The sequence below is a fragment of the Tachyglossus aculeatus genome, chromosome 3, assembly GCF_015852505.1.
Source record: "Tachyglossus aculeatus isolate mTacAcu1 chromosome 3, mTacAcu1.pri, whole genome shotgun sequence".
Classification (NCBI taxonomy): domain Eukaryota; kingdom Metazoa; phylum Chordata; class Mammalia; order Monotremata; family Tachyglossidae; genus Tachyglossus; species Tachyglossus aculeatus.
The window spans coordinates 85,744,367-85,866,262 of NC_052068.1; the positions used below are offsets into that span (position 1 = coordinate 85,744,367).

The 121,896-nt window shown below is 42.5% G+C and overlaps 3 protein-coding genes and 1 non-coding gene across 5 annotated transcripts; 2 read left to right on the plus strand and 2 right to left on the minus strand.

Annotated features, from left to right (window-relative positions):
* Positions 1-28,729: 28,729 nt before the first annotated feature.
* Positions 28,730-41,537, minus strand: SKA1 (spindle and kinetochore associated complex subunit 1). 2 transcript variants are annotated; one of them, XM_038744278.1, is made up of 6 exons: positions 41,450-41,537; positions 38,806-38,930; positions 36,864-36,955; positions 34,428-34,562; positions 32,400-32,569; positions 28,730-29,028 (listed from the first exon to the last, which is right to left on the minus strand). In XM_038744278.1, the coding sequence occupies exons 1-6, from the start codon at positions 41,535-41,537 to the stop codon at positions 28,880-28,882; spliced, it is 759 nt and encodes a 252-aa protein (XP_038600206.1). In that variant the 3' UTR covers positions 28,730-28,879. The 2 variants fall into 2 exon arrangements, with proteins under 2 accessions (XP_038600206.1, XP_038600205.1); XM_038744277.1 differs by having other exon boundaries at positions 34,428-34,565.
* Positions 41,538-56,866: 15,329 nt separating this feature from the next.
* Positions 56,867-56,972, plus strand: LOC119926326. Its single transcript, XR_005450212.1, has one exon. It is a non-coding gene; the product is annotated as a U6 spliceosomal RNA (small nuclear RNA).
* Positions 56,973-58,883: 1,911 nt separating this feature from the next.
* LOC119925877 (tetraspanin-36-like) lies at positions 58,884-80,875 on the minus strand. Its single transcript, XM_038744383.1, has 7 exons — positions 80,659-80,875; positions 70,497-70,688; positions 68,091-68,165; positions 65,996-66,091; positions 63,592-63,744; positions 60,383-60,466; positions 58,884-59,512 (listed from the first exon to the last, which is right to left on the minus strand). The coding sequence occupies exons 1-7, from the start codon at positions 80,860-80,862 to the stop codon at positions 59,426-59,428; spliced, it is 891 nt and encodes a 296-aa protein (XP_038600311.1). The 5' UTR covers positions 80,863-80,875; the 3' UTR covers positions 58,884-59,425.
* Positions 80,876-85,201: 4,326 nt separating this feature from the next.
* CFAP53 (cilia and flagella associated protein 53) lies at positions 85,202-121,055 on the plus strand. The gene is made up of 11 exons (XM_038743417.1): positions 85,202-85,208; positions 85,299-85,397; positions 89,853-90,068; positions 92,699-92,862; positions 97,752-97,981; positions 102,613-102,786; positions 107,937-108,240; positions 111,080-111,298; positions 114,130-114,346; positions 118,783-118,885; positions 120,371-121,055. Exons 1-11 carry the CDS (start codon positions 85,202-85,204, stop codon positions 120,603-120,605), a joined length of 1,968 nt encoding a protein of 655 aa, XP_038599345.1. The 3' UTR covers positions 120,606-121,055.
* The last annotated feature ends 841 nt before the right edge of the window (positions 121,056-121,896 follow it).

Here is a 121,896-nt window from a genome sequence, read left to right on the forward strand (position 1 = left end):
GGGACAGGGACTGTGTCCAACCTGAAAACCTCGTATCTACCCCAGGACTGAGAATAGTGTTTGGCACATGGCACATGCTTAACAAATACCATCAGTGAGTTACTCTAAGGCTACTCTATTTAAGAACCTATCTTCTGCCAAGTGATAGAAAAAAAGCTAGCCCTCTCACCCCCATGAGGTACCTCCCTTCTTTCCTCCCCTTCCCTGAAGTACTGCGTCTTTCCCCCCGGCATTGAGAGTCTCCTGTCTCCCAGTTTCCCTATGACCTCTACATTCATCTTGTCTTTTACAAAAAATTTTCACAGTCCTATAAGCTGATAAGCCTCATTTCAGCTGTTCTAACTCTCAGAGTCTTGGGACTTCTCTGCTCTCTTCCTCTTCCTCCCCTGTCACCACCGGCTCCACACCAATCCGATGCACATTTTGCTCCCGTCCCCCTACCTTATATTGTACTCTCCCAAGCACTTAGTATAGTGTGCTGCACATAGTAAGCCCTCAAAGATGACTGATTAGTGGTGGAACAGCAGGGCGTGGAAAGGGCTGGGACAGAAGCAGCGGCGGCAGCCTTGAGCTCCGTCATATTGGAGCTGTGGGAAGATTAATAATGATTACAAGTCTAGGTGTAGAATGGAGGGGGATGCATAAGGACTGGGGGGGCAGCAGGGAAGTAAATTCAGGTTTGGGAAGAGGAGGTGGCCAATCTACAGGAACAGGACCCGGGGTGGCTGGCTAGAGAGACAAGGGGTGCGACTATAAAATTCACAAAGGTAGAGCCACTATCCTCCATCCCTTTCAGAAGAAGTGATTTCTGGCTGATGTGGAAACTGGGGAGGTCCTCCAGGGAAGGCAGCAGCATGGCTCAGTGGAAAGAGCTCAGGCTTGGGAGTCAGAGGTCAATCAATCAATCAATCAATCAATCATATTTATTGAGTGCTTACTGTGTGCAGAACACTGTACTAAGTGCTTGGGAAGTACAAGTTGACAACATATAGAGATGGTCTCTACCCAACAGTGGGCTCACAGTCATGGGTTCTAATCCTGGCTCCGCCACTTGTCAGCTGTGTGACTTTGGGCAACTCACTTAACTTCTCTGAGCCTCAGTTACCTCATCTGTAAAATGGGGATTAAGACTGTAAGCCCCACGTGGGACAACCTGATGACATTATATCTACCACAGCACTTAGAACAGCGCTTGGCATATAGTAAGCACTTAACAAATACCAACATTATTATTATTATTATTCGGGATGCTTTGCAAGGGTGCAGTCCCTTTGAGCTCCTCAGCCATGTTCCCTTCTTCCCAGGTCTGTTCAGCGCTCTACAAGGCAACCCTTCTAATCCTCTGCCTTCCCTCAGGCATCTCTCAACAGCTTCTACATACACCAGGGGGTGAAAGATCATGCTGAAGAAGCAGCAATAGGCCAAGCTGGGCCACTTTTCATATTCCATGAGGCCAACTCACTGCTGTTTCTGCTGCTAGCCTACATGGGGCAAATGCAGAGGAAAAGGAGCGGCCCTATCCATTCTGAATCTAGACGTGTGTTGCCTCTATTCCATCAGCTAGCACCAACCCCCCTCCACCCCCAGCCCGAATGAATTTGGCTAACAGTGGGCTATGGGACACCAAAGTGCTTTGCACATAGTAAAGGCATAAAATGGCTATTGATTGGTTGATGGATTGTGCCTGGGATTCAGAGTGCAGCTGCGATTTATGTATTTATTTATTTGTTTATATTAATGCCTGTCTCCACCTCTAGACTGTGAGCTCGTTGTTGGCAGGGAATGTGTCCTCATCTCCCACTCCCTTCTGCTTCACCCTGACCTGCTCCCTTTGTTCTTCCCTCCTCCCAGCCCACCAGCACTTATGTACATACCTGTCATTTTATTTATTTATACTGATGTCTGTCTCCCCCATTCTAGACTGTAAGCCCATTGTGGGTAGGGAATGTCACTGCCTATTGGTGTATTGTATTCTTCCAAATGCTTAGTACAGTGCTCTGCACACAGTAAGTGCTCAATCATTATGACTGACAATGAATGAACATCTATTTATTGTTATGGTATATTCTCCCAAGCACTTGGTACAGTGCTTCGAATGCAATAAGTGCTCAGTAAATACAAATGGACTAAAAGGGAAAAGTTACATGTTCAAGTGTGGGGCAATTTGAAGAGAAGGTAGTCAATTGAGGAGGATAAAGCAGGGAAGTTTGTAGGAGTATTTGGATCAGAATAATCAGGATTGCCAACAGCATTGTTCATTTTATCACGAACAATATCGACTGAATGCACAGGGTATTGTCCTGGCCACCTGGGAAACAAGTATTCGGGTATTTATTACCTGCCTATTGTGTGCAGAGCACTCTACTAAATTCTTGGAAAAGTACAATAGAATTAGCAGGCACTGTTACCTATCCCCAAGAATTTTATAATCTGATTAGAATCTTAAAAACCTTTCAGAGGAACAGGGGTGAGGGGAGCAGGATCACTAGCTTTTATTTTTGTGCAAAATATTTCAATTGTATTTGCAAAAAAAACCTTCCTTGTCTTCCTCTGTTTTCCCCACACTGCACATTCCCACGTTTTCTCAACCCACACCAACTACCTCTAAGATGCTGGGCAGTCATTAATACCTGCCTCTGGCACTTGCTGAGCAAGTAAAATCGTATCTCGGAGCTAAATGCACAAGATAACAAACTATGTGGAAAACAAAAGTCACTCTTGCAGGAGTCCTAGGATCTGGCAGACACAGCCTCTCACCCCGTAAAGGAAGCAGTGGTCATGTGCTCTGAAGCTCCTTTACTTACACTGTGACTGATTTTCTTTCCGCATGCCAAGAAGCAGGAGGAACCTGCCCCACTTCCTTTCAGAAAAGGCTACTTTAATTGTCTCATCTGATATCAGCGTGTGCTCCTTCCGCCTCTCTGCTGGGGCATCAATAATATATGAACATTCAGTACCAGAGGCATGTCCACCACTCTGTTATGAAACATCTGGGAGGACGGGGAGATCTGAATCTCCCTAGGTCTCTACCGAAGAAACCTGTTTTTGTTTTCTGCTGTGAGTTAGGATAATGATCAAAGCTTCCACATGGCATTTCCTAGTTCTAAAGCCCCCTGCAATTAGCTGTTCCTCACACAGTCCCTGGATTATTACCCACATTTTGCAGATAAGGAAACTATGATGCAGAGAGGAGAAACCTGAGGGCAGAAGGATTTGGGGGCCGGGGGAGGAAGACAAGGGAGGTAGGCAGCACAGTTCTGGGTTCAGAGGAGGCAGAGCAGTTAAATGAATCATCCCTCCCCACTGGTTTCCTCCCACCTCTCTTTTCTTCTTTCCCTGTTCCCTGAAAGAGGGTGGACTAGTGGATAGAGCACAGAACTGGGCGTGAGAGGACCTGGAATCTATTCCTGGCTCCACCACTTGGCTGCTGTGTGACCTTGGGCATTTCAATCAATTAATCGCATTTATTGAGCGCTTACTGTGTGCAGAGCACTGTACTAAGCGCTCGGGAAGTACAAGCTGGCAACATATAGAGACAGTCCCTACCCAACAGTGGGCTCACAGTCTAGAAGGGGGAGACAGAGAACAAAACCAAACATACTAACAAAATAAAACTTCACTGTCCCTCTACAAAATGAAGATTCAATACTTGTTCTCTCTCCCATTTACAGAATGTGGGACCTGATTACCTTGAATCCACCCCAGCACTTAATACAGTGTTTGGCACATAGTAAACACTTAATGAATATTATTATTATCACCACTCTCATTTTTGTTTCCCTTGTTCCTTCCCCTCTCTCTCTCCTTGCCTTTCTATCCTTTTCTCCTTTCCACTCCCTTTATAGCTCTACTTCATGGATCACATTTACCTTCTCAGCCCTTACAGATGTATATTCAGTCAATCATTTTTATTGAGAGCTTACTGTGTGCAGAGCACTGTACTAGAATGGGAGAGTCCTGTCTGGCAGGACTGAAGACCCAAAGAGGCCTGGGATATTAGAACTATCTTCTGCGTTAGGCCACAGCATGAAAGGTGCTTCATTCATCAGTATTCATTTATTCAATAGCAGTTAATATTCATTCATTTTAGTATTAATATTAACACTCTAATAATAATAATAATAATAATAATAATGGTATTTGTTAAGCACTTACTATGTGCAAAGCACTGTTCTAAGCGCTGGGGAGGTTACAAGGTGATCAGGTTGTCCCACCGGGGACTCACAGTTTTAATCCCCATTTTACATGTGAGGTAACTGAGGCACAGAGAAGTTAAGTGACTTGCCCAAAGTCACACAGCTGACAGTTGGCGGAGCTGGGATTTGAACCCATGACCTCTGACTTCAAAGCCCGGGCTCTTTCCACTGAGCCATGCTGCTTCTCTAGACCATAAGTTGTGGGCAGAGAGTGTGTCTACCAACTCTGTTGTATTATACTCTCCCAAGTGCTTAATACAGTTTTCTGCACACAGTAAATAAGTGCTCAGCAAAAGCCACTGATTGATTAATCAATTCATTCATTCACTGAGCACACACTATGTCCAGAACACTGCACTAGGTGTTCAGGGAGATGGAGTCTAGTCACAGTATCAGACACAGTCCAAGCCCACAAGGGCTGGACTGGAACTTTGAAAAGGAAATGGCACTCTGCCCTCAGAGCCAATTTAAACCTAAAACAAAGATTTGAGCAGGGAAAGCTAGGGGGGTCCATGGGCCCCAGTTCAAACCCTTCACCACCACAGTCCCTAGACCTGGGTCTGGGATTGCCACAGACACAAATACTAGACCCCGAGAACCATGTAACATCATGCACGGTACTCCAGCATGTAGCATGATGTGAAGACGTCATACAGACACAAATTTACAGAAATCTTCTCGATTCCACCAGAATCGTCCTGAAACTAGAGTGTTTCTCCAGGGGACTTTGACTCTCTAGTGGCTCCAGAGCTACTGACCCACCAAATCTGACAGGTCCTTATGGACTTTACCACCTTGCCTGAGCCCGAGCTTGATGGGCGGCTTCCTCTAGACTGTATGCTCTTCTGATCAATCAATCAATGGTATTTACTGAGGGTTTACTATGTGAAGAGCAATGTACTAAGCACTTGCGAGAGTACAATACAACAAAATTAACAGACACATTCCCTGCCCATAATGAGTTTACAGTCTAGAGGGAGAGATGAAAGTATTTGTTAAGCACGTGCTATGTGCCAAGCACTGTACTAAAGCGCTGGAGTTGATACAAGATAATCGATATGGACACAGTCCTTGTCCCAACTGGGGCTCACAGTTTTAATCACCATTTTACAGATAAGGAAACAGAGGCATAGAGAAGTTAAGTGACCTGTCCGAGGTCACACAGCAGACAGGTGGAGGAGTTGGGATTAGAACCCAGCTCCTCCTGACTCCCAAGCCTGTGCTCTGTCAATTTAGGCCACACTGTTTCTCAAATGTAAGTTCCTTGTGGGCAGGGAACATGCCTCCTTCCCCTCCCCTTTCCCCTCCTCCCCCCTTTCCCTCCCCTCCCCCCTCTCATCTCCCCATCTCTATATGTTGCCAACTTGTACTTCCCAAGCGCTTAGTACAGTGCTCGGCACACAGTAAGCGCTCAATAAATATGATTGAATGAATGAATGCCTATCAACTGTTATATGGTACTGTCTCAAGAGCTTAGCACAGTGCTCTATCGATACAAATAATTGATTGGTGGGATCCATGGAGGGGGGCCCAGCACCAAAACTAAAAATGGACATAAAAGTATTTGGTTCTGGATCATCTGGACAAAAAACAGGATGGCTGAAAACTGGACAGGCCGGTATGAATCTGGATGAATGATCCCCTTAGCTGGGTCTTTTTTGCTATAATAATAATATTAGTGGTATTTGTTAAGCCCTTACTATATGCTAGGCACTGTTCTAAGCGCCGGGGTGGAGACAAGCAAATGAAGTTGGACACAGACCCTGTCCCATGTGGGGCTCAGTCTCAAATCCTCATTTTACAGATAACTGAGGCCCAGAGAAGTCAAGCAACTTGCCCAAGATAACACAGCAGACGGAGCCAGGATTAGAAACCTTCTGGCTCCCGGGCCCGTGCTCTATCCACTAAGCCATGCTGCTATCTGCACCCTTCCTCCGTCAGCCTAACCAGGGCTATGTTAATACCAGAGCAGCAGCATAGCAGAGAGAAGAGTGACAGAGGGAATGTAGAATCAATTGACATGGGCCTCCTGGCAGAAGAACCCTGCCCAGTTCACCCAGTGGACAAAGGAGCCTTATCAAAAAATCCTATTTATTGAGTGCTTACTGTGTGCAGAGCACTGTATTAAGCACTTGGCACTGTACTGAGCGCTAATCCCACCATTTGAATGATTTTCTAAGATTATACTAGGCTGCACAAATGGGGGTGGGGAAGACTGAAGGGAAACCCAATGTAGGTAGGCCATCTAGACCTATTTGGGTTGCTAGACTGCCTCTGGATCGGTTGGACCAACTTATGGGCCGGTCCTCTCCCCAACAACATGTTGAAGTTCCTATCCTGAATGGGGCAACATCTCTCTTCGGGTGTTTTGGTTCTAGCAGCAGAAGCAACATAGCATAGTGGATAGAGCACGAGCCTGGGTGTCAAGAGGCCCTGGGTCCTAATCCTGGCCCCGCCACTTATCTGCTGTGTGACCTTGGGCAAGTCACTTCACTGGGCCTCAGTTACTTCATCTGTAAAATGGGGATTTATTGTGAGCCCCAGGTGGAACAGGGACTGTTTCCCAACCAAAGTAGCTCATATCTACCCCAGCACTTAGTACAGTACTTGACTCATAGTAAGCACTTAACAAATGTCATTGAAAAAAGTGTTATGTGCCAAGCACTGTGCTAAGCATTGAGGTAGATGCAAGGTAATCAAATCAGACCTGGTCCCCGTCCAACTTGGGGGTCACAAATCTTTTTCCCCTCCCCTTTTCTGGCACTTTTCCTGGCTCCTTCTCTCTCCTCTCCTGGATTTTGCTAGGAACCTGATGGACTCAAGAATAGCTGACACCCCTTTGCCAACTTCCTCCTCACATACAATATCAGGGTGGGACAGACCAAAAGCAAACCAGACAATGGCCACCCTGCAGCGTGGATAGAGCATGGGCTGGGTGTCACAAGGTCTTGGGTTCTAATCCAGGCTCCACCATTCATTCATTCAATCATATTGATTGAGTGCCTACTTTCTGCAGAGCAGTGTACTAAGCGCTTGGAAAGTACGACACAGCAATAGAGAGAGACAATTCCTGCCCACAGTGGGCTCACAGTCTAGAGGGGGGGAACTGACATCAATACAAGTAACCAGGCATTAGTATAAATAGAATTATAGGTATATACATATATAAATAAGTGCTGAGGGGCGAGGAGAGGAGGGAAGAGCAAAGGGAATGAGTCAGGGTGATGCGGAAGGGAGTGGGAGCTGAGGAAAAGTGAGGCTTAGTCTGGAAGGCCTCTTGTCTGCTGTGTGACTTTGGGCAAATCACCTCACTTCTCTGTACCTCAGTTTTCTCATCTGTAAAATGGGGATTAAGACATGGACTGTGTCCAACCTGATTTGCTTGTATCCATCCCAGCACTTAGTACAGTGCCTGGCACACAGTAAACATTTAACAAATACCACAGTTATTACTATTATTATTATTATTATTATTATGGGATGTCCTTTACACCTGTGCCCCATGATTAAGTGCTCAGTACAGTGCTCTGCACACAGTAAGTGCTCAATAAATATGATTGAATGAATGAATGAATAAAGGAATAATATAACTGCACCAGAATATGAACCTAGAAAAGTTACACTAAATGTCTCTGTACTGACCCGCTAATGTGGTGGACTCTCAATGACAGGAGAATTCTCTTGTGACCCCTGACTTGAGGCGAAATATTCAGTTTCCTTGTACCTCAATTTCTCCAATTGGAAAATGGAAATGGTACTTTTCACCTGCCTTCTGTAGAAGTACTCCTTGGAAGCTATCTGGAAGCATTTAGAATTCTTAGAAACAATTGCTAAAGAATGCAAAACATTGTTATTGCTATTAATATCATTAATAGTTATTAATAATTTAACAGTAAAGAAGGAACAGAGCCACTTAGCCCCAAAATATATAATCTGCTTCAAGTAGTGATTACCCAATCTCATTTTCCTGCTAAAATTTGTCTTCGTTGATATGTGATCCATAAAGATGCTTTTTCAGCATAATTTCTGACAATCTTAGCAATGGAAGAAAAATTCTGTTACTAAGGTAATTGGTTTTCAGATGAAAGATGACCCTGAGTTTGGCATAATGTATTAAGGGGAAAAATATTAATTTCCCACTTTGTTCTGCAACACAATCTACTCAACCTCAGTCAGTTAATAAATCTAGAAATAGGAGCGGGAGCAACTAAGAAAGATAACTGTGTTGTCCCAGCTGAGCTAAAGAAGCTGCTCTTGCTAATGAAGACAGTGGATCTAAATGATTTTGCTTTGTTAGAGATCAATTCCTGCCCAGAACATTATAGATAAAAATCAGCTTTCACTGCTTTCGGCTCAGGGCAAACAGGGTGTAATTACATACCATGAAGAAAGACAGTTTGACCAAACTTTTATTTCAGGAGCATCTCGTAAAAAAATAGTAAGAACATTAAATGTTCAAAGCCCCTAAAAAAATTCCTCCCCAAATCAAGAAAAAATGAAGTAAAGGACTAGCTTAAAGCTTCCAGCCTGCAAAATCAGTGATGCATCCACACATATTTTTCATAATAATAGTAACAAAGCATTTACTATGTGCCAAGCACTGTTCTAAGCGCTGGGGAAGATACAAGATACACAGGTTGTTCCATGTGGAGCTCACAGTCTTAATCCCCATTTTACAGATGAGGGAACTGAGGCACAGAGAAGTGAAGCCCCAGACTGAGCCCCTTCCTTCCTCTCCCCCCTCGTCCCCCTCTCCACCCCCCCCATCTTACCTCCTTCCCTTCCCCACAGCACCTGTATATATGTATATATGTTTGTACATATTTATTACTCTATTTATTTATTTATTTTACTTGTACATATCTATCCTATTTATTTTATTTTGTTAGTATGTTTGGTTTTGTTCTCTGTCTCCCCCTTTTAGACTGTGAGCCCACTGTTGGGTAGGGACTGTCTCTATATGTTGCCAATTTGTACTTCCCAAGCGCTTAGTACAGTGCTCTGCACATAGTAAGAGCTCAATAAATACGATTGATGATGATGATGATGATGATGAAGTGACTTGCCTAAAGTCACACAGCTGACTAGCAGCAGAGCTGGGATTAGAACCCACGACCTCCCTTCCAAGCCCATGCTCTTTCTGCTAAACCACACTGCTTCATATTCCTTACAGGTACTTTATATGTACTTCCTCATGTGGGCTTCCTATGCCCTCTTCATATTCAAAGACACTGGATGACGGTAGGTTTTCGTCCACATGCATGAAGATCTCTGCCTCACAATGTGTATAGAAACATGGGTTGTTAGCAGAAGTGCTCCCTCTCACAGGAACACACCTGGAGAGTTTCCAGTACCCTACCAGTCTCGGCCATGGGAGGAAGAGTCAAGCAGAGGCCTACCCATTCCATTCCTAACTTGGGCAGTGGCTAGCAAGTGGAAGGCACTCTGCTTAAAGTCAAAACTCACCTGTGCTGGGTAGCAGCGGCATGGGAGAGAGTCGAGGGAGGGCACTCAAATTGACTGCGAGAAAGAGGGCAATGGTAAACCACTTCTGCATTTTTTACTAAGGAAGCTCTACGGATACACTATCAGAACGATTGCAGATGGAGGTGAAGCGTTCTGGGAGTGTGTCCATGGAGACGCTAAGGTTTGGAGACAAGTTGTCAGCATAAGACAAGTAAAAGCGGTGATGAGTTGCTCTGAACGATCCCTGCTTTCTCACCCAGTCACCACGGAGAGAACAGCATGCATTTGAAGTGGGTCCAGTGTGTGCCCATAGGATGTCTCCGTGGATCTCTTCCAGCAGCAGGCACGGCTGTACCCTTGCCCGTTTCATAAGCTGGAATTTGATCCTCCCCAATTGGTGCCTCTCTTCACTTTCTAAACAGCTCCTCACCAACGTGACCCAGTGGCTGAGGCTTGGGTCTTCCTGATTCTCCCTAGCCCTGAAGCAAGGCTGGGGAGAGGGATTTGCCCAAAGTTTAGATCCTAGAATCTTCTGATTCCCAGTCCTGTGCTCCATCCATTAGGCCTCACTGCTTCTTTACTAGGCCATGCTGCTTCTTTAGTAGACATAACCCTGTTTTCAAGAAACATACAATCTAGCAGGGGAAGCAGGCACTAAACTACATGACAGGTATGAGGAAATAATGGAGCATAAATATGTTGGCAAAAGTGCAAAATATGATATTCCTCTACTTCAGACTGGAAAAGATCTGCACTTGCTCAAAACTCTTGAGTCCCCTGTCTTGTCTTATGCTGTCCAGTCGTCTCTGACTCATAGAGATGCCGTGGACACATCTCTCCCAGAATAATAATGAAAGCATTTTTTAAGCGCTTACTATGTGCAAAGCAGAATGCCCCACCTCCATCTGCAATCCTTCCGGGAGTGGATCAAATAAAAATATAAAAGTGGTAAAAATATAGAAATGGTTTATCATTGCCTCCTTCTGTGCAGTAAACTTGAGTCTCTGCCCTCAACTCTCTTCCATGATGCTGCTGCCCAGCACAGGTGAGTTTTGACGTGTAGCAGATTGCCTTCCATTTGCTAGCCACTGTCCAAGCTAGGAATAATAATAATAATAATAATAATAATGGCATTTATTAAGTGCTTACTATGTGCAAAGCACTGTTCTAAGCGCTGGGGAGGTTACAAGGTGATCAGGTTGTCCCACGGGGGCTCATAGTCTTAATCCCCATTTTCCAGATGAGGTAACTGAGGCACAGAGAAGTGAAGTGATTTGCCCAAAGCCACCCAGCTGACAAGTGATGGAGCCGGGATTTGAACCCCTGACCTCTGACTCCAAAGCCCGTGTTCTTTCCACTGAGCCACGCTGCTTCTCTATGGAATGGAATGGGTATGCCTCTGCTTGAACTCTCCGTCCCATAGTCGAGACTGGTAGAATACTGGAAATTCTCCAGGTATGTCCCTTGTACCTGCCTCAAATCCTCCAGGCCTGAACTCAATCAAAATCTGCCTACTCATTCATTCAATTGCATTTATTGAGTGCTTACTATATGCAAAGCACCGTTCTAAGCACTGGGAAGGTTACAAGGTGATCAGGATGTCCCACGTGGGCCTCACAGTCTTCATCCCCATTTAACAGATGAGGGAATTGAGACCCAGAGAAGCGAAGTGACTTGCCCAAAGCCACACAGCTGACAATGGCAGAGCCGGGATTTGAACCCAGGCTGACATCTCAAGCTGACATCTGAGGTGGAGGCAGGACAGAACACAACACGCACTCTCATTCAGTTCTTCTTTATCTCATGGCCCTGTTGCTGCTCTGCCTAAGGAACTATCCCTAATCTGGGTGAATTGCAAGTAGGCTCCTTAGTGGGCAATGTTAAGGAGAATAGGGCACACTCTTCAAAAAAGGCAGGCAGGTAGGAAGTGCTGGAAGAGAGCTATGGATCAAAGAGAAGGAAGGGGCAAAACGTTACCCATATTTAGCTATGAATACATGGAAAGGTGGCCTTTGTTGTTCATACAATCTGCACTGACGGGTTTAATCACCAGAGCATCAGTCAATTAATTGATCCTAACAATGTCCCCTAATCTGTGAAGCTGGTTTATCAGTCCCCATTTACTGTAATGGGGTTGTTGCCAGGCTTGACAACATGAATTATTTCACAAATCTCTGGTATCCTGCAGGGGTAAAAGGAGCTGTGTAAGTCTAATGTTCTCTGAAGACTATCTGAAATTAGAAGTCCTCTCCCTCTGGGCTGCTTCCCTGCTTCAGTTATCAGTAGAAATCCCTCTGAGTTGACTCTCCCTTCAGGTCCCCTGGACCATTAAAACTCTTTAGATCATCTCCTCTCTCTGCTACCTTGGAAGGGCATTATTTGTCTCCAATTTGAATTTCCCTTCCAGACTAATTTCATTCTATTCTCCAAGACAGGGCAGCTGTATCAGAGCTTTGGGTACTGGTGTGGCAGTAGCACACCAGCACCAGAGAATCAGCGTGGCTCAGTGGAAAGAGCACGGGCTTTGGAATCAGAGGTCATGGGTTCAAATCTTGCCTCTGCCACGTGTCTGCTGTGTGACCTTGGTCAAGTCACTTAACTTCTCGGAGCCTCAGTTACCTCATCTGCAAAATGGGGATGATGACTGTGAGCCCCACGTGGGACAACCCGATCACCTTGTATCCCCCCCCAGCGCTTAGAACAGCACCTTGCACATAGTAAGTGCTTAACAAATGCCATCATCATCATCATCATGACTAGTCACCCCCTGGTTCACCCCTCTACAGTGACTCAGAGCCCCGACCCCAAATTTTGATTACCTGCCCCTTAATAGCGTTTCTGTTTTGAAACAACATTTCTGGCTGTTTATGATTGAGAAGCAGCATGGCCAAGTGGAAAGAGCTTGGGAATCAAAGGACCTGGGTTCTAATCCCAGTTTCTCCATTAGTCTGCTGTGTGGCCTCAGGCAGATCACTTTGCTTCTTTAATAATTAATAATAATAATTACGGTATTTGTTAAGGGCTTACAACTACTAATAATAATGATGATATTTATTAAGTGCTTATTATGTGCAAAGCACTGTTCTAAGCACTGGGGAGGTTACAAGGTGATCAGGTTGTCCCACAGGGGGCTCAGTCTTAATCCCCATCTTTACAGATGAGGTAACTGAGGCACAGAGAAGATAAGTGGCTTGCCCAAAGTCACACAGCTGACAATTGGTGAAGCCAGGATTTGAACCCATGACCTCTGACTCCAAAGCCCGTGCTCTTTCCACTGAGCATGTGCCAAACACTGTTCTAATCTCTGGAGTAGATACAAGGTGATCAGGTTGTCCCAAGAGGGGCTCACAGTCTTAATCCCCATTTTACAAATGAGGTAACTGAGGCACAGAGAAGTTAAGTGACTTGCCCAAGGTCACACAGCTGACAAGTGGGGGAGGTGGGATTAGAACCCATGACCTCTGATTCTCAAATCTGTGCTCTTGCCACTAGGCCAAGCTGCTTCTCAATCATAAGCAGCCAGAAATATCATTTCAGTATTCCAATACAACCAGAAATACTGCTTCTTTGTGCTTCAGTTCTCTCATCTGCAAAATGGGGATTCAACTCCTGTTCCCTCCTACTTAGACTGTGAGCCCCATGTGGGGCCCGAAGATCTTGTATCTATCCCAGCGCATAGTAATAATAATAATGATAGCATCTGTTAAGTGCTTACTATGTGCCAAGCACAGCTAAGTGCATAGTACACTGCTGGGCACATAGTAAGTGTTTAACAAAAACCACAATTATTATCATTATACTATTTTGCTTTTTATTAAGCATCAACATTTCACGGTTTATTAAGTGCTGTCAGCAAGCACCATCAACTTAATTACAACCAAAGAGAAACAGTCAGGTTTGGCAAGGCAAGTAGTGATGAATGGAAGAGCAAAGCATTCTGCGGTGAAATTCTCCAAATGATAGATCGTGTTGCTCCCAAGCCTGCAGCAGATTAGGAAGAGAGAGATTGAAAGTTCTCCAACTCCTCCACCGACTCATTTGTAAATGGTTTCACCTTCCTGCCTCATCTGTAAACACAGGGCTAGTGATTCCGATTCCCTCGCAGAGATGTTATAACTTCAGAGCAATGGAAGGGAAATGAAGAAATGATTTAGTCTGATCCTTCGCTTCCTCTGTACTTAGGATCCCTGGGAAGTAAATCTCAGTAGGTATACTTGTAGGATTTCATGTTCTGTAAGATTTCCCGGCTCACAATTCCAACTCACAATTCTACCAATTCTGTTATAGTGTGATATTGTACTCTCCCAAATGCTTAGTATGGTCCTCTGCACACTAAGCATTCAGTAAATACTATTGATTGATTGGTCACAAGATAGAACTCCTATCCATGGGACATTTAGTGAGAGGTGGTCTATCAGGGTTATTGGGGCAGGAATCTGAGAGAAGTTCATGACCCCTCTTGTCATTTTTCAAATGCTCAGAAAATAGGAACAGAAACTAGCTCTCATTTCCCCTATCTGCCCTCCCAAGTGCTTGGACTATGCACTTGGCTGAGTACCCCTTAAAAACTCTGTTACTGACTCCAGATCCACCACACTTGTTCTAGTGGACAGAGCACGGGCGTGAGAGTCAGAGGACCTGGGTTCAAATCCCGGCTCCACCACTTATCCTCTGTGTGACCTTGAGCAAGTCACTCCCCTGTGCTTCAGTTACCTCAACTGTAAAATAGGAATTAAGACTGTGAGTCCCATTTGGAACATGGACCGTGTCCAACCTGATTGGCTTATATCTACCCCAGAGCTCAGTACGGTGTCTGGCACTTAGTAAGCACTTAACAAATACCATACAAATAATCCTTATGCTCTACTGTAGGCCCTATCTACAATTTATTTCCTTGTCTGTCTCCTCCTGTAGACTGTAACCTCCTTGTGAACAGGGACCGTCTCTACCAACTCTATTGCATTATGCTTTCCTAAGTGCTTAGTACAGTGCTCTGAATACCATAAGCTCTCAATAAATAACAATACTATTTACTGAGTGCCTCAATAAATAACAATACTATTTATTGAGCGCTAACTGTATGCAGAGCACTATGCTACGCACTTAGGAGGTACACCATAACAACAGAGTTAGTAGACAAATTCCCTGCCCATGATGAAGTTACAGTTGACAGGGGAGAACATTAATATATGAATAATATACATTAATATTATTAATATACATTAATATTATTATTAATATACATTAATACATTGTTCACATTATTCACATTAATATATTAATACATAAATTACGGAAATTTTACATAAGTGCTGTGGGGCTGAGGGGTAGTGAATAAAAGAAGCAAATCAGGGCAGCACAGAAGAGAGTGGGAGAAGAGGAAATTCATTTGTTCATTCATTCAATTGCATTTATTGAGCGCTTACTGTGTGCAGAGCCCTGTACTAAGTGCTTGGGAAGTGCAAGTCGGGAACATATAGAGACGGTTCCTACCCAACAACGGGCTCACAGTCTAGAAGGGGGCTCATGAGGGCTTAGTCAGGGAAGGCCTCTTGGAGGAGATGTGCCTTCTATAAGGCTTTGAAGGTGGGAAGAACAGTTGTTTGCCGGATATGAAGAGGGAGGGTGTTCCAGGTCAGAGGTAGGACATAATAATAATAATAATAATGCTATTTCTTATGCCCTTACTATGTGCCAAGCACTGTTCTAAGTGCTGGGCACTGTTCTAAGTGCTGGGGCCTAATGGATAAAGCACAAACCTGAGAGACAGAAGGACCTGGGTTCTAATCCCAGCTCCATCACTTGTCTGCTGTGTGAGCCCCTTCACTTCTTTGGGCCTCAGTTCCCTCACCTGTAAAATGGGGATTTAGATTGTGAGTCCCACGTGGTACAAGGACTGTGTCTAATCTGATTGTATCTGCCCCAGCACTAACTACAGTGCCTGGCAGATAGTAAGCGCTTAATAAATACCATAAAACATAACAAAAAACCAGTCCTCTTGCCTCAGATTGCCAGAGCTACTGTATGGGAGAGAAGTTACCCCACCCCACCCACACATACCAGTGAAATTCCCATCATATCTTGCTCCAGGCCAGAAAGGACTCAAACACCGAGAGCGGTGACAGGCCCTCAACTTTCAGAATATGGGAAAGGCCAGGGCTGTGATTTTTATGACTGTTGAATGGATGCCCAAAAAGCCTGAAACCCTGCTCCACTGTCCACAATCCCTATTGCTCTTGCCATATGAACAATTATGTTTGTCTCATGCTTATAAGGTTTCATCTTTATCTTTCATCAGACATTATGTCTACCACCCCTACCCCTACTTATTGTGAACCCCTTAGGTGTGGTGGTGTTTTTTCCTATCTCTGTGCCATGCTTTGCATACCATAGAGACTTAAAATACTATTACAATTACCATCACCTCCTCCCCCCTCAAAACTATTGTAGCAAACTTTCTTAGACATGCAAAGTTAGTTCTGAATACATGCACCCACACAAACCAGCACATGGGTCAGGACATCCGGCAAGACTAGCAGAGTCTACTCCAATGCTTACTGTGTGATCTTGGCAAGTCACTTAATTTCTCTGTGCCTCAGTTCCTCTTCTGTAAAATGAGGATTCAATACACGTTCTCCCTCCCCCATTAGACTATGAGCCCTGTGTGGAACAAGGACTATCTCTTACCCAATTCCAGTGCTTAACAAACACTACAATCATTATGTCCCAGCAGGAAAGAAGAGAAAGCTTGCCAGGATTGCTTTTCCTGAATTCCAGAGGCTTGCTGATTGGCTCTCATACCTGGATGAATCTGAGAAGTGTATGCTTCTGGGAATGTGGTTCACAGATGGCAGGTGCTACAGAATAAAGTTCTCTAGATTCTCTTTAATCCACTGTCCTCAGTTCTGATAGGGGCTTCAAAATTTTAACAATCAGGGTCTGCCCAAAATCTGATTAACATCCTGCTTGACAAACCCAGATTTGCAAATTTTTTATCAATTAAGAAATACTCAGTAGTAGTTTTTCTCCAGGTTGAAGATGATGTTCCCAGCAGTGAAACTGCAACCCTGAGTACCTCTTGCCCACATTGGGCATGAAAATCCCGTAGTTCGATATACCAACTTTCCTTTTTCCTTACCCCCTCTTCTGTTTCACTGTGACATTGCATTTACTCCAAGCTCTTCCTGGTTACCGGGATAAAGGTTAAATAGGGGTATTTGGAATTATGTCCTTCATTACTTTAACAGTATCATGCCCTAGTGGTTTGATGATACAAATTAGGAAAGCGCTAGAAGTGACTAAACTTGCTTCCCCCATGTTCAGGAGGCAAAAGTCCGAAGCACTTGGTCAGTCCAGACGAAGCTGGTTGCTTACAACCCTCGCACCCAGACATGTGGTGTCACATACAGTATGCCAGGGACTCAGGGTAATGTGATGGCATCAAAATGTGCCATTTAAGGCAAGTGTGCCAAATTCACTCACATATAGATCATTTCCCCAGTGGTCCCCCAGGCCTCCCACTTGCTTTAGAGTCATTGCACTCTCTTCTCACTCAAAGCACTCATCTTGCCCCCTCCTACCTCACCTTACTGCTCTCCTACTGCTCCCCAGCCCACACACTTTGCTCCCCTAATGACAACCTATTCATTGTACCTCAATTTTGTCTGTCTCTCCACTGACCTCTTGCCATGTCCTACCTCTAGCCTGGAACACTCTCGCTTTTCTTATCTGACAATTATCCTCCCTGCCTACAAAACCTTACAGAAGGCACATCTTTTCCAAGAGGCCTTCCCTGCCTGAGCCCTCATTTCCTCTTCTCCCGCCGCCTTCTGTGCCACCCTGATCAGCTCCCTTCATTCACCCCTCCCTCAGCCCCACGAGTTAGGTGCTCATCAGTAGTTCATTCATATTGTCTGTCTCCCCCTCTAGACCATAAGCTCGCTGTAGGCAGGGAATGTATCTACCAACTGTTATACTGTCATATTGTACTCTCCCAAGCATTTAGTACAGTGCTCTGCACACAGTAAGTGCTCAATAAATGTGATTGACTCCCAAGTGCCTGCAAACACGGGTGCCTTGCCTGAACTGTGGAATTCAGTGGGTAGGAGACTGGACACTTAAAATATCGGACATAAAGACCACCGGTGCCCTATTCATATTGGCAGGGGCCAAGCCAGCTGAAAGCTTGAAGCTTTGCCACGCTAGCTCAGGGCGATGCTTTCCTGAACAGACCAGCTGGCATTTAGCTCCACCACTGCTTCTTCCTAGAAGTTCTCCCCACGCAAGCAGCTGCTTTCAGGATCCGGGTGCCAAAAGGAGCCGCTCTGCTTTTAATTGAAGGGTTGTCTTTTAAACACCCACCTGCGGGGCTTTGGGGGCCCGAATGACTGTCTCTGTTTGGAGAGCATGAATAAGTCAGACTCTGCCATGGAAGAAGCTCCTTTGAAAGAAGTCCCTTTATGCTATTGTCCTCATTGTAGTGGAATTGGATGAATCAGATGAGCAAACCTATTCCCCTTCAGGGGTAGCAGTGCTTTGTCAACTCCTGTAATAGTTCCTCTCCTTCAGAAGTCAAAATGTGGCTTTTATTATCATTGCACTCGGTGGTTTGTCTTTTGATGGTGTTCTTTTTGGAGATAATCATTTAAAATATAATTTTTGGCATATAGGGCTCTCTTCTACTCTGTGAAAGGCAGGGCCCTGAAGGTATGAAAGAGAAAGAGAGAAAATGAGTAAGAGAGAAAGAGAATGAGAATCTGAATGACTGTGTGAGAAGCAGAATGGCCTAGTGATTGAGACCGGACCTCGGAGTCAAGAGGACCTGGATTCTCCTCTTCATTCATTCTTTCAGTCATATTTATTGAGTAGTTGCTGTGTGCAATGCACTGTTCTATGCACTTAGAAAGTACAGCACAGCAATAAGGAGAGACAATTCCTGCCCTCAACGGGCTCACAGTATTGTCTGCTGTGTGACCTTGGGCAAGTGATGATGATGGTATTTGTTGAGCGCTTACTATGTGCCAAGCACTGTTCCAAGCACAAGTCACTTCACTTCTCTGTGCTTCAGTTTACCTTATCTGCAAAATGGGGATTAAGACTGTGAACTCCATTTGGGACAGGGACTGCGTCCAACCGGATGATCTTATATCTACCCCAGTGCTTAATATAGTGCCTAGCACATCATAAGCACTTAAGTGCAATTATTATTATTATTATTATTATCCAATGTCTCTACCTTTCTGATTCCTGCACCTGCTCACTTCATCATCATTATCAATCGTATTTATTGAGCGCTTACTATGTGCAGAGCACTGTACTAAGCGCTTGGGAAGTACAAATTGGCTCACTTCCCATTCTCTCTCCTCTTCTGGTTTACTCCTATTCACCCACTTACTGCCAGGAGGGCAGAGTGGGACGCACCATATGAAGGAAGGAGGGGAAGGGAAACTGTGGAGATAAAGGGCTAAAAAGTTAGTTATCTTTCCTCTTGATCCTGGCCACTGGCTTCAGTGTCAGTATTTCCCAAAGTAGGAGTCAAGAATCCATGAAAGGCCATGGAGAAATTCTAAGATGGAGAAGAAAGCTCCAAGGAAACATTTTTGAGTTGGCTCCCTGCAAAAGCTCCTTCTCCACTAGCCACTTTAGAACCAATGCTCTTTTCTTTTCTCCCTCTGTCAGCCCTGTTCCTTGTCAATGGTCAGAAAACAACATTCTCTGAGGATTCTGTTCATTCTGTCACTTTCTACATTTATCTCTCATGGTTGGCTTTCCTTTCCCAGGATAAACAAAGAAAAGATGATACTGGTTATCCTCTTTTTGCACCACTCCATTTTTGTGGTGTAGGCGGTGAGGTGATGTAATAATAATAATAATAATAATGGCATTTTTTTAAGTGCTTACTATGTGCACAGCACTGTCCTAAGTGCCAGGGAGGATACAAGGTGATCAGGTTGTCCCACGTGGGGTTCACAGTCTTAATCCCCATTTTACAGATGAGGTAACTGAGGCACAGAGAAGTGAAGTGACTTGCCCAAGGTCACACAGCTAACAATTGGCGGAGCCGGGATTTGAACCCATGACCTCTGACTCCCAAGCCCGTGCTCTTTCCACTGAGCCACGCGCCCTTAGGGAACTCATAGGATGAAATTTTGAGCAACAGTACTTCATTAGTCAAATTTTATATGTACACACAACTGTAGACATAACTTTTTAAAACAACAGAAGCTCAACAAGATACTGACCAGTACTTCCTGTAGTTACTTAACATTCTTCCATAACCAAAGTACGATTGTTCACTTGTTAAATGAAAAACAAAAATTTTTAGAGGTTATTCCACCTGATGAAAGCAACAGATCTTGTTCCAAAGTCCTACTATTGTGTTGGAATACATTACATTAATCTCATCTCCCCCTTTACTCTATCACCTGTGAATTGAGTCCTCACCCACTTAGACATCCCACACCTTTCCCCCCTCAGCCCTTATGAACAGTGCTTTAAATTCTGTTGCTTCCCCTTACCTGTAATTCCTTCTAGGGTCTGTCTTACCTGATAGATTTTGAGCTGCTTAAAAGCAGGATCATGTCTAGTAACTCTCTTATTCTCTCCCAAATGCTTAGTACAGTGCTCTGCACAGAGTAAGCACTCAAATACTATTAAACATTCCACTCCTGGTCAAACTACGGTAGATCCCTCTGGGATAAGAGTATTTTTGTGTGCTTATGACTTACTCTGATATAATACAGGCTTCTTTTAGGCTTCTCCTGTCCCTTACTGATGCTCTTGTCCTTGTGTGCTGTTCGTTCTTAGTCCAAATACAATTTAAATATTCAGTTGCATAAGCTCTGGATGGATATGACAGAAGGATCATGTGTAAACCCACACAGATGAAACACATGACTACATGCACCATCGTATAAACCTTCCCAATTCACTGAGATGTTGCCATGGTTCTTTTTCAATAATAGAACTCCCCTCTGAATATAATTGTTCTTTTAGTGATTATGCTTCTTTTGGCAAGCTTGCTAAATGTCAGATCAGGTACAGAGCACTTACTACTCTATTATTCACCCTCAACAGAACCGAACAAAACCGCCAGTTAAGAGTACTGAATCAAAGGATTCATGGGAGGGTTTATTTCATTCATACAATTTTAATGAATAAGTGATATTCATTCACTTACTCCTCTGGCGTTATGAAATGTGGAACTGTTCCTTTGAAAACGTCTGCGATGGTTTCCTTTGTTTTTCAGTTAAAATTTGGAGACCAGAAACATTAAATAGCTGTGGTCCAAATTACTGGTTGTTTACATGGGGAATGCAGGTGGGATAGATTTTAGGTTTCTACTGCCTGGGTAGCTCTGAACAAACCATCTTTCACATAACTCTCCCTAATTAGACCGCTAATCAAAGGATTCAGCTAAAGCTCAGTCAACATGAATGCTTCTGGGCATTTTTTTTTTCTTTTAATGCGGCACTCATCCATTCTGCTCTGATTGCAAATTCCCCGAACACTACAAAACTGGACACGTTTAAAGCTCTTTAAAGCATTTCTTCATCAAAGTAAGAGGGGGTTGTGATAAGTGAGGAGAAACCGTGTCCTCAGAAGATGGGAAAATTCAGTCCAAGGCACTTACAAGTGCTTAATATTTAATGTCTATGAAGATGATGATGATGGTGAAGTACAAAATTATCCAATAGGCCACTGAGGATCTCTTGGGGCTTAGGATTGCTTTGGGGTCATTTTCCTAGTGCAGAAAGCAGAAGAATCAATTAGAATTAATGGGAGAATTAACTGAAGATCTGGCTAACAGAATCCTGTTACCCAGGTAGCAGCACACTGACAAACACTGAAATGACTGACAAGTACAAACGAAATAAAGCCACCACATCCTTTGGAGGATTGTCACACCTTACGACTACAGAACTGTAGTGTTGTCCCGTCTTCTGCATAGCTGAGAGAACAAGACCACACAAAGGGACCACATCTGGCTCCTTGAGCAGTTCCACCAGCGTCACTGACAAGCGACATACTCGATATTAAATGGCAAGACAAGATCACGAACGATGAGGTTCCAGAGCATAGCCAGTCTCTTAGCATCAAAGCTATGTTCACCGTGACACAGCTACACTGGGTGGGACACGTTAGGAAAATGAACAACAGCAGGATACCCAAACACCTGCTATATGGGAAACTGAAATTTGGAAACCAAAAGCAAGTATGAAGGAGGAAATATTTTATGTAAACTCCAGAGAGTGCTGCATTCCAACTGAAAATTGGGTGTTAATTGCAGATAGACCAGAGAGGAGTATTGCTGTCAAGGAAGGAGTGGCACTTTTGGAGCAAAAACTTTATAATGAACAAGACAAGGAGACAAAAGGTGCTAGGCACTGCAAACACCTTATTTTTGAGAGAATAAAAAGCTTTATTCACCGGTGACATTTGTCACCCAGAGAAAGTGAATGAGAACTTGAGAAGTGCAAACAAAAATGAAGCTACATTGAGATTTGAGAATTCAGATCACTCTGTTGAGAGTCCCGAAGGGAAAGCACTGTGATAAAAACTAATACACGGCTGCGTTGCTCTGAGCCACATCGGATCACGTCCAGGTTACGGTGTTGCAGCTAGGGATCCTACGCTTTGTGAACCCTTCCTTGGCTCTGCCCTTCTCTGATACCCTTGGGAGAATTGCTCTGACTCACAAAAATAATGACCTCTTCACCAGGTCCAGAGTTCCATGTGAGTGGAGAGGGCCTGCTCCAACCAAGGTGGCAGAGGAAACAAAATGCCTCCCAGAGCAGTCCCGGATGCTGCTCTAAATATCGGTCAAGTTCCCAAGAACAGAACTCCTCCTCTTAACAAGAGACTCCCTTTTTGTGTGCATAACAAGGCCAAGATGACAGATCACCCAATTGGCCTATTAACAATAATAATAACAGAAATGGTAGTATTTGCTAAGAGCTTACAATGTGCTTAGCACTAAGTGCTGGGGTAGAAACAAGGTTATCAAGTTGTTCCACATCGGGTTTACAGTCTTAATAATAATAATAATAATAATAGCATTTATTAAGCGCTTACTATGTGCAAAGCACTGTTCTAAGCGCTGGGGAGGTTACAAGGTGATGAGGTTGTCCCACGGGGGCTCACAGTCTTCATCTCCATTTTACAGATGAGGTAACTGAGGCCCAGAGAAGTTAAGTGACTTGCCCAAAATCACACAGCTGACAAGTGGCGGAGCCGGAATTTGAACCCATGACCTCCGACTCCCAAGCCCGTGCTCTTTCCACTGAGCCACGCTGCTTCTTCAAGAATAACTGTCAAAAGTGGGATCCCCATTCTACAGATGAGGTAACTGAAGCACAGAGAAGTGACTTGCCCAAGGTCACACAGCAGACAAATGGCGGAGCCGGGATTAGAACCCACATCCTCTGACTCCCAAGCCTTGCCATTAGACCATGCTGCTTCTCTGTTATTCAGTCACCACCCCTCTCGCGAGTGATTCCACTGACCGTCGTGTCTTCTAGGGATGCAAAAGGCTACCATGTAACTTGGAAGTCAAGAATAAAATTAAAAGTGGTTTTGATAATGTGGAATGGGTGGTGTAGTGGATACAGCACGGGCCTAGAGGTCAGAAGGACCTGGGTTCTAATCCCAGCTCTGCCACAAGTCTGGTGTGTGACCTTTTCTGTGCCTCAGTTACCTCACCTGTAATAAATGGGGATTAAGAATGTAAGCCCAATGTGGGACAGGGACTAGGTCCAACATGATTAACTTTTATCTACCCCAGTGCTTAGAACAGTGCTTGGCATGTAGTAAGTGCTTAACAAGTACCATAATTATTATTATCAATACTGCAAAGATCAGGATGAAATCCAATAAGTAATCAAGCACTGCACAACCCAAATTCAGGCTGAGAAATGACTAGCTAGGTATCAATACAGCAGAGAAAGAGTGCTGAGAATCCCAGAGGGCTCCAAGATGAATTCTAGTCAGCAATGGAGTATTGTATCATTAAAAGGAGCCAACATGGTCCCAGAATATATTCACAAAAATTTCTTCTTCAAATTTACATGGGCCAAGGCTCCTAGAAGAGTACTCTAGCCCTCAACCTTTGCAGCCCTAGCCCAAAATCAAGGAAATGGGAAACTATCACCTGCCTGCTGACACCTACTATTCTGGTGTCCCGCTATCCCTCTTCCCCTCCTCTTTCTCACCATCTCAGTTGTGGTTTAACCTCAGGATTGGGAAAAAGAAGAAGGCCTCTCATTCTTCTGAGTGAAAATTTCAGCTTGCCTAGGGAAATCCATAGTGCCCAACTTTCGGGGGGTGGGCACCCCTCAATCCCTTGCCATCTCCCCCACTTCCCTATTCATTAGGACCACCTGATACTAGAGACCTTCAATTTGACAATCACCAAAACGTTATTTTAAATAATCAGAAGAAGGATGAGAGATTAGGGTGGAAAGTGGAAAAAAACTTACATCAGGAGAGGGTGGGAGAACTGAGATTGAGAAAAGTCATGGGGCAAACTGGCACAAACCGCAGTTAATGTGAAACCAGATACATCTGCTGAAACTTTTCTAAAAATGTATCATTTCTGAAATGGATCCTAATTCATAAAATACACGTTATGATACATCAACTTAACGATGCAACCACAATTTCAAGGAACATAGCCATACTCAACCTATCAGCTGCCTTCAACACTGTGGATCACCCCCTTCTCCTCAAAACGCTATCCAACTTTGGCTTCCCAGACTCCGTCCTCTCCTGGTTCTCCTCTTATCTCTCTGGCCATTCATTCTCAGTCTCCTTTGTGGGCTCCTCCTCCCCCTGCCATCCCCTTATTGTAGCGGTTCCTCAAGGGTCAGTTCTTGGTCCCCTTCTGTTCTCTATCTACACTCACTCCCTTGGTGAACTCATTCGCTCCCACGGCTTCAACTATCATCTCTACGCTGATGACACCCAAATCTACATCTCTGCCCCTGCTCTCTCCCCCTCCCTTCAGGCTCGTGTCTCCTACTGTCTTCAGGACATCTCCATCTGATGTCTGCCCACCATCTAAAACTCAATATGTCCATGACTGAACTCCTTATCTTCCCTCCCAAACCCTGCCCTCTCCTTGACTTTCCCGTCACTGTAGACGGCACTACCATCCTTCCCGTCTCACAAGCCTGCAACCTTGGTGTTATCATCGACTCTGCCCTCACGTCCAATCCGTCACCAAAACCTGCCGGTCTCACCTCCGCAACATCGCCAATATCCACCATTTTCTCTCCATCCAAACCACTACCTTGCTGGTTCAATCTCTCATCCTATCCCAACTGGACTACTGCATCAGCCTCCTCTCTGATCTCCCATCCTCATGTCTCTCCCCACTTCACGCTGCTGCCCGGATCATCTTTGTGCAGAAACGCTCTGGGCATGTTACTCCCCTCCTCAAAAATCTCCAGTGGCTACCAATCAACCTATGCATCAGGCGAAAACTCCTCACTCTCGGCTTCAAGGCTGTCCATCCCCTCGCCCCCTCCTACCTCACCTCCCTTCTCTCCTTCTCCAGCCCACCCCGCACCCTCCGCTCCTCTGCCGCTAACCTCCTCACTGTGCCTCATTCTCGCCCATCCTGCTGTCGACCCCCGGCCCATGTCCTTCCCCTGGCCTGGAATGCCCTCCCTCTGCCCATCCGCCAAGCTAGCTCCCTTCCTCCCTTCAAGGCCCTACTGAGAGCTCACCTCCTCCAGGAGGCCTTCCCAGACTGAGTCCCCTCCTTCCTCTCCTCCTTCTCCCCCTCCCCCTCCCCCTGCCCTACCTCCTTCCCCTGCCCACAGCACCTGTATATGTTTGTACAGATTTATTACTCTATTTTACTTGTACATATTTGCTATTCTATTTGTTTTGTTAATGATGTGCATCTAGCTTTACTTCTATTGATTCTGATGACTTGACATCTGTCCACATGTTTTGTTTTGTTGTCTGTCTCCCCCTTCTAGGCTGTGAGCCCATTGTTGGATAGGGACCGTCTCTGTATGCTGCCAACTTGTACTTCCCAAGCGCTTAGTACAGTGCTCTGCACACAATAAGCACTCAATAAATACAATTGAATGAATGAATAAACCAGTAGCATCATAGCGAAGCAGCTTGACCCAGTGGAAAGTTCCCAGGCTTGGGAATCAGAGGACGAGGGTTCTCATCCTGACTCTACCACTTACCTGCTGAGTGGTTTTGGACAAATCCCTTAACTTCTCTGTGCCTCAGTTTACTCATCTGTTCTCCCTTCTACTTAGACTTCGAACCCCATGTGAGACAGGGACTAACTTGATTACCTTGGATCTAGCCCAGTGCTTAGCATATAGCAAGCACTTAACAAATACTATCATTATCATTATTGTGAGTATGCCTGCAGAGTTCTGTTCTGTACAGGGCTCTTATCTACCCCTAGCTTTCCTGCTTTTTAATCTCTGTAATCACTAGAGGGCAATATGAGCATGCTTTTTAGAAAAGTAGATTTAAAAAACTACAGAATTACAATCCAAAGCAGTTTGGGGAAGGCAAAGACTAAATTATGTACTATATCAACAACCAGTGTACTGCACCCTGCCAACCGATAAGCCGGCCCTTTGTGGTTTTGCCTTTCCCTCTCTAGATAGCAAGCTGTAGTGTACTCTCCCAAGTGCTTAGTGCAGTGCTCTGCACACAGTAAGTGCTTAATAAATTAATTCATTCAATCGTATTTATTGAGCGCTTACTGTGTGCAGAGCACTGTACTAAGCGCTTACGATCGAATGAATGAATAAGCTTGTTGGGGGCAGGGAATGTGACTATTTGCTATTATACTGCACTCTCCCTAGTGCTTACAGTGCTCTGCACACAGTAAGGACTCAATAAATACAATTGACTGACTGAGTAAATTGTACAGATTCCCCTTCTAGACTATAAGCCCCATATGGGCAGGGATCATCTCTATTGCTGAACTGTACTTTCCAAGTGCTTAGTACAGTGGCTCTGCACACAGTAGGTGCTCAATAAGCATGATTGAATGAATGAAAAATGAAGATTAACCCATAAGGGAGAAGAAAAAGACAGGAAGATTAGACGGTCAGAAGGCATAAGGGGGTGCTGCTTCTGGAAGGGAAGAATGGGCACTTTAGATGGAGATGGAAATTGAGAAAGGGGAAATTAGTTCACTACACTGTTCACTCCTTGAAGGCAGGAGCATGGTAGCCTTCTAGAAATTCTCTGAACACCTGCACACCGAAGACTCTCAATAACTGTAAATGATCATGGTGGGGAGCCACTCAAGGTAATGTGCTTTAATAGACACAGTCTTTAATTTCTGATGCTTCCAATAGAAGAAACTTCTCAGTATTTTCAACAAAGATGTGCTTCTAATGCTACTAATTGAACAAAAACACTACTTACCTTTCAAGAGCTTGATAAAGCCAAAAATCAGGTGGATGTTAATCAACCGGTGTAGCAAGGCAATACATTTGGGTTTTAAAGACTTGTTGCCAAACTTAAGTATTTCAATAAGTCTGGAATTTGGCAGTTTAGCCAGAAAGTCTCAGGTCTAAAAAGTTACATTCAACTACAGGGAGGCAGGGGGCTTATGGTTGAGTAAGGCAAGGAAAATTGGAAACCCAGGAAAAGAAATGTGAAAGTGGAGGAAATGGAGCCAAAATACTTTTTCTGTTCCAAACAGAAAGTGGGCATGTGATTTAATTAAAAATCTATTAATATTATTAGCTTCCCACAGAGAAAATATTAAAATGGTAAACAGTACTTACAATCCAACCAGCCAGGTTCATATAACAGGATTAATACTTTTTATGATACATGAAGCCAGATTAGAAAGGCTAGATCCAATCTGAAACATGGCCAATTTTAAGAATTTCTCTTTCTAAAGATCAGAGTCTTTCAAATAAAACACATAAAAAGGCAAGCAACACAGCTCTTCAAAATGACAATTCATACAAATCAAAAACCACAGAAGTCACATTTTTGGAAACTGTTTTCCTCAAGTTAGGGGTACAGTTCATATTCCGTCCCTTATTTCTTTGCACTACTGTAAATGTGCAGAATCTCTTCTCATGCTTGTTTCTTAAACACTTTTTGAATCTTGCAAACTTATTTTCCAATCAGTTTGGACTCATCCTTATTGAGACTAAACTATTTGCCATTGGTTTGTTCTAAAAGTCTTCACCAACAATTACAGAGCTAGGAACTATAGTCACTTACTATTCAACAGGTTTGAATTTCTCACTATTAAATTTTTTCCCACAGTTTTTACTTGAAATGGAAAGTCAATATTATTTCCAGAGATTAATCCAATTCAATGCATCTCAGCTAAGCTACTAGTGATTAAACCAGCGGTATCTACTAAGCAAATGGTGTACAACTATGCCAACAAATCTTTTTAATTAGAACATTTCATATTTACAAAGCAGTCCCTTCGACAACTACTGAGCCTATTAGAAGGAAAGGAAATTGCATTATTTAGGTTTCTGTAATGCTGTCCTGATCTCACATTTAAAATATTCACCAATAATTGCACTAGTTACCCAAGAGAAGAAGATTAACTCACAGTAACGAGTCAAGCAAGGAACGGATCATTGTACTTCGTTTTCTTCCTCGGTTATCAGAAAATATTGTTCATGAAAAAATTCCACCCAAATTTAATGCTTTGTTAGGTAAATGCTAAAATTTTTACTGTCCTGATGAATCAGCAAGGCTGAGTCAAAGTTTAAGTCCAGTCTCTGCCATTCTCTCCCAAGGGGGACTCACATTCTGCCACTTTCTTGGACTCACAGAGAGGAATTAGCCTGCTCCTATTATGCTTAATGCTTTTGAGCCATCTCATCTGGACCATCCCTCACCTTCTCTACCTCTGAAGCAGGACAAGATACATGGGCAAACAATGCCATCAATACGAGTGTAGAATCAATCGATCATATTTATTGAGCTCACTATGCAGAGCGCTGTACTAAGTGCTTGGGAGAATACAATATAACAGGGCTTCGAATCTTAGTAGGCACTTAATAAATATCATGTTTATTATTCAAAACTTCCTCCTTACTAAGTAAAATCAAAGTTTAAATTCCTCAACTATTTTTAAATTAAAAGGTATTCCAGCAAGTATTTCTTTTATTTTAAAGTAAAAAAGTAGGGAAAATGCCAATATAAACATTATGGTCAAAGATGATGAGGAAAATCACGGGGACACGTTAGGTGATAACGTAACGGACAAGTCCTGCACCTCGCACTTCTGACAATCGCCTACAGTGACGCAAAATGTTCAGTATCACGTGGAACCGCTTGTCGAGCTTCAGATTAGTGAACTCCTTTATATCGGCCTCCACTATAAAGAACTGACCTGAAAATAGACAGGTATACATTAGTGTTACCAATAAACTGTTCCGACAATCGGCATTAATGCGTGGACTTCGACATTAGTATAGCAACGTTTTCTGACAGGATGCAACTTTCACATTTGCAAGAAAAATCATTTTTGTATCACTGAAGTTATCCATTTACTGATATGATTTAATGCTACGTAGTGCCAGTTATTCAATGAGATGCCTTCAGTGTATCCTGAACAAGAGACCGCTAAACATTTCAAATGACAACACCAGGTCCTAGTAACGTGCCTAGTAAGGAGGCTCTCACCCAGCATTTTCTCCAATTCCAAGGATCGACGGCACTCGCCACCTTGTCTCCATAGTCTCGGGTGGGGTTGCTTCCTCCCCTCATCATGCTTTCTCCCTCAACTCTGGACTACGGCCCGTCAGCCCAAGAAACCGTGCCATCCCTCCCTTTGACTTCTGCATGCTTTCAGGACCAGGGACTGTAAGCTGCAAGCCCTCAAAACTAGGAATTGGAAGCCACGGTCCTTGAGGGTCAGGACTTCGCCATGACTTACCCATCCCACTCCCCATTCAACACATTCCCGTTCCGTTTCCCTATTCCATCATGGGCAAACTTCCCATCCCCTGCTCCTCCTTTTTTTTTTAATCGCATTTATTGAGCACTTTCTATGTGCAAAGCACTGTTCTTTGCCACCACTGAATGACCACTGGTTCATTCTAGGCAACTCCGCCTTCCCCACTCTCTCCCAAGGGGGACTCACATTCTGCCATTCCATCGGATTCAGAGAGGAATCAATCTGCTCCTACCCCACTTCGTAATGCTTTTGCGCCATCTCATCTGCACCATTCCTCACCCTCTCTACCTCTGAAGCAGGACAGGATACATGGGCCTGGAAATCAGAAAGATCTGAGCCTGAACAGATCCTGTCTCTGTTATGTGACCTTGGGTAAGTCCCTTAACTTCTCCGTGACCCGGTTACCTCATCTGTAAAATGGGGATTATGGGACTGTGTCCAACCTGATTAACTTGTATTAACTCTCTCTCTCTCTGCCTCTCTCTGTTTCTCTGTCTCTGTTTCCTTGTTTGTCTCTGTTTCTCTTTCTGTCTCTGCCTGTTTGTCTCTCTCTCTGTCTCTGTCTGCTTCTCTGCCCTCTCTCTCCATTTCTCTATTTCTTCCTCTGTCTCTGTTTCTCTGCCCCCTCTCTGTTTCTCTCTCTCTCTCTCTCCATTTCTCTATTTCTTCCTCTCTTTCTCTGTCTCTCTGCCCCCTCTGTTTCTCTCTCTCCATTTCTATTTATTTTATTTTGTTAATATGTTCGGTTTTGTTCTCTGTCTCCCCCTTCTAGACTGTGAGCCCACTGTTGGGTAGGGACCATCTCTATATGTTGCCAACTTGTACTTCCCAAGCGCTTAGTACAGTGCTCTGCACACAGTAAGCGCTCAATAAATACGATTGATTGATTGATTGATGGGCAAACAAGGCTGGCAATACGAGTGAAGAGTCAATCAGTTATATTTATTGAGTGCTTATGGTGTACAGGGCACTGTACTAAGCGCTTGGAGAGTACAACGTAACAGACTATGTAAACATGTTCCTTGCCCACAGCGAGAATAGTAAACCCATGGCTTTTTGTCAGCTAGGTAGGTATGCTGACATCATTTTGAGGCAGATTTGGGGAAAGGATAGGGGGAGTGGCAAATAGCCTAAAACCAGATACTTAAAAGTCAATCATCAACTAATTCTAATTTGTATCTCAAAAATTTAAAATCAACACAACTTCAATTTCTGAGGTTACAGTTGGTTTGGGGAACTATAGTATTGATTTGTTTTATTGATGACTGGACTTTCAACAGCAGAACATTAGAAAATTTATTGGCCATTCACCTTTAGACATGTAACAGATAGTTACTCTCCCCACCTTCAAAGCCTTATTGAAGGCACATGTCCAAGAGCCCTTCCCTAAATCCTAATTTCCTTTTCTCCCACTCCCTCTGCGTCAACCTCACCCTTGGATTTGCTCCCTTTATTTACCCCTCCCTCAGACCCACAGTACTTAGGAAGCACCACGGCCTAATTGTCAGAGCGCAGGCCTGGAAGTCAGAAGGACCTGGGATTTAATCCTGACTCTCTAATTATCTGCTGTGTGCCCTTGGACAAGTCGCTTAACTTGTCTGTGCCTCAGTTACCTCATCTGTAAAATGGGGATTAAGACCGTGAGCCCCAGGTGGGGCAGGGACTGTGTCCAGCCTGATTGGGTTGACACAACCTCAGCATTTAGAAGAGTCGTGACACAGAGTAAGCGCTTAACAAATACCATCATCATCATCAATATCATTATTATGCACATATCTGTAATTCATTTATATTATTGTTTGTCTCCCCCTTCTAGACTCTAGACTGTATGCTCAGTGTGGACAGGGAACGAGTATGCTCAATCTGTTATACTGTATCCTCTCAAATGCTTACTACAGTATTCTGCAGACAGTAAGCACTCAATTAAGACGATTAATTGATTGATTGGCTATAACCAGAGGCCCTGCGCCTTGGAAAAGCTTGACACACAAAGACAGGAAACGCAGAGGTACCAGGCGTAACTGAGTGCTTTCTCACTAAGCATTCCATTTACCCAAAAGCAATGTTATCAACTGAAAGATTAACTATGACCAAACATTTGCCTTCCGAAGACAAGGCTTCAGTTCTTACTCTATTCATTAATGCATAAGGACTCGCCATCGAGAGGCACAAAGTACTCTTGCAGTAATATTCAACAACATTAATCAGATCACATTTACATAGCATGGAGCACATTGAAACACATGCCATGATGATGCTAAGTTCCCTTCCCCGACTCCCAACCACCATTTCTCCATCAAGATGGTCAACTGGCTAGAGACCACCTCGCCAGCTGGAGTCCAGTTAGCAGCATTAATTAAATGAATTTAATCAATAAAAGAGATTCAATCCCCCTCTTGACGCTCTTTCCACAATCTGTACCAGCTACTGATTTACTCTGAATAATAAACTAAGGAATTCACTACTTCTAAATAGTTTAACCCTCCTTAACCCTCAATAAATATGATCGATTAACTCATAGATGGTGTGCTGGAAGAGAGATTTAATATATAGATATCACTATATAGGGATATATTTTGATAATGGGAAATACAGAGGGAGTAGATCTCCATTGATCTGTATTTAGAGCTATATTTCTAGACTGCCCCATAATGGCAATTGAAACTAGGCAGTATTTTCTAGTGTACAGGATCTAGATGTGGAAAAATTTCTTTGAATGCCAATTACCTGTGGAATGGTTTACCTTCCCTGGTTTAGCTTAATGTTTTAACTTGCCATATTTCCAAGTAAGTCATATTACTTACCTTTAGTATCCTTGGTTTCTTCTTCAAGGAATCTGTGATAGAGATTTCTGACTGCAGAGCTCATAGATTTTTTTGGTTGTTGGAGAATCTTATATTTACTAGTCACTGCCCTGTTGATTTCTTGAACAACATCATTAATTTGACAGTATGTCAAACGAGATTTCATATACCTTAAAAAAAGCCCCAGATTGAAAAAGTCATATAGTGGCATTTATAATACATTTCAATTTCTATGACAAATAACTTCATCCCATTGGATTTGGTAGTTATCAGAATAGGCTAGGACCATTTTCTCATTTAAATACTGATAGTTTGCCCACCAAGGAATAATTACAGATTAGCAACCAATGAAGCATAAACTTAAAGCTATGTTCAAATAAATAGAAACGGCAGCATATCAACAAATGCTTACCCTAGTGATAAAGGTGTTCTACTTGGCCAGGTCTCTGCCATTCTTAATCGAAAGTGCTTTCCTATCATTTTGATAGGATAAGCAATTCATTCATTCATTCAATCGTATTTATTGGGTGCTTACTGTGTGCAGAGCACTGTCCTAAGCGCTTGGGAAGTACAAGTTAGCAACATATAGAGACGGTCCCTACCCAAAAATGGGCTCACAGTCTAGAGGGGGGAGACAGACAACAAAACAAAACATGTGGACAGGTGTTGTCATCAGAATAAACACAAATAAAGCTAGATGCACATCATTAACAAAATAAATAGAATAGTAAATATGTACAAGTAAAATAAATAGAGTAATAAATCTGTACTAACATATATACAGGTGCTGTGGGGAGGGGAAGGAGGTAGGGTGGGGGAAAGCAATGCCATAACAGGTCAGACCTAGTTCCCCCACAAATTGTCCCCAATGATAGCAATAAGGCAGAGGAGAGAGAATGGGTGAATAGTAGAAAAGAGGTGGAGTGGTCAGAAAAGCAGTCAATCCCATGACCTCCCAACACAAAATAAACTCCATTCCCACCCTAAAACGAATATCCACCTTAAGTATCCCAGGAAAGAGTAGAGCAAAATAAAAATCACTCCTAACAAAACAAAAGAATACTTTTGAAAGAAAATTGGCAATAGACATGCTGGTGGAAAATTACTTTTTAAATCCCTAAAGCGAGGGACCTGTCTTTTGCTTCTATCAAGCAGTTAATTTACTGCTCTGCACACAGTTGGCAGTTAATAAACACCACTGATGATGATGTTTTCCTTATTTGAATTTAAGCAAATAAAATTCTATGATGAGTGTAGTCTTGATGATGATGATGGTATTTGTTAAGCGCTTACTATGTGCCGAGCACTGTTCTAAGCGCTAGGGTAGATACAAGGTAGTCAGGTTGTCCCACGTGGGGCTCACAGTCTTCATCCCCATTTTACAGATGAGGTCACTGAGGCACAAAGAAGTGAGGTGACTTGCCCAAGGTCACACAGCAGACAAGTGGCGGAGCCGGGATTAGAACCCGTGTCCTCTGACTCCCAAGCCTGTGCTCCTTCCACTATGCCATGCTGCTTCCCATTATATTTCAAAGGTATACTGATAAAATGGCCCTACTATCTTAAACAATACAGCAGCTGTGTTACTTTGCAAGAAATTTGTCATCAGCATCATCATCAATTGTATTTATTGAGCGCTTACTGTGTGCACAGCACTGTACTAAGCGCTTGGGAAGTACAAGTTGGCAGCATATAGAGACAGTCCCTACCCAACAGTGGGCTCACAGTCTAAAAGGGGGAGATAGAGAACAAAACCAAACATACTAACGAAATAAAATAAATAGAATCGATATGTACAAGTAAAATAGAGTAATCAATATGTACAAACATATATACATATATACAGGTGCTGTGGGGAAGGGAAGGAGGTAAGATAGGGGGGATGGAGAGGGGGACGAGGGGGAGAGGAAGGAAGGGGCTCAGTCTGGGAAGGCCTCCTGGAGGAGGTAATCAATATGAGCAAGTCTTATGACTAAAACTAGCTGTAACCATGCATGCCTGATATTAAAGAAATATAAGCATACTTACGCAGGAACAGTATTGAATTCAGCTGCAGTTATTAATAAGGCTTCTTTAATCATTTTTGGCTGTTTTAACGATTTCTTTGTTTGCCCAGGTTCTGCAACTTGGTCTTGTTCTTCAGTTTTCACCATGGGTCCTGCACTGCTGCAGGATAAGTAAAGAGGGTGTCTAGATTATCTAGATCATTGTTGCCAATTTGTACTTCCCAAGCGCTTAGTACAGTGCTCTGCACATAGTAAGCGCTCAATAAATACGATTGATGATAAATACGATTGATGATAGATCAATATGATAATAATTTTGGTATTTGTTAAGCGCTTACTATGTGCCAAGCAATGTTCTAAGCACTGGGGGAGATACAAGGTGATCAGGTTGTCCCACATGGGGCTCACAGTCTTCATCCCCATTTTCCAGATGAGGTAAATGAGGCACAGAGAAGTTAGGTGACTTGCCCAAAGTCACACAGTTGATAAGTGGCGGAGCTGGGACTAGAACCCACGACTCCCAAGCCCACGTCCTTTCCGCGGCCCACGCTCTTTCCACTAAGCCACGCTGCTTCTCTATCAATATGTCACATCCTGATAACAGAAGTATCCAGCTTGGAAAAGAGCTATTCAAGATTGTTATACTCAACCATTTGCTAAATTTGCTCTATCCACCAGCCCATACGAGCAGCATGGCATAGTGGATAGACCACGGGCTTGGGAGTCAGAAGGCCATGAGTTCTAATCCTGGCTCCGCCACTTGTCTGCTGTGTGATCTTGGGCAAGTCATTTCACTTCTCTGTGCCTTAGTTACCTCATCTGTAAAATGGGGATTGAGACTGTGAGCCCCATGTGGGACAGGGACTGTGTCCAACTTGATTTGCTTGGCACATAGTAAGCGCTTAACAAATACCATCATTATTATTACTGTTATTATTATGCTCATGCGCTTGCCCGGCTTTCCCTACACAGCTCCTTCCCACTCCCAAACACTTACTACAGTGGTTTGCACACCGTAAGCACTCAATAAATATGAAAGAATGAACTCCCTGCAGCACTGTTTCCCAGATGAAGACTGCCAGAAAAATACGCTTGAGTGGGCCAATTTCCTCTCGAACTCCAATCCCCAGAAACATTCATCCATGCTGACAGAGCCCAAAAGACTTACTCATCTAGGTGTCTACAGGGAGGAGCGAACTGGAAAAGCAATAGAAGGTGCCACAGCTGCTCTGACACTTCCCTTTGCCTACTGGCGCTGCTGGAGCTCTGGCTGCTTTAGCTAAAGACGTTTGGATGGGTAAGCTCATCGTTATTTTTGAGTGAGGACGGAAGAACGGCGGGGCAAGGTGTGTCCCAAAAGTGTGCACAAAGTGCCTGAGTTTGCATGTGTGCAAAGATTTGGATGGTAAACCAGTGAGGCGAAAGGAAGGGAAAAAGTGCCTCTGTGTGACGATATCAGTCTCCCTGAATTCCCGCTAGACTGTAAGCTCCTCAAGGGCAAGGGTGGTGGCTACCAACTCAAATGAACTGTACCCTCCTAAGCGCTTAGTTCAGTGCTCTGCACACAGTTAGCTCTGGTTCCATCTCCACTCCTTGGAGTCATTTTGAAGCCTCTCTCCCCTTCCGTCTCTCCTTCCCGGCTCCTCAGAACTTCGCTAATGATGTGATTGTTCCTGATGACTCCCTGGCTTCTCACTACCAAAACCTCTTGCTCCATCCAGCCATACCCACTTGCCAGCCTGAAAGCAGGGTGGTCTATCAAGTGAATGGTCCAAGTAAAAATTCATATTTTTAAAAATAAACTACATGCAGGAAGATTACGATAAAATTTCAATATTTTACGTATTTACACAGAGATCTGTCTTTCCTGAATTCTTTTTCTTTCCCCTATTTGTACCCGTAGTACATGCATAAACTGTGGCCATTTGGACTACAAGTTCTCTGCAATTAAGTACCAAGATTTTTTTTTAAGTTCTAAACAGCACCTAGTACATACAGGGCCCTAAAATTCGAGCCCTTGTGCCCAGAAATAAACACTTGCTAAATCAAGAAATTGACTAAGCAGGTGGCCCTAAAAGTTGGAAATCTCCTATTACAAATCATTCAGCTCTTTACTCCAGGCATTTTAAAGAGAACTCCAACTTGCCTTTCTAAATAAAAAAAACAGACTGCTTCCCAAAAGCCTTACTTAGTTGTCAAGGGTCTTAAAAGTCTTTGCTGATAGACACAAGATATTGAGACCCAAAAGAATGATTACAGTCTGTTAAACCTTCTTATACAGGTATGCGTAGCTGATCTTTCTAGGTTTCTGATGGTCTCCCCTTGCACACTGCCAAGTCATTAACCACCAGTAAAACTGAAGGACGCAACTACGTCTCCATGCAGCATGTTATGTTTCCATTTTAACTGTGTAAAAGCCATTGATCAGAAATTTCACCATCAGCAGGAATACACTTACCAGGCTGGATTTACTTGGGGAAGATGAGGAGGAACATTTTCCTTGAGGTGCTCTACTTCTTTATAGTCTCCTTCAATAGATTCTTGGAGCTCCTAAAATTAAAAGTTTAGTCCTCCTTATGGTCGATTTAAAATAGAACAGCTTGAAAGATTCTAAAAGTGTGTCCAGACACAGCTAAAGAAGTGTCATGGAACAGCTAGGTAACAAAAAGTAGGAAATGATAAATCTCTAAGAAGCTGGTAGACTTGAATAGTTTACAGAATTAATGTAGGGGTTTAAGAAGAATGACTTGATATTCTGAAGCTTTGGGGACTGCCAATCATTTTCCCTCACTCAAATTTTCAGGGCACAAACGATATAGTCAGATTTCAATATTCAGTGGTGGTTCAAGCAATTCCAAAATGAGGCACAGAGAAGCTAAGTGATTTGCCCAAGGTCACAGAGCAGACAGGTGGCGGAGCTAGGATTAGAAGCCGGGTCCAGGCAAACAAAACTTTTGTTTGCTTAGATTAAGAAAATATGTGACACCTCAAGTCACTTAGCTTCTCTGTGCCTCGTTTACCTCACCTGCAAAATAGGGGTTATAACTGTGACCCCCACGGACTGTGTCCAACCTGATTAGCTTGTCTCTACCCCAGTGCTTAGTATAGTGCCTAATAAATACCATTTAAAAAAAAAAAGACCGGCCTGCTCCGTAACCTCAGACACTTTGATCCTCAGTTTCCTCATCCATGAAATAGGGGTAATAATGCCTTCTCTCTTTCTCACTAGCGTATCATGAGAATAAACTGTGATAATTGATTGATTGATTCATTCATCCAATCATTTATTGAGCGCTTACTGTGTGCAAAGCACTGTACTAAGCACTTGGGAGAATACAACAGTAAGCACATTCCCTGCCCACAACAAGCTTAGTCTAGAGGGTATGAAAGCCCTCAAGTGAAAGCTCTTTGGAAAAATTAAGCTCTCTACAAAGTATTATTATTAAAAAAATGTCTCCTTCTCCCTGCCCATTTGACAATATCAGAGGGATGATTCACCCAACGACAGTATAAGGGGCCTGAAATCTATTCTCCATTATTATTTTGGTATTTGTTTGATAAGCGCTTACTATGTGTCAAGTACCGTTACAGAAGCTGGAGTAAACACAAGGATGGACTGCCCTAATCCAAATCCTGCTCTAAAATCAGATCACAACCTTATCATCAACAATTATATGGCCAGTAGACAGCAGTTTACCTATAATCAGTCAATCAACCAATGGTATTTCGTGAACACTTACCGTGTGCAGAACACTGAAGCAAGTGATTGGGAAAGTACAATACTAGAGTTGATAGACCTGATCCCTGTCCACAAGCAGCTGACAGTCTTCCAGGGCAGACAGACATTAAAATAGATAAGGGATGAGGGAAATAGTAAAATATAAGAATATTTACATCAGTCTTACAGGGCTGAGGTGAGAATCAAAGGACAGCCGTCCTTCATATTCAAAATTGATTCTAGTGATGGTGGAAGTGCCTGGAAATGTGTCACCTAAGTATGTCCCATTACTGTACTATGGTTGTTGTTATTCACAATGCCTCGATTCCTACCTTCCTGAAACTTGCCCACTTTGACTCTTTCCTATCCAGGCAAATTACTTGTCTAATCTTGTTTTAAATGTCAATCTCGAATATTCTTTGACTTTTCTAGTAGTAATAGCATTTGCTAAGGGCTTACTGTCTGCAGCACACTGTGCTAAGCACTGGAAGAAAATACGCAGGTGAAAATTAGACACAGTCCCTGTCTCTCAAGGGGACTCACTTTCTACCTATTTTCTTAAAAAGTATTTACACAAAGCTAAGTCCTGCTCCATTTGCAACCTAGGTAATTTTTCTTGGCTTGCTCTATAAAGGAAAATTTAGGCTTGCATTATTTCTAAAAGACAAACATCTTTGTTTACCTTCAGGGAATTCCTCAGATGTTCTTGGCGTTGAACTTCCAGCTCCAATTTATTTAAAAATTCATTTAGAAGAGACATTTCATATCCTATTTTACTCAGCACTGTCTTCAAGGATGGCTCCTGCCCTATTAAAGCAAAAGATAATGGCTGAATACGTCTTGAGATCAACTGTACTGCGAGTTTCCCCTCTCAGTACCACACCTGGATGATTTCCTAGCTTGGGCAGTGGCTAGTGAGTGGAAGGCAATCTGCTACAAGTCAAAACTCCCCCATGCAGGGCAGCAGCGGTGTGGGAGAGAGTCGAGGACGGAAACTCAAGTTTACTGCGTGGAAGAAGGCAATGGTAAACCACTGCCGTATTTTTACCAAGAAAACTCTATGGATACACTACCAGAATGATCGCACATGGAGGTGGGGCATTCTGAGAGAGATGTGTCCATGGCGTCACTATGGGTCGGAGACTACGCACAGCATAAGACAAGACAGAGAGGTAGCCACACTCAGGGAGGTTGCCCGTGTCACACAGGCAACTATACACCCGATGATGCAAACAAAAATGCAAAGACAATATCCAGCTGGGCCTAACTTTAATTTCTAGCAGACGGAAGTGCAGCTGCTTACACGCCATCGACCCGTTGGCCTATCTGGGGGATCCAGTCGATTCTCTTAATAACATATTCTAGAATCCGTCTCTTCCTCTCCATCCTTTTAGACTGTGAGCCCACTGTTGCGTAGGGACTGTCTCTATATGTTGCCAATTTGTACTTCCCAAGCGCTTAGTACAGTGCTCTGCACATAGTAAGCGCTCAATAAATACGATTGATGATGATCCAAAACTGACCCCATGATGGTCTAAGCACTTATCCTACCCCATCTCAACTACCGCATCGACCTCCTTGCTGGCCTCCCAGACTTGAGTCTGTCCCCTTTCAAATTGGTGCTCCCCTCTGCTGTCCGGATATTTCTAAAACGTCGTTTGTTGTCTGTCTCCCCCTTCTAGACCGTGAGCCCGCTGTTGGGTAGGAACCGTCTCTATATGTTGCCAACGTGTACTTCCCAAGCGCTTAGTCCAGTGCTCTGCACACAGTAAGCGCTCAATAAATATGATTGAAAGAATGAATGAATGGTTTGCACACAGCTCTCCACTCCTCAAAAACCTCCGATGACTGCCCATCCCCAATACACTGTAAGTTCCTTGCGGGCAGAGAATGGGCCAACCAACTCTACTATATTGTACTCTCCTAAGCACTTAGTCCAGTGCTCTGCACACAATAAGCGCTCAATAAATACGATTGAAAGAATGAATGAATGGTTTGCCACTCCTCAAAAACCTCCGATGACTGCCCATCCCCAATACACTGTAAGTTCCTTGTGGGCAGAGAATGGGCCAACCAACTCTACTATATTGTATTCTCCTAAGCGCTTAGTACAGTGCTCTGCACACATTAAGCTCTCAATAAATATGATTGATTGATCCCTCTCATCTCTCTCTCCCCAATATTTATCCTCACTCCTCTCCCACTATTCAGTGCCTCGCTCTCCTCTTTCACACTGCTGACCTTTTTTGCTCACACCTTCACCATCATCGTAGGTATGTATTCAGCGCTTACTGTGTATAGAACACAGTACCAAGTGCTTGGGAGAGCATGATACAGGCAGAGAAGAAATTTAATCCTGGACTCTTGAGCACCAAGTAAATATTGTAGTGGTTATACAATTCGATTTTTACCAGCCAGATGCTATGAAGAATCCAGTCCCGCCTTCTTCACCTGTACTGCAATATTCAGACATGGTTTTGGCTCTTCCTTCTTGCCTGAAACTCTCTCCCCTTTCAGATATGGCAGGCCACCACTCTCCCCATCATCAAAGCTCTATTTAAAAAAATCACATCTCCTCCAAAAACCTTCCCTGACTCATCTCTCATTTCCCCCACCTTACTGCATATAACCTAGGCACTTGAGTAATCATCCTTTGAGTACTGTAGTACTCATCTCACCCCAACATCATTTACTGACTTTAAACTCTGTTGTGTTTCCCCCACCTATCATTTACTTAAGTTTCTGTCTTTCTTCCCTGCTAAACTGAAAGCTCTTTGAGGGCAGGGATCCTGTCTACTGAGCCTATTGTACCCTCCCAAGCATGTTAGTACAGTGCCCAGCACAGAGTAGACACTCAAATACCACAGATTAATTCAGCACACCCTATCCTGAGGAAGAATGGAGTGATATAACAGGGCCACGCCAAAACAAACCCATCCAATCTGACCATGCAGGATGCTACTTCCTAAACGTAATAGTTTGGCTAATTCAATTTGGACTTGTAATTATTTACTGATTGATCCAATAGAACTACTTCTGATTCTCACTCCTCTCCCGTTTCTAAAGCCTGACAGGCAGAAATGATAGTAAATTTGTTCAATTACTTAGGAAACTCATAGCGACAAGGATTACGTCTATGATGATTTGCCTGTTTTATCTAAACTCATGCTGCATTTATAGTAGGCACTTGCTGCCTTATTAATTATTCAAAGCACTGATTAGAACCTTCAAACTCAATATGGCCTGGTTCATCTGGGAGGGATTCCCAATACCCTGGATTAAAGCATCCAAAAAAAAAAAAAAAATTAAATGACGAAGTGGCTTACCAATGTTCCTCAACTGGAGAGTTTTTTTTATATTCGAAATTTTTCCATTGATGTGAGAACATAAGTCTTCTAGATCTGAAGAGTCCATACCCTAATTGGAGAAACAACGCACATGGAATGAAGACTGAGTCCCGTTTCTATGGGCTTTCTAAGGTTGTAAGACAAAGGGCAAGGGCAGCAGCCGACATCTGACAAGTTGGGAGGTCGGGAAAAGTCACACACTTCTCTCAATTTTTCAAACGGATCGCTGAAATGAGTCACAAGAAGCAGTGTGGCCTAGCGGATAGATCACCAGCTTGGGAGACGGAAGGACCCAGCTCACTATGGGCAGGGAACACGCTTTCTAATTCGGCTGTTGTACTCTCCCCGCGCTTAGAGCAGTGCTCTGCACATAGTGAGCACTCAATAAAGACCGTTGGTTGATTGCTGTGGGACCTTGTGGGGCTGCATTTCTCTTCTCTGTGCCTCAGTTACCCCATCTGTAGAATGTGGATTGAGACTGTGAACCCCACGTGGAACATGGACTGTGTCCAACCTGATTGGCTTTTATCTCCCCCAGTGCTTTATATAAATGTCTATAGAAGTGCTTAACAGATACCTTAAAAATTTATTTTTCGTCCCACTCTTCCTTAATAATAATAATAATGGCATTTGTTAAGCACTTACTATATGCAAAGCACTGTTCTAAGTGCTGGGGGTGATACAACGTGATCAGATTGTCCCACGTGCGGCTCACAGTCAATCCCCATTTTACAGATGAGGTAACTGAGGCTTAGAGAAGTTAAGTGACTTGCCCAAGGTCACACAGCAGACATGTGGTGGAGCCGGGATTCGAACCCATGACCTCTGACTCCAAAGCCCGTGCTCTTTCCACTGAGCCATGCTGCTTCTCCTTACAGTGCAAGCTCGTTGTGGGCAGGGAATGTGTCTGTTTACTGTTGTATTGTACTCTCCCAAGAGCCTAGTACAGTGCTCCGTACCCCGTAAGCACTCAATAAATACGATTAAATGAATTGTATTCACCCAAGCGCTTAACACAACAGTTCTCAGCACCCAGTAGACACTCAATAAATACCACCAATTGACCTTTTTCCTCTCTAGACTGTAAGCGCTTTGTGAGCAGGGAATGGGTCTGTTTTGTACTGTAATAATAATAATCGTATTTATTGGGCGCTGTCAACGCCTGTGAGGAGCGCAAGAAACCCATCGGCTGCAACTGCGAGAAAAATAATCTGGGCAGAAGAGGGAACTGTGGACTGAAGTAGGAAGAGACAAGGGGGCAGGGAGGTCAGTGAGAAGACCGATGCTATAGTTAATATTGGTATTTGTTAAGCACTTACTATGTGCAAAGCACTGTTCTAAGAGCCGGGGTAGATACAAGGTAATCAGGTTGTCCCATGAGGGGCTCACAGTCTTCATCCCCATTTTATAGATGAGGGAACTGAGGCTCAGAGAAGTGAAGTGACTTGCCCAAAGTCACACAGCTGACAAGTGGCGGAGCCGGGATTTGAACCCATGGCCTCTGACTCCAAAGCCCGGGCTCTTTCCACTGAGCCACGCTGCTTCCCGGGAAGGGAAGGGAAGGGAAGGGAAGGGAAGGGAAGGGAAAGGAAGCACCTGTATGTATATTTGTACAGATTTATTACTCTATTTATTTTACTTGTACATATTTACTATTCTATTTATTTTGTTAATGATGCGCATATAGCTTTAATTCTATTTGTTCTGACGATTTTGACACCTGTCTACATGTTTTCTCGTCTGTCTCCCCCTTCTAGACTGGGAGCCCGTTGTAGGGTAGGGACCGTCTCTATATGTTGCCGACTTGTACTTCCCAAGCGCTTAGCACAGTGCTCTGCACATAGTAAGCACTCAATCAATACGACTGAATGAATGAATGAATGAATGATCATCCTCCTCAATCCCCCTTCCCTCCCCTGCCCGCCCAAGTCCAGGAAGGGGCTGGATGGCTGCCAAACGGCACCTTCCCGAGTGCTCAGCACAGTGCTCTGCACACAGTAGGCACTCAGTAAATGTGGCTCGGTGGAAAGAGCACGAGCTTTGGAGTCAGAGGTCATGGGTTCAAATCCCGGCTCCGCCAATTGTCAGTTGTGTGACTTTGGGCAAGTCGCTTAATAATAATAATAATGATAGCATTTATTAAGCACTTACTATGTGCAAAGCACTGTTCTAAGCGCTAGGGAGGTTACAAGGTGATCAGGTTGTCCCACCGGGGGCTCACAGTCTTCATCCACATTTTACAGATGAGGTAACTGAGGCAAAGAAGTGAAGTGACTTGCCCAAAGTCACACAGCTGACAAGTGGTGGAGCCGGGATTTGAACCCATGACCTCTGACTCCAAAGCCCGGGCTCTTTCCACTGAGCCACGCTGCTTCTCTGGGCCTCAGTTCCCTCATCTGTAAAATGGGGATGAAGACTGTGAGCCCCGCGTGGGACAACCTGATCACCTTGTAACCTCCCCAGCGCTTAGAACAGTGCTTTGCACATAGTAAACGCTTAATAAATGCCATCATTATCATTATTATTCAGCGCTTAGAACAGTGCTTTGCACATAGTACGCACTTAATAAATGTCATCATTATCATTATTAGAGAAGCAGCATGGCTCAGTGGAAAGAGCCCGGACTTTGGAGTCAGTGGTCATGGGTTCGAATCCCCGCTCCACCACATGTCTGCTGTCTGACCTTGGGCAAGTCACTTAACTTCTCTGAGCCTCAGTTCCCTCATCTGTAAAATGGGGATTAAGACTGTGAGCCCAAGTGGGACAACTTGATCACCTTGTATCCCCCCCAGTGCTTAGAACAGTGCTCTGCACATAGTAAGTGCTTAACCAATGCCATCATTATTATTATTATTATTCAGCGCTTAGAACAGTGCTTTGCACATAGTAAGCGCTTAATAAATGCCATCATTATCATTATTATTCAGCGCTTAGAACAGTGCTTTGCACATGGTAAGTGCTTAATAAATGCCATCATTATCATTATCATTCAGTGCTTTGCACATAGCGCTTAATAAATGCCATCATCATTCAGCGCTTAGAACAGTGCTGTGCACATAGTAAGCGCTTAATAAATGCCATCACTATCATTATCATTCAGTGCTTTGCACATAGTAAGCACTTAATGCCATCATTATCATTCAGCGCTTAGAACAGTGCTTTGCACATAGTAAGCGCTTAATAAATGCCATCATTATCATTCAGTGCTTTGCACATAGTAAGCGCTTAATAAATGTCATCATTATCATTATTATTCAGCGCTTGGAACCGTGCTTTGCACATAGTAAGCGCTTAATAAATGCCATCACTATCATTATCATTCAGTGCTTTGCACATAGTAAGCACTTAATGCCATCATTATCATTAGTATTCAGCACTTAGAACAGTGCTTTGCACATAGTAAGCGCTTAATAAATGCCATCATTATTGGTATTATTCAGCGCTTAGAATAGTGCTTTGCACATAGTAAGCGCTTAATAAATGCCATCATTATCATTATCATTCAGTGCTTTGCACATAGTAAGCGCTTAATAAATGCCATCATTATCATTATGATTCAGCACTTGGAACAGTGCTTTGCCCATAGTAAGCGCTCAATAAATGCCATCATTATCATTATCATTCAGTGCTTTGCACATAGCAAGCGATTAATAAATGCCATCACTATCATTATGATTCAGCACTTGGAACAGTGCTTTGCACATAGGAAGTGCTTAAGAAATGCCATCATTAGTATTATTCAGCGCTTAGAACAGTGCTTTATAGTAAGCGCTTAATAAATGCCATCATTATCATTATCATTCAGTGCTTTGCACATAGTAAGTGCTTAATAAATGCCATCATTATCATGATCATTCAGTGCTTTGCACATAGTAAGCCCTTAATAAATGCCGTCATTATCATTATCATTCAGCGCTGAGAACAGTGCTTTGCACATAGGAAGCGCTTAGAACAGTGCTTTGCACATAGTAAGCGCTTAATAAATGCCATCGTTATTATTATTATTACTCAGTGAATATGATCAACTTCAAGCGATCAGTGGTATTTATTGTTTGCTTACTTTGTGCAGAACACTGTATTAAGCTCTCGGGAGAGTTCAGTCCAACAGAGTTAGAAGACACATTCCCTTCCCTCAGCAAGCTTATAGTCTAGAGGGGGAGACAGACATTAATATATAAATAATTTATTCTATATAACAAAGATATATACACACATTTAAAGGTATGTATGTAATCAAGCTTTGTCCTCTCCCCATTACAATAATAATACTTAGTACAGTGCTCTGCACACAGTAAGCGACCCATAAATTCGATTGAATGACTAATAGCAATTGTAGTATTTGAGTGCTTACTAAATGCCATCATTATCAGTATTATTCAGAGCTTAGAACAGTGCTTTGCACATAGTAAGCGCTTAATAAATGCCATCATCATCATGATCATTCAGTGCTTTGCACACAGTAAGCGCTTAATAAATGCCATCATTATCATTATCATTCAGCGCTGAGAACAGTGCTTTGCACATAGGAAGCGCTTAATAAATGCCATCATTATCATTCAGCGCTTAGAACAGTGCTTTGCACATAGTAAGCGCTTAATAAATGCCACCATTATTATTATTACTCAGTGAATATGATTGACTTCAAGCGATTAATGGTATTTATTGTTTGCTTATTTTGTGCAGAGCACTGCATTAAGCTCTCAGGAGAGTTCAGTCCAACAGAGTTAGAAGACTACTCTATTTATTTATTTATTTTACTTGTACATATCTATTCTATGTATTTTATTTTGTTAGTATGTTTGGTTTTGTCTCCCCCTTTTAGACTGTGAGCTCACTGTTGGGTAGGGACTGTCTCTATATGTTGCCAATTTGTACTTCCCAAGCGCTTAGTACAGTGCTCCGCACACAGCAAGCGCTCAATAAATACGACTGATGATGATGATGACTCCTTGCCCTCAGCGAGCTTATAGTCTAGAGGGGGAGACAGACATTAATATAGAAATAAGTAATTTATTCTATATAACTTAAAGATATGTACACAAATTTAAAGGTATGTATGTAATCAATTTGAGCTCTAAGCTTTGTCCTCTCCCCATTACAATAATAATACTTAGTACAGTGCTCTGCACACAGTAAGCGCTCCATAAATTCGATTGAATGACTAATAACAATTATTTGAGTGCTTACTAAATGCCATCATTATCAGTATTATTCAGCGCTTAGAACAGTGCTTTGCACATAGTAAGCGCTTAATAAATGCCATCATTATCATGATCATTCAGTGCTTTGCACATAGTAAGCGCTTAATAAATACCGTCATTATCATTATCATTCAGCGCTGAGAACAGTGCTTTGCACATAGGAAGCCCTTAATCAATGCCATCATTATCATTCAGCGCTTAGAACAGTGCTTTGCACATAGTAAGCGCTTAATAAATGCCATGATTATTATCATTATTATTATTATTACTCAGTGAATATGATCGACTTCAAGCGATCAATGGTATTTACTGTTTGCTTACTTTGTGCAGAGCACTGTATTAAGCTCTCGGGAGAGTTCAGTCCAACAGAGTTAGAAGACTACTCTATTTATTTATTTTACTTGTACATATCTATTCTATGTATTTTATTTTGTTAGTATGTTTGGTTTTGTCTCCCCCTTTTAGACTGTGAGCCCACTGTTGGGTAGGGACTGTCTCTATATGTTCCAATTTGTACTTCCCAAGCGCTTAGTACAGTGCTCCGCACACAGTAAGCGCTCAATAAATACGACTGATGATGATGATGATTCCCTGCCCTCAGCGAGCTTACAGTCTAGAGGGGGAGACAGACATTAATATAGAAATAAGTAATTGATTCTATATAACTTAAAGATATGTACACAAACTTAAAGGTATGTATGTAATCAAGCTTTGTCCTCTCCCCATTGCAATAATAACACTTAGTGCTTTGCACACAGTAAGCGCTCCATAAATTCGATTGAATGACTAATAACAATTATTTGAGTGCTTCCTAAATGCCATCATTGTCAGTATTATTCAGCGCTTAGAACAGTGCTTTGCACATAGTAAGCGCTTAACAAATGCCATCATTATCCTTATGATTCAGCGCTTGGAACAGTGTTTTGCATGTGGTAAGCGCTTAATAAATGCCATTATCATCATTGTTATTATTATTATTATTGTTATTATTATTATCATCATTGTTATTATTATTAATAATAATAAATATGACTAAAAGCCCAGACAAGCGGACTCACGTTGCGAAAGGCCGACACCGCTTAGCAGGCCCATCAGTTTGAATCGCCCGCCCAACCTCCCCGCGCTTTGCGCATGCGTCGGCTCAACTCTCGCGAGATCTTCCTCCTCGTCGCCCTGGTGACGGCGGCTCGGCGGAGGGCGGGGGCGCCATTTTGACGTCGGGCCTGCCCTCACTCATTCAATTGCATCGTATTGATTGAGCGCTTACTGTGTGCAGAGCGCTGTACTAAGCGCTTGGGAAGTCCAAATTGGCAACATCTAGAGACGGTCCCTATTTATTTTACTTGTACATATTTATTCTATTTATTTTATTTTGTCAATAAATGCCAATGGGAGCCCACTGTTGGGTAGATGTTGCCAACTTGTAAAATAAATAGAATAAATATGCACAAGTAAAACAAATAGAGTAAGAAATAGGGACCGTCTCTAGATGTTGCCAACTTGTAAAATTAATAGAATAAATATGCACAAGTAAAACAAATAGAGTAATAAATAGGGACCGTCCCTGGATGTTGCCAACTTGTAAAATAAATAGAATAAATATGTACAAGTAAAAAATAGAGTAATGAATAGGGACCGTCTCTAGATGTTGCCAACTTGTAAAATAAATAGAATAAATATGTACAAGTAAAATAGAGTAATAAATAGGGACCGTCTCTAGATGTTGCCAGCTTGGACTTCCCAAGCGCTTAGTACAGTGCTCTGCACACAGTAAGTGCTCAGTAAATACGATTGGTTGATTGATTAATAAATGCCATCATTATCATTCAGCGCTTAGAACAGTGCTTTGCACATAGTAAGCGCTTAATAAATGCCATCATTATCATTATCATTCAGCGCTTAGAACACTGCTTTGCACATAGTAAGCGCTTAATAAATGCCATCATTATCATTATCATTCAGCGCTTAGAACACTGCTTTGCACATAGTAAGCGCTTAATAAATGCCATCATTATCATGATCATTCAGCGCTTAGAACAGTGCTTTGCACATAGTAAGCACTTAATAAATGCCATCATTATTATCATTCAGCGCTTAGAACAGTGCTTTGCACATAGTAAGTGCTTAATAAATGCCATCATTATCATTAAGCGCTTAGAACAGTGCTTTGCACATAGTAAGCGCTTAATAAACGCCATCATTATCATTATCATTCAGCGCTTAGAACACCGCTTTGCACAGAGTAAGGGCTTAATAAATGCCATCATTATTATTATCATTCAGCGCTTAGAACACTGCTTTGCACAGAGTAAGCGCTTAATAAATCCATCATTATCATCACTATCATCACTATCATTATTTATTTTACTTGTACATATTTATTCTACATGTTTTCTTTTGTTAATATGTTTTCTTTTGTTGTCCGTCTCCCCCTACTAGACTGTGAGCCCGCTGTTGGGTAGCGACCGTCTCTCTATGTTGACAACTTGTACTTCCCAAGCGCTTAGTGCAGTGTTCTGCACACAGTAAGCGCTCAATAAATACGATTGAATGAATGAATGAATGTTGGGCAGGGACCGTCTCTATATGTTGCCAACTTGGACTTCCCAAGCGCTTAGTACAGTGCTCTATACACAGTAAGCACTCAATAAATACGATTGAATGAATGTTCTAAGCGCTGGGGAGGTTACAAGGTGATCAGGTTGTCCCACGGGGGGCTCAAAGTCTTAATCCCCATTTTACAGATGAAGTAATTAAGGCCCAGAGAAGTTAAGTGACTTGCTCAAAGTTACACAGCTGACAAGTGGCGGAGCCGGGATTTGAACCCATGACCTCTGACTCCAAACCCCGGGCTCTTTCCACTGAGCCATGCTGCTGCTGTGCGCAGTGTTCTGTACTAATTGTTATCGAAAGGTAGGGTGCACAATAGGTTAACCGGTGTAAATTGGCCGCAGGGTTCGAGAACCCAAGGTGGTGACGCAAATAGGAAAAATGACTTGGAGACATGAGTTCAGATTCATTCATCCATTCAATCGTATTATTGAGCGCTTACTGTGTGCAGAGCACTGTACTAAGCGCTTGGGAAGTACAAGTTGGCAACGTATAGAGATGGTCCCTACGCAACAGTGGGCTCACAGTCTAGAAGGGGAAGACAGAAAACAAAACAAAACAAGTGGACGGGTGTCAAGTCGTCAGAACAAATAGAATTAAAGATAAATGCACATCATTAACAAAATAAATAGAATAGTAAATATGTACAAGTAAAATAAAGAGATATATTTCTACATTTCTATATCTGTAGAAATATATATATACAGGTGCTGTGGGGAGGGGAAGGAGGTAGGGATGTGGGGATGGGGAGGAGGAGAGATAAAAGGGGGCTCAGTCTGGGAAGGCCTGTTGGAGGAAGTGAGTTCATTCATTCAATCGTATTTACTGAGCGCTTACTGTGTGCAGAGCACTGTACTAAGCGCTTGGGAAGTACAAGTTGGCAACATATAGAGACGGTCCCTACCCAACAGTGGGCTCACAGTCTAGAAGGGGAAGACAGAGAACAAAACAAAACATGTGGACGGGTGTCAAATCGTCAGAACAAATAGAATTAAAGATAAATGCACATCATTAACAAAATAAATAGAACAGTAAATATGTACAAGTAAAATAGAGTAATAAATCTGTACAAATATATATCCAGGTGCTGTGGGGAGGGGAAGGAGGTAGGGATGTGGGGATGGGGAGGAGGAGAGATAAAAGGGGGCTCAGTCTGGGAAGGCCTCTTGGAGGAAGTGAGTTCATTCATTCGATTGTATTTATTGCGTGCTTACTGTGTGCAGAGCACTGTACTAAGCGCTTGGGAAGTACAAGTTTGCAACATATAGAGATGGTCCCTACCCAACAGTGGGCTCACAGAATTAAAGATAAATGCACATCATTAACAAAATAAATAGAATAGTAAATATGTACAAGTAAAATAAAGAGAGTAATAAATCTGTACAAATATATATCCAGGTGCTGTGGGGAGGGGAAGGAGGTAGGGATGTGGGGATGGGGAGGAGGAGAGAAAAAAGGGGGCTCAGTCTGGGAAGGCCACTTGGAGGAGGTGAGTTCTCAGTAGGGCTTTGAAGGGAGGGAGAGAGATAGAGCAGGAAAGGTAGGAAGGTTGACTACCTGCCGGTTCACGTCCCGAGAGAGGTACGAGTGGCAAGCAGCCCCGATCCCATTCCCACTGTGTCTTTTATTGAGTTACAACAACGCACGAGCGAGCCATGGGAACTTCTGGGAAACCAATGAGGACCGACAGGAAGGTTGTGAATTTTCATTAGTTTCTGTTCTCACAGCCTTGTACGGACAAGAGCTACTTGTTATAGGCCTCACAACCTCGCCGTACAGACGGGAGTTACTTGGCATCGGCCCTTCAACCTTGCATAGACAGGTGTGACTTGTTACTGGCCTTGAAGACGTTCTGTTGTTGAGCCTGGCGTAAAATACAAAAAGGAGTTGCTCTCGGCCTGCACAAAATGGAGGGTTGCTGTCGGTTGGCACAAAATGGAGTCAGTGATGCCAAGTCCGCTGGCGGAACAACACTAAGCACTTGGAAGTACGATTCAGCAATAAAGAGAGACAATCCCTGCCCACAGAGAGCTTACCCCAGCCCTCCCTGTTGCCCTAGCAATAACCAGAAAGGAGGGACTTCGGCCCCCCCAGTCACCCATGGCGGTCCCGCAGGGGCCTGAGGGAAGTGTGAAAGCCGGGATTGTTCATGACGGAGCGCTCCTCCGCAGTGAGGAAACGCCTCACTGTCTCGCCCTAGTCACGCGATCACTCAGTCAATTGTAATTATAATAATGATGGTATTTGTTAAGCGCTTACCAAGGGCCAGACATTGTACTAAGCGCTGGGGTGGATACAGAGAAGCAGCGTGGCTAGAGAAGCAGCATGGCTCGTTGGAAAGAGCACGGGCTTTGGAGTCAGAGGTCATGGGTTCAAATCCCGGCTCCACCACTTGTCAGCTGGGTGACTTTGGGCAAGTCACTTAACTTCTCTGGGCCTCAGTTACCTCATCTGTAAAATGGGGATTAAGACTGTGAGCCCCACGTGGGACAACCTGATCACCTTGTATCCTCCCCAGCGCTTAGAACGGTGCTTGGCACATAGTCAGCGCTTAATAAATGCCATCATTATTATTACAAGCAAATGGGGTTGGACACAGACCCTGTCCCACATGGGGCTCACAGTCTCAATCCTCATTTAACAACTGAGGTAACTGAGGAACAGAGAAGTGAAGTGACTTGCCCAAGGTCACACAGCAGACATGTGGCAGAGAACCTTTTGACTCCCAAGCCTATGTTCTATCCAACTATGCCATGGGGCTGGCACAGGACTACACTTTCTTTTTCCAATGGTATTTGTTAAGCCCTTACTATGCACTAGGCACTGTACTAAATTCTATAATAGATACAAGATTCAGGATGGACTCATTCTATGTCCCACATAGGGCTCGCAATCTTAATTTCCATTATATAAAAGAGGGAACTGAGAAGTGACTTGCCCAGAATCACACACCAGACAAGTGGCGGAGCCAGGATTAGAACTCAGGTCCTTCTGAGCCCAGGTCCTACTTAATAATAATAATAATGATAATAATAATGGCATTTATTAAGCACTTACTATGTGCAAAGCACTGTTCTAAGCGCTGGGGAGGTTACAAGGCGATCAGGTTGTCCCACGGGGGGCTCAGTCTTAATCCCCATTTTCCAGATGAGGGAACTGAGGCACAGAGAAGTTAAGTGACTTCCCAAAGTCACACAGCTGACAATTAGCGGAGCCGGGATTTGAACCCATGACCTCTGACTCCAAAGCCCGGGCTCTTTCCACTGAGCCACGCTGCTTCTCAGCAACTTGATCCAGTTGCGCTTGCAGTCAACTTTCAGCTAGCTAGATTGGAGGTGGTGGTGGTGATTTGAGGGGTTGGGGGACAAGGCTGCAGTGACCTGAGAAGACAAGAGCCAAGTGTAGATTGACCAGAGTGGGTGGAGGCAGAATGAAAAATGACAAGGAGGGATGGGACGGGCGAGGATAATAATAATAATTGTGATATTTGTTAAGCACTTACCATGTGCCAAGCACTGTATTAAGTACTGGGGTAGATACAAGGTAAACAGGTTGGACACGGTCCCTGTATCACATGGGGCTCACAATCTTAATCCCATTTTACAGATGAGGTAACTGAGGCATGGAGAAGCTAAGTGATTCGCCCAAGGTCACCAACAGACAAGTGTCAGAGCCAGGATTAGAACCCAGATCCTCCGACTCCCAGACTCGTGCTCTATTCATTAGACCATGCTGCTTCTTAAGAAGGAAAGTGTCGGAGTGGGGTTTTGCCACCTTGGCCAAAGGGAGAATAGGGAGAATCGATCCGGCACCATTTTTCCAACTCCCTTCAAGACCCTGGCCAAAATAAGGGAAGGTGGCCTCCAAGTCAACGTCCTGGAGAGAAGGGGAGGAGTTGGGGCGAGGGGAGAAGGGCCGGAGAGGGAATTGAATTCCATGAGGTGATCGGACATAGCCTCCGGTGGGACTCACGGATCCTGGACTATATCAGCAATTGATCCATAACATGTCTCTGGAGTCTGCATTGGTGGTGCTGCATTTATTACTCTATTTATTTATTTATTTATTTTATTTGTACATATCTATTGTATTTATTTTATTTTGTTAGTATGTTTGGTTTTGTTCTCTGTCTCCCCCTTTTAGACGGTGAGCCCACTGTTGGGTAGGGACTGTCTCTATATGTTGTCAACTTGTACTTCCCAAGCGCTTAGTACAGTGCTCTGCACATAGTAAGCGCTCAATAAATACGATTGATGATGATGATGATGATGGTGGTTTGGGCTCTCATTGATAGATTGGTCACAGGATGAAATAATCAAGAGCCAGAATAGTTATGCTGATATTAATAACAACTATTTATTTGACGGCTCCTCTCCACTTTAGGTGCTTTCTAGGTGATTTCTGCTATTATCCAGCCCCATTCACTATCTGCCTAACACACTTGCCTGCAAACCTAGTTTTTCCCAACTGTTGCTGTCCATCAGGCTGCAGGGAGCTTTCAAAAATAGTGCTGAGGTGTGTATTATATTCGGGTCACCCAGTGACATACTGCCTTTAGGACCAAATTCTGATCAACCTAACCCTGGGCTGGTCTAACCCCTACATTCTACTCTCATTTGGTGGTTGTTGTTCAAGTTTTAGTACAGGCTGAACAAACCTAAATTTGGCCTCTTTGGGACTCAAGGATAATAATAATACTGTTTTATAATAATAGTAATAATAATAATAATAATGATGGCATTTGTTAAGCACTTACTATGTGCAAAGCACTGTTCCAGGTGCTGGCACTAATTATAATAATATAATAATATATTATACATTATATATTATATATAATAATATAATAATAATAGTATAATAATAGCACTGTTTTAAGCGCTGGGGTGATCAGGTTGTCTCATGTGGGGCTCACAGTCTTAATCCCCATTTTACAGATGAGGTAATTGAGGCTCAAAGAAGTTAAATGAGTTTCCCAAGGCCACACAGCAGACATGTGGTGGAGCTGGAATTAGAACCCATGACCTCTGACTCCCAAGCTCATGCTCTTTCCACTGAGCCACGCTGCTTCTCTAAGCATGAGAATGAGAAGAATAAGGGGAGTAGGTGGAAGGCTGAAAAAAAAAAACCCAAGCTATCAATCCTTGACTGCACAGATGACAGACCGAGGCAATGGCCCAATTTACATCAGTGTTCATCTTATACAACTCAGCCCCTGTGTAACCCCCACTGCTTATCTGGCAAAGAAATTGCTCTGGTGCTCGAAGAGCCTTCGGCAGTAGAAATAGAAATGGCATGGAAAGGAAAAAGTACAGAGCAGGTTATTCAGAAGACTAGCTGTCATCCTCTGCCATTTATTGTTGCCAGGTACAAATTGGAAACTCAGGTTGAATCAATCAATCAGTGGTATTTAGTGAGTGCTTATGTTGTGCAGAGTACTGTATTAAGCACTTGGGAGAGTACAACAGAGTTGGTAAACACATTCCCTCCCAACACAGCGCTGCATCAAATAGGCTGTTTAATAAAGGAATAGGTACTAATGAAGATCGCCATTCAAATGTTCTAACAGAGCCTTGCAGACTGTAACCTACCTTCTGCTCATCCTTCTCCTGCTACTTTTCTTCACTGCTGTAATAAAATAATAATAATAATAATAATAATAATAATAATAATAATAATAATAATAATAATAATAATAATAATGGTACTTGTTAAGTGCTTACAATATGCTAAGCACCGTTTTAAGTGCTGGAGTAGATAGAAAGTAGTCAGGTTGGACACAGTCCCTGTCCCACATAGGGCTCAGACTCTTAATCCCCATTTTACCAATGAAGCAACTGAGGCACAGAGAAGTGAAGTGATTTGCCCAAGTTCTCACAGCAGACGTGGCAGAGCAGGGATTAGAACCCATGACATTCTTACTCCAAGGCCCGTGCTCTGTGCACTAAGCCACACTGCTTCTCACTGTAGCCCTCATCCATCTGGGCACAGAAACTAGGATGACACTTCTCCCTGTGCCTCCCACCTTCCTCTTTCATCAGATTCCCACCCAGCTGGGGCAGAGAGTGGGTTGACGTATAATGGCAGAGGAGACTTATATTCATCCATTTCCCATACTCCCCACTTCTACCTCCTTGCAGGTGTGAGGTTAGAAATGTCATGATTGTGTCATCCACAAATTGCCCCTTGTTGCATCTGCTACAGTTACCACGCCTTGAGCTCTACCTCCGTTTCGTAATCGTTTTGGTGCAAGCCTGCCGAGAGGCCTTTAATTCAGAAGGATGAGTAATAGTACTATCCTGGGTTCAGTGGTATTTGCTGAGCTCTTACTGTGTGCAGAGCACTGTACTAAGCACTTGGGAGAGTACAGTTTGAGTTGGTAAACACGTTCCCTGCCCACAGCGAACCTACTGTCCTCCATGTCCCTTGTCCAACGTACAGAGATAAGCTGGAGAAAGGTAAGTAGCAGTTCTTCTCTTCTCCTCATTCTTCTTCATTTTATCCCAAGGGATAAAATGGAGAAGCAGCATGGCTTAGCTCTGCCACTTGCCCGGTGTGTGGCCTTGGGCATGTCACTTTTTTGTTCCTAATAATAATAATAATGGCATTTATTAAGCGCTTACTATGTGCAAAGCACTGTTCTAAGCGCTGGGGAGCATACAAGGTGATCAGGTTGTCCCATTGGGGGCTCACAGTCTTAACCCCCATTTTACAGATGAGGGAACTGAGGCACAGAGAAGTTAAGTGACTTGCCCAAAGTCACACAGCTGACAATTGGTGGAGCAGGGATTTGAACCCATGACCTCTGACTCCAAAGCCCATGCTCTTTTCCACTGAGCCACACTAAATTACCTCATCGGTAAAACGGGGACTTAAATACCTGTTCTCCCTCCTACTTATAGTGGGAGCCCTAGGCGGGACAGGGCCTGTGTCTGACCTAATTATCTTGCATCTACCCTGGTGTCTAGTACAGTTCTTGGCACTAGTAAGCACGCAAATACTACAATTGTTATTAGTCATTCAATCGAATTCATTGAGCGCTTACTGTGTGCAGAGCACTGTACTAAGTACTATTATTGTAATGGGGAGAGGACAAAGCTTAGAGCTCAAATTGATTACATACATACCTTTAAATTTGTGTACATATCTTCAAGTTATATATAATAAATTACTTATTTATATATTAATGTCTGTCTCCCTCTCTAGACTATAAGCTCGCTGAGGGCAGGGAATGCGTCTTCTAACTCTGTTGGACTGAACTCTCCCGAGAGCTTAATACAGTGCTCTGCACAAAGTAAGCAAACAATAAATACCATTGATCGATTGAAGTCGATCATATTCACTGAGTAATAATAATAATAATAATGATGGCATTTATTAAGCGCTTACTATGTGCAAAGCACTGTTCTAAGCACTTGGGAGGTTACAAGCTGAGTACTTACAGTGTGCAGAGCACTGTACTAAGTGCTCAGGAAAACAATGTAACAATAAAACAGACACATTCCCTGCCCACAATGAGCTTACAGTCTGGAAGCAGGGGAGACAGACATTAATATAAATCAGTAAATTACAGATATTAGAGCTTCCTGTATATCTTTGACAGCACATGGACTAAAATTGGAATGACACAGAGAAGATTAGCATGGCCCCTGCACAAGGATGACACGCAAATTCGTGAAGCGTTCCATATTTTTTCAGCACTTAGAAGAGTGCTTTGCACATAGTAAGCCCTTAACAAATGCCATCATTATTATTTATTTATGGAAAAGAGCAAGGGAAGGGAAGGAGAGATAGAGATGTTATAAGCTAAGCTGCCTCTGTATTCCCTTTACCCCAAATGACCAAAAAGGAGCTGATGGCAGGGAGGGAGCCTGTCTGAATGCTAATCAATCAATCAATCAATCGTGTTTATTGAGCGCTTACTGTGTGCAGAGCACTGTTCTAAGCGCTTGGGAAGTACAAGTGCTAAGGCTGAAGCCCTGTTAGGCAGGGCTCAGAGGACTGGATATTCTTCCAGATTTTCACCCCTATTAGCTGAAGTAAAGGTTTAGAGTTGGAGAGACAGAGCACTTGTGACAAAGAATGTGAAAAAATCCTCAACAACTGAAGGTTTCAGTCTTTTTCAGTTGTCAGCAAATTAGGAATTTTTATCATAAAACTGTTTAAAAAATTAAAATTCTGCAAGAGTCTATAGACTGTAACTTTATAAAGTTATTGAATCTCTTTCTTTTAAGAAAGAATTGATAACCATCTGTTCTGGAGGTGAAATTATTACCTACCTGAACGGAATTATATTTTTCTCAATTTTTTTTCCGGTTATGTGATTTTTTTGATAGCATTTGTTCATTTAGAAAAATGCTAGAAAAATGTTATTATGCCCTTCATCATAGAGCTAAAATAAGATCCAAGTAATACACTATGAATAAAACTCAAAATAATGCAAAAAAAAATTGTAAAATCCTATAAGGGCAGGGATCGTGCCTTCTAATTACATTGTACTTTACCAAGTAATCTACTTTACACTTAGTAGATGCTCAGGAAATACTATTGATCGATTGATTGATTGAAATAGGTGAAAGAGACAGATATGACAGACAGAGCCACTATATTAATGGCAATATTATTCAATTTGCAAGCTTTTGGTTTATTTTTTTTACCATGAAAATGGGGGGAATGGGGATTAGCAGGGAACAAAGAGCTAATTGATATTTAAGTAATCAGTTGTATTTTATTATTCGCTAAAATGAATACCAAGGGCTTCCTGAACACTACCAGCTGACAATAGATAGACAAGAGATGATTAATAGGTGACATAACCCTCCATATGTGAAAGTTATAATTAAAATACATTTCGACAGTGCAATATTAGAATAAAAATAAGCACATTTAATTTATCATTAACTTCCATAGCTAGTCATGAAAAGCCAACATAGGATGTAAGTAACATTAACTAAATAATTCTTTCAATACAGCACTTCTTGAAAATAATGTACATACTTTCTATTTAAGATAGTTGTCTCTTTTATTTGGCTCATTTTTTTTTCTGTTTCCTTAAATTTTCAATTTAGTACATAATAATTCTTCCAGTCCTCTCATGCTTTAAAAACTGTTGAATAATTTCAAAGCTTGACCTTTAACAATCACAAAGATGTCTTTTGAAATTGTCCTTATTCCAAAGGATACTCAAAATCTTCAGAAATTGGAGGGGAAGAAGTTACTAATCAGGGGGAAGTTAGGGCATGGTGTTATTTTTCATAAAAAATGTATATGGGAGTTCATTTGCTGCAAAGGATAAATACAGTCTTTAGTCTGATGTGCTGTCAATATGTAGTAGTTTATCTCAATCTGTGCCAGAAATATTTCCAGATTTAACACTTCAAAATTTAAAATGGCAAGAACAATGATGAACCAAAAATTATGATGTAGAAAATGTTTACAGTGCAGTTTGTTAGCAAAAAGCCTAAAAAAAATCTCTAAAAGCCTTATTTGCCCTAGGATCCAATGAAGAATCATCTTCCCATCTTGTCTGTTCAAGGTATTATTCAGGTTAAAAGCAAAATTCGATCTAATAAACCACTAAATGATTTAAAAAATCAGTGCTAGAAAAAATCCATAATACTGTATTTTAAATTCACATTCTCATGGAACAGAGAATTAAGTCAGTCATAAGAACTTATCTGGAAGGTCCCCCCCCCCCTGTCAATCACAGTATTTTCAAGCAAATTTAATGACTATAATAATTTTAGTCTTTTAAAGAAAACTAAACTCTTCAAAATGAATGTTAATTATAGAGGAGATACCAGAAGAATTTTTAAAATTGCAAGAGGACCAGTTTATACACTGAAAGAGTGGTAGACTGGAAAATCTTTACCTCAGTCTTAGAATAATCTGAAATTAAAGCACTTGGGTTCAAATATTTTAAGAGTAAGAAATCTGAGGAGCAGTATATGAAAACTTTTCAACTGCAAGTCGTATTCCATTTCTCACTATGTAGTGCCCCCCAAACCTTCCAAAGCAATAAGTATCTTTGTCCAAGTGTTAATTAAATATTTAATAATAGGAATCAGCACAATTTATTTGGGAATAATCTCTAAAAGCCTTATTTGCCCTAGGATCCGATGAAGAATCATTCTCCCATCTTGTCTGTTCAAGCAAACACTCCTGAGTACAGGGGCTGGTATCCATTGTCAATCTTCTTACACGCGATTACCAAGATACTCAGCATTCCAAAAAACTGAAAGGTAAAAGCATACTCTGAGAAAACAGACTTGGAAAGAAGTTATTTATCTCAAAATGGCATCCTAATCTATATCACTGTTTCCGAGCAAATTCACATAATCCAGACAAATGCTGACAGAGGTCTTCATAGCAGCTTTGTTTGATGTCTCATCTCCTCCTGTGAAATGCTATCCACCACTTAATTAATCAATCAATCAATGGTATTTATTGAGTGCCTTGGGAGAGTACACTACATCAGAGGTGAAAGGCACGTTTCCTGCCCACAACAGTTTCACTGTCATCCATGCTTTTTGTCCAGCGTACAAAGTGGAGCTGGAGGAAAATCAATCAATCAATCAATCGTATTTCTTGAGCGCTTACTGTGTGCAGAGCACTAAGGTAAGCATGTGCTGGAATTGGCAGTTTCTCTGGTCCCTGGTTTTCAGTGGAAAGAACACAGCTCTGGGAATCTGGAGGCCTGACTTCTAACATCTGCTTCGCCTACTTGAGCTAAACTATTAGTGTTGAAACCTTCTGATCGAACCTTCTGATCTAGCGTGTACTGTGAAGTGGGCAAACCCAACAGGAGTTGTAAAAATTGACAGGAATTGTGAGAAGCAACAAGGTCCAGTGGATAGAGCATGGACCTTGGAGTAGAAGGACCTGGGTTCTAATCTAGGCTGTCTCACATGTCTGCTATGTGACCTTGGGCAAGTTACTTGCATTCTCTGTGCCTCAGTTACCTCATCTGTAAAATAGGGATTAAGATTGTTAACCTCATAGCTCACAAGCAGGGGCTTGTGAGTCAGAGGTCAATTGGTGTTCAAAATAAACAGGTAAGCATGTACTTGTTTGTCAAGTAAGCAGTAAATCTATCGGTAAATACCTTCACAATGGCAAATCCTAAGACGACAATCATAGTGTAATTGATAAGGTCCTTTATATGAGATTCCATTATTCCTGCACAGCCCTGTCAGGAAGAAAAAATGTCATCGCCTGATTACATATTTAAGGAAAAGTATAGTAAATTCAGTGCGCATGAGGTCTTGTGAATTTGAAGAGGGAGCTCCACACAGGAAGAAGGGCATTAGCCAGGGGTCTGGGTTAGAAATGGGCACAGTGAAAAGGTAAGTAGGAAAGAAATGGAGAATGTGAGTTGGGGTGTAGTAGGAGAAGAAAGTGGATAGGTAAAGGGGTGTGAGATGATGGAAAGCCTTAAAAGCAATGGTCAGGAGCTTCTATCTGAGGAAGAGAGAAATGGATAGCTGCAATTACTACGAGTGCTGAAATATATTCTGGGATGAAACATGTGCAGAATGACATTTTAGACAGGTGATCTAAGGGCAGGATCATGAAATATGGACTCAAGTCCTGGAGGCAGCAAGACCAATGAGGTACCTGTTATAGTAATAAACTTGTGCTATAATAATGGTATTTATTATTATATATTATAAATATATTGCATTATAAAGATTATATTATACAGATAAATGTAAACATACTATATTATAAAGATTATATTACATTATAAAGATGTGCTATAATAATGGTATTTATTATTATATATTATATTATTTTATTAATAATAATAATAGTGTGTGTTACTATGTGCCAACCACTGTTCTAAGCCCTGGTAGATAGAAGGTAATCAAGCTGTTCCACATGGGGCTCACAGTCTAAACCCCATTTTACAGATGAGGGAACTGAGGCACAGAGAAGTCAAGTAACTTCCCAAAGTCACACAGCAGACAAGTGGCAGAGCTGGGATTAGAACCCAGGTCCTCTAACTCCCAAGCCCGTGCTCTTGCCACGAGGCCATGCACAATGGGGTAGATACAAGGTAAACAGATTAGACATAGTCTCTGGCCCATATTGGGTTTGAGTGTCTGAGCCAGTTTGGTGGCCGTTCAAATGGAGAAGAAAGGGTGCTCTGGGAAATGTTGTGGAGGGAACATCTTTGCAGCAGGATGGCCAAATGGATAGAGCACAGGCCTGGGACTCAGAAGGACCTGGGTTCTTGTCCTTGGAGAAGCAGCGTGGCTCAGTGGAAAGAGCACGGGCTTTGGAGTCAGAGGTCATGGGTTCAAATCCCAGCTCTGCCAACTATCTGCTGTGTGACTTTAGGCAAGTCACTTAACTTCTCTGTGCCTCAGTACCTCATCTGTAAAATAGGGATTAAAACTGTGAGGCCCCCGTAGGACAATCTGATCACCTTGTAACCTCCCCAGTGCTTAGAACAGTGCTTTGCACATTGTAAGCGCTTAACAAATACCATTATTATTATTATTATTATTCCTGGTTCTGCCACTTACCTGCCACTAAATTTCCTCACCTGTAAAATGGTGATTAAGACTATGAGTCCCATCTGGGACAGGGGCAGTGTCCAAGCTGATTTTTAGTTTATAATGTACCCCAACTCTTAGCACAGTGCCTGACACATAGTAAGTGCTTAACAAATACCTTTAAAAAACCCCAAACCACTGGATTTAATAGACTGAATGGCAGAGTTGAATGAGAATAAGAAGCTAAGAATAATGGTTCCAGGCTTGGTAGACAGGGATGATGGTAGTGTTAACTGTGGTGGGAAAATTAGGTGGAGGAGAGGGTTTGGGAAAGAAGTTGGAGAGATCATTTTTTGACATGCTGAACTAGAAGTGCTGGAGGGAAGATACCCTAAATACTTGGAAACAAAGGGAAATGCAAAATTGCAAACAGGGAGACAGATTTCCACACCATCCACAAAGGAGCACATAATCCCATTCCCTTAAATAAGAAGCCCATTTTTGTAACATATTACCAACTGCTATATGGGGAACATAGCAGATCTCTAGTGAGTTACATCTTCATGACAGTCCACAGTGCTTAAGTTAGATACTATATTTAAACTTTGTAAAAATTCAGTGGGTTCTTTACTTCACAATATCTAAATCATCCCCCTGTCCTCGGAAGGTTGTAAGACAATTCCAACAGGCTACATTAACTTATTCAGACTATGAGGCCACCATTCAGAAAATGTGAACTTCAGTAATAATACATTTCCAAGCACTGAAGTGAAGAAAGTCACCTGTGTATCCTTTCTTTTAAGGATATCAAGCTCCTTTCTGTACTTCATCTATTTTTATGGCATCACTGGCAAATCTGGACACAGGTCTGATTTACATTATTTTTCCGTGATTTTGTTTGAAGGCAGAGACCTGCTTTGAAGGCTAACATCCACTAACTCTAATCATTCCAGAAACAATAATTAGTGAGTTCATCAAAATAAAGGAATAGAAAATGTTATGAGAACAAAGTGTGGGATTTACATTGAAACTTGCTGTAGACATTTTGGAGATGTCACATTACTGTCAGAGGTCTCAAATATAGGATTTGACATTTCCCTTTGGTTTGGGGAAATAACTGGATTCTCTAGAAGTTAAGTACACCGAAGCAGCATGGCCCAGTGGAAAGAGCACGGGCTTGGGAGTCAGAGGTCATGGGTTTGAATCCCAGCTCTGCCACTTGTCAGCTGTGTGACCTTGGGCAAGCCACTTAACTTCTCTGTGCCTCAGTTACCTCATCTGTAAAATGGGGAATAAGACTGTGAGCCCCATGTGGGATAACCTGATCGCCTTGTATCCCCCCCAGATCTTAGAACAGTGCTTTGCACATAGTAATCGATTAATACCATAAAAAAACCTCAAAGTATGTCTTCCTTTATGCTGAATTTGACTTTTTCTTTAATAATTCCCAGAGAGGCCAAAGTGGATCCTGTATTGTAGGAAATCAGATAGCATCAATGAAGCAGAGAAGCAGCTTATCCTAAACAGATTGATCACAGGCCCAGGAGTCAGAAGTACCTGGATTCTAATTCTGGATCCACCATTTGTCTGCTCTATGACCTTGGGCAAGTCACTTAACATGTCTCTGCCTCAGTTACCTCATCTTTAAAATGAGGATTAAGACTGCAAGCCCCATGTGGGACATGGACTCTGCGCAACCTAATTAGCTTGAATCTACCCCAGTGCTTAGTACAGTGCCTGGCACTTAGTAAGCCCTTAACAAATACCATTAAAAAAATCAGTGTGAATTAGAGGACCTGAAGGGGATTCTTACCATTGTATTGAGTTCCTGAGGTTCACTGAGAAGTCCTGTGCAGTTCTTAAATCCCTGTTTGCAACAACTCTGAGGGACACGGTTGCCTCCGGTGGTATTGAACCACTGAGTAACAGTCCAGTCAGTATAATTCTTTACACCGCAACACTGAAACTATGAAACAGAATGAAATATTAATTTTCCAGTCTAGTATTCACTCTAATCAGTAAAAACCGTGGACTTTACATCTGAATTTTCCCTCAGTTTGCGGGGTGGGAAATTTCAGAAAGGCAATACAGCTCTGCACTAAGGAAGAGCTTCTCAAACTTTTTTGTCCCACGATGCTCCTGATGGTTCTCATTCCTCTCCCTGCCATGTCAACTCTCCACCAAACATTCAAAAATGAACCAAGACTTCTCTGCCTATTTGGAAAGATGCGGAATGGTAACATCTTCCCTTTACCCAGGAGGCAGGGTTCCTGGGAGAGTTTGACAAAAAGAAAAGGTGCTAATGGGAAGTGACAAGGTAAAGGTGTGCGGGGGTGGAGGAGGTGGAGCATAGGAGTGAACTAGATGAAAAGCAGAGCAGTGATGATAGAGTGGGAAAGAAAAGGTTGTGTCAACAAGTTTCACTGGCACCTCAGCCAACAGTTATTTTGGACAGAGAAGCAGCATGGCTTAGTGGATAGAGCACAGGGCTGGGAGTCTGAAGGTCATGGGTTCTTATCCCAGCTCTACCACGTGTCTGCTCTGTGACCTTGGACAAGTCACTTCACTTCTCTGTGCCTCATTTGTAAAATGGGGATTAAGACTGTGAGCTCTATGTAGGATAGGGACTGTGTCCAACCTGTCTACCTTGTACCTACCCCAGCACTTAGACCAGTGCTAGGCACATAGTAAGTGCTTAACAAATATTATTATCATTATTACAAATAAGTAAGGAGAAGCAGGATTGACTAGTAGATAGAGAACTATATTCTAGTGCATATAATAATGGTATTTATTAAGGGTGTCCCATGCTGGGATAGATACAAGGTGAACAGATTGGACACAATCTCTGGCCCACATTGGGTTTAAGTGTCTGAGCCAGATTGGTGGCCTTTGAATGGAAAACAAAGGGTGGTTCTGGGAAATGTTGTGGAGGAAACACCTTGGAAGTAGTGTGGTCTAGTGGCTAGAACACAGGCCTGGGAATCAGAAGGACCTAGTTTTCTAATTCTGGCTCTGCTACTTAACTGCTAGGTGACGTTGGGCAAGTCACTTTACTTTTCTGTGCCTCAGTTACCTCATCTGTATAATGGGGATTAAGACCGTGAGCTCCATGGGGGACAGGGGCTATGGCCAACATAATTATCTTGTATCTACCCTAGTGTTTAGTACAGTGCCTAGCACATAGTAAGAACTTAACAAATACCATAGAAAAAAAAAATTGGGGACTTCAATCTCTGCAACCCAAAACATGAGCCTGGGAAACAGAGGACTAGTATTCTAATCCCAGCTCCTCTGTTTGTCTGCGGTGTGACCCTGGGCAAGCCAATTTACTTCTCTGTGCCTCAGTTACCTCATCTGTAAAGTGGGGATTAAGACTCTGAGCCCCATGTGGACAGTGTTCCAACCTGATCGTCTTGTATCTGCCCCAGTGCTTAATGCAGTGCCTAGCATATTAGTAAGCACTTAATAAATACCATTAAAAATACCATTCCTAGCCTACCAGGGGTTGTGACCTACAGTTTGAGAAACCCTACACTAACATAGTCAGTCACCATCAGATCTTTGTAGAATACTGGGTCACAGTCGGTTCATTTGTGTTATTTCTGGAGCACACATTGAGTGGGAAACTCTGTATTAAGCCCCTGGGAAAGCATATAGAAGCAAGACACATTTCCTGCCTTCAAGGAATATACAATCAAAAGGGAGAGACAGGAAGACAAAAATGATTTTACAAAAGTATGAGTAGCAGTATATAACAGGAAGAATTTCAACTATATTATGGTGAAAAAACAAATGCATAATTGAATATATAAACAAAAATCTATTATAAATATGTACAAAAGGGCTGAGGCTAGGAATAAGATGCATGTTTTAAGAATGGCAGTTGAGTCAGAGTTGTAAAGACAAAGACGTACAAATGGAAATTCAAATCTGCTGGTTGTCCATAAGTGTTCTTTAGTTGACCTTCATATTGGCTTCATGAGGCTTATATATTGAAATATTTTCTGTGCAGGGCAATCTAATACTAAATAAATACTTGGAACACATCAACAAAGGAACATAAATTTTCAGTAATGGTTAAAGGAATAGAAACAATGGTGAATTGGAAGAAACTCCACTTGGATACTACAGGGTTGTTTTTTTTATATCACTAAGATCTATAAATGCTAACAGGTCTTTCAAAAGCAATCAGAAATTGTCTACCAATAATATACCTGATTCTGCCAGAAATCCACCATCTCTGTCTCCGGATTCTTTCCATCATATGTCTGGAAGATAGTACGCATGGTGCTTTGTACCTCTGTCACCACCTGTGAAAATGTATTTCGGTTAAAGGTAGCTTGCCACAATCCCGAGCCAAACCCCCGTCCCTGGATCCTCTCAGCTCTCCACCCTCAGCTTCGCCACTTCCTGATTAAGGCTGTAAACTCGTGGGCAGGGAATGTGTCTGATACATCGTACTGTCCAAAGAGCTTAGTACAGGGTTTTGTACACAGTAAATTCTCAAGAAATACGATTGATTAAGGGCCTGGTAATGCTGGTTCAGTGGAGCTGTTGATCCAGGCCCCTCAGCTCTGCCTGGATGAGTCATGTAGGCCATGCTGGGCTGAGTAGTCACAAAAAACTATTTTACTTTCAGTGCACCTTATCTTGAGTAAAGAACCTCCTTGGAATCAAGAAGGCTAGCAGAAGTAAAGGATATTCCACTCCTCAGCCACTCTTCCCAACCTCTATTTAACTGGTACTTTCCAGATCAGTTTCAAGCGGTTTCCTGTCTGGGCTCACTGTTGGCCACCAGGATCCTGAAATTTAGCCCTGCTTACTGCTTGCTACAAAAGCATAGTTTGGACATAGTGCTTCCCCGATAACAGAATTTGATACGAGCCTTGATTTCAGAATTGACAATAAAAACCTTTATATAGAAGAACGATTTTCTTGGTGCAGCTTGGAATGTGACCTCAGTCACCTTCAGACTTATCATTGATCATCAATTTAGAGCAGCCCCTGGATGAATGTTTCAGGGACTTAAGATACTCCTCCTAACAAGTTCACCTAGAAGGGTTTCCCAGGAAATCAGAATTAAAGTTTAACCCCAGATCAGGCGTCCTCTGTTGCATTCATTAAGCATAGACTGCATACGATTTGATCTATTACACAATCCTCTTCATTCTGTTGCTGCCAGAAAATCCATCAGACCAGTGCCTTTACTACCAGCCATTTTAGAGTAACCTAAAGAGCTCTATAAACTTTGCTGAGCAACTAAGTTTCTTCATTTACTCTCAGAATAAGTTCCTTTTTCCTAATTATCACATGGAGCTAGAGCCGTGGATCTAAAAAAAGCCTACTACAGTTGCTACTGCAGCCATATAAATATTTGGGGTCACACTGTTTACACATTAAACTAATAATGAGCATGGGTTTCAAGTGAAAGGCATGAGACATTTAAATATTAAATAAAATGAATGGAAAATACTTTTTCAAAAATACAATTGATTAATTTTTAGCAATTTAATTATTTTAATAACTTCATTGGGAGAACACCAAATTAAGAACTCCTTGAGAGAATCACTGGCTTTTAGAATGTTATCCCTGAAAGATTCATATAATCCATCCACTCTCACCCTATACACTGATTTAATTGTTTCTCTGCTATACCCTAGGTCCTGTACCTTTTCCTATGGTAATAGTAATTTAATACCTTCGGGGTAAGGGCACTTTTTTGGTGTAATAATAATTCTATTAATACCTGCAGGCTAAAGGGTGCTCTTTTGTTAGAGCCAGTGTGGCCTAGAGGGAAGAGCATGGCCTCGGAGTCAGAGGTCATGGGTTTTAATCTTGGCTCTGTCAAGTCTGCTGTGTGCCCTTGGGCAAGTCACTTAACTTCTCTGTGCCTCAATTACCTCATTTGTAAAATGGGGATTAAGACTGTGAGCCCCATGTTGGGCAGGGACTATGTTCAACCTAATTACCTTGTATCTAACCCAGTGCTTAGAATGGTGCTTGACATATAGAAAGTGCTTAAGAAATACCACAATTATTATTATTATCATTGTCATTATTTAATGTGGTAATAGTGATTTAATACCTGTTGAATAAGGGCACTCTTTTACTATGGTAATAATTATTTAATACTTGTAGGGTATGGACACTCTTTTACTGTGGTAATAGTAATTTAATACCTATAGCATATGGACACTCTTTTGCTATGGTAATAGTCATTTATGCCTGCAGGATGGGGCACTTTTTTGCTGTGGTAATAGTAATTTAATTATTGTAGGTTAGGGGCACTCTTTTGGGTATTCCACTTACCTTCTGCCTGTACATAAATCCCAAGATGAAAGCTGTTACTTCTGTAATAAACATCAGCAAGAGAATGACCAGGAACTAAAGTGAAAAGAGGAGGTGACAACGGTTTAATGTTTTGGAAAGAAAATATATGTATTTTCACAAAACGAAGAGGTAGGTTCCACCCCAGCTTGTCCTTGCTTCTCTTCACAGTGCATATCGGTGTCCCAAATGAAGCACAGACTATATATTCATTCAGTTATATTTACTGAGTACTTACTATGTGCAGAGCACTGTACTAAGCATTTGGAAAGTACAATATAGCAATAAAGACAGACAATCCCTGCCCACAGAGGCATTTAACAATGAAATATATTTGTGAAGAATACCATACCACACAAAGCCCATGACATTCAAATGAACACACAAGACTATTTCTCTAGGCCAATATCGCTTTTCAAAGGAAGATTTTAAAACTGAAAAAGTTGGTCAGCCGCCTTCCTGGCAATCAGTAGCAATCCCAGCAGTTTGAAAGATCAAACTAAGAAAAAACCAATCAATCAATCAATATCAATCGTATTTATTGAGCGCTTACTGTGTGCAGAGCACTGTACTAAGCACTTGGGAAGTACAAGTTGGCAACATATAGAGACGGTCCCTACCCAACAGTGGGCTCACAGTCTAGAAGGGGGAGACAGAGAACAAAACAAAACATATTAACAAAATAAAATAAATAGAATAGATATGTACAAGTAAAAGAAATAAATAGAGTAATAAATACGTACAAACATATATACATATGTACAGGTGCTGAAGGGAAGGGAAGGAGGTAAGGCAGAGGGGATGAAGAGGGGGAGGAGGGGGAGAGGAAGGAGGGGGCTCAGTCTGGGAAGGCCTCCTGGAGGAGGTGAGCTCTCAGTAGGGCCCTGAAGGGAGGAAGAGAGCTAGCTTGGCGGATGTGCGGAGGGAGGGCATTCCAGGCCGGGGGATGACGTGGGCCGGGGGTCGACGGCGGGACAGGCGAGAACGAGGCACAGTGAGGAGATTAGTGGCAGAGGAGAGGAGGGTGCAGGCTGGGCTGGAGAAGGAGAGAAGGGAGGTGAGGTAGGAGGGGGCAAGGGGATGGACAGCCTTGAAGCCCAGGGTGAGGAGTTTCTGCCTGATGCATAGGTTGATTGGTAGCAGTATTAGTTATCAGTAAGCAATACAGAGAAAAACCTGTAGTGAAATGGGTGTGAGGTCCAAGGACTACTACCCTTCTCTAAAAATATGTTGGCCAGTAATACAAAAAGATTAATTCATCTTTGTAGAGCGTACTGATCAATAGTATTTATTTAGTGCCTACTGAATGCAGAACACTGTATTAAGCACTTGGGAGAGCACAGTAGACATTGTGGACACGATACCTGCCCACAGGGAGCGTACATTCTCACTGGGGAGCCAGACATAAAGGAATTTATAAATTGGAGGAAGAAGTATGTAAAACAATATATACAGAGGTACAGTGAGAAGTGGTGCAAAAATGCTGAGATGACAGTAGAGCGGTGGAGATTTGGGGAGAAGAAGACTTATTTGGGAAAACCACCTGGAGGAGGTAGGGTTTCAGCAGGGTTTGAAAATGGGGAGATTTATGGTCACAGAACACTTCTATATCTTTTAGAGTGTATGTTTCAAGTGATGTAAAAATACATCTCTCTGTCTTTCAGATAAAGCAGAGTTACCTAGTGGCAAGACCATAGGCCTGGGACTCAGAGGACCTGGGTTCTAATCCCATCTCTGCCACTTGACTGCTGTGAGACCTTTGGGAAAATCACTTTACTTCTCTGCACCTCAATTTCCTCATCTGTAAAAAGGAGAATGAAATCCTACTCCCTCCTACCTAGGCTGTGAGCACCATGCGGGGCAGAGTCTGTGTTCAACCAGATAAACTTATGTCGACCCTAGTGCTTAGAACGGTACTCAGCAAATAGTAAGCACTTAACAAATCACACTTAAAAAATAAAAAAACTAAAGGACAACCCACTTGTACTGGGGCAGTGATTCTTCCAGTGTCTGTAAACCTGGGATTACAGATGCCAGTGTTTTTACCCAAATTGAGGGAGTGGAGCCTTAGTGAACTCTGACACAAATTAGCCCTGATTCTGATAGATATTGTGCTGCCTTCCAATCCTGGGTAAGGAATTGTACTGATCAAGCGCTTAGTACAGTGCTTTGCACACAGTAAGCGCTCAATAAATACAATTGATTGATTGATTGATTGATCACATGCATGGCCGGTAATTACCGATTGGCCAGTAATCAGCTGAAACCCTGATATTAGAATTAGTGAGGAGGTAAAATGACTTTGTGTACACCCGAGTAAGCTGGCCACATCTCTGAGATTCATTCCAAACAAGGCATTCAGAGGGAGGCAGGAAAAGTAATACTTACAAGCCGGAGTCCAACAGAGGACTCTTTGATTGTGACCAAACAGCCAATAATCCCAACAAAAACCATCACGATAGCAACAACTGTGATGATGATAGCAGGCAGCAAGATGTGTTCATCCTTGAAGAAGGCATCATAGTCCTCATAGGCTGTGATGAAGTGCCCTCCGACATACCCAAGGGCTGCCCCTGCAGTCTAAAATAATCAAAAGTTATTTTTCCACATAATAAATGCCTTCCTGAACTAAAGATTTCATGAAACGGACAAGAGGTTAACTTTGCCTCTGGTTTGATTTCTGTGGATTAAATAAATGGATGTTTCAACGGAAAAATCCCCAAATGTGGTTTTATAACAAATGTAACGAATGCTCAAAGCACAGTCAGTCAATCAATAGTATTTACTGAGTGCTCGTGTGCAGAGCACTGTACTAAGTGCTTGGGAGTGTACAATATAACATAGCAGAGTTAGTAGCCATGCTCCCTGCCCACGAGCCAGAAACAAGTTCCATGTAAAGCAGAACTGCACTCAGATCATATCAGAAATACAATTGTCCAAACATTTCTTATAATAAAAATCAACAAAAAAGAGGATTGTATTGACACCAAAGCAATTTCAATTTAAACTGATTCAATATAAGCAGTATACTCAAGAGAAAAAGAAAATAAATGTTAATCACTTATGTGCTATTTCTTTGTATCAGCCCTGCTGTTCATCAAATTGAAATAACACTGGTTTGTAAATCAAGAGACCCGGTTTCTAACAATCGATCAATCAATCAATCATATTTATTAAGCACTTACTATGTGTAGAGAACAGGGTACTTTGATGGTATTGGCACTAGTCTACTTGTTTTGTTTTGCTGTCTGTCTCCCCCTTCTAGACTGTGAGCCTGTTGTTGCCTAGGGACTGTCTCTATCTGTTACCAAATTGTACTTTCCAAGTTCTTAGAACAGTGCTCTGCACACAGTAAGCGCTCAATAAATACAACTGAATGAATGAATGAATACTAAGCTCTTGGTAGAGTACAAAATAACAATATAACGCAGTTGGCAGACACATTCCTTACCCACACTGAGCTTGCAGTCTAGAAGGAGAGACAGACATTAACATAAATAAATTAAAGATATGTACATAAGTGCTGTGGGGCTGAATAACAGGAGCAAATTCAAGTGCAAGAGTGACCCAGAAAGGAATGGGAGAAGAGGGACATGAGGGCTTAGTCAGGGAAGGTCTCTTGGAGGAGATGTGCCTTCAATAAGTCTTTGAAGGTGGGGAGAGTAATTTTCCATAGGATATGAAGAGGGAGGGGTTTCCAGGCCAGAGGCAGGATGTGGGCGAGAGGTCGGTGGCAAAATAGACGAGATCAAAGTACAGGGAGTAGGTTGGCATCAGAGGAGCAAAGTATGTGGGCTGGATCAGAGTAGAAGAACAGTGAGGCGAGGAAGGGGCAAGGTGATGGAGTGCTTTAAAGCCAATAGTAAGGAATTTCTGTTTGATGAGGAGATGGTCCCTGTTTTAATCCCTAGTCCCTGTTCTACCCGTTGGGAGGACATGCCTTCCATTACCCAACTGACCCAAGAACCACCTAAAGCATTCCTTGAGGTGGACAGGCCCTGCAGTAATCAGAAAAAATAATTGGCCAATGTAGGTGTCAAAAGGCACGGCAGCTACCAAAGCAACAGCCTTCTGAATCATGTCGCTACAGGACAACATCGGCACTACGCTATGGTCATTTGGTTTAAAATGCTACATGCGTTCAAAAGCCTCTGCATGCATGTCGCATTGTGCGGCACTCTGGCTTGCCTGTTCACTCACTGTGCACTCTCCCCCAGCTGGAACATAACTGGTACGAGAGAGAGTGTGAGTGACGCTGTGTAAGCCACTTGCACTAAAATCAATTTCTTCTTGCAAGCTCTTGATTCTACAATCTCAGGACCAAGCCTCACCTTTCATTCCCAGTGAAAGATACTATTATCATCCTCATTCTTTGCATAGATTGGAGCGAATTACTAAGTCCCCTTTCGCCTTTCCTCCTCCAGCCTAATTAAACCCAGTAATGACTTTTTCTTCGTGAGATGCAGGGTAGAGAATGTGGAAGTGAGAAAAGATAAAACATATCTCTTCAGAGAGCACTGAAAAGGATTCAGATGGTTTGGAGTGGTGGAATGGGAATGAGAAATTTAGATTTCACAAGTGGAAATATCTGGTTTTTGCCTGGGTTTAATAGATGCTATAAAGCTTTCCTTTTCATTGTTTCTGTCGTGAATTCTCAGAGATTTCCTCCACTGGTCTTGCTGCCTGTGAGTTTCTCTCTCCATTTATCTGCCTCAGCTTATTGTCTTTGACCCTCATCATTGCTTTCTCTTTCACCATCCCTTTTCTCTCTCGTTCTCTTTCTTTCCCTTCTGGTGCCTCTCATCAATTGCCCTGTTTATTCCTTTTTTTCCTCGGCAACTCAATGCTCTCCTCTGTTTTGGTGTGTCCCTATAAATCTTCCTCCCTCTCAGGGATCTGCTTGCTTTCTGCTCCATCCGTTGCTCTGAACTTTCCCTTTCCTTCCCTCCTTCTCACACAAGCCACCCCTCTCCCCTCTCCCCTTATGTCTGGCTTCAGGCCGTGAGTGAGGGAGGCGCCTCAGGGTAAACTGTCAGCAGAGAAGCGGCAGTCAACCATATTTACTGAGCGCTTACTGTGTGCAGAGCACTAGTACTAAGCACTTGGGAGAGTACAATATAACAATATAATAGACATCCCATGTCCACAGCGAGCTTACAGTTTAGAGGGGAGCAGCAGAGGTGGCAGTGGCAACCTCCCTCCTTCCACCTAAACTAGAAATGGGGCTTGTATGAAAAGCACCCTAGAGGGGAACTCAGTTGCTCCAGGGAAAAGGTTAGATACAGGGTCTGGAGTTCTCCAAGACAGACACAAGATGATATCATGAAATGGGAGGGGGCAGTGCATTTTTCCCACCTCTATACCTTCGCATTTTTTCCCATCTCTGCTGAAAGTCTGAAGCCAGCTCTTCCTCTCCTTTGTACTCCCCAATCCTTAGCTCTTTTCTGCTTCCCCACTCAGTCTGTCCCACCAGAATGTGGAGGGGGTAAATTAGGTGGCATAGTGGAACTAGCACCAGCCTGGGAATCAGAGGACTGAGTTCTAATCCCAGCTCTGCCACTTGTCTTCTGTGTGACCTTGGGCAATGCACCTAACTTCTCTGAGCCTCAGTACCTCATCTGAACAATGGAGATTAAAACTGTGAGCCCCATGTGGGACATAGACTCTGTCCAACCTGACCAGCTTGCATCTACCCTAACACTTAGTACAGTGCTTGGCACATAGTAAAGCACTTAACAAATAATAATAATAATAATAGTGGCATTTGTTAAGTGCTTACTATAGGCAAAGCACTGTTCTAAGTGCTGGTGGGGTAAAAGGTGATGAGGTGATGAGGTTGTTCCACATGGGGCATAATAGAGAACACTAAGTTATAAAGTTCATGGGGAAATTCAAGGTTATTAGAGCAAGGGGATCATATAGAGCTACTCAAGAAATGGCTCATGGTGGAAAGAAGTTGGACAGAATCTTGAAAGCAAAATTCATTCATTTAGTCATTCAATTGTATTTATTGAGCACTTACTGTGTGCCTAGCCCTGTACTAAGCATTTGGGAGCATACACATAACAAAACACATGATTGTGCACAGAGAAGTGGAGAAGACATTCTAAATTGGGGTTGAGGGTGGCTGTTTGTGATGGTAGGCCAAGATAAAGCGTGTCGGGTGGAGGGTAAGTAGGTTTTCCCAACTAAAACAGAGAAAGCTATGTGTGAGTGTTCCACTGTCCCTTACTGAAGTTAAATTGAACTTTGACATTGGACTTCAGTGGGGCCACAACAGGGTGGTGAATTTCATGTCCGCAGAAACCCAAATTATCACTGCAACCCCATTCCAATGCCAACTCCTTGATCCAGATAAATGAGATGTAATTGTTATCTTTCCGGCACTGTAACCAGACATTGGAAGCAGCTTGGCCTAGTGGAGAGAGCACAGGCCTGGTTCTAATCCCAGCTCTGCCAACTACCTGCTGTTGAACTGGGGCAAGTCACTTAACTTCCCTGTGCTTCAGTTCTGCCATCTGTAAAATGGGGATTCAGTACCTGTCCTCCCTCCTACATGGACTGTGAGCCCCACATGGGATCCTTCCTGTCTCACAAGCCCATAACCTTGGCTTTATCCTTGATCTCTTCTCTCATTCAACCCACCTATTCAATCTATCACTAAATCTTGTCAGATTAACCTCCACAAGAATGCTAAAATCGGTCATTCATTCATTCAATTGTATTTATTGAGCACTTAATGTGTGCAGAGCACTGTACTAAGCGCTTGGAAAGTACAATTCGGCAACAGAGACAATCCCTACCCAACAACGGGCTCACAGTCGGTCCTTTCCTCTCCATCCAAACTGTTACCTTGTTAATCCAAGCACTTATCCTATCCCACCTTGATTATCGTATCAGCCTCCTTGTTGACCTTGCTGCCTCCTGTCTTTCCCTATTCTAGTCCATCCTTCACCCTGCTACCCGACTCATTTTTCTTAAAAACATTCTGTCTATTTTTCCCCACTCCTCAAGTATCTCCAGTGGTTGCCCATCCACCTCTGCTTCAAACAGAAACTCCTTAACATTGGTTTTAAAGCATTCAATCACCTTGCCCCTCCTCACTGCTTTCCTACTACACTTTGCTGTTCTAATGCCAACCTACTAACTGCATCTGGATCTCATCTGTCTCGCCACCAACCCCTTGGCCACGTCCCACTTCTGGCCTGGAATGCCCTCCCTTTTCATATCCAACAGACAATTACTCTCCCCACCTTCAAAGCCCTATTCAAGGCACATCTCCTCCAAGAGTCCTCATTTCCTCTTTTCCCATTCCCTTCTGTGTCACCCTGACTTGCTCCCTTTATTCATCAGAACCTCCCCAGCCCCACAGCACTTAGGTACGTATCTATAATTTATTTATATTAATGTTTGTCTCCCTCTCCAGACTGTAAGCTCATTGTGGGCAGGGAATATGTCTGTTATATTGTGTTGTACTCTCCCAATCACTTAGTACAGTGCTCCACACACAGAAAGTGCTCAATAAATACAATTGATTGATGGACTGATTGATTATCTTGATTCTACCCCAGGACTTAGTACAGTGCTTGGCACACAGTAAGCGGTTAACACAAACCATGATTATTACTAACTATAAAACCATCAAATAGATGTTCTACAATTAGACTGAAGCCTCCAAATGAGAAAACATAAAAACAAACATTCTCATATATATTTGTAATTTAGCAGACCACTGAGGTGTCAATGTAATTTTGATTCATTTTCAAGAGAGGAAGGTGAGCCCAAACTGCAAAGATAAATTTGGAATCCCTCGGAAATACTAACAAACAGATATTTCTAGTACTGCTGAAAATGTGGAAGTGAAACAAATTCTTACTACTACATAGTCTCCCCAAACAGAAGTTTAAATAAGTGTTGTTTTCCTCCATTAAGAAAAAAGCAAGTTTGGTCTTCCATTTATTTCATTTATCTCATGTAAGATACCTCTAAATGGTGGAGGAAGAATTTAAGTAATGCTGCAGGCCATTGGGAAGTCCTGGACTTCATCAATTTGGGGCCTACCTACAACAGTTTCCTTAGATTTCCAAGAATATCACTGAAAAGTAAATTGAATTGTGGCAAATGGAGGGCAAATCTGTTAGAGACAAGAATCTCAAGCTTTAGGGACAAACTTGTTATTTTTTAGACTCTTCCTCAGGACAATAATTGTAAAACAACAGATTTTGAACTGGTGAGGCTATACATTTTTTTTGTACAGTACTATACTGTATCTAGTTTGGAGGAAATGCATTAGAACGGAGTACTTCACCCGATGAAAGTGACTTTTGTAAATTGGGATTACACAGTTGAGAATTACAGCATCATGTGAGCTATAATGAGCTCACATGTAAGCATCATGAGAAGCAGCTTGGTTCAGTGGAAAGAGCATGGGCTTTGGAGTCAGAGGTCATGGGTTCAAATCCTGGCTCTGCCACTTGTCCGCTGTGTGACTTTGGGCAAGTCACTTCACTTACCTCATCTGCAAAATGGGGATTAAGACTATGAGCCCCACGTGGGACAACCTGATCACCTTGTAACCTCCCCAGTGCTTAGAACAGTGCTTGGCACATAGTAAGTACTTAATAAATGCCACTGTTATTATTATTATTATTAGCTACTGGAATAATCTACATCTTTATTTCTGTAATTATTGTGAGATTTTCTTGGAGCAGGAAATATAAGTAATTCATAAGTATATAAGTATAAGAAATTCATGCATAATCAAAACTAAAGAACTATACTTTCTTTCAAGCTGGCACTGGTAGAATGAACTTTCCTTGATTCGTGGAGACTTCATCTATCCTTTAATGTTAATAATTATCCAAATGCATTTTTATGATTACATTCTTGGTCATTTAAATGGTACTCTGTAACTGACTCCAGGTACTATTTCCTTTAAAACATTTTGAACTCCATATTTAAAGGTTAGCTTTGCAGTTACTATCAATTATGCTCAATTAGAAATCACGGTCGTAAAAGGTAATGCCACAAGATCAATTCCATTTGCAGTAACTATATAAAATCAGTGTGTAGAGAATTAGTATCTTACTCCTAATGAAGTCGCTGAAAAAAATCACTTCCTGATAATCAGCTGTAATCAGGGGGACTGTTTCACATTCTGTATAATCATATGGCAATCCTAGCCTCGTTTGAATAAGGATGACAAGGAAGAGCCATGACCAATATTTCTAATTTTTTTTTAATGATATTTGTTAAGCACTTTACTATGTTTCGAGCACTGTTCTAAGCGCTGGGGTTGATATAAGTTAATCGGGTCAGACATGACCCTGTCCCTCATGGGGCTCACATTCTAAGTAGGCATGAGAACCGGAATTGAATTCCCATTTTACAGATAGGAAACTGAGTCACAGAGAAGTGAAGTGCCTTGCCCAAGGTCAGGGCAAGTGGCGGAGCTGCGATTAGAACCCACATCCTCTGACTTCCAGGCTTGTGCATTATCCACTAGGCCATGCTGCTTCCCATATGTTGTAATTTTGCAATATTGCAATGATTAATTAATAAATATATTTCCTTTAGGTCTGGGCAAAGGTAAGATGCTTTGGAAATTTCTGCTAAGTTATTTTCAGAGTTATTTCCTTCAAAGTCTCTTTTTCAATCACAAACATGCTCAACTTCTTTATTCTCTTCCTTCACTGTATACAGAACCACCATCCTTCCTGTCCCACAAGCCCGTAACCTGGGTGTCGTCCTTGAATCGTCTCTCTCGTTCAACCCACGTATTCAATCCATCACTAAATCCTGTTGGTTCAACCAACATTATTAAAATCCACACTGTCCTTTCCATCCAAACTGCTACTGCGTTAATCCAAGCACTTATAATAATAATAAAAATAATGGCATTTATTAAGTGCTTACTATGTGCAAAACACTGTTCTAAGAGCTGGGGAGGTTACAAGGTGATCAGGTTGTCCCACAGGGGGCTCACAGTCTTAATCCCCATTTTACAGATGAGGTAATTGAGGTACAGAGAAGTTAAGTGACTTGTCCGAAGCACATAGCGGACAATCAGCAGAGCCGGGATTTGAACCCATGACCTCTGACTCCAAAGCCCGTGCTCTTTCCACTGAGCCACGCTACTTATCCTATCCCTCCTTGATGGCTGTTTCAGCCTCCTTGCTGACCTCCTTGCCTCCTGTCTCAATCAATTGTATTTACTGAGTGCTTATTGTGTGCAGAGCACTGTACTAAGCACTTGGGAGAATTCAATACAACAGAACTGGTGGATATGCTCCCTGCCCATAACAGAATAGAGCGGGAGTCAGACATTCCCAGCATGGGCCCACTGTTGGGACCATCTCTATATGTTTCCACCTTGTACTTCCCAAGCACTTAGTACAGTGCTCTGCACACAGTAAGCGCTCCATAAATACGATTGAATGAATGAATGAATCTACCACTGATGATGATGATGATTTTATGCAAAGATTAATTCAATGCAAAACCACAGCCAAATTAATGAAATCCAGATTTCCGGTACAGTTTTGCATGAACACAGGTAAACATTCAACCTATTCTTCAAAAACTCCCATGAAAATTAAATGGTTTTCAAAAGTAAATGAGCACATCAAGAAGGAAAGAGACAAACACTTGCCAAAGAAAGTATATCGAATTATTGAAAGAATTACACTACTGCAGGGAGCAAAACATTAATTGAATTAAATAAGACTAGAAAACTGAGTCCATTTTATTGCCTCTGTTTTACAGGTCAAGAATCAAGGCACTTTGAAAAGAACTAGTGCTCCTGATATGTCTTAACTGTTGGTTTTGGCTTTTTGTTGTTGTTTTTAATAAGCAGCAGTGTTATGGTAGAAAAGCAGTAAGACCAAATCCTAAAACCCAAGACAAGAAGCACCCATCAAAGCTTGATGGTTGGAAGTTCAAAAAAGCAACTTTCTCACACAGAGGAAGGTAAGAATAAGTTTCCTTCGTGCATTTTATTGCCACTTTGGGAGACCAGATACTGGGCTGGATAGATCCTTAGTCTGACCCAAGAATGGTATTTCCTTAAGTCTTATTTTCTAGTGTAAAGAGAAGAATGCTGATAAAAAAACTGAAGACTCATGTGCTCAGCAGTTTTGCATCATATAAATGATTGTGTCTTAATAAAGAGCAAGGCATAAGTATATCATCACTAATATTCTACACAGACTGAGTTTACTTTTCCACAAAAATATTTGGTTATTTAAATAATGAAAACAAATTCCAGAATGCTGGTAAACGAAGGCAAGTATACTCGTTAAAAATGAAGTTCTAAATTTTTATGAGCGCATGTAAAGTGAGAATTTAGGAAATGTCAACCTATTTAACAATACAGTTAATATAGTGATGATGATAGTGATGAACTGCCTTTACCACCAGTCTGCTGGGAAGGTACTTCAGCTCTGAATTCCTAATATTGGTAATATTGAGCTCTGATTCTCTTTTGGTCTCAGACAAAAGCCCCAGTAAGTTATCTAGATATTCATTCAGAATTGAAGCAAGATATTCCACCATTTTTCAGCAATGCAAAAAAAAAATTTTGTTTGGGCTTTGTAGGATTACCTCTATCTCCACTGGACCTCAAATCTCAGAGCTTTTGTGCTCTGGGAACTGAAATGGTACCAAACATTTCTAGAAGTGAGGGATAAATGGGCAGGGATTGTGTCTGTACTCTCCCAAGTGCTTAGTACAGTGTTTGCACACAGTAAGAGCTCAATAAATACGACTGAATGAATGATTGAATGTTATGTTGTTATACTGTATTCATTCATTCATTCCTTCAATCGTATTTATTGAGCGCTTACTGTGTGCAGAGCACTGTACCAAGCGCTTGGGAAGTACAAGTTGTCAACATATAGAGACGGTCCCTACCCAACAGTGGGCTCACAGTCTAGAAGGGGGAGACAGAGAACAAAGTAAGTGCTCAACAAATCATCATCATCATCAATCGTATTTATTGAGCGCTTACTGTGTGCAGAGCACTGTACTAAGCGCTTGGGAAGTACAAATTGGCAACATATAGAGACAGTCCCTACCCAACAGTGGGCTCACAGTGATTGATTGATTGATTACATTGATACAGTCATGCAAATTCCTGAATCTCCAGTTTAAACTTGAGACCCCTGAAAATTTCTCATAAATAAATCCCCTGAATAAATAAATGCATCCTTTAAAAGCATTGTCTATTAGTTTTTTTATTTTTCAGTAACAAAACTACTCTATAAACTGAGTTCAAAAATGAATGTACCCTAGATGAGATTACCAGTTTTTCTCAATTTCAGGGGATGAAAATAACAGAACATAAAAGTGCTCGTTCTTACAGCAGCATCTCCTAACTTCTCATAATTGCTTTCAGTTCTCCTTCAGCACAGATCAACTGACGGCGCCATTTCTCTTCCTGTCATCTAGTAAAAACAATGTTTTTGAGCTAGCCGTCTGTGCTCGGCCCCAAAAGGAGGAAGCAAGAAGAATGGGAGGGAGAACTATGAAAACCAGCACGTCCCCCACTTACCAAAAAGATCAGACTGAGCAGCAGAAGTACCGACTTGGAGGTTATCATCCCACAATCCAGCCTCGCCATCAGAAAGGTTCCTAGAGCCAATGGTAGAGTCAGTCCGTGCTGTACGCCTTCGTACTCGAGGTAGTGTGCGGTGGTGTGTCGGGTTTCTGGACTCCCACGCTTCTCAGCTTCTTGGCTGAGATTGAGGTCACCCATCACATGACTCACGTATCATCCAGCCTGGTCACATGCCCTGTAATGTCCAGGACCAAACAAAACATTATTGTAGTAGTGATCTGGGTGGAGCTTGATTTCTCTTTAGGGGTGTGTGTTTGTATGGGGGGTCAGGGCGTGGAGGGGGATTTTTGACTCCTGATCATTGGTTACTGTAAACTCAAACTCACTCTGGGACTTTCACCAAGTAACTGTCAACACAGGGAAGCAGCCTGGCTTAATGGAAAGAGCACGGGTTGGATAATCAGAGGACGTGGGTTCTCACCCCAACTCTGCCACTTGTCTGCTGTGTGACCTCGGGCGAGCTGCTTAGCTTCTCTGAGCCTCAGTTACCTCGGCTGTACAATGGGGATTAATCAATCAATCAGTCAATCGCATTTATTGAGCGCTTACTGTGTGCAGAGCACTGTACTAAGTGCTTGGGAAGTACAAGTTGGCAACATATAGAGACAGTCCCTACCCAACAGTGGGCTTACAGTCTAGAAGGGGGAGACAGAGAACAAAACCAAACATATTAACAAAATAAAATGAACAGAATAGATATGTACAAGTAAAATAAATAGAGTAATAAATATGTACAAACATATATACATATATACAGGTGCTGTGGGGAAGGGAAGGAGGTAAGACGGGGGGATGGAGAGGGGGGCGAGGGCGAGAGGAAGGAGGGGGCTCAGTCTGGGAGTCTGGGATTAAGACTGTGAGTCTCACATGGGACAACCTGATGACCTTGTATCTCCCTCAGTGCTTAGGACAGTGCTTGACACATATTAAGCACTTAACAAATACCATGATTATTATTATTACTATTACACAAATGAATGCCAGTCCCACTGGAGATAACTGGCATTCTTATCTGGGAGATTCTATCATCAGCTGTTCCTTTCTGTTTCCTGAAGATGCAAGTAGCGCACTGTGGACTGTAAAGATCAGTAAAGTAAAGAGTTTTGTTATTTAGGAACAGGTCTCCAGGCCATAGTTCGAATGCTATAAAGTACAGCCTTAAGGGTGGAAAAGGTATTTTTGTGAAATTAAAGAAAATCATAAAAGAGACGTTAAAATGAGAGAGCTTATTTCCACAGAAGGCATGTGGTTCTCTCAACCTAATTCCACATTCCAAGTCAGTTGACAAAGCATAGTTTCGCATTCAGCAAAGCTCAGCACACAAATGCTTCATTCTCATCTGAAACTTTGGGCCAGAACACTACTTCTTTTGTGAATTTAAATTTCTTGTTACTCAACTGTTTTTTCAAAGATGACCTTTATCATTTCTCTTTTCTTAGTTTAGCTTCAGACCAATGACTAATTTACTTGATGAAACTCCTTTTTTGGATTTCGAAACTGCCCGACACTCATCTCATTCTCGGGCAGGGCAGTCAGGAGGATGCTGAGCCATGTTTGAAGTGTCTCATTATTCATACATGGCTTCCTGATGATTTCACCCTTTTTTCCCTCACCAGCTCACTGGCATTTTCCCCCACATGCTAATTCACTGGTTCTTTTCAGTGCAGCTCAGGATTTATCACTTAGCAGAGTTGAATATGATCCAACACCAGACATTTTTCTGTTGCAAATTCACAGCAATTTCATCTTCCAGGAAATATCTTCTTCATCTCATTAGCAGGTGTGAATTACCCTTAACAATTGATTGGCTCACTTACATAAAGTTCATTCATTGTCGTATTTATTGAGCACTTACTGTGTGCAGAGCACTGTATTAAACACTTGGGAAGTACAAATCAGCAACATGTAGAGATGGTCCCTACCCAACAACGGGCTCACAGTCTAGAAGAGGGAGACAGACAACAACACAAAAAAAGTAGACAGGTGTCAGTACCATCAGAATAAACAGAATTATAGCTATATACACATAATTAATAAAATAGAGTAATAAATATGTACAAATATACACAAGTGCCATGGGGACGAGTAGGGGGTAGGGCAGAGGGAGGGAGGGGGGCGATGAGGAGAGGAGGAAGAGGAGGAGAGGAAAAAAGGGGGGCTCAATCTGGGAAGGTCTCCTGGATGAGGTGAGCTCCACTTTCCCCAAAATGATTCATAGGTCTAAGTGACTTTTACAGGAAAAAAGCCAATGCCTGAATTCCCTGTTGCCAATGACAACCTTCCATCATCCATCATCCCCCTTCTAGACTGTGAGCCCGTTGTTGGGTAGGGACCATCTCTATATGTCGCCAACTTGTACTTCCCAAGCACTTAGTACAGTGCTCTGTACACAGTAAGTGTTCAATAAATATGAATGAATGAATGAATGTTTGGGGTTCCCAGTAAGAGAACCCCCCAAAAGCCATGATCCACCAGAGCTGGCACATCAGGTATCCTAAATGATGCTATTACATTGGTATGTACTGGAGAATGTTTAGCCCACACTGGTGAGCCAGCTAGTTGTCCCCTCGGCCTGGGGATTGGGATGGGGGGAGGAGGGGATCCTGGGCTGTTTCCTAGACTTCTCTTTAACTCCTTCCAATATTCCACACTCTTCCCCAGTTCTGCCCAAATCTGAGTTTTCCCATCTCTAGCATCGCTGTTTGAGTGGCTGGGGTGCTTCTGCATATTCTAGGCTGTGTCTGAATAGTCTGGGGTTGTTCTGGCTGATGATGTCACTTTCTCCCACCCTTTCCAGGTAGATTTTGTGCAGTTCTTTCAAATGGTCGCTGTTAGGGTGGCCTGAAATACCACTGATTCTTTTTAAGGTGTGTGTTAGGCACTTACTATGCATCGAACACTGTTCTAAGAGCTGGGGGTAGAGAAAGTTAATTATGTTGGGCACAGTCCCTGTCCTGCATGGGGCGCACAGTCTAAATAGGAGGGAGAACGGGAGAACTGAAGCACAGAATATTTAAGTTACTTGCCCAAAGTCACCCAGCAAGCATTTGCAGAGCCAGGATTAGAACCCAGGTCCTCTGATTCCCAGGCCTGTGTTCTTTCCACTGGGCCATGGTGCTTGATTGATTGATTGACCTCTGTACTCGGAGAATCTTCTTGTCTGACCATTCAGGGAGGGAAAGGGTCTTCTTGTCCTTTTGTTCCTCACTGTTACTATTCCATTTTTCAAAGTTAATCAGCTTTTGGCTCCATTGTCTTGAAGATGATTGGATCACTATCTTGAAGTTAATTCTCTCTTGCTCCCTTGCTACTACCAGCATCTGCCCCACCTCATCCTTCCTACTCATCTCTTATTATTTTCTCCTAAAGATTTTTGCATACGCCAAAACTTGCATATCAACTAGTACAACACTCCCTATTCCCTTTTGTCCACAAAGGGCGTGTTGTGAGCGTTGGTGAGTCTTTATCCAGTCTGGAATGCTAGTGTTCATGAAAGTTCTGGTTTACACTTAAAGTTCTACATTCTAATGACAAAAATCTGTTTAGAGATGAGGAGAGCCCACTATAGATAACAGGAACAATTTACTGAACAAAAATTTTCTATCACGCAATTTGGCATAGTGGATAGAACACACGTCTAGGAGTCAGCACGTTGGGGGTTCTAATCCCAGCTCTGCCACTTGTCTGCTGTTTGATCTTGAGTAAATCACTTCACTTCTCTGTGCCCCAGTTACCTCTCTGTAAAATGGGGATTAAGACTGGGAGCCCACTGTGGGACTGGGACTGTGTCCAACCCAATTTGCTTGTAACCACCCCAGTGCTTAGTATAGTGCCTGGCACACAGTAAGCACTTAACTAAAACCACAATCACTACTATTATTATTGCCCTGCTTGCTTTATTTTTATTGAAAACAAGGACATCATAAGCTTTCTCTTCTTTCCCGGAGGCTGCAACATAGAAATAGGGTGGGGAGGGAGGGGAGGAAGTGTGGTGATGGTGTTGGTGGGGTTAGAATCACCCAATGTTCTGTGTCTGTCCTAACTTGAGTCCAGAATTCTATGGGCTTAAATTGAGTAGATATAGAGGATTCATTCATTCAATCGTATTTATTGAGCACTTACTGTGTGCAGAGCACTGTACTAAGCGCTTGGGAAGTACAAGTGGGCAACATATAGAGACGGTCCCTACCCAACAACAGGCTCACAGTCCAGAAGGGGGAGAGAAACAACAAAACATGTGGACAGGTGTCAAGTCATCAGAATAAATAGAAATAAAGCTAGATGCACGTCATTAACAAAATAAATAGAATAGTAAATATGTGCAATTAAAATAGAGTAATAAATCTGTACAAAGATATATAAGGTGCTGTGGGGAGGGGAAGGAGGTAGGGCGGGACGGATGGGGAAAAGGAGAGGAAAAAAGTGGGCTCAGTCTGGGAGGATGAACCAGTCCAGATGTGGCTGTCCCAGGACTAGCATGATCAGTGAGTTCAGGAGATGATGCAGGGTAACCTAACCAGCTCTGCCAGGATGGTCCCTCTTCAAAACATTTGTATTTGTTTTTTCCTACAAAGTGTGCAGGAGAAGCTACAAAAATCAAGGACTGTTTCTGCTCAACTGGGATGCATGGTCAGCCTATCTAGAAATGATTCAGAGATCCTGTGGTATAGCATGTAAGGCAAAACTGCGATGTAGATTGTTGTTAGATTGGCTGGAAGATTTTGTAGTTCCCTTTTGGTTGCCTGAGGCAAAGGATAAAAACACTTAATGTATTTGGATTTTGCCTTAATATCAATTCCTTATATTGACTGTATTCTGACTCTGAGTGAAGTTTTTCATAAAGTTTATTGTCAAGTTTTTTAATGCCAGTATTTTAAGTAAATAATATGTGAATTTAGACTTCAGCACCAGATGCTACAAAGAGTAAACATGTTGGCACAGCAGGAACAACCGTTGTAAAGTCAGAACAATTCAGACAACACTCCCTATTCCCATATTCCCATATCAGTCCCATATCTAACTTTTCAACCACACACCTCTCCCAAGGTAAACTAAACCACACATTCAACTGCAAAGGGCAACTATAAAAAATACAGTATTTTTCTTTTAAAAATCTCAAAAAAATTTTAATTCATCACGTTCATTTTTCTAATTTAGTTTTTGGAAAAACACTATCAATCAGTGACTCAATCAGTGGTATTTATTGAGCACTTACTGTGCTTGGGAAAGTGCAATGCACAGAGTTGATAGACATGATCCTGGCACAGAAGGAGCTCATAGCCTAGATGTTAAAATAAATAAATAAATTATAGATATGTACATAAGTGCTGTGAGACTGAGGGTGGGGTAAATACCAAGTGCTTAAAGAGTACAGATCCAAGTGTATAGGCAACACAGAAGGGAGAAGGAAATCAGGAAAGGAGGACTTAATCAGGGAAGCCCTCTTGGAGCAGATGTGATTTAATAAGGCTTTAAAGGTGAGGAGAGCATAGGTCTGTTGGATAAGATGGGGATATCCCATTTTATAGGTAGGGATAACCGGAACAAAAACAAAACCTTAAAAAGAAGACTTCTTCATGTTCTATAGTCAGTTTAGTAACCATCTGCCCTGGTATTTAAATATTCTCTTCCTCTTAAATTGTGATCAGTGGTAAAACAAGCACTGCATCCAATCTAATCATTTGGCATTGATCTCAGTGCTTGGCACATAGATCAATAATCATAGATAAATTAAGTGTGCTTGGCACACTTAATGTGTGGCCTAGTGGAAAGAGCAAAATACTTATGAAACCACTAGATGGTGGAATAACATTACTCTTCTACAACTCCAATAAAACTTGAAACATGTCTTTCTTGTCTGCTCAGAAATTTTAAGAACTAGAATTTCAATAGTTTTGTTTGATTTTTTTTAAGGCACCACACTCCCTCTCCCAGGTGCCATTGAGGATACAGTTTGTAAAGAGCACGGGCTTGGGAGTCAGAGGATGCGGGTTCTAATTCCGGCTCTGCCACTTATCTGCTTTGTGACCTTGGGCAAGCCACTTAACTTCTCTGTGCCTCAGTTACCTCATCTGTAAAATGGTGATTAAAAATGTGAGTCCCACGTGGGACAAACTGATTACCCTGTATCTACCCCAGTGCTTAGAACAGGGCTTGGTACATAGTAAGCACTTAACAAATACCATAATAATAATTATTATTGTTTCCCATCAAAAGATAGGGAACTTTGAGAAGCAGTGTTGTCTAGTGGCTTAAGCATAGGGCCTGGGAGTCAAAAGGACCTGGGATCTAATCCCAGTTCTGCCACGAGCCTGCTGTGTGACCTTGGATAAGTCACTTCACTTCTCTGTGCTTCAGTTTCCTCATCTGTAAAATGGGGATTTAGACAATGAGGCCCCTGTGGGTTATGGACTGTGTCCTACCTGATTAGCTTGTATCTATCATAGCGCTTAATACACTGCCTGGAATATAGTAAGGACCTAACAAAAAGCATAAAAAAATTCTGATTTCAATGATATGGCTTTTCAATTTGCCATTTCTGGAGTTTGTAGAGATGTGTTGGGTAGACTTCAAAAAACTGCAAAGCTGTAAATCACAGATACCTTTAGTCTTGTGGGACACTTTGATGTCCTGTTGCCAAATCCAACAGCTCCTACTCTATCCTAGTCCTCCTCAACCTCTCAGCTGCCTTCAACACTGTGGACCACCCCCTTCTTCTCAACACGCTCTCCAACCTTGGCTTCACAGACTCTGTCCTCTCCCGGTTCTCCTCTTATCTCTCAGGCCATTAATTCTCAGTCTCTTTTGCGGGCTCCTCCTCCCCCTCCCATCCCCTTACTGTAGGGGTTCCTCAAGGGTCAGTTCTTGGTCCCCTTCTGTTCTCTATCTACACTCACTCCCTTGGTGAGCTCATTCGCTCCCACGGCTTCAACTATCATCTCTACGCTGATGACACCCAAATCTACATCTCTGCCCCTGCTCTCTCTGCCTCCCTCCAGGCTCGTATCTCCTCCTGTCTTCAGGACATCTCCATCTGGATGTCTGCCCACCATCTAAAACTCCACATGTCCAAGACTGAACTCCTTATCTTCTCTCCCAAACCCTACCCTCTCCCTGACTTTCCCTTCACTGTTGACAGCACTACCATCCTTCCCGTCTCACAAGCCCGCAACCTTGGTGTCATCCTCAACTCCGCTCTCTCATTCACCCCTCACATCCAAGCCGTCAGCAAAACCTGCTGGTCTCACCTCCGCAACATCACCAAGATCCGCCCTTTCCTCTCCATCCAAACTGCTACCCTGCTCATTCAATCTCTCATCCTATCCTGACTGGACTACTGCATCAGCCTCCTCTCTGATCTCCCATCCTCGTGTCTCTCCCCACTTCAATCCATACTTCATGCCGCTGCCTGGATCGCCTTTGGGCAGAAACGCTCTGGGCATGTTACTCCCCTTCTCAAAAATCTCCAGTGGCTACCAATCAACCTACGCATCAGGCAAAAACTCCTCACCCTGGGCTTCAAGACTCTCCATCACCTCACCCCCTCCTACCTCACTTCCCTTCTTTCCTTCTCCAGCCCAGCCTGCATCCTTCACTCCTCTGCCACTAATCTCTTCACTGAGCCTCATTCTCACCTCTCCCGCCATTGACCCCCGGCCCACATTCTCCCCCTGGCCTGGAATGCCCTCCCTCCACACATCCGATGCCAAGCTAGCTCTCTTCCTCCCTTCAAAGCCCTACTGAGAGCTCACCTCCTCCAGGAGGCCTTCCCAGACTGAGCCCCCTCCTTCCTCTCCCCCTCCTCCCCCGCCCCATCACCCCACCTTACCTCCTTTCCCTCCCCACAGCACCTGGATATATGTTTATATGTTTGTATGTATTTATTATTCTATTCATTTATTTTACTTGTACATATTTATTCTATTTATTTTATTTTGTTAATATGTTTTGTTTTGTTTTCTGTCTCCCCCTTCTAGACTGTGAGCCCGCTGTTGGGTAGGGACCGTCTCTATATGTTTCCAACTTGTACTTCCCAAGCGCTTAGTACAGTGCTCTGCACACAGTAAGCGCTCAATAAATACGATTGAATGAATGAATGATCACTGACTCAATAATGTAAATATCTCATTTCTTGAAAAGTGCTTTCATTTTTCTTAAGTTTTTTCATATCAATTAACTTATTTTATCCTCATAATATCCCGGGGTGGGGGGGGGGGGGCGGGAGGAAGAGATGTTTATGTACTGTACTCTTCCAAATGCTTAGTACAGTGTTTGCACACAGTAAGCGTTCAATGAATATGATTGATTGAGACAGCAGGTATTGCCATCCCCATTTAAAGATGATGAAACTGAGACACAGAGAGGTAAAGTGATTTGCCAAAGGTAACACAGCAGTCCAGTGGTGAAAATGGGCCTATGAGTCAATCAATCAATCAGTGGTATTTATTGAGTGCTTACTGTGTGCAGAGCATTGTACTAAGCACTTGAGAAAGTAGAGTAGCTTTTGTGGATGTGATATGGACCCACAAGGAGCCTGGGACATGTTTCTGTCCTAAAATAAGACCAAACCTTAATCTTGCAAGAGATATTATTACAGGACAAAAATGTCCACTGAATAAATCAATCAGTGGTACTCATTGAGCTGTTACTGTGTGCAGAGCACTGTTCTAAGCACTTGGGAGAGCACAATACAAGGGAGTTGCTAAGCATGTTCCCTGTCCACAATGAGCTCTCACCTAATGGGAGCTCTAGGGAAAGAGATCTGTGCTTCGATTCTAGGCAAGAGGTTTTGCTAACTATAATCTCTGAATCTTTGTGAACAAATGAACTGTGTCTATGGAGAGCAAGAGTTCTTGTATACACTTCGAAAGTCTCTTGAAAAACTCAAGTTAATTATAATTCATCACCTCAATGGTTTCTCTTAAAAAAAATTCTGTCTTCATTAAAGGTGACAGAATGAGAGGAATTATTTTCATTCTTTGTGCTTACTTCTCATTACAAATGTCAACTTTGTTAGTTTTTATGGGATTTTTAAAGGAAATGATATTTTCAAATGAGAACATGTGCAACACCTAAAATGCTTTATGGACTTTATCCCATTTATGCTTTATGCTTTATCCCATTCTAAGTGGTAGTTCCTGCCATAGACAGGTTCATTATCAACAAGGATCAAGAGATCATCCTTAGGGCAATTGTTGCTCCTCGACTGTCTGCCAGTGAGCATCAGAATACACCTAGGAGCACAGACAAGTGCCTTTTTGTGTTCTGCCGAAAGACAAAAGATGATTTTGATTTGTCACAAAGATTTCAGCTATACCCTGGTAAAAATCGAGTTGGTAACGAAGGTAAATTTTCTCTCTCCTATTAAGAAAAATTTGTCCCCCAAACCCATTTGCAGTTGGCTTCAACTGGACTCCTGTGCAGGTTAACCATCCTTCTAGACTGTAAGCTTGATTTGGGCAGGGAACAGGCCTACCAACTCTGTTCATTCATCCATTCAATCAATCGCATTTATTGAGTGCTTATTGTGTGCAAAACATTGTACTAAGCACTTGGGTGAGTACACTGTTACAATAAACTGACACATTCCCGGCTCACAATGAGCTTATAGTCTGGAGGGGGGCAGACATTAATATAAACACAAATCTTAGGGGAGTACTCAGTTGTATTGCACTCCCCCAAGCGCTTAATACAGTGCTCTGCACATAGTAAGTGCTCAACAATTACGGTTGATTGATTGACGCGTCCCAGCCCCCAATGCAGCCGCTGCCAAAGGCTGGGGGGGGGCGTCTGCAGAAGTGACCAAGGATAAGGTCATGGGTTCAAGCGTGGCTCAGTGGAAAGAGCCCGAGTTTGGGAGTCAGAGGTCATAGGTTCTGTGTGATTTTGGGCAAGTCACTTCACTTCTCTGTGCCTCAGTTACCTCATCTGTAAAATGGGGATGAAGACTGTGAGTCCCACGTGGGACAACCTGATTACCTTGTATCCACCCCAGTGCTTAGAACAGTGCTTGGCACATAGAAAGCGCTTAACAAATGCCATCATTAATCCCGACTCTGCCACTTGTCTGCTGGGTGGCCTTGGGCAAGTCATTTCACTTCTCTGGGCCTCAGTTACCTCATCTGTAAAATGGGGATTAAAATTGTGAGCCCCACGTGGGACAGGGATGGTGTCCAATTTGATTTGCTTGTATCCACCCCAGCGCTTAGTACAGTGCTTGGCCCATAGTAAGCGCTTACCAAATGCCATCATCATAAGGTGGGAATAAATCTTCGGGCACAGCCCGCAGCTAGAGCCTGGATGCTTCTTTAACACGACTTCCTCGCCCGGCTGCTTCGGTCCTGAAGGAGAACAAGGCGTGGGTCACATGGGTCCGGACCCCGTTGTATTCATTCACTCATTCAATCGTATTTATTGAGCACTTACTGTGTGCAGAGCACTGTACTAAGAGCTTGGGAAGTACAAATCAGCAACGTATGGAGACGGTCCCTACCCAACAACGGGCTCACAGTCTAGAAGGGGGAGACAGACAACAAAACAAAACAAGTAGACAGGTGTCAATACCATCAGAATAAATAGATTATAGCTATATACACATCATTAATAGAGTAATGCATATGTACAAATATGCACAAGTGCTGTGGGGAGGAGTAGGGGGTAGGGCAGAGGGAGGGATGGGGCGAAGGGGAGGAGCAGAGGTAAAAGGGGGGGCCCTGGGAAGGCCTCCTGGAGGAGGTGAGCTCTCAGAAGGGATTTGAAGGGAGGAAGAGAGCTAGTTTGGCGGATGTGTGGAGGGAGGGCATCCCGGGCCAGGGGAAGGACGTCATCCCCCGGGCCCACGTCATCCCCCGGGCCTGGAATGCCCTCCCTCTGCCCATCCGCCAAGCTAACTCTCTTCCTCCCTTCAAGGCCCTGCTGAGAGCTCACCTCCTCCAGGAGGCCTTCCCAGGCTGAGCCCCTTCCTTCCTCTCCCCCCTCCATCCCCTCATCTTACCTCCTTCCCTTCCCCACAGCACCTGTATATATGTATATATGGTTGTACATATTTATTACTCTATTTATTTATTTATTTATTTTACTTGTACATATCTATCCTATTTATTTTATTTTGTTGGTATGTTTGGTTTTGTTCTCTGTCTCCCCCTTTTAGACTGTGAGCCCACTGCTGGGTAGGGACTGTCTCTATGTGTTGCCAATTTGTACTTCCCAAGCGCTTGGCACAGTGCTCTGCACATAGTAAGCGCTCAATAAATACGATTGATGATGATGATGATGATGATGATGAAGGACGTGGGCCGGGGGTCGACGGCGGGACAGTAGAGTACATTTCTATCCTATTTATACATTTCTATCCTATTAATTTTATTTTGTTGGTATGTTTGGTTCTGTTCTCTGTCTCCCCCTTTTAGACTGTGAGCCCACTGTTGGGTAGGGACTGTCTCTATGTGTTGCCAATTTGTACTTCCCAAGCGCTTAGTACAGTGCTCTGCACATAGTAAGTGCTCAATAAATACGATTGATGATGATGATGATGATGATGATGATGAAGGACGTGGGCCGGGGGTCGACGGCGGGACAGTAGAGTACATTTCTATCCTATTTATACATTTCTATCCTATTTATTTTATTTTGTTGGTATGTTTGGTTCTGTTCCCTGTCTCCCCCTTTTAGACTGTGAGCCCACTGTTGGGTAGGGACTGTCTCTATGTGTTGCCAATTTGTACTTCCCAAGCGCTTAGTACAGTGCTCTGCACATAGTAAGCGCTCAATAAATACGATTGATTGATTGATTGATTGATTAGAGAACGAGGTACAGTGAAGAGGTCAGCGGCGAAGGAGCAGATTGTTTTAAAACTTAAATTCATAAGGCAACTTGTGACCAAGGCCTCGAGAGAGAGGCCCAGCCCGCCGTCACGTCCTTCGGCTCCAGCTCCCGCCCCCTGATTGGCTGCGCTCCGTTGCCATGGCGACCGAGGTATACGTCCGGATGATGCCCTGCCCCGTCGCCATAGCAACCGGCTCTGCAACCCGACGCTGAGAAAAGGCGGCGGGCGGCGGAGGCCGCAGGGACGGGAAAAGATGATGTACCACAGCGGAATCCGGGAGGTGAAGGGTCCCACTCCACACTCCGTGGCGCTGGTAAGAGTAGGGGGACAGGGATGAGTCTCAGCCCAAGCCCCCCATTTCTGAACATTAAAGCCGAAGTGCCCCCTCCCTCCAAATCCCCATCGTCACAGCTGATCAATCGATTAATCAATAATCATGATTGTCGTGTGTGTTAAGCAAGAGCTTACTATATGCCAACAACTGTACTAAGCTCTGTAGATACAATATAATCAGATCCAAACGCTGTACGAAGCGCTGGTTTAGCCACAAGATTATCAGCTGCTTTGCACACAGTAAGCGCTCAATAAGTACGATCGCAAATGAATACATTCACTATTCCATATGGGGTTCCCAGTCTAACGGGAAGGGAGAACAGTTATTATATCCTCATTTTTGCCAAGGGGGAAACTGAGGCACAGAGAAGTTAAGTGTCTTGCCGAACCGTGTGGCACAGCTGGCATAGGAACACTGGTCTCCTGACTCCCAGCCTTCTTTCCACTCCACTCTGCTTCTCAACCGATCAATAATATTTATTGAGAGCTTTCTCTGTGGAGAATGTTCTACTAAGTGCCAGTGAGAATACAATAAAGTAGACACATAGTTCTGCCCTCTAGGAGCTTACAGTGTAGCAGGGGATTTCAAGTGCGGGGAGGGGGAGGGAATAATATAGTTGAAGGTATGTGCATAAGTGCTATAGGGGTCCAAGGGTGAGGTGAGTACCTAAATGTTTAGGGAGTAGGGATTCAAATGTAAGGGTGATACAGTAGTGGGGGGAATAAGATGGGGAGATGAGGAATTTGTCAGGGAAAATTTCCTAGAGGGAATATTATTTTAGTAAATCTTTGAAGATGAGTAGAGAAATGGTTTACTGGACATGAATTGGGAAGAAGTTTCAGGCAGGAGAGGAAACATGAACAAAGGGTTGATGGCAAGAGAGATGAACAAGAGGCATAGAAGGCTGACAGTAAGAGAAGTGAAGTACATGGGCTGAATGGTTGTCGGGGAGAGGGCTAGTCGAGTGTCTTATATCTTACGGTCAGAAGTTTCTGCTTGATGCGGAGAATAATAGGCAACCAATGAAGGTTTTTGAGGGGTGGGGAGACATAAACAAAACTAGGTTTTAGAAAAATATGGGCAGCACAGTGAAGCATGGATTGGAAAGGGGAGAAGCTGAAGGTAGGGAGGTCAGGGAGAAGATTGATGAAATAGTCTTGTTGAGATATAACAAGTGCATGAACAGAGTAGTGGCAATTTGGATAGAGAAAAATGGGTGGACTCTGGAGACATAAAGGAAGAGCTGCCAAGATTTGATGACTGACAAAATATTCTGGTTGGAAGCCCAGGAGAAGTTAAGGATAATGTTGGAATGGTGGAATTGTGAGATGGATAGGATGGGGCGTTTTGTCATTGGTGATGGAAAAGTCCAGGAGAGGACAGGGTTTGGGAAGGACATATTGAGTTTAGTTTTAGACATAATGAGCTTGAGGTGTTGGCAGGACATCCAAGTAGAGATGTCCCAAAGCCAGGAGGAAAAGTGAGACTGCAGAGTGGAGAGGTTGAGGCTGGACAGATAGATTTGAGAATCATCAATCAATCAATCAATCAATGGTATTTACTGAATGCTGACTGTGTGCAGAGCACTGCACTAAGAACTTGGGATGATGCAACATATTGGTAGACATATTCCCTGCCCACAGTCTAGATTTTAAACTCACCGTAGGCAGGGGATGTGTCTGTTATACGATTACTTTGTACTCTCCCAAGCACATAGTTTGGTGCTCTGCACACGAGTGCTCAATAAAAATGATTAATTAACTGATTGGCGGGAGAGGGAGATATACATTAATATAAATTAGTAAATGACAGATATGTGCATAAGTGCTGTGGAGTTGAGGAAAGGGTGAAAAAAGGGAACAAATCAGGGTAACATAGAAGGGAATGGGAGTAAAGGAAATTCATTCATTCACTCAATTGTATTTATTGAGCACTTACTGTGTGCAGAGCACTGTACTAAGCACTTGGGAAGTACAATTCGGCAACAAATAGAGACAATCCCCACCCAACAATGGACTCACAGTCTAGTAGCAGGGAGACAGACAACAAAACAAAACAAGTAGACTGGCATCAATAGCATCAATCAGTAAAAAGAATTATAGATATAAACACATCATTAATAAAATAGAATAATAAATATGTACACATATACACAAGTGCTGCGGGGTGGGGAGGTGGGTAGAGCAGAGGGAGGGAGTCGGGGCGGTGGGGAGAGAAGGAGGAGCAGAGGAAAAGGGGGGCTCAGTCTGGGAAGACCTCCTGGAGGAGGTGAGCTTTCAGTAGGGCTTTGAAGGGGGAAAGTGTGCTAGTTTGGCGGATGTGAGGAGGGAGGGCATTCCAGGACAGAGGTAGGATGTGGGATGAGGACGTACTCAGGTAAGACCTCTTGGAGAGGATGTGCCTTCAATAAGTCTATAAAGGTGGGGAGAGTTATTGTCTGTTGTATCTGAAAAGGAGGGTATTCTAGGCCAGATGCAGGATGTGGGTGAGAGGTCAGCAGCAAGATAAATGAGCTCGAAGTACAGTGAGCGGGTTACAGGAGTGAAGTGTACGGGCTGGGTTACAGTAGGACATCTGAGAGGTAAGGGGCAGGCTGACTGAATGATTTAAAGTTGACAGGAGGTTCTTGAGGAATGAGGAAACATGGACTGAGTGTTTTTGTACAAAATGATCCAGGCAGCATAGTGAAGTATAGACCAGAGTGGGGAGAAGCAGGAGGCAGGGAGGTCTGCAATAAGGCTGATGAGTAATCAAGGTGGGATAGGATAAGTGCTTGGATAAACGTAGTAGCAGTTTGGATAGAGAGGAAAGGGCAGATTTTAGCAATGTTGAACCAACAGGATTTAGTGATAGATTGACTAGGTGGGTTGAATGAGAGAGATAAGTCAAGAAGGATAATGCCAAGGTTATGGAGACAGTGTGTCTGACTGTCTGTAGTGATGGGAAAATCAAGGGAAGGACAGGGATTGGATGGGAAGAATAAGAGCTCTGTTTTGGATATGTTGAGTTTGAGGTACCAATTCATTCATTCATTCAATCGTATTTATTGAGCGCTTACTGTGTGCAGAGCACTGTACTAAGCGCTTGGGAAGTACAAGTCGAGATGTCTTGAAGGCAGGAGGAAATGTGGGACGGAAGAGAGGGAGAGAGGTCACGGCTGGAGATACAGAATTGGGGATCATCTGCTTAGAGGTGGTTTTTGAAGCCACAGGAGTGAATGAATTCTCCGAGGGAGTGGGTGTAGATGGAAAATAGAAGGGGACCCAGAACTGAACCTTGAGGGACCCTCACAGTTAGGGGTGGGAGGCAGAGGAGGAGCCTGCAAAAGAGAAAGAGAATGAGCAGCCAGAGACAAAGGAGGAGAACCAGAAGAAGACAGTTTCAGTGAAGCTAAGTTTGGATGATGTTTCCAGGAGAAGGAGGTGGTCCACAGTGTAAAGGCAGCTGAGAAGTTGAGGAGGATTAGGATGGAGTAGAGGCCACTGGGTTTGGCAAGGAGATCATTTGTGACCTTTTATAGGACAATTTCTCTGGAGTTAAGAGAGAAGAAGCTAGATTGGAGGGGGTCAAGGAGAGACGTGGAGGAGAGGAACTTGAGACAGCGGGTGTAGACAACTCGCTCAAGGAATTTGGAGAGGAATGGTAGGAGGGAGATGAGGTGATAACTGGAGGGAGCCATGTAGTTAAGGGAGGGATTTCTATAGGATAAGAGAGACATGAGCATGTTTGAAAGCAGTGGGGAAGAAGCTGTTGAAGAGCAAACAGACCACCATTCTCTCCACCTTCAAAGCATTATTAAGGTCACATATAATAATGGTATTTCTTAATAATAATGGTATTTATTTGTTAATAATAATGGTATTAGTTAAGCACTTACTATGTGAAAAGCAGTTTTAAGCACTGGGGTAAGTCCAAACTAATCAGGTTGGACATCTCCCCCAAGACCCCTTCCCTGATTAAAACCTCATATTCCCAGCTCACTCTCACTTCTTCATCGTCTATGCACTTGGATCTGTGAATTTTGGACATTTGATATTCAACCCACAGCACTTATATACATATCTTTCAATTATATATTTTAAATTACTTAATCATTCAAATTAATGTCTTCCTCCTCCACTGGACTGTGAGCTCGTTATGGGCAGGGAACATGTCTGCTAACTCTGTTTTATCGTACTCTCCCAAGGGCTTAGTACAGTGCTCTGCACATAGTAAGCAGTCAATAAATACCACTGATTGATTGCCTGAAGAAGACCCAATGAAAGAGGTAGAAGGTAGGTAATCAGGTAAGGATAATGTCAGAGAAACCAAGATTAGATGGTGTTTCCAGGAGAAGTGGGTAGACACTTTATCAAAAGCTGATGAGAGGTCAAAGAGGATTACGGTGGATAGAGTTCATTAGGGGTCATCAGTGACCTTGGAGTGATGGTGGTGAGAGAGCAGATTCTGCACTGTCGAGGGATTTTCCCAGGCTCCAGGTCACTAGATATAGGCAGCAACCTGGTTGGAATCCATACCACCATAGCCCACCTTAGGCAATGTGCATGTTGTTCTGTGCCCTGAAAATGGGATCTCCCTGAACCCTGAGAAAAAATTAGGAGGTGGGCAAGTAAGATTTTCAAATTTGAAAGGCTGCTTAATCCACAAGAGACTCTCGTACTTCTTCAGATTTGGAACTCTCACCACAAAGGCGGTCCTAATAAAATGTTCAAGATAAACTTTAGTTGGGATTAGGAGTGGTTACCCAGACAATGAACAAATAAGAACCCCGAGCAATTTTTAGCTTGGCAATGCCCTTTGCAATTCATTATAATTAAAAGATTGCCTTTAGTTCTGCTTTAATGCAAAAATGGATTTTTTCTTTGCAGAAGGCCAAGCGTCCTTTAACCAAAAGTAGAGAGTGTGACGTCTTGAATACCAGACATGAAGAGCAGATCACTGCAGCCAATTTGGCCTCTTTGAAGAAGACTGAACAACAGTGTCTGAAGAATGAATGGCAACATCACAGCAACCGCAGAATTTTTAAAAAGTCTTTGCGGATGAAGGTGGATGAAGCAATGCAGGGGATTTTGTTGGGTACTGAAGACAGGAGAAAGAGGTATTTCACATATGCTAGAATTGTTGTGAGAGTTAAAAACCTCGCTACTCTGGAAAAATCTAAAAATTAAATATAGCTTGAGCTTTTTAAATAAATTATATGTAATTCATACTTTACATTAAGTCCCTTGATATATCATCGACAGCATTTACTGAGCACGTATTTTAGCTAGAACACTGTACTAGGTGCTTGGAAAGTACAATGGGGTATCTATTCATTCACTCATTCATTCATTCAATTGTATTTATTGAGCACTTGCTGTGTGCAGAGCACTGTACTAAGCTCTTGGAAAGTACAATTCAGCAATAGAGACAGTCCCTGCCCACACCGGACTTAACATCTTTTGAGCGCTTACTGTGTGTGGAGCACTGAACTAAGCCCTTGGGAAAGTAAGTACAGTATAACAGATTTAGTAGATGTTCAGACAGGGAGGTTACAATCTAGAGGAAGTTTATGGTTTATAATGGGAATAAAAGGCATTGTCCCTGTCCTTAAGGAGTCTAGAATTTGATGGGAAGATAGGAAGACACAAATTACATACAAATTATAGTGAGAGCAGGAGGACAGAATGATATACCTGGTGTTAGCATGTTAAAGGAAAAAAGAATAGATTAGTGGAGCATGCAGGTTGATATATATGATAAGGATAGTTAATAATAATAATAATGGTATTTGTTAAGTGCTTACTATGTGCCAAGCACTGTTCTAAGCACTGGGGTAGATACAAGGTTATCAGGTTGTCCCACGTGGGACTCACAGTCTTAATTTCCATTTAACAGGTGAGGTAACATGAGACACAGGAGACTTGCCCAGGGTCACACTGAAAACAAGTGGCGGAGTCAGGATTAGAACCCACAGCCTCTGACTCCCAAGCGTGTGCTCTTACCACTAAGCCACACTGCTTCACCAGTTGAAAACTGATGAGGATTTATGCTCTCACAAAATCCATCACCATTGTTAACAATTTCACCCATAATTACCTAAGGTCTCTCCAATCAATCAGTCAATCAATTGTATTTATTTAGCACTTAGTATTTGTGGAGCACTGTACTAAGTGCTTGGGAGGGATACAGTATAACAGAGTTGGTAGACATGCTCCTTGCCCACAGAAAGCTTTCAGACTAGGTGGAGATATATTCATATTAATTCATGTTAATTGTAATACACTATAATTATCAACAATTAAACCATAATAATAATAATAATAATAATAATGGTATTTGTTAAGCTCTTACTATGTGCCAAGCACTGTTCATTCATTCATTCATTCAATCGTATTTATTGAGTGCTTACTGTGTGCAGAGCACTGTACTAAGCGCCTGGGAAGTACAAGTTGGCAACATATAGTTGGCTCTCCATCACCTCGCCCCCTCCTACCTCACCTCCCTTCTCTCCTTCTACTGCCCAGCCCGCACCCTCCGCTCCTCCACCGCTGATCTCCTCACCGTACCTCGTTCTCGCCTGTCCCGCCGTCGACCCCCGGCCCACGTCATCCCCCGGGCCTGGAATGCCCTCCCTCTGCCCCTCCGCCAAGCTAGCTCTCTTCCTCCCTTCAAGGCCCTGCTGAGAGCTCACCTCCTCCAGGAGGCCTTCCCAGACTGAGCCCCTTCCTTCCTCTCCCCCTCGTCCCCCTCTCCATCCCCCCATCTTACCTCCTTCCCTTCCCCATAGCACCTGTATATATGTATATATGGTTGTACATATTTATTACTCTATTTATTTATTTATTTATTTATTTATTTTACTTGTACATTTCTATCCTACTCATTTTATTTTGTTGGTATGTTTGGTTCTGTTCTCTGTCTCCCCCTTTTAGACTGTGAGCCCACTGTTGGGTAGGGACTGTCTCTATGTGTTGCCAATTTGTACTTCCCAAGCGCTTAGTACAGTGCTCTGCACATAGTAAGCGCTCAATAAATACGATTGATTGATTGATTGATATAGAGATGGTCCCTACCCAACAACGGGTTCACAGTCTAGGAAGGGGAGACAGACAACAAAACAAAACATAGTAACAAAATAAAATAAATAGAATAGTAAATGTGTACTATTTACTATGTAAATAGTAACTATTATAACTATTACAACTATTTACAGTGCACTATGTACACTGTTCTAAGCACTGGGGTAGATACAAGGTATTCAGGTTGTCGCATGTTGGGCTCACAGTCTTAATCCCTATTCTACAGATGTGGTAACTGAGGCACAGAGAAGTTAAGTGACTTGCCCAAGGTCACACAGCAGACAAGTGGCAGAGCCGGGATTAGAACCCACGTCCTCTGACTCCCAAGCCTGGGCTCTTTCCACTAAGACACACTGCTATATTAATATAATATATTAATATTAATTGTATCAGTGCAATTATAGTGTAATAAATTATATTATATTAATATAAATAAATATATTTCAGGTATCTACATATGTGCTCCATCTGAATCCTCCACAACCTCTCAGTTGCCTTCGACACTATCGACCACCCCCTTCTCCTGGAAACAACATCCGACCTCGTGTTCACTGACACTGTCCTCTCCTGATTTTCTTCTTATCTTTCCGACCGTTCATTCTTAGCCTCTTTTGTGGGCTCCTCCTCTCCTCCCACCCCCTAACTGTGGGGGTCCCTCAAGATTCAGTTCTGGGTCCCCTTCTATTCTCCATCTACACCCATTCCCTTGGAGAACTCATTTGCTCCCATGGCTTCAATTATCTCCTCTATGCAGATGATTCCCAAATTTACATCTCCAACCCTGAGCTTTCTCCTACTCTGCAGTCTTGCATTTCCTCCTGCCTTCAAGACATCTCTTCTTGGATGTCCTGCCATTACCTCAAACTTAACTTGTGCAAAACAAAACTCCTTATCATCCCACCCACACCCTGGCCTCTTCTTGACTTTCCCATCACTTTCCCAACATCCTTCCTGTTTCACAAGCCTGTAACCCTAGCATTATCCTTGACTTCTCTCTCTCTCATTCAACCCACATATTCAATCTATCACCAAATCCTGTCAGTTCAACCTTCACATTGCTAAAATCTGCCTTTTCCTTTCCATCCAAACAGCTACCACATGAATCCAATCCCTTCTTGATTACTGGATCAGCCTCTTTGTTGACTTTCCAGCGTTCTCTCTCTCCCCAGTCCAGTCCATACTTCACTCAGCCATCTGGATAATTTTTCTACAAAAACGTTCAACCTCTGTTTCCCCACTTCTCAAGAACCACCAGAGATTGCCCATTTACCTCTGCATCAAACAGAAACTCCTTAGTATTGGCTTTAAAGCACTGAATCACCTTGCCCCCTCTACCTCACCTCATTACTTTTCTACAATAACCTAGCCCTCACACTTCATTCCTCTAATGCCAACCTACTCACTGTACCTCAATCTCATCTAGCTCGATGCTGACCTCTGTTCCATGTCCTGCTTCTGGCCTGGAACACCCTCCATTTATATATCCGATAGATTACTCTCCCCACCTTTAAAACCTTCTCCTTCAAGAGATCTCCCTAAGCCCTCATTTCCTCTTTTCCCACTCCCTTCTGTGTTGCCTTGACTCCCTCCCTTTATTCACTGCCCCTCCCAGCCCCATAGCACTTATGTACATAGCCATAATTTATTTTTATATATTGATGTCTGTCTCCACCTCTAGATCGCAAGGCAGGGAATGTTTCTGTTATAATGTTGTGTTGTACTCTCCCAAGCGCTTAGTACAGTGCCCTTCACACAGTAAGTACTAAATAAATATGATTGATGGACTGATTGCTGTGGGACTGAGGGAGGGGTAAATAAAGGGTGCAAATCCAAGTGCAAGGGCAATACAGAAGGAAGTGGGAGAAGAATAGATGAAAACTTAGTCAGGGAAGCCTCTTGGAGGAGATGAGCTTTTAATAAGGTTTTGAAGGTAGGGAAAAAGAATGTAAGCTAGTTGTGGGCAGGGAATACATCTACTTACTGTTGTATTGTACTCTCCCAAGTGCTTAGGACAGTGCTCTGCACACAGAAAGTCCTCAAGAAAGACGATTGAAAGAATATGAAGAGGGAGGGTGTTCCAAGCCAGAGGCAGGACAGTGAGATAGCTGAGTTGAGGTAGAGTGAGTAGGTTGGCATTAGGAGAAGTGGGTTGCATGCTGGCTCCCACAGTTTTCCTACCAGGTTATCTGGCACTGCATTCAGGCATTTTCCTAGTCACCTAGAAACCCTTCCTTTTGCATGATTTCTGTAGAAGGGGTAGGATCTCCTAATGATGTCATTGTGCCAAACCACCTTAATACCCAGAAATCCATTTTAAGGCCTGGTGTCCTAGGAAACCGTCCCGTCTGCTAGGTGGAGTTAGTTCAAATGGAAGGTTTAAGCAAATAACCAAGTATTTTAAAATTAAGGGTTTCTCCATCTTCCTTTTGCAAACAATATTTTACCTCCTCTTCGCTAATTGAGAAATACTGGTCAGTTTGTGAACTTTCACTTCTTAAATCGTGAGCTCACATCAGGTAAAGAAAGACTTTTGTCACTATGTGTGTATCTGGCTATTAGATAGATATTTGTCTCTGATTAAAACATTTTTTTCTCATATAAATTAATGAAATACTCTGCGCAATAGAGAACAGTTTTGCTTCTGTTTTTTTTTTCTTCTCCATTTTAGGCTTCGAGAACTCCTGGAAGCTGAAGAAAAGGAGCTCTTTATGGAACTAGAATCAAAAGAAGAAACTCTTGAGGACAGAAAACAGAAAATGAGAGAACGAGCTACATTTTTATTAGAGAAAAAAGAGAAAGAGAGACAAAAACTAGTTGCCGAGAAACGGGATCAACAATTCAGGTAAGTCAGTTAAGATTTAGAATGCATATTCAATAGGAAACTGTTGTCATTGTCAATTTGGAAAAAAAAAGAATGACAACAGGTTCTATGTACTGGATACCCAAATATCCAATAGAGAATCACTGAGCACCTCAACTTTCCGGATGAAGAAGTACAGTGCTCTGCACACAGTAAGTATTCAGTAAATACAATTGTATGAATGAATTGTTTACCTTAGTTGCCTAGGACAATGGCACATGAAAGAGAATTTCCCTAGAGCAGAATTTCCCAAGGAAGCAGCATGGCCTCGTGGAAAGAGCACATGCCTGTGAGTCTGAGGACCTGTGTTCTAATCTCATCTCCACTACATGTCTGCTGCGTGACCTTGGGCAAGTCCTTTCACTTCTCTGTGCCTCAGTTACCTCATCTGTAAAATGGGGATTCAGTGCTATGCTCTCCTACTTAGACTATGAGCCCCTTGTGGGTCAGGGATTATATCCAATCTGACTATCTTTTAGTGTAAGAATGGTACTTGTTCCACCTAATTGTGAGGAGTTACATTGGATCCTCGTGCTCCTGGTTTTCTGTATAACTGAAGCAAGAGATAACTTGGTTGGACATAAGAACTCATTGACTAATAGCAAAGTAAGTTGTGGTGTCTCTATCCTTTGAGACTCCAAGGAAATCATAGACCCCAGTTGGCTAATAATAACAATAATAATAATAACTGTGGTATTTGTTAAACATTTACTACGTGCCAAGCATTGGCCAAGTCATTTATCTCTGTCTGCCTTAGTTTCCTTATTTTGAAAATGGAAATAATAATTCCTGTCTCTCCCTACTTCAAAAATTTTGTGCAGGCAAATAAAATAAAGCAGTGAAGGTTCTTTGGAAAATTGAAATGCTATATAAATGCAAAGTATTTTTATTTTAGTATTGGTAATTATTTTGATGCATTTTTCCATGGAACTGGGCCCAGGAATATTCATTGACTGAGGTGTTTTAGGCTATTATAAATAAATCACCAGCCACTTTTATGGATCCTTCTGTTTTATTACCTTTGCTTCTTCTCTGTTATTGACAATACAGAACAGGAATTCATTTTCACAATCCTAGTTAAAGTTACAACCTATCTGCTGTAGCCTGGGGGGTCATTTGCTTCTTCAAAAAAGAATTTCAATGCCCCAGTATTTACATAGAAACTATCCCAATAGCCCATTTCATGACAACATTGAATACAAATGGGAGGAAGCAGTTATCCTAGCAATCCTGTTCATTTTAATGCTGATAAGGGGAGTACATTTAGTTTCTGCTTTCTGTAAAATTACTATATACAGACTGCAATTTTAATGTTAAGAAGCTTAGGACAGTAAAATGAAGAAGTTAAACTACCATCTGGGGGAACAGATGTTTAGAGTTGCTGTAAAAGCTGCTTTACAGGAATTATTTTGATGGAATTAAGCCATTACAGTGCTTTTATATTAAACTCTTGAAAACTTTTAAGTATTTATTTCCTATTTTCCTGGAGGATTCCCCATAGTTTTGATTACCTGGGATTTGTGGTGCTTGAATACTTTTAATAGTTTGGTTATAGCTAAATCAAAGATCTTGCCAATCCCACTGTTACAGGATTTGGGCAAATGGTATTCATTCATTCATTCAATCGCATTTATTGAGCACTGTGTGCAGAGCACTGTACTAAGCCCTTGGAAAGTACAATTCAGCAACAGATAGAGACGATCCCTACCCAACAACGGGCTCACAGTCTAGAAGGGGGAGACAGACAACAAAACAAAGCAAGTAGACAGGCATCACTAGCATCAAAATGGTCAGTCAGAGATGGGAAGTTCAGCCTCTACTTTGGATTCTTCAAACAAAGGACCAGTGCAAACACCAACTCTGGCTCCTTTCCTTGACGGCATTCTCAAGTGGTGTGCCCAATGAGTTTCCAATTGGTTTCCAGCCATCAGACCTAAAGATTCAAGCTATGAGTGACCTTCAGCCATTTCAAAGACTGAGGACTACAGAATGAAAATGAGAAGATGGCTAAATAATGTCTATATTTAAAAAATGGGTCCATTTTCATGCTTGCACTCACAAAAACTGAATTTTAACTCATCTGATGTAGACATCTGTGATGACTTGGAAAAGACTTCTAGATCTGTTTTCTAATCTAGATCTGTCTTCTAGATCTGTGTTTTCTAATTTGTAAATTGGATATGCCCAAAGAGTGGAGTCAGTGATGATAGTGTCATTTCTAATTTTTTAAATGGTATTTGTTAAGCACATACTACATGCCAGGCACTGTACTGAGCACTGGGGTAGAAGCAAGCTAATCAGGTTGGACACAGTCCATGTTCCACATGGGACTCACAGTCTTAATCCCCACTTCTCAGTTGGGGTAACTGAGGGACAGAAAAGATAAAGTGACTTGCCCAAGGTCATCCAGTATTCAAGTGGCAGAAAGGGGAATAGAACCCAGGTCCTTCTGATTCCCAGGCCTGTGCTCTATCCACGAGGCCATGCTGATTCATGACTATCCCACTCTGCCCCTCTAGACTGTAAACTCATTATGGGCAGGGAATATGTTGGCTAATTCTGTTAAATTGTACTCTCCCAAGCGCCTAGTGTTCTGGACATAGTAAGTTCTCAGTAAATGCCACTGATTGATGGATTAATCATCTGCTGTTAACCAGTGTTTTTATCTTGAGGCCTTGGTCACAAGTTGCCTTATGAATTTAAGTTTTAAAAGAATCTCCTCGGATCTTGGTATTCCTTTTCCCTCTCTGTCCCCTCTTCGAACATTTCTTCTGGTGATCTCACCTACCATTTGCTGGTATGGATGTTCCCCCAGCTCTTATTCCTCTAGAGCTGCATCTTCTCTCTGTCTCTTAGATCATATTAATTCACATGGTTCTAGCTAATTCATATGGGTACTTAGCTCTCAAATGCATCACTTCTCTCTCCCTCTATGTCATATCTCTCTGCCTAGGTGAGAACTCAATTTCAATCAATCAATCAATCATTAGTATTTATTAAGTGCTTATTACAAGCAGAGGGCTGAACTACACGCTTGGGAAGTGTATAATACCATGGAGTTGGAAGATGAAATTCGTGCCCTACCGGATGGGGAGGCAGACGCTAAAATCAGTTACAGATAGGGGAAGGAGTTGAGCATATAAGGGATATGCATACAAGTGTGATCAATCAATCGGTAGTGTTTGAGTGCTTACTATGTGCAGAGCTCTATACTAAGTGCAGGGGAGAGTATACCGCAAGAGTTGGCTGACATGTTCCCTGCCCACCTTCACTTCATCTTCATAAGACAAAGACACAGACCTTTATTTTCCTTTTTAAATAATCCTAAAAACCCCTTATTCCCTACCCTATCCTTTCATTCTATTGGAAGGCAGCATGGCCTAATGGCAAGAACATGGGTTTGGGAGTCAAAAGGTCATGTGTTCTAATCCCAGATCCACCATTTGTCTGCTGTGTGAACTTGGACAAGTCACTTCACTTCTCTGTGCTTCAGTTACCTCATCTGTAAAATGAGGATTAAGTATGTGAGCCTCATGTGGGACAGGGACTATGTCTAACCCGATTACCTTCTATCTACCCCAGCACTTAGAAGAGTGCTTGACACATAATAAGCACTTAACAAATACCATAATTGTTATTATTATTATTTTTATTCCAGATTCTCAGGCTCACAATTTTAGTGTCATCTTCCAGGTGTTTCTATTGTTCCTACATCCAGATGTTGGAAAAATATTGTTTTTCCCTCCCACTCATCTAGTGGAGTTCTTCTTTCTCACACTCAAACCCCTTCATCTTATAATAATAACAATAATAATAATAATGGCATTTGTTAAGTGCTTACTATGTGCCAAGCACTGTTCTAAGCACTGGGGTAGATACAAGGTAATCAGGTTGTCCCACGTTGGGGCTCACAGTCTCAATCCCTATTTTACAGATGAGGTAACTGAGGCACAGAGAAGTTAAGTGACTTGCCCAAAGTCACACAGCTGACAAGTGGCAGTCGGGATTAGAGCCCACAGCCTCTGACTCCCAAGCCTGTGCTCTTTCCACTAAGCCATGCTGCTCTCCCTTGGACTATCGCAAACTCCCACTAACGAACCTCTCTCCCTCCAACCTGCTGCTACTTTATGTTAAAACCAAAATAACCTTCTTTAAGCACTATATCAGGTAAAAAAACAAAAACAAAATAGGAGTTTAAAACGTCTATGTAATTTAACAGGAACACTTTCAATTAAAAAAAAAAAACTAGCCTAGTGTAATAAAGTCTGAGGGGGAGGCGGAGGAGGAGGAAGTGGAAGGAACACAGGGCTAGGAACCAGAAGACCTAGGATACAGTCCCAGTTACCTGCCATTGGCCTGCTGCGGGACCATGGACAAGTCACTGGCCACTCTGGGCCTCAGTTTCCTCATCTGTAAAATGGTGAAAAAATAGATTGGGAGCCCTATGTGGGACAAGGACAGTGTGCCATCTGATAACTTTGTATCTGCCCCAGCGCTTAGCACAGTGATTAAAAATGCCATAATTATTATTATTGGTAGTAGTTGTACTAATTGTAGCCTCTGTTGAGCACCTATGGAGTGTGGTGCACTCTACAAAAATGCTTAGGAAGCCCAAAACAAGGAAGTGACACATTACCTGCCCACAAGGAGCCTATCCTTTTAGAAATAACATGGCCTAGTGGAAGGAGCACAGGCCTTTAAATCAGAGGACCTGGGTTCTAGTGACGGCTTTGCCACTTACCTGCTATGTGATCCTGAGCAAGCCGCTTAACTTCTCTGTGCCTCAATCTCCTCATCTGCATAATGGGAATTTAATACCTGTTCTCCCTCCCACTTAGACTGTGAGCTCCATATAGGCCAGGGACTGTGTCCAATCTGATTAACTTCTATCTACCCCAGCGCTTAGGACAGTGTTTATCACAGAGTAAGCATTTAACAAATAACACAATTTTTCATCATTATTATTATCATGCTCTAGCTAAAAACTATATGTATTCTAAATTTCACATGGTTGAAACTCAAAATTATTATACTAGACTCAGGAGACACATATTGCTATCAAATTTGTTCTAAGGATGCTCTCCAGACAAGTTTGTTCATTTTTTGTTTCTTTTTTCCTTATCGTCCTTTAGAGAAGAATGTGAGACGCTGCGTGAAATTTTGAAGCAGACTCATGCTAAGGAGGTGGATGCAGATCGCAAGGTCCAGCTGGCACTTAAAGAGGAACTAAAGAAACAAAAGCAGAGAGAAGAAGAGCTATTCAGAGAGCTCTGGGAAGAGGACAGATTAGCCAAGGACAGGCGAGAAGCTGAAGAGGCTGAGAAACGAGCAAGAAAAGGGGAAAAAAGCATTCTTGGTTTGAATGCCCAAATAGCCGAACATGAAGCTCAAAAAAGAGAAGCCCAGCGCCTGAAGGAAGAAGAGGGCCAATTACTGGTAGCTTTTTATTTTGATTTCTCCCTTTCCTGAGAGGATATTTTACAGAGCTATACACACGCATTACCCTCATGCTTGCATCACTATGTATCGTCATGATTTCTAAAATATCGACTTGGGGGATTAAGGACTTTGAGGACTTAAAAGGTTTTGCAGTTCAAAACTTTTCTCAATTTGCCCTTTCCAGATTTGAGAATTCATTCTGAAATCATTAGTCCTAGATTTCTAAAAAGTCTCCAGGGCTTGATGAAGTCCAAAATATCACCCAGCCCTCTCAACCCACTGTAGAAGACAATTGCAAGTATCTGCAGAAGGGAGTTTTTCTTCTGGGGCTCACAGTTAATAGAGAAGCAACCGGTTTAGTTGATAGAGCATGGTCCCGGGAGTCAGGTGAACCTGTGTTCTAATCCCAGCTCCACCACTTTTCTGCTCTATGACCTTGGGCAAGTCAGTTACCTTCTCTGTGCTTCAGTTACCTCATCTGCAAAATGGGGATTAAGCTTGTGAGCCCTCTGTGTCCAACCTGATTATCTCATATCTACCCATGTGCTTAGTACAGTGTCTGGCCCATAGTAAGCACAGTTAGTAATGGTAATAGTAATAATAATAATATCCCCATGGCTTCAAGGCAGTCATTTCTTTCCCGAGTCCCCTAGGCAAGTCAGATGTACATACTTATTTCTCAGAGCTCTGATCCCTGGTGCTACCTTCACATCTGCTGAGACAGGAGAGGGTGGTTGCAGGTGGATAAGGTGGAGACCCCCCCGGAAAAACTGCCTCAACTTCTTTATTCAGAAGTTGGTGAAATGAAAGAGAATGGCCACCTAGGCAAGTGAAAGACACACTAGAATGGGATTTCCTCAGCACATTTCATTTTCCTCCAACATGAGTGGGATCCCTGCAGCACTCATATACTGGCTTCATTGTGGATTAATAGGCAACTGTTGGCAATAAAGTTGACTTATTGAGTTACAAATTGCAGGGCTTAGTTACATGATATAAGCACACACAAACAAAAATAAACAGTAACACAATTCAAGGAGGGATTGAGGGATTTAGTGGGGATTCAGTTTACAGTGAATCATTGGCAATCGTGCTCCATATCCTGCCTGGCCCGGCACTTGCTATTAAATATGATGTGCAACTTCCATAGTGCTCAGTACAGTACTCTGCACACAGAAAGTGCTCTGTAAATACAATTGACTGAATGAATGAATACAAAGCTATTGTTTGGTCGCCTTTTCATTATGGTTTCTGCTGTACTCAGAGCAGGGAAAAAAGCCACCTCAGATCATAACCAGGGTAGACTAGCTAAAAAGACATTGCTGAGGTTTCTGGAGGGTAACCTGATGCTTTCTTTCACCTGATGATTCCAAGAATGAAATGAACCAAAGTCCAGCCCTGGAATCCCCCAGACCCACAAACACAGTTAGTTAGGCCCTACCATGTGCTTTGATTGCACAATTTCCACATAACACAATGGAAGAATTACAGAAGGTTCTTCTGTCAACATGAGTCCGTTCTGGCATAGCATGAGCTATAATTACTGAAGGCACACGAAGATTTCAGTGTAGGAAGAACTAAAGTTTAAATCAGCCAAGGTGTGATACTATTATGCTTTCCAGCCTCTGGCTTGGTTTTATTGTAATAGTAATAATAATAACGATGGCATTTGTTAAGCACTTACTGTGTGCCAAGCACTGTTCTGAGCACTGAGGGGATACAAAGTAATCAGATTATCCCACATGGGGCTCACAGTCTTAATCCCCATTTTACAGATGAGGTAACTGAGGCACAGAGAAGTTAAGTGACCTGCCCAAAGTCACACAGCTGACAAGTGGAGGAGCTGGGATTAGAACCCATGACCTCTGACTTCCAAGCCTGTGCTCTTTCCACTCAGCTATGCTGCTTCACCATATGGCTTCATTGTGTTTTAACAACTTTATAGTTTTTAATGCCATAAAATAGCAGTGAGTGCCAAGGCCATGAAGCACTGTAAGAATAGTGGACATTAAGATTAGAATTTGAATAGAAAAATGTCAGTCATGGTGGTTTCTTCAACCCTTCTACTCCTCTACTCATTACTTTTGAGTCAGTGGTTACTATAATGTGATTTTCCTGTAATATGAGGTCCTTCAAAAACATAACTGACATATAGAGAAAAGACTGTTCTTGAATAAGGTCCTAGAAATTTGGCTTCCCGACAGGGCTTCCAGGGCCAGCAATGACTACGAGTCTTCTCCAGCCAAAATGTGAATTGCAAATTAGGAAGTCACTGCAGAGCCCTCTTTGCCAGCCCACTTTTGTGACCCCTAGCCTCCTTCTACCCCCAAAATTGGATTTGGTAGCTAATGCAAACGTTTGGTGCCCACTCCCATCTTTAAAGGCTCACCCCACCCTCAACTACTCTCAAGCGCTTCCACCCAATAATTTTTTTGTTCTTGATGCTTGACTGGATCATCTGCAGTGGGGACAGGCAAAGTGGGAAATGAGGGAAGGAAGATTCAAGAAGCAAAGAAAGAGGAGCAAAATGCAATAACCTATTTCCAAGAAATTTTTTTGGTTATTGTTTTTGGATACTCGAGTAGTTTCTGTTTCCATTTTCAGAGTCTGAGCACCATACCGATACATCATTATGAGAGATGTAATTATTTCCTGTCGATTTAAATAGCCCTTGTGTATGTTCTGTTTATCTGTCCAATATAGATGTGGAGATTTGAGCTTCTTTTCTAAAAGGTCCATTACAATCCATCATGTTTCACTTCTTAAATTAACATTTAACTTAACTTTCCCCAACCACTGAGTGAACCTGCTAGCAGAGTATGTCTGTTGCTTTTAGGAACAGGAAAAAACACTGATGAAACTAGAGGACGAGAAAGCTCAGAAGGAGAAGGTGCGGAAACAGCAGGAAATCAGAGACATGTTCGAGAAATCAGTCCGAGAGAAGATGGAACGGGTTCAGCGGGAACAGCAAGATGAGCTTAATTTAGATATGGAGCTCATAGGACAGGCTCTCCAAGGATTAGAGTCAGAAGCTAAGGAAAAAAGACTAAAAAGAGTAAGGCCGTCATCTACAGCCACCCCTGGCCCCACCTCCAACTTTTTAAAATGATTTTGACCCCTTTCTCACCTTCCTTCTCTCCTTTTCCATGCCCACTCTAATCCTCAGAGACTTCAACATCCACATGGATGTCCCTGGTGATTCCTCTGCTGCCCACCTTCTATCTCTCCTTGATGCTGCCAACCTCCTGCTCCACCCCACCTCGCCCACTAACTAACTTGGTCACACCCTCGACCTCATCAGCTCCTACTGCTGTATTATCTCCACCCTCACCAACTCTGAAATCCCTCTCTCTGACCATAACCTTCTCGCCTGCCTCCTCACTCACACTCCCCTCCCTGAAAATCTATATTACTACCCCACAGAGATCTCTGCTCTCACTACCCCATCCATCTCTCTCAGCGCCTCACACCCCAGCTCGCCTCCCTATCCACTCTACCCATTCTTGATGACCAAATTACTGCTCTCAACTCCATCCTCTCTACTCAACTCAACTCGCTTGCTCCCCTTTCCCTTCTCTGCTCTTGCACCACTAACCCACAGCCTTGGATCACTGCCACTGTCCGCTTCCTTCACTCTTATGCTCGAGCTGCTGAACGCTGCTGGTGAAAGTCTGAACACCAAGCCAACCTTGTTCACTTTAAGTCTATCCTTTCCTGCCTTAACTCTGCCCTCTCTTCTGCCAGGCAAAACTATTTTTCCTCCCTTATTGACACCCATGCCCATCATCCCCATCAGCTGTTCCGTACATTTAACTCCCTCCTCAGGTCCCCTGTTCCTCCCCCTCCTTCATCCCTCACCCCCAATGATCTGGCCTCCTACTTCATTGGTAAAATTAGTTCCATCAGGTCTGAGCTCCCCAAAGTCACCCCTCCCCGTTCTCCATCCCCCCTGCTCTCAACCCCTTCTGCTACTCTCCTATCCTTCCCAGCAGTATCTTCAGATGAGATCTCCTCGCTCCTCTCAAGCACTACTTCATCCACCTGTGCTTCAGACCCCATTCCCTCTCATCTTATTAAAACTCTCAACCCTTTCCTCTTCCTCTCCTTAACTTCCATCTTCAACCGCTCACTCTCCACTGGTTCCTTCCCTTCTGCCTTCAAACATACCCACATCTCCCTCATCTTAGAAAAACCCTCTCTTGACCCCACTGCCCCTTCTAGTTATTGCCCTATCTCCCTCCTACCCTTGCTTTCCAAACTCCTAGAATGAGTCATCTACACTCACTTACTTGAATTCCTCAACTCCAACTCTCTCCTAGACCCCCTCCAATCTGGCTTCCATCCCCGACACTCCAGCAAAACTGCCCTCTCAGATGTCACCAATGACCTCCTTCTTTCCAAATCCAATGGCTCCTACTCTATCCTAATCCTCCTTGACCTCTCTGCTGCCTTCAACACTGTGGACCATCCCCTTCTCCTCAACATGCTATCCAACTTTGGCTTCACAGACTCTGTCCTCTCCTGGTTCTCCTCTCCAGCCATTCATTCTCAGTCTCCTTTGTGGGCTCCTCCTCCCCCTCCCATCCCCTTACTGTAGGGGTTCCTCAAGGGTCAGTTCTTGGCCCCCTTCTGTTCCCTATCTACACTCAGTCCCTTGGTGAATTCATTCACTTCCACGGCTTCAACTATAATCTCTATGCTGATGACACCCAAATCTACATCTCTGCCCCTGCTCTCTCTCCCTCCCTTCAGGCTCATGTCTCCTCCTGCCTTCAAGACATCTCCATCTCTGCACACAGTAAATGCTCAATAAATGCCACTGATTGATCAATTGATTGATTAATTTATCCTCATTAAATTCTGAGAAGCTAGATGGTCTAGTGGAAAGAGGATGGGCCTGGGAGTTAGAGGACCTGGGTTCTAATCCCAGCTCCTCCACATACCAGCTGTGTGACATTGAACAAGTCACTTTACTTCTCTGTGCCTCAGTTACCTCATCTGTAAAATGGGGTCTGTGAGCCTTATATAGGAAAGAGACTATGTCCATCCTGGTTATCTTGTATCTACCCCAGTGTGTAATACAGTGCCTGGCTGATGATAGTATAAGAGCTTAACAAATGCCATAAAAAATCCTGGCTAAGTCAAGATAGGGCTCACCAGTTGTTCTCCATGTCCTCTATGGACAAGAGAAAATGAGCTTAAATTAAAGCTTGTGGGATTTTGGTTGGTTATTTGGAAAAACGTTTTGGCCCTCAAAGGGATCAAATACTAGAAGAAGGGTGGTGGAAGCTCCATCCCTGGAAATCTTTAATGGTCTTGGCATTTGACCATTTACATTGGAAGCATGAGGTCAGAGTAGATGTTCTGACAGAGTGTCTTCCAACTCTAATCCCCTGTGAGTTTATGAAGAAGGATGGAATTCAGTCTTAAATCACTACTTTTTAGGCTCCGTAATGAATTTCTGAAACAGAACCTAAAACTCTGACTTATTTAAGTGCTCTAACCACCAAGCATCCCTATTGAAAGACATAGGCAAATTCCATCCATCGTCACAGCAGTGATCTCTTAACTCAGGATACAAATATGGTCAATAGTTGGGTTTCACAAAGAAATCTTCTATATACACAATTTAAATGAAGTATTAAAATATTATCCTATTTCATAAAGCATCTTTGCATCTTGAAAAACAATATGAACTGTAATCTAATGCTCTGAAACAACATTAGTCCAAAATCAATCTTTTCCAACGTTATTATAATGTTAAACAGGATTATTTTAACTAAATTAATGTGAATGAAATCAAACTAAAATCCCTTTATACTTCTTATTTGGGGGACTGAGGCTTCATTATCAAAATATCTGAATCACCTCCCTTGTGTTCTGCAGGAAGTTCTGCTTAAGGAACAGAAGCTCTATCTGGAATACAAAGCCCAGCTGCTGGAAGAGGAGAAACTTCAGGAGAAAGAATTGGAACAAATAGTGAAGGCAGAGATGGAGAGATCATGGGCAAAGAAGGCTGAGCAATTAAGACTGGCAAAGGAAGCAAGAAAACAACTAATGAAAGACATTATGGATACCCGGCAGCTACAAATTCAAAAAAAGTGTAAGAAACTTAAGTACCGTAATATGTATGGATATAATTCCAATCTCTTAATCGCAGCAACTTTATAAAACCATACTATATCATGATTATGCTTTTTCTTCTCTTTGTTCTAATTAACCAACAAGGTTTTTCTCTAGATTATGGCAGGGAATGTGTCTACCAACTGTTACACTGTACTCTCCCAAGTGCTTAGAACAGTACACTCTGCACACAGTAAGTGCTCAGTAAATATGACTGATTGATGGAGAGCATGTTGTTTAAAGCACTCAAATATCTCCGTGGGAAAAATGCCAGGAGGCTTAGAAAGTCTCTTGACAATATTGGGAGAAATCTTAAAAGAAATTGGAAGTGACTGCAAAAGAGTGGTTGTTCTCCTGTTCCTCTATTATCATTAATAGTAATTTTTAAGTGCTCAATTATACCCTCTGCCCTACATAAAGTTCACAATCTAAGGGGAAGGGAGAACATGCATTTAATCCACATTTTCCAGACGAAGAAACTTAGGCACAGAGAAATTAAGTGACTTGTCCAAGATCACACCACAGGCAAGTGGTGGATCTGAGATTAGAACCCAGGCCTCCAGATTCCCAGGCTCAGTCTCTTTCTATTGGCATCGCTGTTTCTCTAGTGCTATAATCACAAGAGATGGATTTAAATTGTAATACAAAGAATTTGACACAGGCAGACTTCTAACTGCAGTGATTGTCAAAAACTAGAATGGTGATTAACTAGAAAGAATACTCACCTGGATGTAGTTTAAGTATGAACCTGCCCTATTGAGGTGGCTGAGCCTATGATTCTGTTCTTTCCTAGAACAAATGGGTTTACAAACGGCTGATACCTCTTTCACACAAAAATTCCTTTACAGGGAGCCTGAAGAGGCATTTTAGCTACATAGCCCTTTTTTGACTATCTTCAAATTTCACTGAGCATGCCTGAACTATACGAATATTGGGTCAGCTAGGAAATGCATCTCTTATGCAGGGATATATCCTTGGGGCAAATTCCAAGATCAATTCTCAAAATTGGGAGCCCTATTGCACTTGATCTAATCTCAAGATCCTAGTTTTAGAAAATAATTCCTGTTCCTAGTCATTATGGACATTTGGGCTAAGACCTGATGTTAAAGCTAAGGAGTTTTCCATATGCCAATCGTCAGCTACAGCCAGCATTTACTGACTCTGGTATCCTCTGGGTTCCAGGCATGTGCCAACCTGAAGCCTAGCCTATAGGCAAAGCCATTGGGTTGACAAATGCCTAGACCCCAAAGGATACCAGAACCCAAAGGATGGAAGCAGTGTAGTTTAGTGGATGGGACTGGAAGTCTGAGGGACATGGGTTCTAATCCCACCTCTGTGACTTGTCTACTTTGTGACCTTGGGCAGGTCACTTCATGTCTCTGTTCCTCAGTTACCTCATCTGTAAAATGGGGATTAAGACCATGAGCCCCATGTGGGACAGGGACCGTGCCTGACCTGACTATCTTGTATCTACCCTCAGTGATTAGTACAGTGCCTGGTACTTAATAAGTGTTTAACAGATACCACAGAAAACGTCACTCCCAATAGCCTGTGAGTCAGTCTTCAGGTTGACACCAAAGCCAGATCATCATCATCATCATCAATCGTATTTATTGAGCGCTTACTATGTGCAGAGCACTGTACTAAGCGCTTGGGAAGTACAAATTGGCAACATATAGAGACAGTCCCTACCAAACAGTGGGCTCACAGTCTAAAAGGGGGAGACAGAGAACAAAACCAAACATACTAACAGAATAAAATAAATAGAATAGATATGTACAAACAAAATAAATAAATAAATAAATAGAGTAAAAAATATGTACAAACATATATACATATATACAGCTGCTGTGGGGAAGGGAAGGAGGTAAGATGGGGGGGATGGAGAGGGGGACAAGGGGGAGAGGGAGAGGTGACATCTTTCAGATGTGAAGGATACCCTCTCTGGTTCCAGATAAGTACTGGTTCTTAGTGCAGAGTAGATGGAGAACCAGTCAAGCTCAAATTCTGCCAAAATCCCAGTCATCTGGTAGATGTGTTGATTTTCCAGCTGGCTACCATATATCAGGGAAAAGCTTCAGTTTCGTACTGGTTCGAGGAGCGTTCCCAAACCAACAACCTTGGAGTTTTCCCCACAAGCTTTTTATCAGCTGCCCTGTCTAACTCCACTATGCCCACCCCGCCTAGTAAACATCAAGCTGACAGATGAAAATATCAATCTCTGACTGAAATTATTCATGGAAATAAATCATAGAGAATAACTATAGAGAAGCAGTACGTCCTAGTGGATAGAGCACGGGCTCTAACTCCACTATGCCCACCCCGCCTAGTAAACATCAAGCTGACAGATGAAAATATCAATCTCTGACTGCAATTATTCATGGAAAAAAATCATAGAGAATAACAATAGAGAAGCAGTGTGTCCTAGTGGATAGAGCATGGGCCTGAGAGTCAGAAGGACCTGGGTTCTAATCTCCGCTCTGTCACTATTTTTTTAATGGTTTTTTTTATTGCTTACTATGTGCCAGACACTGTACTAAGTGATGGGGTAGATACAAGCTAATCACGTTGGACACAGTCCCTGTCCTTGTTAGGCTCACAGTCATAATCGTCATTTTACAGATGAGGTAACTGAGGCACAAAGAAGTTAAATGACTTGTCCAAGATCCACAAGTGGTGGAGCTGAGATCATCATCATCATCATCAATCGTATTTATTGAGCACTTACTATGTGCAGAGCACTGTACTAAGCACTTGGAAAGTACAAATTGGCCACATATACAGTCCCTACCCAACAGTGGGCTCACAGTCTAAAAGGGGGAGACGGAGAACAAAACCAAACATACTAACAAAATAAAATAGAATAGATATGTACAAGTAAAATAAATGAATAAACAGAGTAATAAATATGTACAAACATATATACATATAAACAGGTGCTGTGGGGAAGGGAAGGAGGTAAGATGTGGGGATGGAGAGGGGGACGAGGGGTCCTCCTGTCTTCCAGGCTGGTGCTCTGTCCACTAGGCCATGCTTCTTTTTTGCTGTATGATCTTGGGCAAGTCACTTAACTTCTCTGTGCCTCTGTTACCTCATCTGTAAATGGGCATTAAGACTGTGAAGTCCATATGGGACACTGACTGTGTCCAAACTAATTATCTTATCTACCCCACCACTTAGTACAGTGCCTGGCACCTAGAAAGCACTTAAATAGAATAGAAAAAAAACCTAGAATTTTTATATCCATAGATTCTAGGAGTGGAAGAGGTCCTAATCAACCAATTTGTGGTACTATTGAACACTTTCTGAATGCTAGGTTTATTGAGCATGAAGCACTGTAGTAAGTGCTTGGGAGGATACAACAGAAACAAGGCCCATGTTTCCTGCCCTTAGTGACCTGACAATATAATGGAGAGACAGACAGATAGACATATAGTTTTTTAAAATAGTAGGAGCAGGAGAAAGAACTGTCTGTAAACTCCTTATGGGCATGAATCATCTACAATTACTCTTTTGTACTGTACTCTCCCAAGTGCTTAGTACAGTGCTCTGCACACACAGTAGGCTCTCAGTAAATACCATGGATTGATGGATTGAAGTATATGTCAGAATGAAATAGCCGAATTAACAATAGCATGTATCATTCATTGTATGTAATTATTAAGGCTAGGCATAGCACTAAGACATTCCTAAGCATTAAGGGTGGCTACTGGGTTGACACATTTAGGGTACTACGAATTAAACAGGGAAGTCTTCCTGAAAGGTGGGATTTTAGATTGTAAAATTACTTTGGGCAAGGAATATGTACTCTCCCACCCACTTAGTACAGCGTTCTGCACATGGACAGTGCTCAATAAGTACCATTGATGATGATGATTTTAGGAAAGCTTTGAAGATGTGGAGATGACAAATTGGGAATGGAGAGGAAGCTGCAGGCTGGGGGAGAGTATGAGCAAAGGTCAGAGGTAGTAGGATCAAGAGGGAGGTAAATGACCTAGGAAGCAACAGTGTCCAAGCTGAGGAGTAGTGATTAAAGAGAGCCAGTATGAAACATGGACAGAACTATGATGAGCCTTGAAGCCAATGTAAAGGAGTGTCTGCTTGATGCAGAGGGAGGTGAGTAGCCAATGGGGGTTTCTAATGAGTGGAGAGGCATCAGCTGAGTGGTGTTTCAAGATGATCCGTCCAAGCAGAGAGGAGTGTGAACTGAAGAGAGGAGAGGCTGGAGATAGGAAAACCAGCGAGGAGGCTTATACAGTCTCGAAAGATCTTCAGGCCAATTGTCCCGCAGCCAGACAGGACCTTACCTAAGCCATCCCTCAAATAATGGCAAGCCATTATTTTGCTTGTAAAACTTGTGTTTCGGACCATTGATATCCTGAAGGTTGGAAATGAATTTACTTTTATCTTTTTCAGTGGAAATAAATGCAAAACAGCAAGAAGAACTAGCTCAGGAGCAAGAACAAATTGAAGAAAGTCTTAAAAAACTTAACCAGGAAGAAATGGAACATAATGCGAGGTACAATAACACTCTTTCTCTGCTTTCTTATAGTGAAAAGAATGCTATTTATTATCCACTCAGCTCATTATGAATTTGGCACAGATGATTATTCATAGTACTCTTCTCCCAAATCAAGATGAGGTGGTTTTGTCCCTATTTAGAACTGAAAAACAAGGGCTGCCTTTAAAGAGCACTAACTCTGACAGCTAAGGCCCTCTTCCTCCTACCTTCCCCTCATCTTTCTTTTCTCTCTTTACAAACAAGTGCTGACAAAACTGGCAGATCGTGGACTCCAGCAATGTTAGAGCAAGACCCTTTTCCTTGGGTCATGTCTGTGTTTCTGCCTACCAATTCGTGCCTGATCTTATGTCCCTTTTCTCTCTCTCTATTTATGGCATTCATTAAGCACTTACTATGAGTTGAGCACTATTCTAAACACTGGGGTAAATACAAGTTTTCAAGTCAAACTTCACTCTCTCCCCATTGGGATGTACATCGGGCGCGTCTCAGCCCTTCATGTTGTCCCAAGCCAAGCTTCCACCTGTCTTATTTTCTACTGAAAACAAGAGAGAATCCACACATAAAAATAAGTGTAACTCTCATAAGGATATACCAAATGTCATTTCTAACAGATCATAATGCAGTCAATCACTGAATTTCTCTGTGCCACAGTTACCTCTTCAGTAAAATAGAGAAAAGGCTGTGGGATATGGTCCGTGTCCAACTTGAGTAGTGTGTATTTACCCAGCATTTAGTACAGTGCCTGGCATAGTGTGTATTTACCCAGCTGGCACATAGCGCTCCACAAATACTACATATATATATGTAGTATATATATATATACAGCTAAGGCCCTCAGAAAGTCTTTCTACTTAACTCATAGCAGTCATTCCTATACCCCTGTGAAGAAGGTAGAAGAAATTTTAAACGGTGGCCCCAATCAATCCATCTATTGTATTTATTGAGTGCTTACTAAGTGCAGAGCACTGTATTAAGCAATTGAGAAAGCACAATACCACAAAATTAACAGTCACATTCCCTGCCCACAATGAGCTTACAGTCTAGACCATGGAGTTACCTGAGCAGATCATTTGACCTCAGAAAGACATCTTCATTACTTCTAAGAAGGGAGGGTCTTTTACACTCTTCTCCCAGTCTAGGCTTGAACCTATGGATTCTTCATGGATTATGTATTCATCCTTCTGTTTTTTCCTTCTGTCCCCTCCTTTCTCATCTCCCCCAACCTCCGGCCAGTTGTGTTTGGGAATGTCAAGCATGATAAAAATGGATCCGGGAACTTTCTGAAGTGCAATGTTTCCTGTAAAATTGGCATTATATATAATTGATTATTTTAAGGGGTTTTTTTTGGACTTACTTGCTAATCAGCTTTAATGGCAGGAAGAATCATTTGACTTTGCAGAAGAGGATCGGAGAGCGGTATGCAAAGGGAATCTGAATGCTCCACTTTCAGATTTTGCATCCTGACATTTCTATTATTTCTAGACGAGCCCACCTGGCCATGGAGTACCGGGAGCATCTGAAAGCTCAAATAGCCCACCAAGAGCAGGCCCGGACCACAGCCAAAGAAGAGGAGTGGAGAGAATATGAAGAGGGACTAGAGGCAGAAAAGGCTTATGATGAGAAAATTAAACAAGTTATTTTGAGCCAGGATATTAGTCCTAAAAACATCCACCCCATGCGAAGAACAACTTTTGCTGAATCTCCAACATTGTCTTGAAATCAATATTAATGATTGATTTTTAGTTCACTGTTCCAATATATCTAAAGATCCTGTAGTTGATTTATAACTTCCTCCTACTTCATGGATGAACTTTCTTTTCTTCCAGCTCTTCCATGAAGTTCTTTTTAAATAACAAATCCCAGAAATTGTTTTCTTTTTCGTTAAATGAGTCTTTTCTCATTTGTGCAAGTTGGAGAGGGTATTAATTTGAAAAATCAAATTTTAAAAGACATTGAATTCTGATCGAGGATGATGGAAATATTATTTAATTAAATATTATGACATATTTTGCCCAACCAAGAATACACAACTGATGAGAAAAAATGGAAACTGAATGTTGTCAGTTTTTTAAGATTTATAACTAAGCCCAAGGAAATAAAGTTAATCAGAATATAAACTTGCTCACATTTGCCATCCTGTGCCTTTCTGAGGATTATTTAATACTTGTGTCTTCCAAGATTGTACTTAAATTCATAAAATAAACTTTGGTTCTATTTCCAAGGGAAAAAAATGGTGATGATGGAAAGAAGGACATTGATTCAATCATATTTATTGAATGCTTACTGTGTGCTGTGTGCAGAGCACTTTACTAAGCGCTTGGAAAGTACAATTCAGCAACAAATACAGACAATGTGGGCCCAAGAACAGGCTCACAGTCTAGAAACATGTGTGGGTGATTTGCTTTGAAGAATATCCAGTGGTTTATATAGTATCATTCAGTGGATTTTGTTTCCATCACAGAAACATAGTATAGTGGGATTTGTTTTCAGTTACCGTCTTGAGCTGTCAAGACAATGTACACACCTTTTTCATATGCAGGCCCCAAATACCTTCACTAATCTGTATTTTCTAACATAAAATTCTTATTAGAGAGAAAATGCATGCATTTTTTTCTTTTTGTGGTATTTGCGAAGTGCTTACAATGTGCCAGGCACTATGTTAAGTGCTAGGATAGATACAAGCTAATCAAGTTGGACACAGTCCATGATCCACAAGGGACTCAAAGTCATAATCCCTATTTTACAGATGAGGTAACTGAGGCCCAGATAAATTAAATGTCCAGCCCAAGGTCACATAGCAGACAAGTGGTGGTTAGAATTAGAACCCAGGTCTTTTGGCTCTCAGGTCAGTGATTTTTCCACTAGGCCACACTGCTTTTCTATTTAATCAATTTAGAAACAATACTAGATAAGTTTTTTCTGAAATATTTGCACACCCAGAAAGCAATGTAGTCAGCAGCATCATCATCATCAATGGCATTAAGTTCTTACTGCGTTCAGAGTACTAT

Coding starts and splice junctions, on each gene's coding strand:
- SKA1 (XM_038744277.1), bottom strand. CDS start 41,537: ATGGACTCTTCAGATCTAGAAGACTTATGTTCTCACATCAATGGAAAA. Junction 34,566..36,863: donor CCCCAAGTAAATCCAGCCTG/GTAAGTGTATTC, acceptor CTTATCCTGCAG/CAGTGCAGGACCCATGGTGA. Junction 32,570..34,427: donor GAATTCAATACTGTTCCTGC/GTAAGTATGCTT, acceptor GCTTTTTTTAAG/GTATATGAAATCTCGTTTGA.
- LOC119925877 (XM_038744383.1), bottom strand. CDS start 80,862: ATGGGTGACCTCAATCTCAGCCAAGAAGCTGAGAAGCGTGGGAGTCCA. Junction 63,745..65,995: donor TGGATTTCTGGCAGAATCAG/GTATATTATTGG, acceptor TCTGTTTCATAG/TTTCAGTGTTGCGGTGTAAA. Junction 60,467..63,591: donor CTCAGGAACTCAATACAATG/GTAAGAATCCCC, acceptor TCTTCCTGACAG/GGCTGTGCAGGAATAATGGA.
- CFAP53 (XM_038743417.1), top strand. Junction 102,787..107,936: donor AAACGGGATCAACAATTCAG/GTAAGTCAGTTA, acceptor ATCGTCCTTTAG/AGAAGAATGTGAGACGCTGC. Junction 108,241..111,079: donor AAGAAGAGGGCCAATTACTG/GTAGCTTTTTAT, acceptor TGTTGCTTTTAG/GAACAGGAAAAAACACTGAT.